At 59.2% G+C, this 136,354-nt stretch overlaps 6 protein-coding genes across 13 annotated transcripts in view; 4 read left to right on the forward strand and 2 right to left on the reverse strand.

The window, feature by feature from the left end:
• LOC103306377 (perlwapin) overlaps positions 1-6,203 on the reverse strand; it is an 11,683-nt gene extending 5,480 nt beyond the window's left edge. Inside the window, exons 1-2 of the mRNA XM_024108886.3 lie at positions 6,044-6,203; positions 5,430-5,603 (exon numbers count right to left, since the gene is read on the reverse strand). Of these exons, the coding sequence (XP_023964654.2) occupies positions 5,430-5,603; positions 6,044-6,122 (253 nt within the window). The 5' untranslated portion in view covers positions 6,123-6,203. The remainder of the gene's footprint in view (positions 1-5,429; positions 5,604-6,043) is intronic.
• A 15,420-nt stretch (positions 6,204-21,623) lies between these two features.
• LOC135975388 (scuwaprin-a-like) lies at positions 21,624-26,445 on the forward strand. Its single transcript, XM_065566376.1, has 4 exons — positions 21,624-21,764; positions 22,297-22,440; positions 22,851-22,985; positions 26,102-26,445. Exons 1-3 carry the CDS (start codon positions 21,689-21,691, stop codon positions 22,982-22,984), a joined length of 354 nt encoding a protein of 117 aa, XP_065422448.1. The 5' UTR covers positions 21,624-21,688; the 3' UTR covers position 22,985; positions 26,102-26,445.
• A 15,144-nt stretch (positions 26,446-41,589) lies between these two features.
• LOC101942053 (WAP four-disulfide core domain protein 2-like) lies at positions 41,590-60,539 on the forward strand. Its single transcript, XM_005304853.4, has 4 exons — positions 41,590-42,621; positions 42,928-43,062; positions 53,934-54,087; positions 60,365-60,539. Exons 1-3 carry the CDS (start codon positions 42,396-42,398, stop codon positions 54,083-54,085), a joined length of 513 nt encoding a protein of 170 aa, XP_005304910.2. The 5' UTR covers positions 41,590-42,395; the 3' UTR covers positions 54,086-54,087; positions 60,365-60,539.
• Positions 60,540-60,690: 151 nt separating this feature from the next.
• On the forward strand, positions 60,691-80,654 carry LOC101937949 (papilin). The gene is made up of 17 exons (XM_024108882.3): positions 60,691-63,904; positions 64,710-64,850; positions 65,735-65,875; positions 66,626-66,769; positions 67,358-67,501; positions 68,443-68,583; positions 68,806-68,949; positions 69,612-69,752; positions 70,597-70,764; positions 71,312-71,455; positions 71,745-71,885; positions 75,469-75,510; positions 76,234-76,374; positions 76,880-77,053; positions 77,890-78,057; positions 78,173-78,340; positions 78,906-80,654. The coding sequence occupies exons 1-17, from the start codon at positions 63,820-63,822 to the stop codon at positions 78,914-78,916; spliced, it is 2,238 nt and encodes a 745-aa protein (XP_023964650.2). The 5' UTR covers positions 60,691-63,819; the 3' UTR covers positions 78,917-80,654.
• Positions 80,655-80,786: 132 nt separating this feature from the next.
• On the forward strand, positions 80,787-106,919 carry LOC101937669 (balbiani ring protein 3). Of its 8 annotated transcripts, none has more exons than XM_024108881.3 (22): positions 80,787-80,900; positions 88,270-88,410; positions 89,538-89,678; positions 90,898-91,128; positions 92,097-92,255; positions 92,961-93,104; positions 94,558-94,725; positions 95,056-95,199; positions 96,201-96,344; positions 97,905-98,048; positions 98,716-98,862; positions 99,326-99,457; positions 99,939-100,070; positions 100,562-100,705; positions 101,744-101,890; positions 102,452-102,601; positions 102,883-103,029; positions 103,120-103,251; positions 104,155-104,283; positions 104,834-104,971; positions 106,168-106,308; positions 106,745-106,919. In XM_024108881.3, the coding sequence occupies exons 1-22, from the start codon at positions 80,837-80,839 to the stop codon at positions 106,753-106,755; spliced, it is 3,030 nt and encodes a 1,009-aa protein (XP_023964649.3). In that variant the 5' UTR covers positions 80,787-80,836; the 3' UTR covers positions 106,756-106,919. The 8 variants fall into 8 exon arrangements, with proteins under 8 accessions (XP_023964649.3, XP_065422438.1, XP_042698503.2 ...); XM_065566366.1 differs by having other exon boundaries at positions 99,329-99,457; XM_042842569.2 differs by lacking the exon at positions 103,120-103,251.
• Positions 106,920-109,012: 2,093 nt separating this feature from the next.
• Positions 109,013-112,914, reverse strand: LOC101939302 (eppin). Its single transcript, XM_008172196.4, has 4 exons — positions 112,669-112,914; positions 112,183-112,359; positions 110,474-110,641; positions 109,013-110,243 (listed from the first exon to the last, which is right to left on the reverse strand). Exons 1-4 carry the CDS (start codon positions 112,763-112,765, stop codon positions 110,233-110,235), a joined length of 453 nt encoding a protein of 150 aa, XP_008170418.2. The 5' UTR covers positions 112,766-112,914; the 3' UTR covers positions 109,013-110,232.
• Between the last annotated feature and the right edge of the window lie 23,440 nt (positions 112,915-136,354).

A 136,354-nucleotide genomic window follows, 5' to 3' on the forward strand; every position in this document is an offset into this window, starting at 1 on the left:
ACGAAGGGGGATTGACGGGGACCAGGCGTGCTGAAGAGTGAGAGAGAGACGGTTATTACCCCTGGGAGTGTGTGACCAGCGAGAAGGACTTTTGCAGTAACAGGGTCCCCCGGGGGGATCGCAGCGAGTGGTCCCAGGGGCGGAGGAGTCTGCAGCTCGACCCTGGCTGAGAGGCGGTGACCTCGAGAAGGGCTGGCACACTAGGGGGCCCCCTGGGAACTGTGGGGAGCTGTGAGCACACAGGCCGGTGAGTGGCCAGCAGGAAGATGTATGCCAAGCGGCTTAAGAGCGACCTGGTGGAGCTGTGCAAGCAGAGGCGGCTGCGCGTTGGGAGGCTCACCAAAGAACAGCTCATTGCCCAGCTGGAGGCGGAAGATCGCGCGAATGAACTGATCCCTGTGTCTCAGGGAAGCAGCCTGGCAAATGCAGCGCAGGCACCAGTGTCTGTCCCAGCTGGGAGTGGTCAGCCGGCTGCTGAGGGCTTCCCGAGACCCCTCCTTCCTATGCCTAGGGGAAGGGTGGGGAGGAGCCCAGCAAATACCGAAGGCGCCGTGACCCCCCCGGCCAGCAGGGGGTCCCCCCGGCGAAGCCCGCCGGCCAGCAGAGGATCCTCCCGGCGACGTTCGGCATCCGGGGAGCGGAATTGGCTGGAATGGGAGAAAGAGCTAAAACTGAGAGAGCTGGAGGATCGTGAACGACAGAGACAGCATGAACGGGAGGAGAAAGAGAGACAGCATCAGCGTGAAGAGAGACAGAGACAGCATGAACGGGAGGAGAATGAGAGACAGCATCAGCGTGAACGGGAGGAGAAAGAGAGACAGAGACAGGAGAATGAGAGACAGCGTCAGCATGACCTGGAACTGGCGAGATTGAAGGGCAGCGAACCCCCGGCTGCGGTGAGTGAGGGGGGACCCAGGACTGCACGGAGCTTTGATAAGTGCATCATGGCCCCATACAAGGAGGGGGAGGACATGGATGACTTCCTGGAGGCCTTTGAGACGGCCTGCGAGCTGCACCGGGTGGATCCCGCGGACAGACTCCGGGTCCTTACCCCCTTACTGGACCCCAAATCCGTGGCATTGTACCGCCAACTGGGAGAGGCAGAGAAAGGGGACTACGAACTATTCAAAAAGGCCCTGCTACGTGAGTTTGGGCTGACTCCTGAGATGTACCGGGAAAGGTTCCGGAGTCAAGATAAAACCCCTGAGGTCTCATATCTGCAACTAGCCGTCCGCATGGAAAGATACGCCAGCAAGTGGGCTGGTGGGGCCCAGACGAAGGAGGACCTGATTAAACTGCTGGTACTGGAGCAACTGTATGAGCGGTGCCCATCCGACCTGAGGCTGTGGTTGGTGGACAGAAAGCCAGAGAACCCGCGACACGCCGGGCAGCTGGCTGATGAGTTTGTAAAGAGCCGGTCAGGGGGTGGCAGGGAGGAGCCCCAAAGGAACAGGCCCGCCGCGATGCAGAGAGAGAGTCACCCTGGGACCTCCCAAAGGGGGAATATTGGGAATCCCCTCCCCCGGGAAATGCCCAGCATCAGGGACAACCGACCGGCTCGAGGGGACCCACGGGACCTGAGCTGCTATTACTGCGGCCGAAGAGGCCACGTTCGGGCCCAGTGGCCCAAGCTCAAGGACAGACTGAGCAGACCGAACCCGCACCGGGTTAACTTGGTAGAGGCCCAGACGGACGGGGGGCAGGCTTCTCACGCAAGAGGGGCTGGCAGCTTATCAACTGCTCAAGAGAGAGAAGGGCCCCAGGCCAGCTTCTCTGGGGGGCCAGATGCTCCGGATTCAAAGTTCTCCGTTTACAGGGTTGGCGCGGGGCTGTCCCTGCGGAGCGAGTGCCTTGTTCCCCTGGAGGTGGATGGGAAGAAAGTTTATGGATACTGGGACACGGGCGCAGAGGTGACACTGGCCCGGCCCGAGGTGGTGGCCCCAGATCGGGTGGTGCCCAACACCTTCCTGACCCTGACCGGGGTGGGCGGGACCCCATTCAAGGTTCCCGTAGCGAGGGTACACCTGAAATGGGGGGCCAAGGAGGGCCCCAAGGACGTGGGAGTGCACCACCATTTGCCCACTGAGGTGTTGATGGGGGGGGACCTAGAGGACTGGCCAAGCAGCCCCCAGACCGCCTTAGTTGTGACCCGCAGTCAGAGCCGGCGAGGGGCATTGCGCCCTGGCCTTGAGGGGGGTGCCTTGCCTGAGGCGCAGGACCCTAACCTGGTGGGGAGGGAACGCCCAGGGACGCGGCTCAGGGAGGCTGCAGCTTCGGACCCAGCGGGCGAGAAAGAGCAGGTGGCCATCCCCGTCCCAGCTGCTGAGTTCCAGGCCGAGTTACAGAGAGATCCCTCCTTGCAGAAGATAAGGGACCTGGCCGACCTCAATGCGGTACAGACCATGGGACGAGGTGGCCGGAAAAGGTTCCTGTGGGAGAAGGGGTTCCTGTACCGAGAATGGGCTCCCCCAGGGAAAATGGAGTCAGGGGGGATCAGGAGGCAGCTGGTGGTACCCCAGAAGTATCGCCGCCAGCTGCTGTGCCGGGCCCATGACATTCCTCTCTCAGGGCACCAGGGAACCTGGCGTACCCAGCAGAGGCTGCTACGGAGCTTTTACTGGCCTGGGGTCTTTGTTACTGTCCGACAGTACTGCGGATCCTGTGACCTCTGTCAGAGGGGGAGGAAGGCCTGGGACAAGGGGAAAACGGCTTTAGGACCCTTGCCCAGCATAGAGGAGCCTTTCCGGAGGGTGGCCAAGGTAAAAAGGGCGGCTCTGAACCAAGAGAGCCCAAAGCACAGACCTCCAGACTGGAGCGCTGGGAGAAGACCACAGCCCAGTTGGAGCCCCAGAGGTATGGGGGTGGGAAAAGGGCACAGGCCGCATAAACCTTCCCACATGCGAACTGCGAGTGCCATCAAGCACCCCAACCTAAGGGGGGGCGTGAAACTGGAGGGGCCTGGTGTAATTCTCACCAAGGAATGGGAGGGATGCGGGGGCATCCATGGGAACGGGGGTAGGTTCGAACTTCCCCGGGTCACTGGCTAAAGTGACCCTGCTCAGTTCGGTCTCGAAGGGGGGAGAGATGTGACGAACTGGGCCTGTTCTCACTGTGGTCTGTGAATGCTGACAGGGGAGTGTGCTGGGATAGTCTGCATTGGAGGATGGGATCGGCCCGGGGGCGCATTCCTGGGAGTGTAACATGAGAACCCAGGAAGGGGTTGAAGGCCAGGTGACTCCTGAGCCCGGGAAACTGAACAAAGGCTGTGGGAGGGGTCGCTGAAGGCAGTGTGCTGGAAGCGAGCTGGAGAGATGGCTGGGAGACAGAGATGGCTCTGACCCCCCCGAAGGGGGGCGGGCTGGGATGCCCTGGGACCCCAAGCTGGACTTAACCAAGGGGGTCCTGTTGTCTGTGCCTGCAAGACCTGTCTTGGACTGTATTCCTGTCATCCAAATAAACCTTCTGCTTTACTGGCTGGCTGAGAGTCATGGTGAATCGCAGGAAGCCGGGGGTGCAGGGCCCTGAGTCCCCCAACACTCCGTGACAGAGGGGGAGATGGCATTGCCCAGGGGCGAGCCGGGGGTGTAATAGGGAAAGACCCGGAAGGACGTGGGGAGGGCCTGGATGGGGGGTGGGGGTGACCGAGAGCGTGGGGGAGGGGAGGGAAGAGAGCTCACACTGACCAATACATGGCAGGGAGACACCCAAGGGCACATCCCAGAGCCAGGCTGCAACCCGGCCCGGAGGGAGATGGGTCCGAGGGAGTGTCGGAGCAATGGGTATGGGGGGCTCACCAGGAAGAACCTAGAGGGTAGAAAGACTCCAGGAGCAGCCAGGGGGCTGGGGAGACCCAGGGAGGCTCCGTGTCCTGGAGTGGGAGGGGAAGAGCGAAAGGTCGGGGACAGAGCAAGGAGGCCTCCCTGGGGTGAAGAGGGGGAGCCCCGGGGACAGCCCCACGCCCAGGGGGCGAGAGACTCTGGGGCTGGCGGCAGGGCCAGGGAGGCTGCGAGGGCCTGTGTCGCGTGGGGGATACGGGGCAGGCGCTGCTGAGGGCGAACGGGGCTGGGGGCAGGCAGGAGAGAAGCGCTGGCTGCCGGGCTGGGTGGGGAGCCAGGGCAGGGAGCCCTCACCTTGACGGAGCTGCCCAGAGGCAGGTGTCAGGTCAGCCCAGAGGATGAGGAGCCCCAGGAGGAGGTGGCCTGATTTCATGGTGCTGCGGGGCCAGGATTCCCAGCACCGAGCTGCCCCAGCTTATAAAGCATCACGCCAGCCCGGCACTGCCGTCCCGGGAGGGGCCATTACACAAGAGAGCTGTCCCCGGTGTCTGCCCCTCCCAAAGGGAACAGGGAAGCAGCAGGGCCCTGCGAGAGTTGGGAAACGTCCCTGGTGAGGGAGGTGGAAATGTAATAACAGGCTGCATCAGGGACACCCAGGCACATTGCCCCCATGTGCAGGAGCCCCACTGCTGCAATACAAGGGGCCATGCCTGGATTCAAGGGTCTGAAATCCTCACGTCCAGAACCAGAGTAAGGCCTGGAGGCTGGAGCGGGAGTTTGCCTGGGGACGCACTGCAGGACCTTGTCCCTGGTATTGACAATCCCATCGCCTTTCTCTGCTGATCAGATGGACACGGAGTGACACCAGCCCAGTAACTCTCGGGAGAGTCCCCGGCTGGGGTGGCTGCTGGGCGACTGGGGAACCCTGAATGTATCTCAGTGACATCATCACGCACCCCCTGCTGCATCGTGCTAAAGAGCGTCGCACACCCGGCTTGTAATAAATAACGCCGGAAGGTGGCTGCTGCTTCGGCTTTCTGGACACCAGGACCCTGAGGCAAAGGCAACCTGGGCCCGTGGGCGCTCGCCCGGGGTTAGAGAGGAAATGCCCGGCACCCATGGCAGCTGGGTGAGCCATTTCTCCGGTGTCTGAGACTGGGACTCACTCCTGCTCCTTCAGCCCCCGCCCCACTGGGCCAGAGACGAGCATGACTCCTCTGAGCCAGGCCAGCAGGTCTGCGGTTCTGGGTGCCAGGCTACAGACATGTTCAGCAGGATTGTTATTGTCATTAACGCCCTAGCAGGGGCCTCCGGAGCAGGCTGGGATGCAGCTACCGGGACTCAGGGACCTTCAATTTAGTTTCAGCTCCCAGCACGAGCTGTACCATGGACTCCTCTCACACGCTCGTCCTCAGCCCTCCTCCCTTTGCCTAGCCAGAGTGTGAGCTCCTCGGGCCAGGGCTGCCTCTCACCGCGTCTCTGCAGCGCCCGGCATGCTGGGGTCCTGTCTCTGCTGGAGCCACTAGGCACTGCTGTGATGCAGCCAGTCAGTCATTCGAGGGGAGATCCGTCTCTGTGGCCCCAGCTGCTTTGCATTCACATCCCTCTGACCAGCTCCTGACCCAACTAGCTGAGTTTCTCTTGCTGTCTTACCTGAGCTTCCACAGGTCTTGAGACATTCGTCCATACTGGAAAACCTGTTTGCATTGCCCTGGCAGCCGCCGTAAATGAACTCCTCGCACCTCTTGGTGGCCGAGTTGTAGAAGTATCTGGGCATGTAGGCTAAACATGGGCCGGGGTCCGCAGGGAGATTGCAGATGTCGTTAGCTACGGAGCAAAGAAAGATGGGTTAGGAAGAAAGGGGGAACCCTGCAACGGATCTCAGCTGCCTGATTCGAAACTAATGGGGGGCCCAGTCTCAAGGGTCGATGCAAGCGGCAGGGCCTGGGGTGGGTGATGGGGATAAACGATGACCTTGTTCCTAATGCGTGAGAGCTGTGAGCGTCTCTGGTGTATCGGGGACAGAGCAAGGAGGCCTCCCTGGGGCGAAATGGGGGAGCTCCGGGGACAGTCCCACGCCCGGGGGCAAGAAACAGTGGGGCTGGCGGCAGGGCCAGGGACGCTGCGAGGGGCTGTGTCGCGTGGGGGATACGGGGCAGGAGCCGCTGAGAGCGAACGGGGCTGGGGGCAGACTCAGGACTGGGGGCAGGCAGGAGGGAAGCGCTGGCTGCCGGGCTGGGTGGGGAGCCAGGGCAGGGAGCCCTCACCTTCATGGAGCTGCCCAGAGGCAGGTGTCAGGTCAGCCCAGAGGGCGAGGAGCCCCAGGAGGAGGTGGCCTGATTTCATGGTGCTGCGGGGCCAGGTTGCCCAGCACCGAGCTACCCCAGCTTATATAGATTCATGCCAGCCCGGCACTGCCGTCCCGGGAGGGGCCATTGCACAAGAGAGCCGCCCCCGGTGTCTGCCCCTCCCAAAGGGAACAGGGAAGCAGCAGGGCCTTGCGAAAGTTGGGAAATGTAATAACAGGCTGCAGAAGTGAGTTCATGTTTCCAGGTGTCACAGAGTTTGGGGGAAACACGGCCCTGCACCTCCGGCTTCCTGCGCTTCACCGTGACTCTCAGCCAGCCAGTAACACAAAAGGTTTATTTAGATGACAGGAGCACAGTCCAAATCAGGTCTTACAGGTACAGACAACTAGACCCTCTGGAAAGGCTCCTCTATGCTGGGCAAGGGTCCTAAAGCCGTTTTCCCCTTGTCCCGGGCCTTCCTCCCCCTCTGACAGGGGTCACAGGATCGGCAGTACTGTCGGACAGTAACCAAGGCTTGGTCTACACTAAACCCCCAAATCGAACTAAGGTACGCAACTTCAGCTACGTGAATAACGTAGGTGAAGTCGACGTACCTTAGTTCGAACTTACCGCGGTCCACACCCGTCAGGCAGGCTCCCCCGTCGACTCCGCGTGCTCCTCGTGGCGAGCAGGATTACCGGAGTCGACGGGGAGCACTTCTGAGTTCAATTTATCGCGTCCAGACTAGACGCGATAAATCGAACCCAGAAGTTCGATTGCCGGCCGCCGAACCAGCGGGTAAGTATAGACAAGCCCAAAGACCCCAGGCCAGTAAAAGCTCCGTAGCAGCCTCTGCTGGGTACGCCAGGTTCCCTGGTGCCCTGAGAGGGGAATGTCATGGGCCCGGCACAGCAGCTGGCGGCGATACTTCTGGGGTACCACCAGCTGCCTCCTGATCCCCCCTGACTCCATTTTCCCTGGGGGAGCCCATTCTCAGTACAGGAACCCCTTCTCCCACAGGAACCTTTTCCGGCCACCTCGTCCCATGGTCTGTACCGCATTGAGGTCGGCCAGGTCCCTTATCTTCCGCAAGGAGGGATCTCTCTGCACCTCGGCCTGGAACTCAGCAGCTGAGGAAGGGCTGGGGAGCAGCTCCCTCTCGCTGGCTGGGTCTGAGGCCGCAGCCCCTCTGAGCTGTGTCCCTCAGTGCCCCCTCCCCTCCGGGGTAGGGCCCTGCGCCTCAGGCAAGGCACCCTCCCTGTTGTCAGGGCGCCGTGCCCCTCGCCAGCTCTGGCTACGGGTCACAACCAGGGCACCCTGGGGGTTGCTTGGCCAGTCCTCCAGGTCCCCCCTCCATTAACATCTCAGTGGGCAAATGGTGGTGCACCCCCACTTCCTTGGCCCTCCTTTGCCCCCCATTTCAGGTGTCCCTCACCACGGGCACCTTGAATGGGGTCCCACCCACCCCCATCAGGGTCAGGTAGGTGTTGGGCATCACCTGATCTGGAGCTACCACCTCGGGCCAGGCCAGCGTCACCTCAGCGCCCGTATCCCAGTATCCATTGACCTTCCTCCCATCCACCTCCAGGGGAACAAGGCACTCGCTCCGCAGGGACAGCCCCACGCCCACCCTGTAAATGGAGAACCTTGAGTCTGGGGCATCCAGCCCCCCAGAGGAGCTGGCCTGGGGCCCTCCCCCCTCCTGAGCAGTTGATAAGCTGTCAGCCCCCCTTGCCTGGGAAGCCTGCCCCTCATCCGGCTGGGTCTTTATCCAGTTAACCCTGTGTGGGTTCGGTCTGCTCAGTCTGTCCCTGAGCCTGGGGCACTGGGTCCGTATGTGGCCGCTCTGGGCACAGTGATAGCAGCCCATGTCCTGTTGGTCCCCTCGAGCTGGTTGGTTGGCCCTGAAGCCGGATGTTCCCCTTGGGAAGGGATTCTCCATATTCCCCCTTTGGGAGGTTCCAGGGTGACTCTCTCGCTGCATCGTGGCAGGCCTGTTCCTTTGGGACTCCTCCCTGTCTCCCTCTGACCGGCTCTTCACAAACTCATCGGCCAGCCGCCCGGCGTGTCGCGGGTTCTCTGGCTTTTTGTCCATCAACCACAGCCTCAGGTCGGATGGGCACCACTCATACAGTTGCTCTAGTACGATCAATTTAACCAGGTCCTCCTTTGTCTGGGCCCCATCTGCCCACTTGCTGGCGTATCCCTCCATGCAGATGGCTAGTTGCAAATATTCGACCTCAGGGGTTTTATCCTGACTCTGGAACTTCTCCCGGTACATCTCAGGAGTCAGCCCAAACTCACATAGCAGGGCCTTTTTGAATAATTCATAGTCCCCTTTCTCCGCCCCTTCCAGTCGGCGGTACAATGCCACAGCTTTGGGGTCCAGTAAGGGGGTGAGAACCCGGAGCCTGTCCACAGGATCAACCTGGAGCAGCTCGCAGGACGTCTCAAAGGCATCCAGGAAGTCATCCATGTCCTCCCCGTCCTTACGTGGGGCCAGGATGCACTCATCAAAGCTCCGTGCAGTCCTGGGTCCCCCCTCACTCACCGCAGCCGGGGGCTCGCTGCCCCTCAGCCTCACCAGCTCCAGTTCATGCTGACGCTGTTTCTCCTCATGCTGTCTCTGTTTCTCTTTCTCCTCCAGCTCATGCTGCCTCTGTCTCTCTCGTTCTTCCCGCTCCTCCTTTAGTTCCTGCTGCCTCAACTCAAGCTCTTTTAGTTTTATCTCCTTCTCCCCTTCCAGCCGCCTCAGATCCAGCGATGGGGAGCTCTGCTGGGAGGATCCGCTGCTGGCCGGGGGGGTCACAGTGCCCTCAGTATTCGCTGGGCTTCTCCCCGCCCTTCCCCTAGGCATAGGAAGGAGGGGTCTCGGGAAGCCCTCAGCAGCCAACTGACCACTCCCCTCTGGGACAGACACTGGGGCCCGCGCTGCATCTGCCAGGCTGCTTCCCTCAGAGACAGGGATCAGTTCATTCGCGCGATCTCCCTCCTCCAGCCGGGCAATGAGCTGTTCTTTGGTGAGCCTCCCACTGTGCAGCCCCCTCTGCCTGCACAGCTCCACCAGGTCACTCTTAAGCCGCTTGGCATACATCTTCCTGCTGGCCACTCACCGGCCTGTGTGCTCACAGCTCCCCACAGTTCCCAGGGAGACCCCTAGTGTGCCAGCCCTTCTCGAGGTCATCACCTCTCTCCCCTGAAACCGTCCCTCTCTGAGCCTTCAGCATGCCTGGTCCCTGTCAATCCCCCTTCGTTTTACTGCTCCCCAGTCACTTACTGCATGAGCACCACGGGGGTGCAGTAGATCCCACCGCTACCACCAGTTGTCACGGAGTTTGGGGGAGACCAGGCCCTGCACCCCTCTTCCTGCAATTCACCATGACTCTCAGCCAGCCAGTAAAGCAGAAGGTTTATTTAGACAACAGGAACACAGTCCAAGGCAGGTCTTGCAGGTACAGACAACAGGGCCCCCTCAGTTAGGTCCATCTTGGGGGCGGGGCAGGGAGGCCAGAGCCCCGTTGGGAGGCCAGAGCCCCATCTGGGCTCCCCTCCATTTCCTCAGCCAGCTCCAAACTGAAACTCCCTCCAGCCGTCTCCCTCACCCCCTCCCCACCCCGGCTCCTCCCCCAGCCTTTGTCCAGTTTCCCGGGCAGAGGTGTCACCTGGTGTGACGAACTGGGACTGTTCTTAATGTGGTCTTTGAATGCTGAGTGGGGAGTGTTGGCTGGGAAGGCAGGGGAGTGTGGCTAGGACGGTCTGCACGGGGGGATGGGAGACTGGCCTTGAGGGAGAATACCTGAGCATGTAATGTGAGAACCCAGGAAGGGGTTAGAGGCCAGGTGACACTTTTGCCTGGGAAACCGAACAAAGACTGGGGAAGGAGACGCTGCGGGAGAGAAGAGCTTTTTCAGGAGCTGGCTGGTGAAATGGCTGGGAGGCAGACGGGACTCTGACCTCCCAAGGGGGCTGTGGTGCCCTGGGACCCCAAGATGCACTTAATTGGGGGGGGTCCTGTTGTCTGTGCCTGCAAGACCTGTCTTGGACTGTATTCCTGTCGTCTAAATAAACGTTCTGCTTTACTGGCTGGCTGAGAGTCATGGTGAATCGCAAGAAGCCGGGGGTGCAGGGCCTTGTGTCCCCCCACACTCCGTGACACCTGGCCTCCAACCCCCCTCCTGGATTCTCATGTTACATGCTCAGGTATCCTCCCTCAGGGAAAGTCTCCCACCTCCAATGCAGACAGTCCCAGCAAAACTCCCCTGCAACCTTCCCAGGCCAATACTCCCCACTCGGTATTCAAAGAGAATATTATGAACATTCCCACTTCATCACACCAGGCGGCTCCACACCTCGGCTGCCGCACCGGGACAAACAGCTGAGCCCAGAGCCACTGATCACTGGGCTGCCCTGGAGCGAACCTCTCGTGAAGCCCACCCAGTGTTGGCCCCGGGAGCTGTGCGGGACGGGACCTCTCAGCTCACGGCAAAGAGCTGGTTCCCCAGAGCCAGATCTGTCATTCTCCCAACATGCCTCCAGCCCTCCCTCTTCCCTTTGCTGCTTCCCGTGAGGAGCTGCTGGGCCCAGGCCTGTCACGCTGTAATTCCTAACGCTGGCCCACCGGCCTGGCAGCTCCCCATGGCCCAGAAAGCAGCACTCATGCGCCCGCTCCTCCCCAGAGCTGGCTGCAGGGACAGCTCCAGAACCGAACCCTGCCCCTCGCACGCTGCCCCCGTGGGCTGGGGGCTAAGGGAGGGGTCGGTACGTCCTTCTCGCTCTCCCCCCCCCGGGTCTCTGACACTCCTTCGGGGGGCAGGGATAAGGCACCCCCCCAAAGGCCTGGGCTATCCGTTTGTGTGTCGTGTGCTCTGGATCCCGCCCCGTCCATCTCTATTCCTCCGCCTTGCCCCGCCCCACGGGTTCCCTCAGCTGATGTCTAACGATGGGGGCTGAATGTCTCTGCGGTGCTGACCCTTGTCTCTAGGACATGGCTGGAGAAGGGTGCGTGGGGAGGGAAAGAACCCAGATACACACACATCCCATTGGGGTGTGATGTCTCTGATATGAGCAGCGCATGCATGCCAAGCAGGGGAAGGGCCTGGGGAATCCTGTTCTTTGTGCCCCAGTTAACCAGCGCTCGTATGACGTAAGCAGGGCGGGAGGAGCCCCATTGGGAGCGTGCCCAACCCACGTCGTTTGGTGGAGACTCACACTCTGTCCCTGACAAACAGCCTGAGGTTGTAGGGCAGCACAGCGTCAGCCAGCGGGTGGGATGCAGGGAGTGTGTAACCGTCACCCCGACACTTTCCCAAGGCAGCATATTAGCCCTTCACAGGGATTTGTATGAAACATGGGGGATGTCATGGGGCAGAGGTGAGTGTATGGGAGCCTGGGGAAGCCCTAGCTCTCCTTTAACATGCCAACAGGATTGTAACCCAATGCTCCCAGATTGGTGAGGCAGGATTTCCCTTTACAAAAACCATGTTGACTCTTCCCCAACAAATTATGGTCATCTCTGTGTCTGACAATTCTGTTCTTTACCATAGTTTCAACCAGTTTGCCCAGTACTGAAGTCAGGCTTACAGGCCTGTAATTGCCAGGATCACCTTTGGAGCCCTTTTGAAAAATTGGTGTCATATTAGCATCCTCCAGTCATTTGGTCCAGAAGTTGATTTAAGTGATAGGTTACACACCACAGGTAGTTCCTTCAGAACTCTTGGGTGAAAACCACCTGGTGCTGGTGACTTGTTACTGGTTAGTTTATCAGTTTGTTCCAAAACCTTCTCTAATGACACCTCAATCTGAGACAGTTCCTCAGATTTGTCAGTTAAAAAGAATGGCTCAGGTTTGGGAATCTCCCTCACGTCCTCAGCTGTGAAGACCGATGCAAAGAATTCATTTAGTTTCTCCGCAATGGCCTTATCGTCTGTGAGTGCTCCTTTAGCATCTCAATCGGCCAGTGGCCCCACTGGTTATGTAGCAGCTTCCTGCTTCTGATGTACTTTTTTTGCTATTACTTTTTGAGTCTTTGGCTAGCTGTGCCTCAAATTCTTTTTTGGCCTTGTCATGGACTCACAGATCGTGCCCACTCGTGGCCCTGTGTGGTCTGCCCCTTTCAGTGAGACAGCTCTTCTCCTGGGGGTCCACTCTCTCTCGGGGTCAGGCCCCTCCACCTCCTGGATCCGCACCTCTCTGAGCCTTAGCACATCTGTCTCTGCCGTGGGCCCCCTCAGGGAGTCCACTCGCTCTGGATCCCCTGGGCCTCTGCCCCCGAAGGGAACGATGCAACCCTGTTCTCTAGCCCGGAGTGACTCTCAGCCAGCGTCACACAGGAGGGTTTATTGAGCATTGAACACAGCACAGGAAACTCTCAGGGCCTCAGGCCTGGCCTCCCTCAGCCCAGCACATCCCAGTCTCTCTGCATCCAGGTGGGCTCTGCCTGCTCCCCCTCTCCAGCCCAGAGCCCCCCTGCTCCCCAGCTGGGCATCTGAGATCACCGGCCCCAAGCCCCTCTCTGTCCATTGTCTTCTCTCCAGGGAAACAGGGTCGTAAACCGGGGCCTCCTCTCCTAGCTTCTGTCCTCTGGCTGGAACCGGCTGGTTCGGTCTCTGGGTCCTCACTCTGCAGCCCATTGTCCTCCCACTGGCCAGAACCGGCTGCGATTCCTGCGCTGCGTCTCCGGGTCGTCAGGTCACCAGTCGCTGGGGTGTCCATTCTCCAGGCCATCGGCTGGGTCCCCAAGTTCCCTCTCCGGTCCTCTGTAACAACAAACTCCCTCTCCCCTCACCTCGTTAAACCAGTAACACCCAGGGACACTGAGTCCCACCCCCTCTGCATGCAAACCATTGGAAAACAAGGAAAAAACAAGAAAATTCCCCACTTCGTCACATCTCTCTCCCCTTCGAGGCTGAACGGAGCAGGGTCACTTAGCCAGTGACCTGGGGAAGTTCAGGGCCCCCACCCCATGGTACAGCATCGGCTATACCCTTGGCCCTCCCCCTCCCCCTGGCACAGCCCTCTTGACTGCACCCCCCTGGACCGGCGGTGCCCCCTCTCAGGGGGCTTTCACCCAGTTGACACCGCGGGTTCTGCTTGGCCACCATTTCCTTCATCTTCAGGCAATGTGCCACCTTGTGTCTCTTTTGGCCACAGTAATTACATTTCAGGTCCCTCAAGTCCCACCTTGGAGAGGTCTCGGGGTGACTCCCCTTCTGAGTCCCCGATGTGGGTCTCCCTCTTGCCCCTGATCTGCTGTCCACAAACTCATCTGACAGCGCCCCTGCACTGCGCAGATCCTTGGGCTTCCGGTCCACTAGCCACTTCTTAAGGTCCAGAGGGCAGATGTCATACAGCTGCTCCAAGCCCAGCAGGTTATACACGTCCTCTGCAGTATGGCCCCTGCGCCCTTCCCCCACTTGCGGAAATATTCCCCCAGCAGGTTGGCGACTTCCTTGTAAGTGACACCTGGGGCCTTGCGCACACCACGGAATCGTTTCCTGTACGCCTCGGGGGTCAGTTCAAACTTCAGCAGCAAAGCCTGTTTGAACAGGTCAGAGTTCCCCCGTCTCAACACCATCCATTTGGCTGAACGCCTGTATGGCTTTGGGACCCAGCAGGGGGGTCAGACAGCGAAGCCTGTCTGCGGGGTCAATCTGGTTCAGTTCACAAGCCTTCTCAAAGGCTGTGAGGTAAGCATCAATATCCCCCCCCCCCCCACCTCCTGGAACTGGGGCAGCAGTTTGGTGTCTAGACTCCCCCCAACACCGGCATCTCGGGGCCCTTTCCCACTTACCCCCCCGGCAGGACCTCTTGGCCTGTCTCTCGTCCATCTCCAACTCCTGCTTCCGCTGTTCTACACGGTCCGCTCATTCTCTCTCTCTGTCCACCAGCCTCCGATCCTCCAGCTCCAGCTCCTTCGCTTTCAGCTGCAGCTCCAATCTCCGCAGCTCCTCTAGGGAGGAACCTGACTGGGGTCTCCCTGTACTGACTGGGGAGTCAGGTCTGACCCACTCCCGGTCACTACAGACTGCCCCCCCGGCTACTCCCCGGCTCTCCGGGCACCCCGGGAGCCCCCCTGGGGTCTGGAGCCTGCGCCTCAGATGGGTCATTCTCTACAAGCTGAGCGATCAGCCGCTCCCTAGTGAGCCTCCCACGCTCAGCCCCCTCTCCCTGCAGAGACGGGCCAGGTCGCTCTTACGGAGCTGGTTCTAGGCCATTTCCAGGCTGGTTCCGTTCAATACCCTCATTCTACCGCTGGCAGCCACTCACTGCAAAGCGCCTGCGCCCGCAGCCAACATCTACAGGGTGCATCCGCGAAATATCCCACTTCTGACACCACGTTGTCACGGACTCACAGATCGTGCCCACTCTTGGCCCCGTGCGGTCCGTGGGGGGAGTGCCCCTGTCAGTGCGACAGCCCTTCTTGGGGGTCCACTCTCTCCCAGGGTCAGGCCCCTCTACCTCCTGGAGCCGCACCTCTCGGAGCCTTAGCATGTCTGTTTCTTGCTGTGGGCCCCCTCAAAGAGTCCACTCACTCTGGACCCCCCTGGGCCTCCGCCCCCGAAGAGGTTAATGCAACCCTGTTCTCTAGACCAGAGTGACTCTCAGCCAGCATAAAACAGGAGGGTTTATTGAGAGTTGAACACAGCACAGGAAACTCTCTGAGCCTCAGGCCTGGCCTCCCTCTGCCCAGCACATCCCAGTCTCTCTGCATCCAGGTGGGCTCCGCCTGCTTTCCCTCTCCAGCCCCGAGCCCCCCTGCTTCCCAGCTGGGCATCTGAGATCCCCGGCGCCAAGCCCCTCTCTGTCCATTGTCTTCTCTCCAGGGAAACAGGGTCGTAAACCGGGGCCTCCTCTCCTCGCTTCTGTCCTCTGGCTGGAACCGGCTGGTTAGGTCACTGGGTCCTCACTCTGCAGCCCATTGTCCTCCCACTGGCCAGACCGGCTGCGACTCCTGAGCTGCGTCTGCGGGTCGTCAGGTCACCGGTCGCTGGGGTCTCCATCCTCCAGGCCATCAGCTGGGGTCCCACGTTCCCTCTCTGGTCCTCTGTAACAACAAACTCCCTCTCCCCTCACCTCATTAAACCAGTAACACCCAGGGACACTGAGTCTCAACCCCTCTGCATGCAAACCATTGGAAAACAAGAAAAAAACAAGAAAATCCCCCACTTCGTCACAGCTTTACTAATTATATTTTTACTAGGGCGGTTGATTAATCGCAGTTAACTCACATGATTAACTCAAAAAAATCGCACTGTTAAACAATAGAATAGCAATTGAAATTTCTTAAATATTTTTGGATGATTTTCTACATTTTCAAATATATTAATTTCAATTACAACACAGAATACAAAGAGTACAGTGCTCACTTTATATTTATTTTTGATTACAGATATTTGCACTGTAAACACAATAAACAAAAATAGTATTTTTCAATTCACCTCATACAAGTACTGTAGTGCAATCTCTTTATCATGACAGTGCAACTTACAAATGTAGATTTTTTTTTTGTTACATAAACTGCACTCAAAAACAAAACAATGTAAAACTTTTGAGCCTACAAGTCCACTCAGTCCTACTTCTCGTTCAGATGCCACCAGCAGAAGGTTGATTTTCTTTTTTGGTGGTTTGGGTTCTGTAGTTTCTGCATCAGAGTGTTGGTCTTTTAAGACTTCTGAAAGCAAGCTCCACACCTCATCCCTCTCAGATTTTTGAAGGCACTTCAGATTCTTAAATCTTGGGTGGAGTGCTGTAACTATCTTTAAAAATTTCACACTGGTACCTTCTTTGCATTTTGTCAAATTTGCAGTGACAGTGTTCTTAAAATGAACAACATGTGCTGGGTCATCATCCGAGACTGCTATAACATGAAATATATGGCAGAATGTGGGTAAACCAGAGCAGGGGACATACAATTCTCCCCCAAGGAGTTCAGTCACAAATTTAATTAACGTTGTTGTTTTTTAACGAGCATCATCAGCATGGAAGCATGTCCTCTGGAACGATGGCCGAAGCATGAAGAAACATATGAATCTTTAGTGCATCTGGCACGTAAATACCTTGCAACGCCGGCTACAACAGTGCCATGAGAATGCCTGTTCTCACTTTCAGGTGACATTGTAAACAAGAAGTGGGCAGCTTTGTCTCCTGCAAATGTAAACAAACTTGTTTATCTGAGCGATTGGATGAACAGTAGGTCTAGTAGGACTGAGTGGACTTGTAGGCTCTAAAGTTTTACATTGTTTTATTCTTGAATGCAGTTATTTTTTGTACATAATTCTACATTTGTAAGTTCAACTTTCATGATAAAGAGATTGCTCTACAGTACTTGTATTAGGTGAATTGTAAAATACTATTTCTTTTTTACAGTGCAAATATTTGTAATCAAAATAATAATATAAAGTGAGCACTGTACTCTTTGTATTCTGTGTTGTAATTGAAATCAATAGATTTGGAAATATAGAAAACACCCAAAAATATTTCAATAAATGGTATTCGATTATTGTTTAATCGCGCGATTAATCGTAATACATTTTTTAATCGTGCGATTTTAATCGCAATTAATTTTTTTAATTGCTTGACAGCCCTAATTTCTACACTTCACTTGCCAGAGTTTATGCTCCTTTCTATTTTCCTCACTAGCATTTAACTTCCACTTTTTAAAGGATGCCTTTTTGCCTCTCGCTGCTTCTTTTACTTTGTTGTTTAGCCACGGCGGCTTGTTTTTGGTTCTCTTACTAATGCCACCTCCCACAGAGACGGCGGAAGGTCCCGCCGCCGAAATACCACCGCGGTCGCCGCCCCCCAAATTGTAGCGCCCTAGGGTTGTGCCAGCCCTGTTTAACCCATGTCCCTGCGCCCCAGTTTTCTACCCTCCTGACCCTGCTTTGGCGTGAGGGCCGCGCACTCTCTGCCTCACAGTCCTGCCTGCCCCACGCCCCCCTGCTGGAGTGAGAGCCCAGCACTCAACGCCCTGGCCCGGGCGCAGGACGGACTCGTGAAGGCAAAGCAGGCAACACACTCCCATTGCCCTGTTGCAATTGCACTTGGCCTCTGCTACATGCCAGCGACTGGAGAGGAGAGCGCCCATTTCACCTTGCGACTCTTTGAATCCTACCCCGCCCGCCGCCCCCCCGGCCAAACCCAGATTGCGCCCTCTTCCCCCCCCCCCCCGTGACAAAGTGGGACTGTTCTTAATGTTTCCTCTGAATACTGTGTGGGTGCCTCAGTTTCCCCTATGCATTTCTTAAGTCTCTAGGGGATGAGGATGTTGCAGAGCAAAGGGCCATTGTGCATAAATGGCCGGCACTCTGTCTCCTGGCAACAAATGGCCGGGGCCCTTCCCCCGCTGCAAGGGGATAGCTAAAGGTGAACAAAGAGATCAGGTGACCTCCTGACCCGGGAAAGAGACAAAGGCCAGAGAAGGAGGGGCTGGAGGGGGTTTCAGTTGGGAGCTGGCTGGGGACGGGGAGTGAGGTGCAGACGTGGGTGTCTGTCCCACTGCCCCCCAAAATGGACCTGGCTGAGGGGTCCTGTTCTCTGTACCTACAAGCTCTGTTTTAGACCATGTTCCTGTCATCTAATAAACCTCTGTTTTACTGGCTGGCTGAGAGTCATGTCTGACTGAGTTGGAGTGCAGGACCTTGTGGCTTTCCCAGGACCCTGTGGCTTTCCCAGGACCCCGCCTGGGCTGACTTGCTGTGGGAAGTGCACGGAGGGGCAGAGGATGCTGAATGCTCCAAGGTCAAACCCAGGAAGGTGAAGCCGTGTGAGCGACTTGCCCTGGAGACAGTCTGCTCCCAGAGAGGAGACTTCACCAGAGTCCTGACTGGCTTTGTAGGGAGCAGATACAGAGCATCGCCCAGGGACTCCGTGACACCCTCTCCACACCCAAACCCGATCTGCTCCCCTTGCATTCCCCAGCCAAACCCAATCCTCCCAGTGACCGAACCCAGTCTGTTTCCCTTCCCCACCAAACCCAGTCCCCCAGTATGACGGAGTATCCGCCATTCTAATTTTATAAAAACAACAAAGAGTCCAGTGGCACCTTAAAGACTAACAGATTTATTTGGGCATAAGCTTTTGTGGGTAAAAAAATCCCACTTCTTCAGAGGCATGGAGTGAAAGTTACAGATACAGGCATTATTATACTGACACAGGAGGAGAAGGGAGTTACCTCACAAGTGGAGAACCAGTGCTGACAAGGTCAATTCAATCAGGGTGGATGTAGTCCACTCCCAATAATAGATGAGGAGGTGTCAATTCCAGGAGAGGAAAAGCTGCTTCTGTAATGAGCCAGCCACTCCCAGTCCCTATTCAAACCCAAATTAATGGTGTTAAATTTGCAAATGAATTTTAGTTCTGCTGTTTCTCTTTGAAGTCTGTTTCTGAAGTTTTTTTGTTCAAGAATAGTGACTTTTAAATCTGTTATAGAATGTCCAGGGAGATTGAAGTGTTCTCCTACTGGCTTTTGTATGTTACCATTCCTGATGTCTGATTTGTGTCCATTTATTCTTTTACGTAGAGACTGTCCGGTTTGGCCAATGTACATGGCAGAGGGGCATTGCTGGCACATAATGGCATATAGCCAGGGCCAGCTCTACTGTTTTTGCTGCCCCAAGCAGCGCGCCGAATTGCCGCCATGGACGGCGGGGGCAGTCCGTGTGCCGTGAGGGCGGCACGCGCATTTCCATGGCGGTGACAATGAAGCTACCGCCGAATTGCCGCCGCGGGCAGCTAAACATAGAACCTGCCACCGAATTGCCGCCGCGGAAACGCGCGTGCTGCCCTAACAGCACACGGACTGCCCCCGCTGTCCGCGGCGGCAATTTGGCGCACTGCTTGGGGCGGCAAAAACCCACGGACTGCCGCCCCTTGCAGATTGCCGCCCCAAGCACCTGCTTGGAATGCTGGTGCCTGGAGCCGGCCTTGCACATATCACATTAGTAGACGTGCAGGTGAACAAGCCCTTGATGGTGTGGCTGATGTGGTTGGGTCCTCTGATGGTGTGTCGCCAGAGTAGATCTGGGGTCCGATAACGTGTATTAATTCTAATGAACAATGCCATATTATGCAGTATTCATTTTTGAAAGTTTATAATAAGCGATGCTCCGGGGAAAGTGGGGGGCCACAAGGTGGAAGTTTCGCCTAGGGCACAAAATATCCTTGCACCGGCCCTGCCAAGGCCCCCCCGGATGGGGGCTGCTGCGCATTAGCCACACCCTGACCCTGATAAAATCGCCCCCGGGTCCCTGTGCAAGACCCAAACAAACACCAGGCCAGCAGTGAGCCCACGGCGGGCCCAGCCCTGCAAGCCTCAGGCAGGTGCAGAATTTGCGTCCCACACATGGTCGCATTGGCCTGGCTGGAGTTCCCTCCCCCCCATGCACCGAGTCCAACTATGCCTCGGAGCAGCCTGTGGAGGGTCAGTCAGGATGTTCCTGTTGGGACACTTGGGGGGTGGGAGGGGCTCTGGTCTGAGTTCCCGGGAGTCTGGGCTGGAGTCCTCGTACTCCTGGGAACAGACACGTGCTGAACACGCCAGACCCTCCTCGCCTGACGCACGCTCTGCTCCCTGCTCCTGGGCCGTTCTCTCCACCCGTCACTCGGGGCCGTTCCTCACTGGGCCGACCAGCAGGCCAGGGGCTCAGCTCACCCTGTGCCGCAGCTCAGAGCAGGGTCACTACATAGACCAAAGGGGCCTGACATATAGCAGCAGCTCGAGTCTCTCCCCCGCAGAGTGCAGCCGGCTGAAGAGCCCAGCGGGCGTTGTGGCTGGATGTGCAAGGGCAGGACTGTTCTCTGATTGCTAATGACAGCAGCAGGGGGGCAGGGACGCTATCCCAGGGCTTCCATCCTAATGACGCCCCAGTGGCAGGATAGAGAGAGAGAATCCTGATTCCCAGGTACCTCATGGCCACTGCCCCCACATCACTCCCCCCAGCCCACCCACCACTGCCACACACGGTCTTGTGCACAATTATCACCAGAAGCTGCAGCTCCAGCCCTTTAGCCAAACACAATCCCTGGGCTCACAGCGGGGGGAGGGAAATGGTCTGGCCTGTTGTCACGGAGTCCCCGGGCGATGCTCTGGAACGGCTCCCTACGAAGCCAGTCAGGACTTTGGGGAGCCTCCTCTCCCTTGGAGCAGACTGTCTCCAGGGCAAGAAGCTCACACGGCTTCACCTCCTGGGTCTCTCCTGGGAGCATTCAGCATATGCCCCTCCATGCGCTTCCCACAGCGAGTCCGCCCAGGCGGGGTCCTGGGGAAGCCAGAGGGTCCTGCACCCCCACTTCGCAGTCAGACGTGACTCTCAGCCAGCCAGTAAAACAGAGGTTTATTAGACGACAGGAACACGGTCTAAAACAGAGCTTGTAGGTACAGAGAACAGGACCCCTCAGCCGGGTTCATTCTGGGGCCCAGCGAGCCAGACACCCACATCTGTCCCCAGCCAGCCCCAAACTGAAACTCTCCAGCCCCTCCTCCTCTGCTTTGTCCCTTTCCTGGGCCAGGGGGGTCACCTGATCTCTTTGTTCTCCAACACCTACTCACAAAAGCTTATGCCCAAATAAATCTGTTAGTCTTTAAGGTGCCACCAGACTCCTTGTTGTTTTTGTAGATACAGACTAACACGGCTACCCCCTGATACTTAACACCTTCAGTTGGCATCTTTGCAGGGGAGGGGCCCAGGCCATTAGTTGCCAGGAGACAGAGTGTCGGCCATTCTCTGTGCAGACAGTACCACAGGGGCCTTCTTGGGCTCTACAACAATTATACACCCGGATCCCCCCACCTAGATACCTAAGAACTGCATAGGGGAAACTGAGGCACCCCCACGGTACTCAGAGAAAACATTAAGAACATTCCCACTTTGTCACACCTGTGCCCTGCATCTGGCCTGACAGTCTGTGGCTCTGTCCACACTTGGAGCTGGGGGCGTGACTCCCACGCTAGCTCTCATCCAGCGAGTTCACTAAACATGGAGTGTAGCTGGAGTAGCACCAGCAGCGGCCAGCAGGGCATGGGTTTGGCATCCCGAGTACGGATGCATCCGAACCCCAGGGGTATGTCCTCGAGGCAGTTTGCCTCATGCCGCCACTCGCCACGGCCCCGGTACTCCAGCTACACACCAGTTCTGAGCTCACTAGCTGGATGAGAGCACGTCTACCGGAGCTGGCAATTCCCCCTAAGCCCCAAGGGCAGACATAGCCTGTGGATCTGTGAGTGGATCCAGGCACTAGCCCACCCCACAGGGACAGTTACCCTTGCTTGGGGGGTGAGCAGAACATGGCAGGCCCCACTGAGCTGCTCCACATGTGAATGGAGCTGCCACCCTCTCTGGAGGAGCCCTGTCCCACACAACGCAGGCAATAGTTCCCCACAAACAGCTTTGGGCTCTCCGCCTTCCAAGGGGATTTCTCAACACCCCGGCCCTGCCCAGAGGGAAGGGACAGGCCCCAGGGGCTATGGCACAAGTTCTGTTGTGAAACGGAGTCAGGAGGAAGTTAGGTCCCTGTTGTTCAACTGTGAGCCAGCCCCTCCCTCTCCCACCCAGCCCCACCTGTGCCAGAGTTTAAATCCCAGCCCGGCTCAGCGCTGGGCACTCAGACCCGGCTCCCGGCAGCACCATGAAGTCAGGGGCCATCTTCCTCCTCCTGGGCCTCCTGGCCCTCTGGGCCCAGCTGCCACCTGCATCTGCTCGAGGTGAGTAGAGAGAGCAGCTCAGGTCAGCAGAGAGGAGCCGCCTGCCAGCCCAGCGCGGGCAGAGTGGCAGCTTCCCCTCCTGCCCTGCTGTGTTCATAGATACGACGGGAGCCTCCCCTGGGTAAGCAGCTCGTACTCCTGGCCTTGGCCCTGCTAGTGCAGCTGGGCGGAGAGGGGCTCAGGGCCAGGCTCTGTGACTCTCCTCTCCCCAAAAGCCAGTGGGCTCCCCACCTCTTTGGTGGTGCCAGGTGAGTTCTGCTGGCTGCATGCAGGTGATTGGCCCACAGAACCCAGCAGTTCTCCCCACCTGTTCCAGGCTTGGCAGCAGGCTGGGACCCTCGGCCAGGGTGAAGGGACGAGCGAGGTCCGCAGAGCGGGCGGAAGCTCTGGGTACCAGGTCTCTCAGTGTGGAGCAGGAAGCCAGCGGGCAGGGGCCTGTCCTAGGCAGAAGCTGTGCAGGGAGGTGGGGACAGAGTCAGGGCAGCTTCAGGACGATACTGCTTGACTGCCATGTGCCTGTTCTACGTTGCAGGGCGACCTGGAATCTGCCCCAAGCCCAAAGGCCCGGGGCCCTGCGTGGAGAGATGCCGGGGGGACTATTCTTGTCCTCCAGGACGAAAGTGCTGCAGTAATGGGTGTGGACACGTCTGCATGAAAGCACTAATCCCACCGCCAGGTGAGGTCAGACGCAGGTTCACGTCCGACTCTGCCCTGGACTGGGACGCTCCCGGCACCTTGTGGGGGGATGTGCCCCTAACCAAGCAGGGAGGAAGGGATGGGGTCACTCAGCGGAGGGGCAGGACCCCAGCCCCACTAACCAGCCCTGGATGATCCCGCTGCCCCCAGCCCCCGGGCTCAGAGTTGCTACTCAGACCGGATGTGGTGGTTTCTTTCTTCTCCCCTATGGCGAGCTCCCAGCTCACGCGGCCGGGGCCAGGCCACGGGGTGTCTCTTCATTCCTAGCCTGGCCGCTCACAGCCTGGCTCAAACCCACCCTGCGTTCTCACCGGAGCTGGTAGGGTGGAGCTGGTGTCTCCAGCTAATAGATAAGGGGTGTGACTGCCAGGAGATTGTTCTGTGCTGCAGGGAGCTCCGGCCGTTGTCCAAAGCCAACTGGCTTCGGCATTTGTGTGGAATTGTGCAGTTCTGATGCGCAGTGCTCCAGGGGACAGAAGTGCTGCAGCAACGGATGTGGCCACGTCTGTACAACAGTAATTTGAGGTAAGATTAGGAGAATCGCTGCGCTCGGAGCCCTGCCCCAGGCTCAGACACTGGGGATGTTCCAATCACAGGACCCCCCCCCCCCCCAGTCCACCTTGAGGGCTAATGGACAGTGGGAGGAGTCAGGCTCATTCAGGGAGAAAGAAGGACCTGCCAATTTGCCCAGGGCTCAGTGTCTTAGCTGAAGCCAGAGGTGGATGCCTCTCTCCGGGCTGGGCCCATCAGTGGGCAGTTCCAGGCTGTAGCGTGTTCCTAGTGAGACCAGCTGGGCTCAGCTTGCACCAGCTCTGGGTTCCCCAGGCTGGCAGGCGCTTGCTGCCACTCGTGCTCTCCCATGGTGAGCCTGGAATTCAGAGCGTCTCGAATGAGCAGCAGCAGCGCAGAGCAGAGATGAGAAGCAGCGAGCCCGTCACTCAGCACCTCCAGTGACAAGCAGGAAAGGGGGGCACTTTGGGAGTTTCCCGAGAGGTGGTTAGATTTTAAGGCTGAAATCTAACAAACTGGGCTTGCCAATAGGATGTGTGTGATGGGCAGAATTCACACAGGCTCCAGGGAGCGTTACCTCACTAGCTGAAATTCAGCGTTTAACGTGAGCAGGATTTCTCACACCAGGAGACTGGGTTATTCTGAACCACCCGACAATCTGTTACTTGCCCAGACTGGCAGCAGTTTGCCATCGACAGCTCACCACTCACGTGTGGGCACAAAGTTCTGGGCCTGGGCCCAACACAAATACAGTCATGCAAGCAATTGTCAGAGCCTAGGCCTGAGGCTCAACAGGTACACCAAAGAACAATGCAAATCACTAAGCTTTCTTATTGCATTGACACTTGACTGCCAGTTCGTTAGGATCTAACACACGCCTCACCCGGACGGCGTTTCTCCAAGGAGTAAGGATGCACTTGTCTTTAAGGCACTTTTCAGAGTGTGTCCCTGCTACTGGAACGAGTGGGTCCAAAAGGGGCAAGTTTAGAATATCAAAAGCAGTTGCTTAAAGCTGTGGTTCAAATCTCTTAGGCCAGTTTGCTTGGAGCGCAGGCATCCAGCATCAGTTAACATCGACCCAGGTCTCACTTGGGAGCTCAGCTTGTCTGCATGTGAAATGCTCCAGCCGCACAGCCGAGCCGCTGCAGGGCAGACGATACCTCCACTGAGGGGAGGGGTCTCCCATGGCGCAGGGAATCCACCGCCCCGGGAGGCCGTAGCTAGGTCGACGGAGGAATTCTCCCAGCGACCTGGCGCTGTCTGCACCGGGGTTAGGTCACTTAACGACGCTGCTCAGGGGTGTGGGGTTTTCACACCCGGCGCCACGGGGCTGGGTCGACCTGACTTTTGAGTGTAGCCCAGGCTTTAGCAAGAAACCCACAGTTCCAATGTTACAGACTATAAGAGAAACAATCTAAATCTCGCTTCTTATTCTCTTACCCCGGGGCTGGGAGAAGAGTCCTTCCCACCCTGCTGCTCCAGGCAGCTGTCGGGCCCACTAGGGTTTCTGCAGCTACTTCGAGCCCAGTGGTGACCTCGGCTTAACGCACCCTGACTCCAGGGCTTGTTGGGGGAGGGGAAGCCAGGCCCACTCTGATGGCCGGTGCCCGCTTGCCATCGGGTGATCAGATTTCAGCTCTCTCCAATTCTCTGCTGCTTCCCTCTGTACCCACGAGATGGCTCTGGTGTAGAACAGATCTCTTCAGTCCTTTTCTCAGCAGGTTTGATTCATTTCAGGGGCTGTAGTTCAGAATTAGCCCACATTATTCACTGAAATTTCCCCCTTTTTAAGCAATTTCTTTTAATAATTCAAAGTCGTACCCTGGTTCGGTGATTAGATGGGCCAGGTTCCTTTGCGAGCAGGGCCGGCTCTGGCTTTTTTGCCGCCCAAAGCAAAAAACACCCGGTCGGGGGGGGGAGGGAGAAGAAGAGGAAAACAAACCTGCCCCCGGCCTGGGGGGGGGGGGGTGAGACAACAAACTGGCCGGAGCAGCAAAAAGGGGGGGGTGGGAGGAGGAAGGGGCATGGAGCCTGCCCCCGGCTGGAGCGGCAAAGCGGGATGGGGAGAACAAACTGGCCGGCCGGAGCAGCAAAGGGCGGGGAAACAAACCTGCCCCCGGCGGGAGCAGCGGGCGGGAGGGACGACAAACTGGCCCGCCTGCTGGAGCGGCGAAGGAAAGAAAAAATAAAAATAAACAAAAAATACCTGCGGGGCGGTGGGAGCGTGGGTGCAGGGGGACTCCCGGCCCTGCAGACCCCGGGCAGCGGAGTGCACACCCCAGCTAGCGGGGTGGGGGGAGGGTGAAGAGAGAAGGGGGGCGGCCATGGCTTCCTTAAGCGGGGCGCTTGCCACGCGGCCCCTCCCGCTGCGCCGCCTGCCGGGAGGGCTCCGTGCCGCTCCGTTCGGCAGGCAGGGAAGGACGCGGGCTGCCCTACCGGGCTTGATGCAGGGCGCTCCCCTCCTCCTTCCCCTACAGGGCAGCGGGAGCAATAAACCAAAAAGAAAAAACGTGCAGGGGCGGCCAAAGCGGTGAAGCGCAAAACAAAACGGATTCGCTGGATGCCGCCCTTTGAAATCTGCCGCCCCAAGCACCAGCTTGCTCGGCTGGTGCCTGGAGCCGGGCCTGTTCGCGAGCGATCCAGGGCCTCTGGCTTCTAGAGTGCCGCCAGCCTCTACCGTGAGAGCAAGCAACAGCCATTAGCCTCCTCTAAGAGTGGCGGGTGCACTCCAGAGGCTGTCTGAGTGCCGATTCGCCGTTCGCAATGCAGGGTTTACAATAGAACAAGAGACAATCTACGCGAGAGAGTTGGATTCAAAGGGCTGACAGGTGTGCGACGTCTGGGACAAAACAGCTCAGCCTGTTCAATGGGATTTAGAAGGAAAACAATTGTCTGGTTTATAAGCTGGGAGAACACCCAGGGGTTGTGTTTCTGGGGAGCCCAGGCAGCGAATCCCCAAGGGAACGCCACGGACCACACACGGTCACGTCTCCTAACTCAGACCCGCGGGCTGGGCGGATACGGCAGCAATGGGCGTGGGATGGAGCAGAACACAGCGTGGGGGCTGGGACCATTCTATCCAACTCAGGCTCATTCGCGTCTCTAACTCATGTCCCCTCCTTCTCTCCAAGGCTTGCGTTCCCTCCCCAGGCCTGGGACCCCTCTGCCGGCCATGGCATCACAACCTGCCTGAGGCCGGGGCCGGGCTGAGGAGTCCTTCCACGACGGATCTGCTACGAGGGCCGGGGAGAATGCTCCATTCCCCAGTCGCTCTTCCCTTCTGGTAGCTTACTCTCCCAAGCACCCCCTGCCCTCCATTAGCTGCTTCGGGGTGCCCTGCTGAGGGACTACTTTGTGTCCTGAATTTGGGGCCCCTGGCCAGGGAGCCAAGGGCTGTTGCTGCAGCCTTGGGGTGTGTTCCTCTCTGGCCAGCTCAGCTTTGCTTTTCTCTCTTAATAAACGTGTGATGCATTAACCCACCTCTGCTTTATCGTCCCCGGCTCGCAGCCTTGGTGGTGCCCCGCGCACCTCTCACGGCTCCCAGAACCCCCGTCATGAGACCCCCCCGGCCTGAGCCAGGCCAGGCCTGTGCTGATGTTCCTGTTTGGACCCGCAGGTCTCAAAGGGAGAAAATTCACTCCGAGAGAAACGTGCTCCAGGGCTGCCCCTGATCTGAGACCAGTCCCAGGGCTCCGCCCGCCACCCCGAGCTAACCCAGGGGTCAATCAGACTCCAGTCCCTCGTAGAACAACGGTGTCTCTCACCCTCTTGCTCGTCCTAGGGCACAGCAGCAAAGGTGCAGCTCCAGCTCGCCCCCTTGTGGCAGAGGTAGCAATGCAGCAACTCGGTCTCAGTTTCCCCCACAGCCCTTTGGCCTATCCAGCCTTGGAGTCCCTGGCCCTCTGGCCAGGCCACTTCACAGGGTCAGCCAGTCCAGGGCCACAACGTTATTTACCCAAGTCCAGCAGAGACGCCGAAACAACCAGCCCTTCGGCTGATCACCACCTGATCGCAGGGGGCCTCCACTGTTGCAGACCACCCGGCTGTCTAGCCTCAGTTGGCCCCACAGCTCAGGGGCTGGCACGCTCGCCCGAGAGCTCAGGCAGGCTCCATGCCCCTTCCTCCTCCCACCCGTGGGCTTCCTCCCATTTTAAATGCTGCACCCAGGCCTAACCGCCCCACCAGTACACCCACAGAGGGGCACCTGAGCTCTTCCAGACCAGGACAGAGTCATCTACCCCCTTACGGGCACCCAGCACCAGGGTATCTGGGTGCCCATACAAAGAGAAACCCCTGCAAGCAGTTGGCAGTTCTAAAGACCAAGCCATTCCATGCCAACATGCTCACCCCTCCAGCCGGGCATGACGGGACTGCAGGCGCTGGTCTACCCCCCATGCCACCGTGCAGCAGCGCCTCCTCCCCCGGGCCCCGGAATGGCAGTCAAGGCTGGCTGGGATACCGACGGGACCGCACGCACGAGAACTGGCCGCTGACGCTAAGCGTGGGGAGCTGCCAGCCCCAGCGAGGAGAGCAGGAGAGAAGCAGGAAACGTGGGTGGGACCTGGACAAATGCAGCTAATGCATCCGGGGAAAATAAGGCCAAGGGCAAACCCGTAATGGGAGGGAGCATGGAGGGCAAACCCGGCCTGCAGCACTGGACGGGCGAGCGCAGGGCTATCAGCCGCAGGGCACTTGCCCAGAGGGCTCCCTTCGGGGATGGGTCCAGGCTCATTTGCTGGTGTCCTGCATCGGCCCGTTGGACTCCCCCTCCCCCAGCCAGCAGCCTCCTGCCTGCTCTCTGCCTCTGGACACAGCCCCGCCCGAGAGGCAATCCGGGGCTGCCACAACTGCTCAGCAGCTACAGACATTGCCACCGTCGTCCCAGCGCCAGGCCAGGGGCTGCCAGGAGCCCCCCACGGGCAGAGAAGCCTCTTCCCTCTCGTTTGGCCCACGGGGCTTCTAACTAGGGCTCGGCGCTCGCTCTGAAGAGCCAGCCCAGACGCAGCAGATCCCCGGGTCCTGGCAATGCCAGAGCAGGTGAGCAAGCCCAGCGGTGGGGTCAAATCCCCCAGGACCCAGAAGCCCCATCAGCCTGCAGGAGACGTCCCCTCACCAGGCCCAGAAAGAGTCGGAGTGGCCCCTCCAGAGCCAGCGAGCCATGTGCCGAGTCCGGGGGCAAGCTCCTGCCTTGGTCCCTGAGCCAGCCGTGGCTCACACCAAACGGCTCCGGTGCAGGGAAGGGTTATAAAGATGTTTGCGTCTCGCTACCACTCAGCTGGCTTGGAGGGGCCTGGGACAGGAGCCAATTTAACAGGCTTGTCTTGCCCATGGAGCAGGGGGCTGGGCGCCCTGGAGCGCCTGGATTCTACTCCCCACTCTGCTCTGCCTCACACGGGGGCCTTGGACAAGGCCCTTCCCCTCCGAGAACCTCAGTTTCCCCACGAGAACATTCCATGCCAGGGTGACTGCCCAGTGCACTGGCCGTGGCAGGTGCCAGCCCCGTGCAATGGCTCCGCATCTCCTCGTTAGTGCTCATAAGGAGCTTTGAGCATGAAAAGAGCTAATTACTAACGAGGCCTGTGCTCAGTCAGCCATTGCTATCGGAGCGTGGGGGTGGCTGGGCTCGGCACGGAGCGACTCTCCTCACAGGCTGTCCTGTGCCTGGAACACGAGGAGTCACGAGAAGCACTGGGCCTGTGGCCAGCCCTGCCCCTCGGTGCCAGCAGCCGCCCTTCACGCTGCAAGGGGCATTGGGGTGCCCCCCACCCCCACCCAGCACAGCCACTTCCTCTCTGGGTGCTGCGAAGCCAGCCCTGCCAGAGATAACTCACCCATAAAGACATCAGAACGTCCGTACTGGGTCAGACCAAGGGTCCTTCCAGCCCAGTATCCGGTCTGCCAACAGTGGCCAATAGCAGGTGCCCCAGAGGGACTGGGCAGAACAGGAAATCATCAAGTGATCCATCCCCTGTCGCCCATTCCCAGCTTCTGGCAAACAGAGGCTAGGGACACCATCCCTGCCCATCCTGGCTAATAGCCATGGATGGATCGATCCTCCAGGAACTTATCTAGTTCTTTTTTTAACCCTCTGGCAAGGAGTTCCACAGGTTGACTGTGCATTGTGTGAAGACATACTTCCTTGTTTGTTTTAAACCTGCTGCCTATTCATTTCATTGGGTGACTCCTAGTTCTTGTGTTATGAGGAGTAAATAACACTTCCTTATTTACTTTCTCCACCTCAGTCATGATTTTATAAATCTTTACCATATCCTCCCCCTTAATCATCTCTTTTCCAAGCTGAACCAGTCTTATTAATCTCTCCTGTGACAAAGTTCCTCCTCTATCTTGGTGGGTCCTGCGCTTAGTGGCAGATTTTCTTGCCTCAGAGATTCACCATGTGGGTTGGGGAACAGCTCAGAGACCTTCCCCTCTGGAAGAACCCACAGTCCAGGTCAATTGGGAGGTTTGGGGGGAACCCGGGCCCGCCCTCTACTCCAGGTTCCAGCCCATGGCCCTGTGGACTGCAGCTGTCTATAGTGCCTCCTGTAACAGCTGCATGACAGCTACAACTCCCTGGGCTACTTCCCCATGGCCTCCTCCCAACACCTTCTTTGTCCTCACCACAGGACCTTCCTCCTGGTGTCTGATAACGCTTGTGCTCCTCAGTCCTCCTGCAGCATATCCTCTCACTCTGAGCTCCTTGCACCTCTTGCTCCCAGCTCCTCACACCACAAAGTGAAGTGAGCTCCTTTTTAAAACCCAGGTGCCCTGATTAGCCTGCCTTAATTGATTCTAGCAGCTTCTTCTTAATTGGCTCCTGGTGTCCTAATTAGCCTGCCTGCCTTAACTGGTTCTAGCAGGTTCCTGATTACTCTAGTGCAGCCCCATCTCTGGTCACTCAGGGAACAGAAAACTACTCATCCAGTGACCAGTATATTTGCCCTCTACCAGACTCCTGTACCCCACTGGTCTGAGTCTGTCACACTCCTCACATGGAAGCTGTTCCATACACCTAATCATTTTTGTTGCCCTTTTCTGGACTGTTTCCAATGCCAATATCTCTTTTTTGAGATGGGCGACCACATCTGCACGCAGTATTCAAGATGTGGATGTACCATGGATTTATATAGAGGCAATATAATATTTTCTGTCTTATTATCTCTCCCTTTCTCAATGATTCCCAACATTCTATTTGCTTTTTTGACTGCCCTGCACATGGAGTGGATGTTTTCAGAGAACTATCCACAATGACTCCAAGAGCTTTCTTGAGTGGTAACAGCTACTTTAGACCCTGTGACAGGGTCGTTAGCTCACCGCTGCAGCGCCTCCTCCTGGTCATCTCGGGGAATTAGTTGGAGCCAGTAGAGCGCCCTCTTCGGGTGGCGTCCCGCCTGTCGTCTTGCCTTTGTGGGGTGCACGGACTTGCGTTGCTCCCAAAGTTCGGCGTCCTCTTCTGGAACACTGTCCTCCGACAGTGTCTCTTTGTCCATTCACACCCCCTTTCGGGGGGGGGGAGGTGGTTAATCAACAGCCCCACACCTTCAAGCCCAATCCTTGCAGTCCCGGATCTGGTGTGGTTCCAGCTGGCCACTCCCTGCGGCCTATGGCTGTGCGTATGGCACCACAGCACACCAAAGGAAAAAAGGGGTGGGGGGGGACTCAGGCCCACCCACTACTCTGAGTCCCGGTCCAGAGGCCCTCGGGTGACAGTCTTGCTGTCCTCCTTCTCCTTCCTCCTCTGACTATCCCTCTGGACCGCTTCCCCAACAGCCGTTCTCTACACTAGGCCTCCTCCTCCCAGACCTGCCACCTGGCAGGCTATGGAGTAGGGCCTTCTCCTACTTTCTCAAGCTGGCCTGCACTGCGCTGTCTGCAGTGCTGGCCTCCCAGCTCTGGAGACAGACAGACCTTCCCCTTTGAAGGCCTGGGACAGACTGACTGTTCTCCCTCTGAGCAGCCTTTTATGTGGCTGAGCCGGGCCCTGATTGGCTGGCCCCAATCTGCCTTCTGATTGGCTCCCAGTAAGCCCTTCCCTGATTGGCCACGCGTCTACGCAGGCGCCTAGGCCTGCCGCAGCCCACTCTCTCTGGGTGTGGGGTAGTTGCCCCACCACAGACCCCATCGTTTTATACGTAGAGTTGGGATGATGTTTTCCCATGTGCATTACTTTGCATTTATCAACATTGAATTTCATCTGCCATTTTGTTGCCTCTTCACCCACTTTTGGAAGATCTCTTTGTAGCTCTTCACTGTCTGCCTGGGACTTAACTGTCTTGAGTGGTTTTGTCCCATTGGTAACAAAGCGCAGAGGCGCGAGAGCCCTTTGGCGATGCTGCAGATTGGAGATAGTTGCATCCTGCAGCAGAGGGCCCGGGCTGTGGCTTGGCCACGGTTCGCCAGCACGCGCATGGGGAGTTCACACAGGCTGAGGGAGACTTTCACGTGACTGCCACTTGGCAGAGAGGAGCAGAATGGACCTGAGCTTCAGGCGCTTGGCGAGGAGGCCAGGCCCATGCTGGGACGAGCGTGGGCACTGGCCTGGCGCGTCACGCAGGGAACCGCTCTCAGACACAAGGAGGTGCCGCACCACACCGCCTTTCCCTCCAGAGCCTCCCTGTCAAAGTGCAGGGGGGGCCCCTCTCCCCTCTGCAAACCCTGCTCATCACTCCAGCCCACCAGGGTAAGGAGCAGCTCTGAGCTGCCCACCGGGGCACCAACAAACATGCAGCCCATTGGGATCGCACCAGCCCCCCATGCAACCCAGAGACACCCTCTGTCATCCAACCAATGCAGTGCCCACAGCAGCTGCCACCATGAATCATAGACTCATAGAATCTCAGGGTTGGAAGGAACCTCAGGAGGTATCTAGTCCAACCCCCTGCTCAAAGCAGGACCAATCCCCAACTAAATCATCCCAGCCAGGGCTTTGTCAAGCCTGACCATAGTGCAATGACCCAGTTCTTGTCTCATCTCCCATCCACCCTGCTCCTCCCATTCCTGCCGGGCTCTGGGCTTTGCCACACGCAGTCTTGAGTATCCTCCGCTCTGCCGAGCAGGGCTCCCTCGAGGCAGGTGCAGGCTCCCTGTCTTTAGCACGCAGGCCCCAGAGCTCAGCTTTCAGACCGGTGCTTCCCACTCAGCAGCGCCCAGTCTCCCCATCAGCTCCATGCAGGGAAATCCCTCTGCGTCGAGGTGCTCAGGCCCTGCCCGGCTGAGCTCCCTGATGGCCCTTCCTACCGTGGGGAAAAAGAACCGGGTGGCCTGCTTTATGGCAGCCAAAGTAACATCGAAGGCCCAAATTCAGGCCCTCTGACAGAAACTGACTGTGTAGACGGCCTTTACGGAGAACAGTTCAGGTCAGGGCCTGAACAAAACTCAGCTGCACAGGCCCATGCCAAATACGGTCATGGGCTATGATCAGAGGAGGGAGGGGGAAGAAGAAATGCGAAAGGCTTAGCAACATAATAACCGCTTGTTTATGAAAAACATGATAACCGCCTGTTTGTGAGAACATGATAACCGCTTGTTTATGAAACATAATAACCGCCTATACGAAGAAATTGCTTCTACCAAAGGTCAACTTCCCTTGTAGGTTCCAGCTAACTGCCAAACTAGCCAATCATATATCATCTTTGGGCGTCCCGTAATAAACTCCTATGCCCTTAACCGTAAAACCCCGGAAAAAACAATATGTACCCTGACGAGAACAACACTCCAACTGGTGCCAAGTACCACCCATGTCGGAAACCACCAAGAAACCCCCAACCCAATAGGCACCCAATTCTCGTAAATAATAAGGAAGCTGCCGGGAAAAAGGGACAGACCCCTACTCTTATTTTCGCATAAAAGACGTATTCTTGATGCATTATTTGTACTACGCTTGCGGTTTGACGAAAGAAAAGCAGCCTGTGTGCTGTACTAGGTGTGGTCGTTTTCAGACTGCTACCCCAACGCGTTGGTATGGATTGCAATAAACTGGCCTCAGGCTTGAGTCTGTGAACTAAAATCAATGCGTGGGTGACTTTTTCCATGACACTACCGCCCGAGACGCGGGTCCCCCCCGGCCCTCCTTTGAAGCTAGCACGCAGATCCTGGAAGGCTGGCAGCATTCCCGCTGCGGCCCAGCTCCCCATGGGCTGAGCCCTCGGGGCCGGCGGGAAGTGCCCCCATCTCTGACGCTCCCAGTTATTGGCTGGAAGTCTCTGGTGCTGCTTTTCCGACAGCCCCCAGCTGCTTGGGCCTTTCAGGGAGCTTCCCCCACGTGAATGTTGCATGGGGACCCAGAGGGAATCTCCACAGGGGCGCCCGGTTTCGAATCGCCACAGCGTGTGATGACCCCTCGCTGACGGCGTGGCCGAGCCCGGCTAGAGACGGGAGCGGAGAGTCGCAGCCATTTCCACGGACAGCCCTGGACTCACCCGAGCAGCACCCAGCCCTTCGCCCCACCCTGCTCACTGGGCACAGCCGTGCAGGGGTGGGGGAGGAATGCTCATCCGGCTGCGTCACCGGCGACGCACTCATGGCTGCTTTGCCGGGGGCCCGCCCTGCCTGTTGCGTGTTGCAGTTCTTGTCTTTTCAGTTTAACGGCCCCCTTGCTCTGGGCTGGCCGTGGCGCTAGGGAGAAGCATGTTTGCTGGCTGACGTGTGTGGACAGCCTGCCCTGGGAACGGAAGCGGATGGGAGCTTGTCAAATCCACCGCAGCCTCACCTTGGATTGCAGGGGAAGCCCATGCCGTGCCTGGGGGATCCAGAGAGACCCTCCCACTCAGCATGTGGGCTAACACCCTTGCTATCGCCCCGAAATGTCACACCTCTCCCATCACCGCAGTACCAGACCAGCACCTCGCAGCGACCGGTGGATGATGGGTCCAGCTCCTGCTGCAGCCCCGCTTCCATCAGCTGCTTTATCCCCTCGATGAACAGCTGCCCCTTTGCGATTCAGTGGGAGGGAGGGCTCAATACCCAGCCAGGGCTGTCCAGGACAGATGTTCTGGGCTGGTGACGCCCGTGGGACTGCTCCCATGTGCACCGGGCACCACGTGCGTTCGTGTCTGCAGGATGGGGGCTGAGCGCAGTGGTCAGACAGACAGACTGAGGTCAAGATGTCCCAGAAAGCACAAGGCGCCGTGAGCACTGCTCAGGCATATCCGCTGGTGGCCACGGGATGGGGGGGCAGGGCAGTCAGACTGTGCCATTCTCAACACACACAGCAGAGAAGCCAAATCCAGGTCCCACTGGAGTCAGTGACAAGCATCCCGTCAGCCATGGGCTCCAAAGTGTCCCCCCACCCCGAGGTGGTTCCCTGCCTCCCGAGAGGGTGGCCATGCTGCCCCCAAAGCCCTCAAAAAAGCTGAGCCGAGTGTCTCCGCTGCAGGGAGAAATGAGCCAGGCGCCAGAAGACGCGTCCCGCTCCGTGGGACACAAGGTGCCGCATCTAGGTTTGCCCTTTGCCGCGTGAGCACGGGCACACAGAGACGGTGCCCCCCTAGCTGGGGAGCAGGCGGCGTGGTGCTTTGATGGAGCTCTTGTTCCTTGATTCCAAACCCCCAGGCATGGGACGGCACTTCAAAGGCCTGGCAGGGCTGGTTAACGCCTACGCCGGGACAGCCGGTTTCCAGAGGGGATCAGAGCGACCAAAAGCCTAGGACAGCGGGTGATGATTCTCCAGGGGAACTTCCATGACCTGGACTATCTGAAGCTGGCTGTAACTCCAGATCCTGGGGGGCGCTTGGCCCCGCTGGGAGCTGCTGAGACACCCCGGGGCCTCCCGAACATCTCCCCAGAGAGACTCCAGCCAGCTCAGACTGGGCAAAAAGGACTCCAAGTGGAATCGAACTGACCCACACAGCCACTCACACCCACAGCTGCCAGCCCCTGTGGGGATGGTACTGATCCCACCCGGTGGCCCACGAACCAACCTGATAGAACACGGCCCCATCCCAGCCCTGATTTGCCCTCTGCTGGCAGTCGGAGCAGAAAGGCCCTGGCACGATTGGCCACGGACGCTGAGTGCCCCTCGCCCTCCAGCAAGCCCAGGCTGATGCTCCTGGGGGAGAGGGATGCCTTTAAAGCTAGTGGGTACGAGAGCGTCGTGCTCATGGCTCTTTCCTTGGTGGGTGGTGAACTGGGTAGCGTGGCTGCCATGTCACTCACCGAGCTCCACCATGGGAGGGCCAGCCTCCTGCTCCCCAAGCACAGCCCCCTGCCACCTGAGCTGAAGCAGCCTCTTCACTAGTTGCTAGCAGTACTGGGCCCATGACACACAGATGGGCTGCTGTGATTCCACCCAGGAGAGGGCAGGGGTGCTGGGCACATACCAACCATGCTGTTACTGCATAACAGATGGCTAGAACATGTCCCACCTCTGCCAGCTGCCTCAGTGCAGGTCTGCTGTAGACAACACCCACTTGGACCTCCTACCGCTCCCCTGAGAGAGCCCAGGGACAGACACCGCTGCAGCCAGGCAGCCAAGAGCGCTAGTGCCAAGCAGAGCAGTGCCCACAGGGATGGCCCTAGGAGCGGCACAGAATCACGCCCTGCCATCATACCACGCCAGCACCAGGTGCCTGCAGATCTCCAGAGCACCCCGGGTTCATTTCCTCCCACTGTTGCTGCTTCCCTAAGGGGGTGCAGGGGCTGTACATGCCCGTGGCTGGCAGCCCTGCCACAGGGCAGTGCAAGGTGGCAGAGGGAGTTGGCTGAACATATGCACAGATACCCAGATTTTCACAAGGTGGCCATGCAAAAATGTGTGTGCATCGTTTGCACGTGCAATCACAGTAAGCATGCACAAAGTGGGGGAGTCGTGCTTGTGAATGGCTGGCTAGGGGCCTGTGTGTCTGCACCCACCCAGCCTATATGTGCAGTCGTGGCGGGGCTCTAGGCCCAAACTGTCAAAAACCAGGCCCTGGCAGCCTCCCTGAGCAGTGCGACACAACGGCCCAGTCTCAGACGCTGGAGCAGAGAGTGCAGCACTAGTGTGCGGTGGCAAGTCCCTGGCATTGCCCGCTGAGCTGCTCTGGGCTCCCCGACTAGCCTGGCTCAAGTCTCTGCTCTTGCATGGCCCCCGTGTTAACCGGGTGAGGGGCAAGTTCCTTGGGACCAGTGAGGCTCCCCCAAAGGGACCCAGCTTTTTGTTTCCCAGAGTGCTGGCGCTGGGGTGTCTCAGGCAGCGCTCGGACACACGTTTCTTTACTGACGAGAATGGGTGGCTGGGTTCCTCCAGCCCCCCCGTGCACCCGCAGACACCCTGGTCCGGCTGGAACGGTGCCGGGGTAAATGATTTCTCGGCTCATGACACTGCCTGGGGCAGGGCCGACAGTGAAATGAAAGGACACGTCTCCAGAAGGAGACCTGCCCCCTGCTCACCCAGCCGGGCCCTGGCGAGTATAAATCCGGCCGGGCTCAGCGCAGGGCACTCACACCAGCAGCACCATGAAGCCAGGGACCATCCTCCTCCTCCTCATGGGACTCCTGGCCCTCTGGGCCGAGCTGCCACCTGCGGCTGGACAAGTCAGGCCCCAGACCCGGTTCTGGCCCCGGGGTGAGTGCAGACAGCAGCAGCCGGGCATGGCCCCTCTCCCAGCCCCCTTCCCCGTGCCCCATACGCCTGACGGAGGAGCCCGGGGCGGGACGTGGGTGACAGGGCTCCCTGCCGTGCGTGTGTTGCTGTGAGGGGCTGGGTGCGCACAGTGGTTAGTGCACTGGGAGCAGAGGGTGGGCAGCGCTATACCTTGATCCTGAGTATGGGGGCATGGCCCTCCTGCAGCTGAGCTGGAGTGCCAGGCAGAGATCACTGTCCTGGCCACAGCTCATGTCTTCCTGGTGATGCTGGGGATGAGTCTGACACTCCCCCGCCCTCTGGCTCCCAGCACAGAGGCTGGCCCGGGGTTGGGCCAGGGTCCCCAGGAGCAGCGACTGGGCTAGTGGACGGGGGCAGGAACGATCGAGGGGGCTGTAGGGAAGTGGTGGGGCCCCAGGTGGAGAGCGTGGGCCATGCACTCAGGGCGTGGAGCCGTGGATTCCACCTGCAGCCCCGCTGGCAGCCATCGACAATGCGGTGCGGCGGCCGGGGTCTCCCTAGGGCTGCACCGAGGTGGGAGAGCTCAGAACGCAAACCCCAGTGTGGGGAGCAGCTCTCCGGCCCTTCAGCGCCAGTACTCCCCTGACCCTCCCGCCGGCCCGTCAGCCGCCCCCCCCCCCCCCGCCCTCACTGCCTAGGACAGCGCCCAGGGGGCAGGGCTAAGGCCAGGCAGCTGCAGGAAATGGGCTTCCCTTCCTCCCTGGGGCTAGGGTCTGGCCTTTCTGTCAAAGGGACAAGACATTGTGAGATGCAGCGCTGGGGGACCGAGCCAGGCCACACCCAGGAGCGTATCTGGCTCTGGGCAGGGCCCTCCCTTCTCCCCACATCTCAGAGCCTCCCCTGCTGGGAGAGCAAAAGGAAAGGGCCAGAGACGGGGCAAAAACTGAAACAAAACAAGCCAAGGGCGCCCCCCCCCCCACAGCTGAGAAATGCTGTGGAACAGGGGAGAGGTCGCCTGGGGTCACTTCCCTGGGAACCGTAGCAATTAGACAAGCCACAGCTTGTAATCATTTACCGCTCTCCCTGCACAGGTGTGTGGGTGTGTGTGTGATGGGGGGGGGGGTTGCACTGGCTAACCTCACTGCTACTCGCAAGGGACCAGACTTGCCCTCAGGGCCCCGTCCCCCTAAATCCAGGGGTGCACCCAGGGATGGCAACACAGCGGTGGTGGCAACGGGCCCCATCCTGTCCAGGCCTACGGAGCCCGAACAACCTCACTGTGTCATCATGCCAGCCCTGCTGTGGGGGGAGCCCCTTGCTAGAGCCCAGGTGGAAGGAGCAGGCCGGCTAGTCCTCCGCCTCCCGCGTGGGCCCGTCGGGAACATCTCACCAGGAGCACCAGGCGGGCTGGGACTGGGTCTGCCAGCTGTCAGCAGACACCAAGCTCCTTTGGGCTCCTGGGTCCAGCGCCCCTCCGAGCTGCCAACCCCAACCGGGTCTGGACCTGCACTGTGGAGAGAGCCAGGCCGGGGAGAGCTTCAGGCACTTGGGGAGCTCGGCTGGCAGCCTGGCTTCTGAGGAGCCCCCTCCCCACCTGCCCTGCTCACGTACAAAACGATCAGGAAGGAGGAGACGGTATCGTGACCAGGAAGCAGCCTGGTCCTACTGTGACGCCCTGGCACGAGTGGAATGTGAGCATCTTGGGAAATGTCACACGTAGAAAGAGAGTCAGACTCTTTCCAGCTCCCAGGTATGAATGCCGAGGCTTGGACCGAATCCAAGCGTGAGTCCGGGCTCCTTTCTCGGAACTGATGCCAGCGAGTTAATTCCCCCTCAGGCGCTCCGGCTGGCTGGAGGCGGCTCAAACCAGAACAGGTCTTTGAGCAGTTAATCTCCCAGGGGTCACGGTGTAACCTTGGGCTCGGTGCAAACCTGCCAGGGACTCCGGTGAGGGCGAGGGGGAAATGGCACTCCCAGCTGGGAATAGAGAGAATGGAAAGGTCATTTGGTGTCTCTGGGTGCAGCCAATTCTCCATCGGTGCCACAGGGCAGCTGTAGAGAGTGAAGCCATTCTGTCCAGCCGGCCGTGAATCCATCTCCCGGCACAGGGTCACAGAAAGCAGGGGCCTCGCTCCAGCCTGCTCACTGGTTTACCTGTTCCCTTCTGCTATGGAGCACATCTCTGGGCTCCCTGCTGCCTTGGGCCTCTAGATGGCTTGTTATAAAGGTCCAGGGGGTTCGGGTCGCCATCCCGCCAAGGCCACCTAACCATCAACAGGAGCGCCACGCCAGGCAAACTGGTAAAGCTGCCGTGTCGGGAGCTGACAGGACCCACGAGGGAAGGGACGCAGTTTAGCGGGCGCTGGCCAGTAGCTGGAACACTGGCTGCTCCCAACAGCCAAGGGGAAGCAGAGGGGCCGACTCTTTGGAGCTCTTTGGAGCTCAGCTATCAGTACGGTTCCAAGTGCTTCTTGGGCCGACAGGTGCGTCCCGTGGGCTGAGCTGGGCAGAGGACAATTGGCTCAGATCCCCGTGGAGACACTTTGAGGTTCTGCCCTTTGCACCGCGGCCATGGGCCTCATAGGGCCAGCTCTGACTCTCTCCTGCCAAGGTAGACGGGACAGCGGGTTCTCCTTCGCAAGGGGCAGTCTGATTAGGGCTAGGGGTGCAGCCCCCTTGCTCAGCGGGGCTCTCTGTGGCAGTCTTCAGCCCTGCCAAAGTCAACTCCCCCAAGCCCTTCTAACAGGCCTGGGTCCGCCCTGGGGAGGGGTTTGATGCTGGCAACTCATAACTGGTCCGTTCCTGTGTCCCATGTGTGGGCAGCACACAGGGTCCTCGGCAGGTGGGCAGCCAAACAATGGACTCTCCCAGGATTTCCTGGCTGCGGTGGAAGAGGAAGCACCATTTAGCATGTTGCCTGGTATTATCTGATATCTGTATCATCATAGCACCTTGGAGCCCCCGTCATGGACCACAGACCTGTGGTGCTAGGCGCTGTACAAACAGAACACAAGTCACTCCCTGCCACAAGAGCTGACAACCTGCCTGCCACTCTTGGGGATTGTCTCAGGTCACCTTAGGCTTCCCCAGATGCCGCAGGGCGATGTCCATGTCCCTATGCCAGTCCCTCTGGTGGAAACGGACCCCACCCCGCCGCCATCCTCTCCAGATGGGGATGCAGAGAGCTCTCCGGGAGCTGCAGTGCTACAGTCCAGCTCCCTGTGCTGTTGTGATCGGAGGGGAACGTGAACGGGCACCACTTCAGAGAGAGTGCTTGCTTCAGCTTCACCAGTAGAACCAGAGTCTGCTCCAAGCGAGAGAAACCGGAGCACCATCAACGCAGCTCTCTAGCAAGGCTACTGAGTGACAACAGCACCAGCCAATGGAAACCAAAGCTAGAAGTTTACATCATCAAAGCCAACTGTCACTGGCTGCTGTGGGGTACGAGGGCTGGACACTGTTACTGTGATGCAGTTGAAAGGTGCTGAGGCATCGGTCTTCCCCACGGCCCGAGTCCTGGCATCAGCAGGGGCCGGCTCCAGCTTTTTTGCCGCCCCAAGCGGCGAAAAAAATAATAAAGCCGTGCCGCCGAGGAGGAAGACCGGGAGTGAAGGACCCGCCGCCGAATGCGCTGCCGCCGAAGTGCCGACGACAACCACCCGGATGTGCCGCCCCAACAACGGACGGAGTGCCGCCCCTTTCTATGGGCCGCCCCAGGCACCTGCTTCCTTCGCTGGTGCCTGGAGCCGGCCCTGGGAGCAAGGACCCCCCTGGTACCTGGTGTTGACACCTGCTCCAGACATGCAATCTGTGCGCCTCAGCTCAGCTCCCCCAGCTGTGCACACACGTGGCCGTCGGTAGCCGGCTGGGCATGTAGCGCTCCAGCCTGTGCGTGACATAGCTGGGCCTGTGTGTGTAGATCAGACACTCAGTTGCACACCTAGGTAATCTGGGAGCGTGCCTCCGCTGGTGCCTGGTGGAGGAGTGGGCCCCACACACGGATCAACACGTGGCTGCTGCCCCTCCCCATGGGGCCATGGGGAAGGATTGATGGGGTTCACTCCCTGCTTTGTCCTCCCTTTTCCCCGCTCTGACGGAGTCCCGGCACAGGTGTGGGTTATATGAAAGAGCCCTCTCCTCGCCCTCTCCTGCGATGTCAGCCCTGGCTTTGTTATTACGTAGACGCTCCCGCACTCCCGGAGCAGTGTGTGCGAGAGCAAACAGCCTGTTGATTTACGGCTGCTCCACACCTTGCCTCATTGTTGACTCTGGACTTTAAATTACTTGACAATGTGCACAGGGACAGAGCTGCCAAACTCGGTGTGACCTCAGAGCCTCAAGAGCTTGCCCGGAGCCCAGGCGTGTGCCCAAAGCCTGTGCCGTGTCCCTGTGACACGGACACATCTGTCTGCAGCAGATGCTGTTTCCGTGTCCAATGTTGCCTGGAGCAAGCCAGTCTCTGGCTGTGCCTCAGTTTCCCCACCTGAGACGTGGGGATAAGGAGACGTGGACGTTCACCTGCCATGCTCCATAACATGGAGTGACAACACCCTCCCTTACCTCTTGAGAGCACTGAGACGCTGAATTCATTAAGGTCTGTGAAAGGACTCTGCTACTGGGTGGCTACAGGGATGGGTGCAGCATCTGCTACTCCCATCCCAATGCTCCCAGGCTTTTGGTTCAGCCGAACTGCTCCACTTCCTCTGACCTGGGACAGCGGGACCTGCTCTCAGCGCTGGGTGGGCTCACTGTATGCAGGGGAGCCCATCCCCGTGCTCTCCGAGGGCCTGCGCTCATGTTAGCTCCATTGTGCTCCATCAGGCCTTAGCTACTATCGGTTCTGCAGGTTCTTCCTGTCCCCTCCCAAACACGAGGCGGGAGTGTTGCTAGCACAGTGGCAGTTGCTTTCCACCCCGTAGGCTCCTGCAACAGAGCTGTGCTTGAGTGATTCCCACAAGCCGTAGGGAGTCAGTGCGCCCCGGCCCCAACCCAAAGCAGGAAGCGTCAGTGCAGGGGGCGTTTCTAAGGGGGTTGCTAAGGGATCAGTTCTAGGCCCAATGCCATTCAACATTTCCCTGTTACCTCCCTCGCTGGAGAGAAAGTCCCAGGCAGCGCAGGGCTGGTTAATCTGGTGGGGAACGGCAGAACAGGAGCCGGGGGCTGGAAGTTAGACGGTCCAGTCAGGCGTAAGGCACAGACTGTGAACAGTGCAGGCAGCGATCAGCCACTGGACCAACTCCCCAGGGAAATGTGGAGTCTCCTCTCAATGCTTCTCATGCAGGCTGGAGCCTTTCTGGGAGGTGCTTTAGTCAACCACAGGTGGTTGGGCTCAGCACCGGGGGCCGGGAGAAATTTGGCGGCCTGGGAGCTACGCGAGGACAGACTGGATGATCGAAGGGTCTCTTTTGGCCTTAAGTTCTGTGACTTGATGAAATCACAGTCCTTGGGTTCCTGTGTCCAGCCTGCTGCAGTTTGGGGGGACCCAGGCTGCTCCCGCTGCCCCAGCTCTCGGACACTGAGCCGTCCGTCCCGATGGGCCATGAGGGCACATCTATTCGGTGCCACACTCAGCAACGCACGGAGCACGTTCAGCCAGCGATTCTCCCGCTCACCAGGACGCAGCAGCCACTGAGATGTGCCACGCACAGAAACACCCCCGGGGGAGCTGCAAACCCCAGCTGCTCCCAAGAAACCCGCATAAGCAGCAAGTTCTTGAATTGCCCTGGCCCCCCCCTGTCTGGGGGCCAGCGGTGGCTCTGGGGGGCTGCCTGGGATCCGCAGCAGCTTGCTGTCAGCCTGCCCACTGTGTGCTACAGAAGATGCTGGGTCCCTTCTGAGCTCTCACTTCCTGGTTCGCAGGCGGGCCAGAGCAGATACCTGATACCTGCGGATTGTGCAATGGAATGAAAAGGGAGAGCGACTCTCCTCTAAATCACCTGGGAACCAGTCCCCTCCCTCCCCGGCTGCAGCCCCGCCTGTGGGAACGCTTAAAGTCCAGCCTGGGTAGGTCTGGACAGTCGGAGCCGGCTCCCCACAGCACCATGGTGAAGTCCAGCAGCATCGTCCTCCTGGTGGGGCTCCTGGCGCTCTGGGCCGAGCTGCCGTCTGCATCTGGCCAGAACATTACCAGTGAGTAGGAACGTCACGCCCCATCCCATGTCCCTGCCGAGGGCACCGGTCCTATGTACGCAGCCCTTCGGCTGGAGGGACACCCCAGGGGAGGGGGTCTTGTGCATCGAGAGCCAGGATGGAGCCAGGACCTGGCCCCACATCCTTTAGCTTTCAGGTGCTCCAGGGCCTCTCGCCATGAACAATGTCAGTGAGCCCTGGTCCTCGGGGACAGGGGATGCATTCGCTGCCCTCCGGGCCCACAGCCTGGCCCTCTCCCTGGGACCAGTGTGACCCTGGCTACACCGTGGGCCTTTCCCATTTCAGAGAAAGAGGGCGTGTGCCCAGACACAGTGGTGGAGGCGGCTAACTGCACGGAGCAATGCCAGGCCGACAGCGACTGCGAGGAGAACCTCAAGTGCTGCCAGACGAGCTGCGGATGGTCTTGTCAGCTCCCCAACGGTAACGCGCCCCCTTAGCGCTTCTGCGTGTCGCCCGGCCCACTGTGTCCCCGCCACTGCCCTGCCCAGGGGCCACTGGCTGGGAGCACTTTGAACTGGGCTCCGCCTTGCACTGCCAGGTGTGTTGAGCGGCCGGGATGTGCTGAAGTGGCAGGTGGCGCGGGCGGGGGTGTGTGAAGGGAGCAAGGGCTGTCTGAAGGTCAGCTCCACCGTGCTGGGCTTCTGGTCAGAACCGATACTGCACCTGTACTAAGTGGTGGTACCCGCAGGCCCCGGGTGCAGGGAGGGCCCCCACCATGCCAGGCACTTCACGGTTCCCGAGCTGGGGCCCTGGGTTGGGGCTGCACCGGGCGTTGCACGGGTCCCGAGCTGGGGCCCTGGGTTGGGGCTGCGCCGGGCGCTGCACCGTTCCCAAGCTGGGGCCCCGGGTGGGGGCTGTGCCGGGCGCTGCACCGTTCCCAAGCTGGGGCCCCGGATGAGGGCTGTGCTGGGCACTGCACGGTTCCCGGGCTGGGGCTGCGCCGGGTGCTGCACGGATCCTGAGCTGGGGCCCCGGGTGGGGGCTGTGCCGGGCGCTGCACAGTTCCCAAGCTGGGGCCCCAGGTGGGGGCTGCGCCGGGTAGCTAATGTAACACCAATTTTTAAAAAAGGCTCCAGAGGTGATCCTGGCAATTGCAGGCTGGTGACCCTAATTTAAGTACCGGGCAAATTGGTTGAAACTACAGTAAAGAACAGAATTATCGGACACATAGATGACCATGATTTCGTGAGGAAGAGTCAACACAGATTTTGTAAAGGGAAATCACGCCTCACCAATCTATTACAATTATTTGAGGGCGTCAACAAACATGTGGAAAAGGATGATCCAGTGGATATAGTGTGTTTAGATTTTCAGAAAGCCTCTGACAAGGTCCCTCCCCAAAGGCTCTTAAGCAAAGTAAGTTGTCATGGGATAAGAGGGAAGGTCCTTTCATGGACCAGTAACTGGTTAAAGACAGGAAACAAAGGATGGAAATAAATGGTCAGTTTTTACAGTGGAGAGAGATAAATAGCAGGGTCCCCCAGGGGTCTGTACTGGGACCGGTGCTATTCATCATGTTCATAAATGAACTGGAAAAAGGGGTAAACAGTGAGGTGGCAAAGTTTGTAGATGATACAAAATTATTGAAGAGAGTGAAGTCGAAAGCTGACTGCGAAGAGCTACAAAGGGATCTCACAAAAAGTGGCAGATGAAATTTAATGTTGATAAATGCAAAGTAATGCACATCGGAAAACAGAATCCCAACTATACTTAAAAATGATGGGGTTTGAATTAGCTGTTACCACTCTATGTGCAGCGGCAGTCAAAAAAGCGAACAATGTTAGGAACCATTAGGAAAGTGATAGATAATAAGACAGTAAATATCATGATGCCTCTATATAAATCCATGGTATGCCCACATCTTGAATACTGCGTGCAGTTCTGGTCACCTCCATCTTAAAAAAGAGAGATTAAAACTGGAAACGGTACAGAAAACGGCAACAAAAATGATTGGGGGTATAGAAAAGCTTCGATGCATGAGAGATTACAAAGACTGGGACTGTTCAGCTCGGAAAAGAGACGACTAAGGGCGGATGTGATAGAGATCTATAAAATTTTGACTGGGGTGGAGAAAGTGAAGTGTTATTTACCTTTTTGTATGAGACAAGAACCAGGATCACCCAATGAAATTAACAGGCAACAGGTTTAAAACAAACAAAGGGAAGTACTTCATCACCCAACGCACAGTCAGCCTGTGGAACTCCTTGCCAGGGGATGTTGTGGAGGCCAGAAGTATAACTGGGTTCAGCAAAGAATTAGCTAAGTTCCTAGAGGACAGGTCTATCAATGGCCATTAGCTAAGATGGTCAAGGACGCAACCCCATGCTCTGGATGTCCGTAAGCCTCTGATTGTCAGAAGCTGGGAATAGATGACAGGGGATGGATCACTCGATAATTGCCCTGTTCTGTTCCCTGCCTCTGAAGTATCTGGCACTGGCCATTGTCGGAAGACAGGATACTGGGCTAGATGGACATTGGTCTGACCCACTATGGCCGTTCTGATGGTCTTCTTAGGTGGGGCCCTGGGTGGGGCACAAACTCAGCAGACAGGCATGTCTGAAGGCAGTTTGTAGTCTCCTGCACAGAAATGCACGGCCCCATGTTCCTGAGCCCCCTCCTGCCCCCCAGGATCTGCAGTTATTCTGAGCAGAAGTTGCCCAGCCTTTGCTCGGTTTTGAGCCCGGTTTGGCTGGGAAGCAGACTGCAGCCTGGGATCGGGCTCTGCTGTAACTTACATGCCTGTGCGGCGGGGGGCAGGAGGGCCCCAGTGCGGGGAGTGGAGTTACAGTGCCGTGAGACCCCCAGCCAGGCCCGGCAGATCCACGCATGCGATGTGCCAGGCTGACTGCTCAGATCCAGTGGGCACAGGGCAGCTGCACTTTGCCCCACATGTTCTGGAAGCTGTGGCAGGCAGCCCCCCCCCCCCCCCACACACACACACACACACACCGACCTGTGCCCTGCGGGGAGGCAGGAAGCCCTTGTGCTCTGCCTGTCAGTCACCACAGCAGGCCAAGGAGAGTCAGGAACTGCTTATATCTGCTCCTCCAACATCCGGCCCCTTCAGAGCACTCCAGCAAACTGTGCGGCCTCCTTCCAGCCGAAGAGAGGCCAGCAGAGATGTGTTTGGGCTTCAGGAAACCAGGAGTCCCTTCTTCCCAAGCCCATGTATATTGCTTGCTGCACCTCTGTGAGACTCGGTCCCGTCTCCAGGCTGGGGACACACAATGCTGGTGGGCCGCTGAAGTGGACCAGAAGCTGGATATGAGTCAGCAGTGTGCCCTTGTTGCCAAGAAGGCCAATGGCATATTGGGCTGCATTAGTAGGAGCATTGCCAGCAGATCGAGGGAAGTGATTATTCCCCTGTATTTGGCACTGGTGAGGCCACATCTGCAGTAATTGCATCCAGGTTTGGTCCCCCCACTATAGAAGGGAGGTGGACTAATTGGAGAGAGTCCAGCGGAGGGCAACGAAAATTATTAGGGGGCTGGAGCACATGACTTATGAGGAGAGGCTGAGGGAACTGGAGTTATTTAGTCTGCAGAAGAGTGAGGGGGGATTTGATAGCAGCCTTCAACTACCTGAAGGGGGGTTCCAAAGGGGATGGAGCTCGGCTGTTCTCAGTGGTGGCAGATGACAGAACAAGAAGCAATGGTCTCAAGTTGCAGTGGGGGAGGTCTCGGTTGGATATTAGGAAAAACTTTTTCACTAGGAGGGTGGTGAAGCACTGGAATGGGTTACCGAGGGAGGTGGTGGAATCTCCATCCTTAGAGGTTTTTAAGGTCAGGCTTGACAAAGCCCTGGCTGGGGTGATTTAGTTGGGAATTGGTCCTGCTTTGAGCAGGGGGTTGGACTAGATACCTCCTGAGGTCCCTCCCAACCCTGAGATTCTCTGATCCTATGAGAGCAATGCCAGAAGGTAAGGAATTGCCAGGAGGCAAGAGGGATCAGGATGGTCCGTCTGACATTAAAGTCAATGACTCTGTAAGAAAGGGAACACTGAAGCTACTTGCCGTGCTCGGGAAAGCTTCTGCCTGAGATAATCCCCAGAGAGGGGAGCCCTGCCTAGGGGATCTTTTTCTGGGGAAAAGGCAATACTCCGCATTTATTGAGCATGAGTGAGGAGCTGGGCTCTGTCGGTCGCGATCCGATGCGCTGAGGCTTTGCAGGACGGAACCCAGAGTTCTATGGCAAAACACCCCAGCTTTATGGTTGTAAATTCCCACTTTAGTCTATGGATTTTGCAATGCCATTCTGTAATCATTAGTCCTTAAGTGGAGTTCATCTTGGGGGTTTCCGCTGTTATATCTTATTTGTTGTCTTGCCAACGGGAGTGTTTGCCTCACTTTTGAGGTTGTCGATGCTGCTAACTCGTTTAGCATAAGATACAATGGATGTTTTCTGATTGTTTCCTGCTGACTCTCCAAGTCTCTCACTTCTTCTTGATCATCTGGACATTTGTGAGGCTTTCACACTCATCCTTAACCATGCACACATTCTTTACTCACCCCAAACAATTGTACAGAGAATTTCAGACAGGATTCCATTTTCGAAAAGGTTATATGGTTACTAAAGGGATTACAAAAGAACCTTACACAACTTCGTTTGCAATGCAGATAAGAAACAAGACCTTCTAGCAAATACTGTAATGAAAACTTATCCTAAAACAAAAGGACATAATCAGCCATAGGGACTGTTCTGGTCTGTTCCTGCCTTAACATCAGTTCAGACACAGGCAGCCTGTCTGATGCGTTTCTACCAATGACCCCTTAGGCCATTGCTTTCTGCTATTCCAAAAGAGTGGCTGGCCGGATATGGGCAAATCATGCATTAATACAGGCTACATTGTGATATCCTTCATTCTAAATTATCCAAAATACAAACATAAAATCCTACTACTACATATCCCCCTTTTGACCCCTCAAGAACAATTCTTGACTGGGTCATATTTTATACAATTGTTTCATAGCAATATACTGAGAGACAATTTGAGCTTGTGGTTGTAAATTAATAAACATTCTGTTTGTGCAACAGCACATATAAGACATTCCTAGCAAGCAAACACAAACACAACTAGTAATGGGTGAAACACAATAGACAATATGCCCTTAGAGGTCGGGGACAAGCCTGTAAAAATGGTGTGCCAGCGGTAGGCTGTCAGTTCTTTTTCAGATTTAGCGGTTTTTAGCATGAGTCTATTTGCATGTAATATTTGAATGACACGCTTCCCTGTATCCCTCTGTGTCTGTTGTAAAAACTGAGCCACCTTGTTTCTGATAACACGTGATCAGTTAGATCGCGCCAATCCAGGCCATGGGGAACAAAGAAATTAACCGGGGTAGCTGTTATAGTGCTCTGTGCTTCTTCTATCTTTGGTACATAGTACGTGTGATTGCTAGTATCTAATGTTTTCACCTCCCAGCTCGCAGAGAGCTGAGAAGCGATACATGGGCATTACATCTACATTCATCCACTGGGGGTTGGCTAAATGTAGCCATTTGCAGGGTTGCATCCTCCCAAAATACTGTTTCCCAGGCTGTAACACCTGCACATTGTCCGTTGTACAAAACACATCACATTTTCTAGTTTGTCCCATACACATGTTCCCAATGATGTGTCCTTGCTGCCTGGTTCTGTGGTGACAGGTAGGGACAAGCACACCCATTTCTGAGGGCTCCACTCCGTACACCCTCGGGTGTCCAATCATTTCTCCTCTTTCCCAACCCACTGACCCATAACCCGGGGTAGCCAAAAAGATCCCATGTCAGTTTTGGGAGTGGGCTCACTTTCCATATTTCTGTCTCCCCGGACTGTCGGTGAGCAATTTTAACAATAATTTCACCGAATAACAAATCAGGCTTAACCATGCTGGAAACATAATGCATCCATTCATATTTGTAGGTGTCAAACAAGGACCTCTTCCATTGTTTTAAAAGATGCATTAATACCCAAACATTCCCAGATATTACCCAAAACATTTTGTGTTCAAGTGATGCTAAACTAAGAATTTGCATCTCAGTACATTCTATGGCCAAGGCAGTTTTATTCCCTAATTCTATTTGTTGTTTATACAGCAGCCAGGAGGTGGTGTTTTGCCACCACCACATATTCCGTGTTGCTTTTAGGTTTCCCAGACCTATTTGTACCAAATCCACAGTATTATCTGCCTGCTTGTGAATGAGACTAGCTTGCAGTTGTGACAAGGAACTTAATTTATTCTTAATTACCTCCAAGTCTACAGTATTCATAATCCCTGTTCCAAAACCAGTCCCTCCTAATATGGTGTCTGCTACCTGAGGGTGTTTCCCTGTTAACAGACTGGCATTCCTTCACCTCTGCCCTTCTGCAACATTGGCTTCTGTAAATACAGTGAAAATTCGTATTAATCCTTTTCTGCCTAATGCAGTAGGTTGGTTTTTTGTTTTTGGGGTTTTTTTTGGTAACACAATACACAACAATGCTAGCAACAAAACAAACAACACAAAAGACAATTTTTGTCGCGACAGTAGATCCATGGGATTCTGGGTTGCTCTTCAGCTGGTACCAGCTTTTTCTGATTTTATGAAAGACAAAAAGAACATGTTTCTCCCCCTTTTGGGGTGGGAGATTATTGCTGAAAATATCCCTTCCTTTTACAAATACCCTTGCTGATTGCAGGCTGTGATACAGCATGGCCAGAGGGCAGCAGAAGAGGGTTAGAAGGGAGCCTTATTCCCTGTAGAGGGAAGAAAGTTTGCTATAGATTAATTAAAGCACCTGAAGCCAATTAAAGTACCTGAAACCCCCCCCCCCTTGCTTCCATCAGACAGGGGAAGGAGTTGAAGTAGAGTGGATTGGGGTTGAAGCAGAGAGCAGGTCAGAGGGTAGCAGAGGAAAGTTTGGAGAAGTGCTGTGGTGGGCTAAGAAGACCAAGATCCTAGGTAAAGGGACACCTGTCTTGTGCAGAGGGAGGGCAGGAAGCCCCCACAAGCTGAAGGGCAGGAGAGGGAAGTAGCCCAGGGGAAGGAACCGCTAGTTCAAGTGGTTTACTGCTATCCCTAGGGCTGGGACCTGGAGTACAGGGCGGGCCTGAGTCCCTTCCTCCCTCTCCACTCCCCTCCTCTAGGACACTAGTGGGGCAGTTAATATCCCAGTTCAGGGGCAAGAAATGGTGCCCTGAACCCCATCCCCCCCCAAGAAGAGAGAGTGCGAGACCCATCATAGTAGTGCCGGCAATTTGCCACATGGCAAAACAGAGGAATTACCCCCATACTTTCTGTGTGTTTGTTCTATAGGCAGGCCAGGTTTCAATGGCTTCTACCTTTTAAGGGTTTAGGGGAAATTATCCCACTGTTCAGTTATTAAATTCATGAGGTGATGTACCTCCGTTTCCCTTCTTATACAGCAGACCAAGTTTGTAATGTTTTTTCTGCTGTGCTGAGCTTGAAGTTTATTCACAGGGAATAGCTGAGAAGCATCATTACCATATGACCTTAAAGGGGTGTGGGGGGGTATTTTTTTTTTCTTTCAAAAAATCATACACACTATCCATTGTTACAGGGGTACTTCTTAACATTACATTTATCCCAATGTTTAATGCTAACAATGACATTAGCATCAAATCTATTCAAGATATCTTGTTATACCATGAACTCTATCCTTGGGGTTTGGGTGACTTAAAAGGTAGGATGCCATGCATATAAGCAGACCCCTTTTGTACCTGTCTTCAGATTTCAGCTCTGTGCATACTGCATTTTTCTACTTAGGGTTAACCTGTCCCTCTCTTATTCTTAGGTTTGACTCCTTTTTCCACCTTCCTCTGGACTGGAGGGTCGGAATTGGAGCCTTTTGGTTTCAGGTAGTTTGTTTGCTGACCAAGTCTGTCCTTTATCTGCAGCCCCTTTGTGCTGCCATTTATGGGCAGTTCTCTCCTTCCTCTATCAGCCAGGTAATTTGCATTAACACAGACGCTTTCCTGCTTGCTTTTGGATCCAAAGCCATCAGCAGAGCTCAGAGACTCTGTCTTAAAAGCAACAGAGGGTCCTGTGGCACCTTTGAGACTAACAGAAGTATTGGGAGCATAAGCTTTCGTGGGTAAGAACCTCACTTCTTCAGATGCAAGTGAAGTGTCTTAAAAGGGACACAATCAACTTCCACCCGAGTTTTGATTTCTTTCAACTCCTGCTTTCAAAACACACAGTGATCTGAAAAAGAAAACACAACCTATGATGGCTCCCTTTGGAGCCCTAAAAGGATTTTAATTAAGTAGGATGGTATGTTTGCATTTCTCTCACCCCTTCTACAATGGACACTGCACATGTCCTGGGAAAAATGCACATTTCTTCCATAGTTTAACTTCTATAACATTATATTAGCCAGATCCCTTTTTACATAAGGTGTAACTGTTTCTTTTGTGTTCAGAGTTTTCATGTACCTTTATCAAAGTGACAGTCTGATAACACAGAGCCACCTTAAAGCTCAGTGTCCCTAATGTTGCTTTTCTGTTTTGTGCACCTCACCCCGCTGTTGCTCTTAAGGGGCACTGTCTTCTTTCATTTCTTATTCTTTTACGACAGCTCTTAGCTGCTCTTTGGTTACCAAAACCAAATCCAGACTCTCTTCCCATCCTCCTGGGTTTGACTGCCCTGCTTCAGCCACGACTTTGGTCTTTAAAAAGATATTGAACATTATAAAACAGTGAGGTACCTTAAGAGTTAAATGCTAAATACCAAAGACAAACAACACCAGTTACCTGTGTGTGGCAAAAAGTCGGTCAGGTTTGCAACTTTGAATGAAAGATTCAAATGGATTTTTAGTGGTATTTAAAAACAAAACAAAACCAATTTATTTTAAACTTACAAAACAAGAGTTTTACAAACCAGGAGTGTTGATTTAGAGCCTTAAAACCTCATATTTACACACACAGATCCTTACACACACAGATCCATACACACACTTTTCTTAACATCCCCTTACACTGCTTTCATTTTTACACAGCTGTACATAGATTACTGCTTCATTTATACAGTTAAGTTCCAATAGAAACTCCTTATGTTCTTTTAGCAAAGTTGACTAAATTGTTCATAGTCAAAAAATTTAAATCAGATTGTCTCTTTGCCTGACTTGTTTACAGACATTCCTTTGGAAATGGGCCCATTTTCCCTTCAGAATGGCTGCAAAGAAACCAAGAATTCTCTTTCTCGAACTCTTTTCCTTTTTAACATTTTCACGAAGTTTAGCTGTTTAATTCCCCCCAGCCTCTGCAGGGTTAACTTCTCACTCTTTCCTTCAATCACTTGCTTATCTCCCAAACTGACACTTTCATCCCCCAGATTTCACCATTCCCAGTATTGACCCAGGGAGCTGAAATCCCCAGGCCTGGACTTACTGCTTCCCTTACTCCTGCCACTCTGCCCTCAGGGCTCCCAACCTGTTTTCCAAGCTCTTTATCTGTTGCCTGCCTGCTTGTCTGGGCCCGATCCTGCTTTCCTCTTTGAACGGCCCCTTCCCATGGGCACAGGCTTTGTCCCACTACCAATTTAGCGAGGAGGGTGGGCTCCTTAACTAGCCCCCACCCCTCGTGGTCTCTTTCCTTTAAACATTTCTCTCAAAATGGTGAAATTACAACAATATCTCGATGTGACGAACTAGGACTGTTCTTAATGTGGTCTGTGAATGCTGAGTGGGGAGTTTGGCTGGGACAGTCTGCATTGGGGGATGGGAGACTGGCCTTGAGGGAAGACACCTGAGCATGTAACGTGAGAACCCAGGAGGGGGTTGGGGCCAGGTGACACCTCTGCCCAGGAAACTGGACAAAGGCTTGGGGAGGAGCCGGAGGAGGCTGGGTGAGAGACGCTGGAGGGAGTTGGAGTTTTTGAGGAGCTGGCTGGTAATGGAGGGGAGCCCGGACGGGGCTCTGACCCCCCAACGGGGCTGTGGTGCCCTTGGGACCCCAAGATGGACCTAACTGAGGGGGTCCTGTTTTCTGTGCCTGCAAGACCTGTCTTGGACTATGTTCCTGTCATCTAAATAAACCTTCTGCTTTACTGGCTGGCTGAGAGTCATGGTGAATCGCAGGAAGCCGGAGGTGCAGGGCCTTGTGTCCCCCCACACTCCGTGACACTCACACTCCTATATCCTTCAGAGTGAGGTCTTACAGAAACCTACTCCTTATGTGCCCACGCTTGTGCTGGGATTTACACAACACACACAGTCTATACCCTCTAAAAACTCTGCCTGGCAGAGCAGGAGGGGGAAACGCTAAGCCCCCTACCTTTTGATCCTGCTACGACCGGGGGTATATTCACCTGTGCAATTTTTCCTGGACAGATGGGTGGGAGTGAGGAGTCTAATCCTCCCCCTTATGGCCTGGCACCTCTACGACTGGGGGGATGTATATACCTAGATAGTTTGTATAGATCTTCTCTGTATAGTTTTCCCTAAGAGATGGGTCGGAGCGAGGACTCTAATCCTTCCCCTATTGCCCGGCACGTCTATGACCGGGGGTGTGCACACCTGACTGATCGATCACTTGATACGGATGGGATACCTTTTAGAAGTATTTAGCAATAATTTCAACAATCACAGTGCATGTCTTCCCCCTTTCGCAATTCTCCACCAAAAATGTTATACTTATAAGAAGCACATGGGATCTTTTTCAGGGGAAAAGACAATCCGCTGCGTTTATTGAAAATACAAGTGTTAGCGAGCGCGCACACACACACACACACATGTCCTCCAGATGGTCTTATAGTTAGCAGTCTGTCGTAGCTCGAGTCAATCTAGTGGCCAGTTAGAGCACGAGTGAGGAGCCCAGGGGCTCGGTGATCGTTAGTCCTTAAGTGAAGTTAATCTTGGGGTTTTCCGCTGTTATCTCTGATTTGTTGTCTCACCTTCAGCCCCCGGCGTAGGTGGATGGGAGAGTGCTCCGTCTCAGGGGGAACTGGATTCTCTACAGCGACAGGAGCGCCCCTGCCGGCCGTGTGGCTAGGCATTGTCTCTCAGGCGGCACAGCAGCGTTTGAGTGTAGACAGGCCCTGAGCACTCCAGACCTGACCCCAAGCACGTGCATGTGTGCGCCCAGAGCTGGCTACGTGCACAGGCGCTGGGGCTGCATGCAGCCAAGGCAGGGGCACATAAGGAGGCCGATTGGAAAGTGAGGCCCCTCGTCTCCTTCGCACAGAGCCCCTGAGCCAGGTCGTGCCCCTGGGGTGCAGACACTTTCCTTTCAGAGCAGCTAGCCCCGCTCCCGGTCCTGAGCCCAGGGGCCGGGGACCCTCACGCGGAACTCACACTGTCTCCTGCCCTTCCAGTGAAACCCGGCTCGTGCCCAGTGGTGTCAGGCGGAATCCCCTTACTGGGCCTGTGCAAGAACCAATGCACGGTGGACTCGCAATGCGCAGGGACCATGAAGTGCTGCATCAATGGCTGTCGCAAACAGGCGTGTGTCCGGCCAAATTTTTAAAGGTGAGCGTAGCAGTTCTGGGGCCGCGGGGTAGAGAGCACAGTCCCCGTGTGCGCTCTGGGGCCATGGGGTAGATAGCACAGTCCCCGTGTGCGCTCTGGGGCCGCGGGGTAGAGAGCACAGTCCCCGTGTGCGCTCTGGGGCCGCGGGGTAGAGAGCACAGTCCCCGTGTGCGCTCTGGGGCCGCGGGGTAGAGAGCACAGTCCCAGTGTGCGCTCTGGGGCCGCGGGGTAGAGAGCACAGTCCCCGTGTGCGCTCTGGGGCCGCGGGGTAGAGAGCACAGTCCCCGTGTGCGCTCTGGGGCCGCGGGGTAGAGAGCACAGTCCCCGTGTGCGCTCTGGGGCCGCGGGGTACAGAGCACAGTCCCCGTGTGCGCTCTGGGGCCGCGGGGTAGAGAGCACAGTCCCCGTGTGCGCTCTGGGGCCGTGGGGTACAGAGCACAGTCCCCGTGTGCGCTCTGGGGCCGCGGGGTAGAGAGCACAGTCCCCGTGTGCGCTCTGGGGCCGCGGGGTAGAGAGCACAGTCCCCGTGTGCGCTCTGGGGCCGCGGGGTAGAGAGCACAGTCCCCGTGTGCGCTCTGGGGCCGCGGGGTAGAGAGCACAGCCCCCGTGTGCGCTCTGGGGCCGCGGGGTAGAGAGCACAGTCCCAGTGTGCGCTCTGGGGCCGCGGGGGTACAGAGCACAGTCCCCGTGTGCGCTCTGGGGCCGCGGGGTAGAGAGCACAGTCCCCGTGTGCGCTCTGGGGCCGCGGGGTACAGAGCACAGTCCCAGTGTGCGCTCTGGGGCCGCGGGGTAGAGAGCACAGTCCCCGTGTGCGCTCTGGGGCCGCGGGGTAGAGAGCACAGTCCCCGTGTGCGCTCTGGGGCCGCGGGGTAGAGAGCACAGTCCCCGTGTGCGCTCTGGGGCCGCGGGGTAGAGAGCACAGTCCCCGTGTGCGCTCTGGGGCCGCGGGGTAGAGAGCACAGTCCCCGTGTGCGCTCTGGGGCCGCGGGGTAGAGAGCACAGTCCCCGTGTGCGCTCTGGGGCTGCGGGGTAGATAGCACAGTCCCCGTGTGCGCTCTGGGGCCGTGGGGTAGAGAGCACAGTCCCCGTGTGCGCTCTGGGGCCGCGAGGTACAGAGCACAGTCCCCGTGTGCGCTCTGGGGCCGCGGGGTACATAGCACAGTCCCCGTGTGCGCTCTGGGGCCGCGGGGTAGAGAGCACAGCCCCCGTGTGCGCTCTGGGGCCGCGGGGTAGAGAGCACAGTCCCCGTGTGCGCTCTGGGGCCGCGGGGTAGAGAGCACAGTCCCCGTGTGCGCTCTGGGGCCGCGGGGTACAGAGCACAGTCCCCGGGTGCGCTCTGGGGCCATGGGGTAGATAGCACAGTCCCCGTGTGCGCTCTGGGGCCATGGGGTAGATAGCACAGTCCCCGTGTGCGCTCTGGGGCCATGGGGTACAGAGCACAGTCCCCGTGTGCGCTCTGGGGCCGCGGGGTAGAGAGCACAGTCCCCGTGTGCGCTCTGGGGCCGTGGGGTAGAGAGCACAGTCCCCGTGTGCGCTCTGGGGCTGCGGGGTAGATAGCACAGTCCCCGTGTGCGCTCTGGGGCCGTGGGGTAGAGAGCACAGTCCCCGTGTGCGCTCTGGGGCCGCGGGGTAGAGAGCACAGTCCCCGTGTGCGCTCTGGGGCCGCGGGGTAGAGAGCACAGTCCCCGTGTGCGCTCTGGGGCCGCGGGGTAGAGAGCACAGTCCCCGTGTGCGCTCTGGGGCCGCGGGGTAGAGAGCACAGTCCCCGTGTGCGCTCTGGGGCCGCGAGGTAGAGAGCACAGTCCCCGTGTGCGCTCTGGGGCCGCGGGGTACAGAGCACAGTCCCCGTGTGCGCTCTGGGGCCGCGGGGTACAGAGCACAGTCCCCGTGTGCGCTCTGGGGCCGCGGGGTACAGAGCACAGTCCCCGTGTGCGCTCTGGGGCCGCGGGGTACAGAGCACAGTCCCCGTGTGCGCTCTGGGGCCGCGGGGTAGATAGCACAGTCCCCGTGTGCGCTCTGGGGCTGCGGGGTAGAGAGCACAGTCCCCGTGTGCGCTCTGGGGCTGCAGGGTACAGAGCACAGTCCCCGTGTGCGCTCTGGGGCCGCGGGGTACAGAGCACAGTCCCCGGGTGCGCTCTGGGGCCATGGGGTAGATAGCACAGTCCCCGTGTGCGCTCTGGGGCCATGGGGTAGATAGCACAGTCCCCGTGTGCGCTCTGGGGCCATGGGGTACAGAGCACAGTCCCCGTGTGCGCTCTGGGGCCGCGGGGTAGAGAGCACAGTCCCCGTGTGCGCTCTGGGGCCGCGGGGTAGAGAGCACAGTCCCCGTGTGCGCTCTGGGGCCGCGAGGTAGAGAGCACAGTCCCCGTGTGCGCTCTGGGGCCGCGGGGTACAGAGCACAGTCCCCGTGTGCGCTCTGGGGCCGCGGGGTACAGAGCACAGTCCCCGTGTGCGCTCTGGGGCCGCGGGGTACAGAGCACAGTCCCCGTGTGCGCTCTGGGGCCGCGGGGTACAGAGCACAGTCCCCGTGTGCGCTCTGGGGCCGCGGGGTAGATAGCACAGTCCCCGTGTGCGCTCTGGGGCTGCGGGGTAGAGAGCACAGTCCCCGTGTGCGCTCTGGGGCTGCAGGGTACAGAGCACAGTCCCCGTGTGCGCTCTGGGGCCGCGGGGTACAGAGCACAGTCCCCGGGTGCGCTCTGGGGCCATGGGGTAGATAGCACAGTCCCCGTGTGCGCTCTGGGGCCATGGGGTACAGAGCACAGTCCCCGTGTGCGCTCTGGGGCCATGGGGTACAGAGCACAGTCCCCGTGTGCGCTCTGGGGCCGCGGGGTAGAGAGCACAGTCCCCGTGTGCGCTCTGGGGCCGTGGGGTAGAGAGCACAGTCCCCGTGTGCGCTCTGGGGCTGCGGGGTAGATAGCACAGTCCCCGTGTGCGCTCTGGGGCCGTGGGGTAGAGAGCACAGTCCCCGTGTGCGCTCTGGGGCCGCGGGGTAGAGAGCACAGTCCCCGTGTGCGCTCTGGGGCCGTGGGGTAGAGAGCACAGTCCCCGTGTGCGCTCTGGGGCCGCGGGGTAGAGAGCACAGTCCCCGTGTGCGCTCTGGGGCCGCGGGGTAGAGAGCACAGTCCCCGGGTGCGCTCTGGGGCCGCGAGGTAGAGAGCACAGTCCCCGTGTGCGCTCTGGGGCCGCGGGGTACAGAGCACAGTCCCCGTGTGCGCTCTGGGGCCGCGGGGTAGAGAGCACAGTCCCCGTGTGCGCTCTGGGGCTGCGGGGTAGAGAGCACAGTCCCCGTGTGCGCTCTGGGGCCGCGGGGTAGAGAGCACAGTCCCCGTGTGCGCTCTGGGGCCATGGGGTACAGAGCACAGTCCCCGTGTGCGCTCTGGGGCCATGGGGTACAGAGCACAGTCCCCGTGTGCGCTCTGGGGCTGCGGGGTACAGAGCACAGTCCCCGTGTGCGCTCTGGGGCCATGGGGTAGATAGCACAGTCCCCGTGTGCGCTCTGGGGCCATGGGGTAGATAGCACAGTCCCCGTGTGCGCTCTGGGGCCATGGGGTACAGAGCACAGTCCCCGTGTGTGCTCTGGGGCCGCGGGGTAGAGAGCACAGTCCCCGTGTGCGCTCTGGGGCCGCGGGGTACAGAGCACAGTCCCCGTGTGTGCTCTGGGGCCGCGGGGTAGAGAGCACAGTCCCCGTGTGCGCTCTGGGGCCGCGGGGTACAGAGCACAGTCCCCGTGTGCGCTCTGGGGCCGTGGGGTAGAGAGCACAGTCCCCGTGTGTGCTCTGGGGCCGCGGGGTACAGAGCACAGCCCTCTTCTTCTCCCCCTCCCTCCCCCCGGGTGCGCTCTGGGGCTGCGGGGTACAGAGCACAGTCCCCGTGTGCGCTCTGGGGCTGCGGGGTACAGAGCACAGTCCCCGTGTGCGCTCTGGGGCTGCGGGGTAGATAGCACAGTCCCCGTGTGCGCTCTGGGGCTGCAGGGTACAGAGCACAGTCCCCGTGTGCGCTCTGGGGCCGCGGGGTACAGAGCACAGTCCCCGTGTGCGCTCTGGGGCCATGGGGTAGATAGCACAGTCCCCGTGTGCGCTCTGGGGCCGCGGGGTACAGAGCACAGTCCCCGGGTGCGCTCTGGGGCCGCGGGGTACAGAGCACAGTCCCCGTGTGCGCTCTGGGGCTGCGGGGTACAGAGCACAGTCCCCGTGTGCGCTCTGGGGCCATGGGGTAGATAGCACAGTCCCCGTGTGCGCTCTGGGGCCATGGGGTACAGAGCACAGTCCCCGTGTGCGCTCTGGGGCTGCGGGGTACAGAGCACAGTCCCCGTGTGCGCTCTGGGGCCATGGGGTAGATAGCACAGTCCCCGTGTGCGCTCTGGGGCCATGGGGTACAGAGCACAGTCCCCGTGTGTGCTCTGGGGCCGCGGGGTACAGAGCACAGTCCCCGTGTGCGCTCTGGGGCTGCGGGGTACAGAGCACAGTCCCCGTGTGCGCTCTGGGGCCATGGGGTAGATAGCACAGTCCCCGTGTGCGCTCTGGGGCCATGGGGTACAGAGCACAGTCCCCGTGTGCGCTCTGGGGCTGCGGGGTACAGAGCACAGTCCCCGTGTGCGCTCTGGGGCCATGGGGTAGATAGCACAGTCCCCGTGTGCGCTCTGGGGCCATGGGGTACAGAGCACAGTCCCCGTGTGTGCTCTGGGGCCGCGGGGTAGAGAGCACAGTCCCCGTGTGCGCTCTGGGGCCGCGGGGTACAGAGCACAGTCCCCGTGTGTGCTCTGGGGCCGCGGGGTAGAGAGCACAGTCCCCGTGTGCGCTCTGGGGCCGCGGGGTACAGAGCACAGCCCTCTTCTTCTCCCCCTCCCTCCCCCCGGGTGCGCTCTGGGGCTGCGGGGTACAGAGCACAGTCCCCGTGTGCGCTCTGGGGCTGCGGGGTACAGAGCACAGTCCCCGTGTGCGCTCTGGGGCTGCGGGGTAGATAGCACAGTCCCCGTGTGCGCTCTGGGGCTGCAGGGTACAGAGCACAGTCCCCGTGTGCGCTCTGGGGCCGCGGGGTACAGAGCACAGTCCCCGTGTGCGCTCTGGGGCCGCGGGGTACAGAGCACAGTCCCCGTGTGCGCTCTGGGGCCGCGGGGTACAGAGCACAGCCCTCTTCTTCTCCCCCTCCCTCCCCCCGGGTGCGCTCCGGGGCGGCAGTGTGGAGTGGGGTGGTGGTCAGAGTTCCTCTAATTTTTTCCCACCCATGTGTGGAATGAATTTTGTTATGTGACACGTCACCTCCATCTTAGTGCACAGAACAAAATTCATGTGGTGGGGGTGGGGCCGAGGGGTTCGGAATGTGGGAGGGGGCTCAGGGCTGGGGCAGAGGGTTGGATGAGGGCTCCAGCTGGGGGTGCAGGCTCTGGGGTGGGGGTGGGGATGAGGGGTTTGGGGTGCAGGAGGGGGCTCCGCCTCCGGGGCTACGATGGGGGGAGAGGAGACTTCCCCCCTCCCACCCCCACAGCAACACCTGGGCTGGGGGGGGAGAGGTCCCTTTTGTCTGCTGCGGCAGCTCCAGGGCTGGAGCCGCAGGATAGGCGGGTTTGGGCTGGGGGAGGGGTGCTGTGGCAGAGTGGGGGCTGGGGGAGGGGAGGGGCACCGCGGCTGGGTTTGGGCTGGAGTAGGGGTGTCCCGGCCATGGCAGGGTGGGGGCGGGCTAGGGGCACCGGTCCCCTGACCTGCTGCATGGCCACACAGCTTACAGGGAAGTTAGGGTGCGGGGTGCCCTGCCACCTATCTCCTGTGCGTAGGTCTCATGGCCAGGCACTGTGGGACCGCCTTTCTCACTGCACAGCTATGTGAGAAGCCCAGAGGCCATGAGGATGGGCAGACAGCCAGACTTGGAGGGAGATCTGCTCCTTGTCCCCCCTCAGGTAGTCAGTGTCATTTGCCCTGTGGGGCCGGCCTGTCACTGGGGCGTTGCAGAGCAGGACAATAGAGCCGGAGAACAAGTATCACCCCAATCCCGACCTAGCCTAGGGCGTCACGGTGGGCAGGGCTGATCCTGCGCACCAGCCTCCCCTCCGGAGATCTCCGCTGGCCCCAGGCCTCCAGCCGGGCTCTCCGTACGGATTCCCTACGCTGAGTAGGGCACGTGAGGGGCCCCAGACACAGCCTGCAGGCCAGCAGGGGCTGGCCGTGCCCAGGAGGCAATTCTCTGTCAGCACCATCCGTGCACCCCGTGCTGATGGGGTGGGCAGTGAGTCCTGCTCACAGCCTGTTCCCTGTCTCCTCATTGCGTGACCTTCCCTTTGCAGATGCCTCCTAGAACTGCCCATCACCAGGCCAAGGAGGAGTGGTGCTCTGAAATGCCTGTCGCTCTGCACACGACTCCCAGTGCCCCAGCATGGAGCTGTCCTGCTCTCCAGCTCCCTGCCCAGGGCTCTCACGGACCAGCACATCCAGACCCCAATAAAACAGCCTCACCCTGCAGCTCTGGTGGTCGTGTCTGCATCTTCTCCAGCTCTTTGGGCCAGGTACCTGGCCCTGCGCCCCTGTTTCCGCCAGTACACCTGCCTCGCCCGTAGGCCCAGGTGCCCAGCTGGGCTCCAGTCCTACACCCCTGCCTCACCTCAGACATTGCACCAGCTCGCTCTGCACCGTGCAAATGGCTTGCCAAGTGGGTGCATGCCCAATTTACACCTACACTCAGGTGCAGCTGTCCATGCACAATCCAGGGCTGGGGCTGAGAATGTCCCCCGTGGTGCTCTCCTGGTCCTGCCAGGCTGGGACAGGGCAGTTGGACACCTTGCTCTCCCCCACACACTGAGTTTGTCCAGCCCCTTCCTGCACTGTAACCTCCATCCGGCCCCTGGGCAGCAGCGGTGAGAGAGCTGGGCCGTTCCTGGCATCGTGTCTCTGCTCTAAGACACGGGGCAGCGAGGGCTGGGAGGGCCTAGGCATAGACTCTTTGCACGTCTCGGGGAATGGCCCTGAAGTGACGCAGCAACGAATCCAGCCTTGCAGCTTCCAGCTTGGCGGGGCCTGGCACACTGCCTGGCTGGGTGACTCCCCCCGGCCACAGCACATCCTGCCTTGGCAGAGGCTGAACCGCTCTTTGCAAGGAGCCGCTGGGCTGTGCCCGGGTCTCAGGCCCGGGCAGCTACACCGAGCCCCTCACGTGCCTCGTTCCCATCATCCCGGAACTCCCCCCGTGCCCCTCCGGGACAGCCGGTGGCTCCGCCTGCGACACAGAACACGCAGTTCTGCTCCAGGGGCAAGCAAACAGTCAGGGCGCCCGGGCAGAGGGCCAGGGATGCAGCCAGGCAGGTCGAGCAGCACCCGTGCCAAAGGAATGAGGCAACCCGAACCCCTCCCACCATTGCCGGCCCTGCCTCTCGCACGGCCCTGGGCCCCTGTGCTGACAGCAGCCTGGCATGGCCCCAAAGGCAGCATGGCTGGATTCTGGCTCAGCCGGAGCACCCCAGGGCTGCTGCCGGAAGCCCAGGTTCCCCCAGGAGCAGGGCTGGTCGTTGCCTCCCCTGCTGGGCTCTGCCTGTGTGAGTCTCCCCGGGGGCTGGCTCTCGGGCCCAGCCGTGGTACACGTAGCCAAGCTGGCTTGGTGCCCTCATGCCTCTATGTGCCCAGGAGCCGTTCTCAGGGAGAGGTGACACCTGCTGCTCATTCCCTCGTTCCACAGGGACCCGTCTAGACCCTGGGCATCCAAGCTGTCCTGACCCCTCTATGTCTGGCTTTGCCTCACCTTCCCTGCTGCCAGGAGGGGGCTCGCACTTGCTTGGGACACAGGGGCCTGGACCACACGGGGAAAGGGCTCCCCAGGCCTCGGAGCACAGGGATGGAGACAACTCTGGCACCAGCAAGGCCCACATCCAGAGGGCTGGGCTGCACTGGCCCCATGGCTGGGCACTGTCAGGGCCAGGCAGCAGGTCCACCCTTGCCAGGCTGGCCTCAGTGGGTCTGACTCTCAGCCAAGGGGACGCCGTCTCTGAAGAGGGTCGGGGCTCAGAGCTAAAGGGGACCTGGTGGCCTGGCTCTGAGCCGGGGAGGGCTCAGTGCCGGGAGCCCAGCACCCTGTCTGACCATGCCCCAGGGAGAGGAGTGTCCCAGGCTGGCTGGCAGCGAGCACACAGCATTGTTCTCTGGTTGATGTTTGTTTAAACCGAGCCCCAGGCACCAGGAGAGGCCGGGCCTCTGAAAGTTGAAGCACACACTGGTCTCCTCTCTCCCTGGGATCAGAAGCCCCAGCCCCTGGGAGCTTGGACCCTGGCATGGCAGATGTGTGGGCGCTGCACCTGGCTGGCACTCATGCTAATGGGGAGAGGGATAGCTCAGTGGTTTGAGCATTGGCCTGCTAAACCCAGGGTTGTAAGTTCAATCCTTGAGGGGGCCATTTAGGGATCTGGGGCAAAATCAGTACTTGGTCCTGCTAGTGAAGGCAGGGGGCTGGACTCAATGACCTTTCCAGGTCCCTTCCTGTTCTAGGAGATAGGATATCTCCATTAATTTAATTTAATCCCAGGGGGCAACATGGGCTGACGTGGGCACCAGACATGGGCGTGTCTGAGCCTCCCTTAGCAGGTGGGGGGGGGTGCTGTGTGGCAGAGCCCCTCCCCTTTCCCCTGAGTAGGTGGGAGGAGGGTCACTGCATGCCCAGGTCTCTGCCCTCTATGCCCATCCCTGCCCATCCCAGCAGAAGGGAGCAGACCCTGGGGGCTGGGCTGGGGATAGGCTACAGGCACCAGCTAGCTCCCACGGACCCCTTGCGAACGCCCCGCTGGGGGACATCTCTTCCTCACATCAGCCGGCAGAAGGGGGGCAGGGGCCTGGCACAGCTCAGCCTGCGAGTGGGGAGGCACCGGGATGGCTCTTGGCGAGCGATGAGCCACCAGATAATGGCTTGGCGCAGGTGTGTGAGGGCAGCTGTGCCCAGGTACCCTGAACACGCCGTGGACCGAATCATTTGCAGAGCCACCTGGCAGTGCGGGTCCGGCCGGGCCCTGGCGTATCCTGGCACATGGCCCCCTTCACCCTGCAATCCCGCCAGGCTCCCCCTGCTCCCCCGTCCCACTCCACTGGCCTCTCCGCCAGGCAGCCCAGCCGGGGTGGGGATTTCGGCTCCCGTGGGAGGCGGGAGAAACAGGCCACTATCACTGCACTTCCCGCCTGGAACATGGCGAACGCTCCCAAACGGCGCCCGTGGCTGTCCATTGGCCCACGGCTTGTGGCCCTGGCACCGTCACTGTCTGGCTAGATCCTGGCCAGCAGGTCTCCGAACAGCACAACCCAGGAAACCAGCCGCTTGGCCTGGACAGTGCAGCCGGCCACAGACAGAGCCAGTGTTCTCACCTGGGGCTGGGAGCTGGGCAGGGTGTGCCATGTGGCTTCTATGCCCATCACAGCCGGCCGGCCTGGGGCTACCAAACGCTTGCATCAAAGTGCTGGAGGAGGCGCTGCGGACAGAGGAACCCACTGGTGAGCAGGAGGGAGGCAGACGCCCTGGAGAGCGCTGTGGGCTGCCTGCCCAGCTCTGCTCCCAGGAGTCTCCTACGTCCGGATTGCTATTGTGCTGAGCACGCCCGCGGCACAGCCCCCTCCCAGCGCCGGTACTCCAGCCAACGCATTGTGACTAGAATGAGCTGGACTCTGGCAGGTGAGCCAGCCCCTCCCCTGCCTGACCCAGCCCCCTCTGGGCCACAGTTTAAATCCTGGCCTGGCTCAGTTCCGGCACTCAGACCCGGCTCCCGGCACCACCATGGAGTCAGGAGGCATCTTCCTCCCCCTGGGGCTCCTGGCTGTCTGGGCCGTGCTGTCGCCTGCATCAGGGCAGGAGAAAGGAGGTTAGTAACAGGCGCGTGCTAGACTCACCGAGCAGGATCGATGTAGCTTAACAATGGGGTGAGCTGATCCCCGTCTCTTGCGCACTGGCCTGGGGAACAAACGTTCATTAAGGGGCTCTCCAGTCTAGCCGAGGAAAGTCTAACACCGTCCATGGCTGGAAGTGGAAGCCAGGCAAATTCAGACTGGAAATAGGGTCTTGTACATTTTTAACAGTGACCACTGGACCAGTTACCAGTGACCACTGGACCAGTTACCAGTGGTGGTGGTGGATTCTCCATCACTGACCAGTTTTTAACTCCACTGGCTGGTTTACTAACAGATCCACGCTAGGAATTGTTTGGGAGCAGTTCCCTGGCCTGTGCTATATTGGAGGTGAGGCTAGATCCGGGGTAGGCAACCTATGGCACGCGAGCTGATTTTCAGTGGCACTCACACTGCCCAGGTCCTGAAGCTTCTTAAACATTTTAAAAACCTTATTTACTTTACATACAACAATAGTTTAGTTCTATATTATAGACTTCTAGAAAGAGACCTTCTGAAAGCATTACAATGTATCACTGGCACGGGAAACCTTACATTAGAGTGAATAAATGAAGACTCTGAAAGGTTGCCTGGGCTAGATGGTCAGTCGTTCCGTCTGGCTGGGAATCTGGGCAGCTGTGCGTACAGAGAGTGGGTGCCTCCCAGTCCAGCGGACGCACCTGTCCTCTCAGGTGGAGGCAGGTTGCTATGTTCTTATTCCTCAAACCATAGAGCTGGGTCCCTTCGCTAGCAGCTGGGCTCCAGGCTCCTTTCTCTGTACAGGTAAAGTGGGTGACTGTCCGGCCGGGAGGATTGAGTTTGTGCGTCCCTCCAGGATCTACTGTCTCTCAGACTGGAGCTGCCCCGGGAACGAGAAGTGCTGCAATACTGGCCACATGAGAACCTGCCTCCTCCCTGACAGAGGTACGTCCTGCTCGCCCGGATTGCAGAGACAGTGGGGGAGCTGCCCAGAGCGTGGCAGCAAGGCAAGCAAACCGTGGGACTGGGCAGGGATGGAAATGGGCAGGGACCGTCCAGGAGAGCAGTCAGTGCCATTTGGAGGACCATGGCCCTGCACCATTGATTTAGTCACCCATGACACCGCTGGTACGGCAGGAGTCACTAGATGGTGCTGTTTGCTTAGCCTGATGTTCCCGTTCTTAGTGCGCAAGTGGGTCGGGGGTTTGCGTCCCAGGACTAGCAGCACAGCACGTCTTCAGTCTCTGCGGGGCGAGCTGCCCCTGCCTTCCTCTCTCCCTGGAGCCACCGCCTGGGCACTGGGGTTTGGGCTGAGGCTCTAAAGGAGGAAGCTGCGTGTACGCCCTTTGTGACCACCTCTGCTCCAGGATGCTGTACGGGCTATAAATAAACAAGCTCCACCCAGCACCCAGACAGATCTCTCTTCAATGGGAGACCAACCTGCAAGGCCCCCAAGCCTGCTACTGCTTGGCAAAGGGGCGACCCGGCAGAGAGTGGCCACCCCCGAGCTGGGCAGCAGACCCTCAGAGCGCTGGGGGGGGTTGACTGACAGGGGAGACTGTTCAGACAAGCTGGAGCGGCTTGCCTGGGATATCTAAGGTTGCAGAGCATCTAGTGCAAACTCGAGGGAGGGCTGGAGCCGGCAGCCTGTGCTCTGGGCCCATGCCCCCGCCAACCAGCTCCCAGATGGCTTTCCCACCGTTGAATGCACAGCCGGGGAAGCAGCAGAAGCCCCTGTGCTGTGCTACCCTCGTCTTGCGTGTGCACGGGGGCTCCGTTCCCATGTGTCCTGGGCACGGCGACTGCACTGTGCATCTCCTGTTCTGCAGTGAACCCAGGCTATTGCCCGGAGCCCAACACCGGGGTGGCAGAGCCCTGCCTGGTGAGCTGCCAGAATGACTCTGCGTGTGCCGGCGGGGCCAAGTGCTGTGCCGAGGGCTGCCGTGTTCGCTGCACGAGCGCCCAGCCAGGTAGGCCCCAGGGGAGCGCATGGCCTCTTGGCTCTGTGATCCCCACCCCCAGCTGTGCCCAGGGGCAGGCTGGTTGGCTGGCTGATGTACAAGGAGGGCGGCGGACAGGCCGTAACCAAGGGCCACCCTGCTGCTTCCCAGGGCACTGCCCGGCTGCTGCGGCCTGGGGAAAGGTCCCGTCCCTGGGCCAGGCTGGAGGCGCTGCCCCCTCCGTGCAGACACAAGACAAGAATTGCCCCAGCCGGCCCCCACATGTGCCCTCCCCACCTCTCAGGAGAGACGCTGGCCGGGAGTGTCTGCGCTGCCCTCTGCTTATGGATCTAGACCCCAATGCGCTTTGGCACCGGCTGTGGGAGCCACTGAGCAGCAGCCGGAGCCTGGCCCTAGATGGGGGCCCTGAGGTTCCAGCCCACGGCCTGCAGCTCCAAACCTGTCCCTCCCCGGGGGACCCAGCGGGAGGGAATCGCCCCGGGACAGAGCTGAGCGTGGCATGTTCCCTGCCCCTCTCGATCACACACCCAGCACTGCTCTGCACGGCACAACAGCTGCCCTATAGCAAGAGGGAGAAGGGTCAGGAAGCGAGGGCAGAGACCCTGCACCACCAAAAAGCCTGGGGCAGGGGGCACAGGGACTGAGCAGGGCAGGCCCTGGGGCAGGGGGCCCTGAGAGCTCTCCAGGCAGGCCTGGGGTCCGACAGCTGGCGGGGCTGGGGGTCGGGTGCTTATGTCTATGCTGCCGTCTCACTTCCAGCCAAGCCTGGTGTCTGCTCAAAGAGACGCGTGTCACAGGATTTCATTCCTTGCACAAACCAGTGCGACGACGACAGGCACTGCCCCGAGGGCCAGAAATGCTGCTTCGCTGGCTGCGGCCTGGCCTGCATGAGCCCCTACGCAGGTACCAGCGTGAGTCTGCCCCCCGCACTGCTGCTGCCCCCCCAGATCCCACTGCTGCGGCACCAGGGCTCAGCACCACCGCCCACCCCCGTACTCACCCCTGGGCACCAGGGCTTGGCACCACCGCCCCCCCCCCCCCCCCGTACTCACCCCTGGGGCACCAGGGCTCAGCATCACCGCCCCCCCCCGTACTCACCCCTGGGGCACCAGGGCTCAGCATCACCGCCCCCCCCCCCCCCGTACTCACCCCTGGGGCACCAGGGCTCAGCATCACCGCCCCTCACCCCTGGGGCACCAGGGCTCAGCACCCCCCCACCCCCAGCACTCACCCCTGCCACTGGTCTCTCTGGAGACCCCAGGAGTGGCCCCGATCCCATTCAGGTCAGAGGCTCCCATGCTTGGGCTGCACACGCTGGGGTCTTAAACTCTCCATCCCATGAGCCCAAATACAGCTCCCACACGCGTGTGCACACCCAAACACGCATCACGTGGCACCTGCTGCCGTGGCTCGGCTCACCCAGTCCCAAGGGAAGCCGGGGCCCCCCACGCTGCCCCTGGCAGGCTGGGCTCACGGCTCCTCTTTCCCCAGAGAAGGCAGGCGTGTGCCCAGCCGTGCAGCTGGAGCAGCCCGAGGGGCTGTGCCTGGACGCGTGCGTGGACGACGCCGACTGCCCGGGAGACGAGAAGTGCTGTGCCACAGGCTGTGGCTCTAAGTGCCGAGTGCCCCTGCCAGGTACCACGTGCCGAGCGTGCCCAGCCACCCCGCACCACGGGGTGAGGCGGGAATCCCACGCTAGGATCCCCCTGAGCAGCCTTCGCGATGGGGTCTGGGCCAGGCGGGGGTATGTGGCAGTGACTGGGACGCGCTTCTGGACCTCTTACTAAAGAGCAAGGGGAAACCCAGCCACCTCGTCAATAAATCAACTCAGTAAAGTAGGGACAGACCCACCCCCGGCCTAGGGTGACCAGAAGTCCCGATTGTATAGGGACACTCCTGCTATTTGTTTTCAGAGGAGCAGCCGTGTTAGTCTGTATCCGCAAAAAGAACAGGAGTACTTGTGGCACCTTAGAGACTAACACATTTATTAGAGCATAAGTTTTCGTGGGCTACAGCCCACTTCGGATGCATATAGAATAGAAGATATATCTCCTCAATATATGTTCCACTCTATATGCATCCGAAGAAGTGGGCTGTAGCCCACGAAAGCTTATGCTCTAATAAATGTGTTAGTCTCTAAGGTGCCACAAGTCCTCCTGGTCTTTTTCCTGATATTTGGGGTTTTATCTTGCATTGGGGCCTATTACCCCCCACCCCCTGTCCTGATTTGTCACACTTGCTGTCTGGTCACCCTACTCCAGCCTGAGCCAGCCCTGAAGGGACAGGGTTAGGGCCAGCCCAGGCCAGGCTAGTCCATCCCTGTCGTCTACGAGGCAGCTGCACCATTCTCTGGCAGCTGGTCGGGGCCGAGTGGGACGCTGGGCTGGCTAGGCCCGGGCTGAGCCAGTCTGGCACCCCCAGGCGACGTGGGCAGCAGGCTGGGAAGTAGTGGCCTGTGGGGTCTGCAGGCAGGGAGCCCAGGGAGCAGGCTGCCGGCCGGAGTCTCAGCAGGGCCCTCCTGGGGCAGGTAGGCTGTGTCTGGGCGCCCAGGCTGGGGACCCTGCTCTGTGTTCCAGTGCGGCCCGGCGTGTGCCCAGCCGTAGCCCAGAGGTTTCTCGTCTCGTGCCGGCGGATGTGTCGGAGCGACAGTGACTGCCCCGCCGCGAGGAAGTGCTGCAGCAATGGCTGTGGGCAGCTCTGCATGGCGCCCGTGCTCGGTAAGGTCCTGCCTTCTCCCGCATCCATTGCTGACCCCGCACTCGCCCCAGCCCTGTGGGGCCAGGGACCTACCCGCAGCCTGTTCGTGCCCCCCCGGGCTGGCCGGAGCAGCCGCTCAGCAGACGGCGATGCACAGGGATGGAGCTTAGCTGGAGGCTGGACCGGGGCCTCTCTTCGCCCACCCTTGGCCCCACGCTCTGCCACGTTTCCCTACATTGCAGTGAAGCCCGGCCGGTGTCCAGCTCGAGCGCCCGAGGGCAGCGAGGACCCATGCTTTTTTCGATGCCTGAAGGACGGTGACTGTCCAGGGAACGGGAAGTGCTGCTTGATCAGCTGTGGCCGCGCCTGCCTCTCCCCGACGCAGGGTAAGCGCTCGCAGGACGTCCCGGGAGATCGGAGCAGGTGCTGATCACTGGTCCGTGAGGGGCCAGGACCCCACCCCCAGACCTGCCCTGCAGGATCCCGGCCTCCCAGGGGCTCAGAGGCTCAGCGGAGGCTGGTCTGGGACATGGTCGGCCAGGAGCTCGCAGCACCTGCACGGAGAGGTTGTGGCTGGAGGCCAGGGAGCGGGCGCATGCTGAGGACAGGGCTGCGTCTGTGGGCACAGGGAGCCAGAGAGGGGTCCGTGGGGAAGGTGGGACACGAGCAGGGAGCTGTGGAGAGGACAGCAGAGGCCGGGGTCTCCCTGGCCCTAGCCAGCCTGGTGTTCTGTGCATCCCCTCAGCCCTCGGAGGGGTGGGGGGCTCTGGCAGGAGGAGGTGGGGGAGGGCTCTGGCAGGAGGAGGTGGGGGGGAGCTCCAGCAGGTGGGGGGGCACCAGCGGGCCGAGGTGGGGGGGTCTCTGGTGGGCAGGGGGGCCTCCAGCGGGCAGGGGGCTCCAGCGGGCGGAGGTGGGGAAGGCTCCAGCAGGGGGACTCCAGCGGGCGGAGGTGGGAGGGCTTCAGCGGGCAGGGGGCTCCAGCAGGGGGGCTCCAGCGGGGGGGGCTCCAGCGGGCAGGGTCTGACGCTTGTGGCTCCTTGCGTTGCAGTGAAGCCTGGCGCGTGCCCAGCCGTGCTCAGAGGCTCCCTGGGGCCCTGCGTGGAGGGATGCCGCAGCGACAGTGACTGCAGCAAGGCGGAGAAGTGCTGCAGCACCGGCTGCGGCCATGTCTGCAAACCACCCAGCGAGGGTGAGGGGGCCTGAGAGTCCCGTGTCTGCCCGAGGGCGGCCAACTTTCCCCGCCCCCGCTCACTCCACCCCTGCTCTCCCCCCCGTCGCTCGCTCTCCCTCACCCTCACTCACTCGCTCCTTTTTACCGGGCTGGGGCAGGGGTTGGGGTGCAGGAGGGAGTGAGGGGTCCGGTTGGGGGTGTGGGCTCTGGGGTGGGGCCAGAAATTAGGGATTTAGGGCTGGAGCAGGGGTTGGGGTGCAGGAGGGGGTGTGGGGTGCGGGCTCCGGGCAGCACTTACCTCGGGGGGATCCCCAGAACCAGTGACATGTCCCTCGGCTCCTAGGCATAGGGGCGGCCAGGTGGCTCTGCGCGATGCACAGTGCACGCTGCCTCCGTGCACAGACGCCGTCCCCGCAGCTCTCATTGGCTGCAGTTCCTGGCCAATGGCAGCTGCAGAGCCGTCGCTTACGGCGGGGTGGGGGCAGTGAGCAGAGCCCCCCGGCCATCCCTCCGCCTAGGAGCCAAGGGACATGTTGCCGCTTCCGGGAGCTGCATGGAGCCAGGTAGGGAGCCTGCCAGCCCAGTCAGCTGTGCTGCCCGGAGCCACCAGGGTCACTTTTTGATCAGGCGTTCGGGTCGCAAACCAGACACCTAGAAACCTCACTCCTCCCCAGGGTCCTCTCAAGACCGAGGCTGTACCCCTCCATCCGCCGGGGGAGCTGCACTGGCCTCTGGCTGGGGTCCCTGAACTCCTGCTGCAGCGCCCCTCCTCCGCATTGCCACGCGCGGGACCCTGCCCCTGGCCCCCTGGGGAGCAGCGAGACCCCTCTCTGGAACCCCCTCTCTCTGCCTGGGCACCCAGATATCTGCCAGCTGCCTGCCGAGATGGGCATCTGTGACGCCGACCTCCCTCGCTTCTTCTACAACACCAGCTCCGGGGCGTGTGACAGATTCCTCTATGGGGGCTGCCAGGGGAACCCCAACAACTTCGAGGGGGAAGCGGAGTGTCTCCAGGCCTGTGGGGGCCCTGGTAAGGGACACAGGGCGCCGTACAGCCAGCCTGGACCAGAGCCGGTGGCCCACCAGGGCTGAGCCCGGGAGCTGGGGGAGAAGGTACAGGCCCTGGCCTGCCGGCCTCCCTGGTCCTGGTTCCTCAGCCCCCTCGGCTCAGGAAAGGCTGAGACAGACCCAGAGAGGAGGGCAGGGAAGCCAGGATCTGTGGGGTCCCGGGGGAGCTGCTCCACCTGGGAAAGAGATGCATGAAGGGTGACAGGACAGGGGGCTGCAGGGCAGAGGCAACGGCTCATCCCGTCTTCCCCAAGAGCAGTGATGGAACCAGAGGGAAGGGAATTAATGGGGATGAGGGGTCTGGGGTTCCACCCCTCCCCTGGAAGCCTCTGACGCTGGCTGCTGTCCCTGAGGGGCAGAGAGCAGGGCTGAAGGGCCCAGATGTTCCTGTGTGGGGCCCGAAGCTGCCCTGGGCTGGGTGGGTCTGAGGGGGCCCTGAGGAGGGCAGGGCCCACTGGGATGTTCCCTGCCCCAGCCAGCCCTTGCACTGTCTCTCTGTGTCTGCCCAGTGAGGCCTGGGGTCTGCCCTGCCCGGGCCGGATTGGGCCAGGCCGATGAGTGCTTCTCGCCGTGCTCCAAGGACAGCGACTGCTCCGCCAGCGAGAAGTGCTGCCTGCTGAGCTGTGGCCGGGCCTGTGCCCCACCCGTGCAGGGTAAGGTGCCGCCAGCACCGGGCGACACTGCCAGGGCCCCTGGGGACTAGGGAGGGCCCCGCTCCAGCCCCCACACTAGACGGGAGGGGGCATCGGTGTCTGTGCAGGGAGGAGGACCCCAGCCCCATTGACCGCCCTGACTGACCCCAGCTCTGCCCAGGCCCAGGCGCGCTGCGGGAGCCAGAAGTGGGCATTGCTGTCCTGGGCAGGGCTCTCTGTGCCTGGCTGCGCTGCCATGGGGCACAGGGGCTCGGCACGGGCTCTTCTACCCCCGTTCTCGCTGTCGCAGTGAAGCCGGGCCGGTGCCGCAGGACACTGTTCGTGTGCATGGGGGTCATCACCGCTGAATGCGACACCGACGCCGAGTGCCCCGGCTCGCACAAGTGCTGCCCAGTCGGCTGTGCCAGGAAGTGCGCCCCTGCTGAGACAGGTACAGGGTCCCTCTCCCCCACCCTCGCCCAGCCCGTTCAGTCTCAGGTCCTGCTGCCAGGCCTCTCATGCTTTGGGCTCTTTGTCTCTGAGACGCCTCTGATTTGGCTGCATGTCGCTGGCACCGCCAGCTGAGCGCTGGGGAGGGGGCTGGGTCCCTGGGGGATATCAGAGCGCTGGGTCCTTCTGGTCTGTCCCAGGGATATTTTAACAGGTTTGGGGGAAAGGGACAAACTGTGTTGTCCCGCTCGTGCTCACAGGGCTGGCACTGCTCTCCCTGTCTGGCTGGTCCCCTGGCGCCCCAGAGCGCACTGCACACAGCACACGGCCTCTGGACCCCTAGCGCCCCAGAGCGCACTGCACACAGCACACGGCCCCTAGCGCCCCAGAGCGCACTGCACACGGCCCCTGGCACCCCAGAGCGCACTGCACACAGCACACGGCCTCTGGACCCCTAGCGCCCCAGAGCGCACTGCACACAGCACACGGCCCCTGGCGCCCCAGAGCGCAGTGCACACAGCACACGGCCCTTGGCGCCCCAGAGCGCACTGCACACAGCACACGGCCCCTGGCGCCCCAGAGCGCACAGCACACGGCCCCTGGCGCCCCAGAGCGCACTGCACACAGCACATGGCCCCTGGCGCCCCAGATCGCACTGCACACGGCCCCTGGCGCCCCAGAGCGCACTGCACACAGCACACGGCCCCTGGCGCCCCAGAGCGCACTGCACGCAGCACACGGCCCCTGGCGCCCCAGAGCGCACTGCACACAGCACACGGCCCCTGGCGCCCCAGAGCGCACTGCACACAGCTGCTGGGGCCCTGGCAGCCTTTTGGCCTGAGAAAACAATAGGTTTAACTCTCCTTCTCCCAACCATCCTGGCAATTAGCACAGGGTCATTTATCCATTAAACAGTTCAGCTACAGGTTACCACAACCCATCAAAGAGACACAGAGACAATAATACTATTTCCCTCAATATCATCATAAATGTTAATACTCCTGTTTTGATCTTTGAATTAAAGTTATAGCAATAGACAAGACTTGTTTGCTGACATCACAAGATCTGAGCAAACACCTCCCCTTGAGATCTCTAACAATGCAGACTCGCATTTCAAAGCTCTTGTCATTTACAGATCTTCCTAACCAGTCCTTAAACTTGGGCCCTGGGTCAGGTCAGTCTGGGAGGTAATTAACTCTTTCTGGCCCTGTCACCTGTCAGTGAGAGATTATATCACACTCCTAGCAGGCAAGTGTTGCCCTGCCCCCCCCCCCCCCCCAGAGTCTCCTGCCTGGGCCGTGTCCCTGCGGTGTGGTCCAGGGCAGCTCCAGCTTCTTTCGATGTGTCAAGCACAGGGATGGTCGAAGCCATGTCAGCTGTGGCACCGCCTGCCTGGCTCCTGCACAGGGCGAGCCGGGCTGCAGTCCCAGCCTCCCTAGCGCTCACGGTCTCAGCCTCGATAAGGTCTCCTGCGCCCTGGCCCTACAAGCATTTGCTGCCCCCTAGCACTCTCGGTCGTGTCCCAGCCGGGGCAGCGCATGGGCATCAGGGCAAGCAAAGGGCACTTTACCAGCCTGCTCACTGGGCGCGCAACAGGGTGACGTGGGGCAATAGATGCACATAGTGGAGTGGGCAGGAGCCCTGGCCAGGTGCCGTGGGCAGGAGTGGGCAGTGGTGTGGGGGAGCCCAGCCCCAGGGTGGTGGTCGGAGGGAGCCCTGAGTGGAATCCCTTGGTTCAGTCCAGTATCTCCTCCCTGCGTGGCTCTGGGCCGCATTCGGGCTTGTGTTGTTCCCGTGCGGCGCCGAGCAGTGCCGCCCGACCCCGGAGGGGCTTGGCGTTAGGGTCTCCCTGTGGCACAATCACAGCCAGTGCCCAGGGAACAAGAAATGCTGCTCTTGTGGGCGTGGGCTGTGCTGCGTGCAGCCAGCCACAGGTACCAGCTGCAGTGAGACCCTCTCCGCCAGCTGCTGGGAGATCACTGCTGCTTTCCTGGGAAGGAGCTGGGTCCCCGTAACCCCCTCTCTCATCACACTGTCTGGGACAGGCTGGCACTGAGCCTGACAATGCCCTAGCACAGAGACTGGCTGCTGGGGGCACCCGGGAGGAACAGTCCCTGGCAGCAGAAGGATTCCCAGTAGGGGATTCCCTGCAAAGTTGGGTCTTGCAGGGAGCTGCCCAAGGCTGGGAGCTCGGCTCTGCACTCCTGCAGGGACTGCTCCCTCTCCCCAGCTCCACCGTCCCGGAGAGCTGGCATGGCAGCTGCCTTCCCTCCAGCTGAGCCCATCCGTCCCGCTGTGGAGCCCTCGAGGAGCTCCCCATGCCAAAAGCACGCCACTTCCACGTGGCTATGACCTGCCCCCCAATTCCATAGGCTGTTCCCGCGTGCTGCCCCCCTGTGCCAGCAGGACGTGGCCTGCCCCAGCAACAGGCAGCGCTGCTTTCACACCTGGGCAGACCCATCGCAGGCACCCGAGACTGCGAGTGACCCCAGCCGGGTTCTCAGTGCGCGGATCTCCCGATCCGGCACCGCCGGGGCCTGCCGGGAAGGGCTGCGCCGAGATCACGGCACTGCCCAGCGCTGGTGCCGGCGGTCGCTGGGGGATCCGATGCTGAAGAATGACGGGCACAGAGGGCCCATTGGCTGCGTCTAATCCCCATGTCCCATAACCCAAAACAAGGGGGTAAAATAAACCTGGGGGCAAGAGCCAGCCACTGATCGAGGGGCGGGGCCGCTAGGGGCTTCTTGCCCTGCCTTTGCTGGGAGAGCCAAGATCCCCGGCTGGATGGGCCCTGCGTGCCTGGGCCTGGCAAACACACAGAGAAGGGAAGGAAGGTATCTCTGGAGATGACTTGGGCTGGTGAATAAAATGAGAAGAGACAAATAAACCAAACGTAGCATCACTCAGCCTGCAGCAGCATGTGGCTGACAGCTGTAGGAGGCCCCCCACCCTGCCCAGGTGCATTGGCCACTCCTCCTCCACGGGGGTCACTGAGCCGCCCCACCCCTCTCCCCCACCGGCCACTGCTCACTGTCACGTTTCCCAGGATAGCTGTACCTCCGACCCCCTCGGGGCTTTAGGGCTCAGGCCTCCAACCATCACCTTTCTTGGGGCAGGATCCTGTCGTCCTCTCCCCAGACAGGGCGTGGGGCTGCGGATCCCAGTGATTCACTGCATGCTCTGCAGGGCCGATGGCAGCGCAGGCCCCACAGCCCTGCTGCCTTGGGAGCTGTGACGGGGTCACCCAGCGATCTTCCAGCTCTGCCCTGTGGGGACCCGGGCAGGTCTGACAGTCCATCAGGGGCTCCTGTCTCTGGTCACCCACTCCGGTCAGTTCCCGCCTGGGGGCTGATGAGCCCTGCTCTGCTTAGCACTGATGTCAGTGTCTCCTGAGCCCCCAGGCAAACCAGGGATGCTGTTTCCTGGCGGGGAGTCAGTTACCCCCACTCACTTTAGGCCTGCAGGGAACCTCCTTTATCCGGCCACGGAGCCAGCCCAGGCACGCACGCAGAGCGTGGTACCTGCACACAGTGGGCAGGTGTCCCTCGCGCCTGTCACGACAGCTCCCCCATTTCTGTTCCCAGCGCCCAGGGGCAGCGACAGCCTCCTCCCTGCCCGTGACCAGGGTAAGTGACACTGTCGAGGGGAGAGGGGGGCTAACGGGCAAGCGGTGTGTCCCAGAGTGTCTGCGGCTCCGCTGGGATGAGAGGGGGGTGGGAGGGAATCTTCTACCTGAACTCTCCTCTCCAGGCTGTGACATCCCCAGGGTCTCCGCCAGTTCTCGCACCCTGTTCCACCATCAAAGCCCTCCCTCCATGTGGGCACGCCGGCATGGCTCTGTGCAGCACATCCTGCTCTGCTGGGCACTTTCTCCTCCCCCCGAGGGGGACATACTGCGTCTGTAACGCTCCCGCCCCTGTCAGCTCCCACACCAGGCAGCCCGGGCAGCCAGCTCCCACCCCTGCCAGCTCCCACCGCTGCCAGCTCCCCCCCAGACAGAGAGCCCAGACAGTCCGCTCCCACACCAGACAGCCCAGGCAGCCAGCTCCCACCCTGCCAGCTTCCACCCCAGACAGACAGCCCAGACAGTCCGCTCCCACCCCAGACAGCCCGGGCAGCCCAGACTGACTGAATAACGGGGGGGGGGGGGGGGGGCTTCCACCCCAGGCAGCCAGCTCCCACCCTGCCAGCTTCCACCCCAGACAGCCAGCTCCCACCCCAGCCAGCCTGCACAGCCAGCTCCCACCCCAGCCAACCCGGGCAGCCAGCCGGACAGCTGACGGGGAATAGCAATCCACTAACCCCCGACCCGCAGGGACTGTATACACCAGGGCCCCTCTCTGTTGCAGTGAGACCTGGGACCTGCCCCCCCGATCCAGTCCAATGTGCCCACTCAGTATCGGCCCATTGCTCCAGTGACCCTGAGTGCCCGGGAGAGCAGAAGTGCTGCTATATCGCATGCAGATTCCGCTGTGTTGACCCAGCAGAAGGTACCAGAGATGGCGAGTGGCTGTACATCAGTGCAGGGAGAGCGCCCTGCGCCGGCCGAGCCGAGCCGAGGGTCCCCTCGGGAGGGGTACGCCAGCCCCTGGCTGCAGACAGATCGCTGCACTGCACCAGCCATGACTCACGTCCAAGGGCACCAAGCACGGCTCACCAGGGGGGCTCCAGACTGACTGTAATGGGGGGGGGCTCCAGACTGACTGGATAACAGGGGGGCTCCAGACTGACTGTAATGGGGGGGGGCTCCAGACTGACTGGATAACAGGGGGGCTCCAGACTGACTGTAATGGGGGGGGCTCCAGACTGACTGGATAACGGGGAGACAGGGAAGCGCCAGGCTGAGAGGGATTCTGGGCCCGGGGTCTGGGAGCATTTCTTTCCCTGACCAGACCGGCCAGTAGCTGCATCCAGCCAGCGCTGTGAGGGGTGGAACGGAGGTTTCCCAAGGCTCCGCTCAGCCCCCCACACGCTGAGCATGTCCCTTGCTTGCAGAGAAGGCCGGGTATTGCCCGGTCCTCATGCCCACAGGCCTGAACCTCAGTAGGAGCTGCCGCCCCTGCCTGGCGAACAGATCCTGCTCCACCTGCTTTCGGGACGCGGATTGCCCAGGCCCGGAGAAGTGCTGCCCAGGCCGGTGCGGAACCCGCTGCTGGGAGCCCGTCTCTGGTAAGAGAACATATGACCGGCCATACAGGGTCAGCCCAGTGGTCCCGCTAGCCCCGTACCCTGTCCTGACAGAGGCCAGGCCCCGCTTCTGGCAGTCAGGGGTTTAGGGACACCCGAGCATGGGGTCACCTCCCTGACCATCTTGGCTAATGGCCATTGATGAACCTATCCTCCAGGAATGTATGTAATTCTTTGTTGAACCCAGTTATACTTTTGGCTTTCACAGAATCCCCTGGCAGTGAGTTCCACAGGTTCATTGTGCGCTGGGTGAAGAAATACTTCCTTCTGTTTGTTTTTAATCTGCTGCCTAGTAATTTCATTGGGTGAGCCCTGGTTCTTGTGTTATGTGAAGGGATAAATAACACTTCCCTAGTCACTTTCTCTGCTCCAGTCATAAGTTTATAGACCTCTCTCATATCCCCCCTCAGTCGTCTCTTTTCCAAGCTGAACAGTCCCAGTAGGCACCAGTCTGGCCCGAGCAGAGGACATCTGCAGCAGGGTGTGCACCCCCCCCGTCCCGCTGCCCCCCCATCTGTGAGCAGCAAGACTCAGAAGCCGGGGCCCAGGGGCAGGGCAGGTCCCCCCAGAGCACAGCGCCCTGCCTGACAGGCAGAGGCAGCGCTGAGAGCCTGCCTAGCATTGAGCTCAGCACCCTGGGGGGCCACTTGGGTTCAATACTGCCTGGCCCTTCCCATGGGCCGAGCCCTGTGGGCAGCTCTGCCGCATTCAGATGGGCCCGGCTATGCCCGTGGGGCATGGAGCCGTGTCGGAGACAGAGAGCTGTGCCGCATGGAGTCCCGTCCCCGCACCTCCTCCGCTCTGCTCTGCACCTCCAGACTTCTGCCAGCTCAGCCCCGACATTGGGCCTTGCAAAGCCTGGGTCCCGCGGTTCTTCTACAACTCCAGCTCCCAGCACTGCGAGCTGTTTATCTACGGCGGCTGCCAGGGGAACCCGAACAACTTTGCTGAGGAAGAGGAGTGTCTGCAGGCCTGCGGGCCCCCTGGTGAGAGCAGGGCCTGGGGAGGGGGGCTGATCTCACTCTGTAGGGCCATCCGCCCTACCCCCGCCTGCTCCCACCAGTCCGCCCAGTGCCGGGCACTCTCTGTTCTCTGTACTAGACATTTGCAAACTCCCCCCTGAAGCGGGCCCCTGCGACGCCGCGTTGCCCCGGTTCTTCTACAATGCCAAGACCGGGCAGTGTGACGGGTTCACGTACGGCGGCTGCCAGGGCAACAGGAACAACTTTGAGACGGAGGCCGCGTGTCTCCAGGCCTGCGCAGGCCACGGTGAGGTATCAACTCAGCTGCTGGGGCCCCGAGCCCTCCCCTCACGCCGCCAGCTTGGCCAAGCTGCGGGTTTGGTCAGTGGCTCAGCCACTTCCCTCGGAAAGTCCCTCCAGAACTTGGGGTTCTCTTCTGAGCCTCGGGACCCCCAGCACCTGCCTTCTGGACATTTCAGCCTTGGAACCTCCCCGCTAGCCCCGCCAGGGCGAGAGCCCTCTCGGAGCCCGTCTGGGGGCAAGGCCGATGCATGACGCTCCCTGGCCTCCCTGCAGTGTCGGGATCCTCCTCCCTTGCTCCCTGAGACTCACTGAACCACCGACTGGCACAGGCTCCCTGCTGCTGATGCACTCGGGCCCCTCGGGCTGTTTGCTCTTTAGGGTTCCCCTTCGGTCCCCCTAATTGCCCACACCCATTCTAGCTGCCTGCCAGCCCCGGGTGGGCCCAGAGGGGCAGAGATTCCTCAATTGGCCGGAGAGCCGGAGTCCTGTGCCCTGGGATCTGGCCGGTCCGCCTCGGAGCAGGAGTGAGTCCACGGCCCTGCCTCAACGGCTTTCTCCTTTTCTCTCAGGCGCGGCCTAGCCCTGGCCAGAATGGGGCTCCACGGGGAAGCTGCAGTCCCTGGAGCCGGTCCCATTCACCCAGCACGACCCTCTGATGTGATGCTCTTCTGCCGTCAAGGCCCTGTCCTGTGTGGAAATGGGTTTTTCTGCATGTGCCTCTCACAAACTTGTTACTGTGTCCCTGACCGTGTAATGGGGTCTCACCGGAGGCGCTTGCATTGTTACAGATAAAGGGATGTGGCTGCTTCAAACCTGTTCCCCCTCTAGTCTGGCTCATTAGCCGGTGTCTGAAATGCCGAACAACATTTCCACACTGTGCCTGCCCCAGCACTCCTCACTGCACTCCATCGGGCACCGATCGGCACGCTGAGGAGACGTGTCGGTGTGTGCAAGGCAGGATTTGCTCCTGTGCGCTGGAATCTTGGTGTGGCCCAGTCAGACTCAGGCAGTGCTTGTGGAGATGGGACCAGCCCGGGGGAGAGTTAGCTGCTTGGAGCAGGGCCTGTGTCTTCCCCTGGCCCCACTCGGAGCGGGGCACCGAGGATTGCACAAAGAATACAGTCGAGGTGTGCTGCCCTTGGCCCTTCAGGATTATTTTCTCTCCCATTGTCTCAGATTGTTACAGATGCTTTTGTAGACTGTGGCTGCATTTGCAACACAATTTGCATGCACAACTGCAGTTACATGCACAAGCATGGGAAATGCGGCTAGACGCCCGCCAACTATTTGCCTGGGCATGTATCACCACTGAACATGCATCCTAACACCTGGGCCCAATTGCGCCCCCTCTTATTCTTTGTCCGTGGGCAAGGAGGGGCCAGGGAAGGGTGTCTGCGTTCCCCACAGGTGGCTGGATTGTCTCAACCTCCTCCCAGCATGACACCTCTCAGCCCCTGAGCAGTAGCTGAGGTGCTCCCTCGGGATGGGGTCTCAGGCAGGCACCGAGTCTCTGCTGCGGGGGGCAGCCTGAGATCACACAGACAGTGGGGCCATGACCGGGATCATTCAGGTTCCCTGCGCACAGGAAAGACTTCATTTGCACCTTACAGGATTGAAACAGGATCCGGATGCAGATCTGCTGGTGTCTCATGTGCTGCCCATTTGGGGTGACTCCCAGGGTGGGCAGGCTCCACTCCCCCATACCAGAGTCTGACTTGTGTGGTCCAAGCTCAGACCATCCACAGACCCAAAGCTTTGGCACATGCTTTGCCAGACTGAGGCCAAACATTTTCCAAGAGGCCAAGGCCACCGTTTTTGCTCCCATGATATCTCTGTTCTGAGACACCATTTCGTGTCTCCTCCAAGGCCCTTCAGGCCTGGCCGCTAACATTACGCTTCTCAGCTGTCACGTTAAAGGGCCCCAGATCGCTTTGGTCTTTGTTTCAATTCTGTTTATTGACGATTTTCCATATTCACTGAACCCCAAGCAAACAGAGACAATATAATACAGCAGTGCAGGGAGCCCACCAGCTTGGCGTCCCCGTGGACTAGCATACGGCATGTCAGAGTATAACCCAAATCCTTATCGTTCCTGAGCCGCGCAAGGGAGAGCAATGGGGCTGGAGCAGAAATGGGGTAGAGAGATGTTTGGCATGAGAGCGGAGGGGATTCAGGCAAAGAAAGGCTGCCTGAGACCTGCGCCTGACCCAGGACACGGAGCAGCAGGATTTGATGGGCAGACCCAGGCTGCAGATAGTCAGGCTGACATGCACCCAGCTGACACAACCTGGCAGGGCGTCCAGCTCAGGATTCTGCGAACTCCCCTCCTGTGTTTGTGCTTCTCCCAGGCTTGGCACTGGCTGGGAGCTGGCCTCTGGCAGGATGCCATAGGTCACCAGGTGGAAGCCAGCCCTTCCCCCTGCTGGCCCCGCCCCACCCATGCAGGGTTTAAATCCCCCCAGCTCAGCCTGAGTGCTCAGAGATAGCCCCTGACAGCACCATGAAGGCAGGTACCATCTTCCTCCTCCTGGGGCTCCTCACCCTGGGGAACACCGAGAAACACGGTGAGTGGTTTGCCTTGTTCCTCTGGCCCAGGGCAGCCAGGGTGGGGGAAAGAGCAGTGTGCCGTCGTGGTGCGATGCAAGCCATGGCGCTGGGGTATCTAGAACCCAGCAGCGGCTTGGCCTTCGATGGCTGGGTAACGAGGAGCTCCATAGTCCTAGCCCTGCGTGGCGCTGACGTGGGCTCAGAGGAGGAGCCGCCACATGCTGCCCATGGAAATCCACCCTGCTTCCAGGGCTGCCTTTCCGGCTGGGCCCTTGCCCAGGGACCAGGCCATGCATGCTGTAAGATCTGCCCGGAGCACACTCAGCACGTGCAGTACGCAGCCCCAGTGCACGGCCATGCACGCGCACGCAGGTATTTATATCTGTAAGTTGCAGGTGGACGAGCGAGGCCAGGGTTTGAACACCTCAGTCCCGAGCCGCCCACCCCCAGGACTGGCCATGCTGACAGCTGCTGTCAGCTCTGGGTGGCACTGCACCAGTTCTATCTGGTAAGGCTGGTTTTTAAGAGGCCCAGACATTTTTGCCACCTGGCTTCACCCCCTTCTCAGAGCAGGGACCAGCACAATGCTGTAAACACGGGAGCTCTGTCCACACTCCAGCTGCCAGCCCGGCTTTCCCAGCCCAGCTGCACCGGGGAACAGGCTCTTCTGGGTTTCGGAGGGAAAGAATTGACTAAACAGCAGTGGATTTCAGACTCAGCCATGCTAACGTCTCCAACGTGAAACGACTAAGGGTGGCTGCAAAGCCTCTGCTCTGTAACCGGTGCTGGCCCTCAAATGGACAACAAGCTAGCTGTCCGGCCTGCAACTCCTGCTGCAAAAGGAGTCTCTGGCCAATCAGGTCTCTCTCCGCACTCTCCAGGTGAGACAGGGACTAGAAAGCCAGACAATCCCCAGCCCAGAATGCTGCCCGAAGCCTGGTAGCAAGACTGCTAATACATCTATCAAATCGGGGGTGGTACGTGTGACTGGAGAATAGCCAAGATAATGGCTGTATTTAAGAAAGGGGGGAAAAGTGATCCTGGAAAATACAGCCCCTTTAGCCTGACCTCTGTAGAACATAAGGGTTTCGAACAAATTGTGAAGGAAAGAATAAAGACGGGGAGGTAAATGGAAAATGGGATAAAATGCTCCAGGGGTTTACCAACGGCAGATTGTGCCTGACTAACCTGGTGTCTTTCTTTGATAAGAGAACTGATTCTCTAGATGATGAAGTTAATGAAGATATCTCATCTCCTAGAACTGGAAGGGACCTTGAAAGGTCATCGAGTCCAGCCCCCTGCCTTCACTAGCAGGACCAAGTACTGATTTTGCCTCAGATCCCCAAGTGGCCCCCTCAAGGATTGAACTCACAATCCTGGGTTTAGCAGGCCAATGCTCAAACCACTGAGCTATCCCTCCCCCTAATCTAATCTAGCAGGACGTCAGTAAAGCATCTGACAGGATGCAGCTAGTTAAAGTGGAGAAAATGGGATTAGCACAAGAACTGTGGTGTGGGTGAGGAGCTGACGATAGGGGAGATGACCCCGAAAGGGGTTGTGTTGGAAGGGGGAGGGCCGGGCTGGAGGGAGGTTCTTGGTGGAGCTCTTCTAGGAGCAGTCTTGGGACCAATCTTATTTGATAGTTTGATTGGTGACCTTGGCACAGAAAGCAGGAGTGAGCTAATGAAATTGGCTGAGGTCACAAAGTTGAGACATTTTGTTTCAAATGTAGCTCCATTTAACAAAAATAAAGGTAAAAGCCACTTGGAAAGTGAAGGTTTTGCTCCACCGGAAATGACCGTTTGTGTGTGTGTCTTGGCCACTGAACTGAAAGCTCCATCCTTCGCCCAGCGCGAGAGTCAGAGGCAGCGCCACAGCTGAGGGGCCGGGTTCTGCTGCCCCTGATGTTGGGGGAGCAGGATCAGGCCCTTCCATCTCCTGCGCGCATCAGACCTCAGCCAGGCAGCAGGTTCTTCCGTGGCAAAACCCCAGGGAGACCCACAGGCACTGGGGTGAACGCTGAACATCTCCGCTCGACCCTGGGAGAGGCAACGCCGGCCTTTCACTGCGGGCTGTTTGCCTTCGACGGGCGCATCGCCCCAGGCTAGGAGCAACTGATGCACAGCAGCCCAGTCACACATCTGCAACAGAAGCACGTTCTGCTCTGCTGCGGCTCCCCGCGGCGCAGGCCCGGGACGGGCTGGGTTAATGGGCTGAGGGCATGGACATGATGGGGGGCTTTAGAATAGTTCATAAATATTCACCCGTCTAAACCTTACAGCAACTCCCTGCAGCTTCGTGCTGTGCCTCCCTTCTCTTGGGGTAATGACAGTCCTCTCCAGCAAGAGCCCCCAGCTTCGGGCACTTGGCCTCGAGGATCAGGCCAGGACCTGCATTTCCAGGCTGGGTGGGGAGAGCGCAGCAAGGACAGCTGCTCCCCTCCCAGCAGGGCATTCCCTGCAGAACAAGGTTCAACAAGGACAAGTGCAGAGTCCTGCACTTAGGACGGAAGAATCCCATGCACTGCTACAGACTAGGGACCGAATGGCTAGGCAGCAGTTCTGCAGAAAAGGACCTAGGGGTCACAGTGGACGAGAAGCTGGATATGAGTCGACAGTGTGCCCTTGTTGCCAAGAAGGCTAATAGCATATTGGGTGGATGTGACGAACTGGGACTGTTCTTGCTGGGGTGTGTGAATGCTGACAGGGGAGTGTGACTAGGATGGTCTGCATCGGGGGATGGGAGCCGGCCCAAGGGAACATACCTGAGCTTGTAACACGAGAACCCAGGAGGGGGTTGGAGGTCAGATGACTCCGGGGCCCGGGAAACTGAACAAAGGCTGTGGGAGGGGTCGCTGAGGGCAGAGTGCTGGAAGGAGGCTGGAAGGAGGCTGGAGAGATGGCTGGGAGGCAGAGATGGCTCTGACCCCCCAAGGGGGTGGGCTGGCATGCCCTGGGACCCCAAGCTGGACCTAACTGAGGGGGGCCCTGTTGTCTGTGCCTGCAAGACCTGTCTTGGACTGTATTCCTGTCATCCAAATAAACCTTCTGCTTTACTGGCTGGCTGAGAGTCATGGTGAATCGCAGGAAGCCGGGGGTGCAGGGCCCTGAGTTCCCCAATACTCCGTGACAACTGGTGGCAGCGGTGGGATCTACTGCACCCCGTGGACGGCGCTTCCTGCAGTAAGTGACTGGGGAGCAGTAAAACGAAGGGGGATTGACGGGGACCAGGCCTGCTGAAGAGTGGGAGAGAGACGGTTATTACCCCTGGGAGTGTGTGACCAGCGAGAAGGACTTTTGCAGTAACAGGGTCCCCCGTGGGATCGCAGCGAGTGGTCCCAGGGGCGGAGGAGTCTGCAGCTCGACCCTGGCAGAGAGGTGGTGACCTCGAGAAGGGCTGGCACACTAGGGGTCCCCCTGGGAACTGTGGGGAGCTGTGAGCACACAGGCCGGTGAGTGGCCAGCAGGAAGATGTATGCCAAGCGGCTTAAGAGCGACCTGGTGGAGCTGTGCAAGCAGAGGCGGCTGCGCATTGGGAGGCTCACCAAAGAACAGCTCATCGCCCAGCTGGAGGCGGAAGATCGCGCGAATGAACTGATCCCTGTGTCTCAGGGAAGCAGCCTGGCAAAGGCAGCGCAGGCACCAGTGTCTGTCCCAGCTGGGAGTGGTCAGCCGGCTGCTGAGGGCTTCCCGAGACCCCTCCTTCCTATGCCTAGGGGAAGGGTGGGGAGGAGCCCAGCAAATACCGAAGGCGCCGTGATCCCCCCGGCCAGCAGGGGGTCCCCCCGGCGAAGCCCGCCGGCCAGCAGAGGAGCCTCCCGGCGACGTTCGGCATCCGGGGAGCGGAATTGGCTGGAATGGGAGAAAGAGCTAAAACTGAGGGAGCTGGAGGATCGTGAACAACAGAGACAGCATGAAGAGAGACAGCGTCAGCATGAACGGGAGGAGAATGAGAGACAGCATCAGCATGAACGGGAGGAGAAAGAGAGACAGCATCAGCGTGAACGGGAGGAGAATGAGAGACAAAGACAGCATGAACTGGAACTGGCGAGACTGAGGGGCAGCGAACCCCCGGCTGCGGTGAGTGAGGGGGGACCCAGGACTGCACGGAGCTTTGATAAGTGCATCATGGCCCCATACAAGGAGGGGGAGGACATGGATGACTTCCTGGAGGCCTTTGAGACGGCCTGCGAGCTGCACCGGGTGGATCCCGCGGACAGACTCCGGGTCCTTACCCCCTTACTGGACCCCAAATCCGTGGCATTGTACCGCCAACTGGGAGAGGCAGAGAAAGGGGACTACGAACTATTCAAAAAGGCCCTGCTACGTGAGTTTGGGCTGACTCCTGAGATGTACCGGGGAAGGTTCCGGAGTCAAGATAAAACCCCTGAGATCTCATATCTGCAACTAGCCGTCCGCATGGAAAGATACGCCAGCAAGTGGGCTGGTGGGGCCCAGACGAAGGAGGACCTGATTAAACTGCTGGTACTGGAGCAACTGTATGAGCGGTGCCCATCCGACCTGAGGCTGTGGTTGGTGGACAGAAAGCCAGAGAACCCGCGACACGCCGGGCAGCTGGCTGATGAGTTTGTAAAGAGCCGGTCAGGGGGTGGCAGGGAGGAGCCCCAAAGGAACAGGCCCGCCGCGATGCAGAGAGAGAGTCACCCTGGGACCTCCCAAAGGGGGAATATTGGGAATCCCCTCCCCCGGGAAATGCCCAGCATCAGGGACAACCGACCGGCTCGAGGGGACCCACAGGACATGAGCTGCTATTACTGCGGCCGAAGAGGCCACGTTCGGGCCCAGTGCCCCAAGCTCAAGGACAGACTGAGCAGACCGAACCCGCATAGGGTTAACTTGGTAGAGGCCCAGACGGACGAGGGGCAGGCTTCTCACGCAAGAGGGGCTGGCAGCTTATCAACTGCTCAAGAGAGAGAAGGGCCCCAGGCCAGCTCCTCTAGGGGGCTGGATGCCCCAGACTCAGGGTTTTTGGTTTATACGGTGGGCGCGGGGCTGTCCCTCCGGAGAGAGTACCTTGTTCCCCTGGAGGTGGATGGGAGGAAGGTCAATGGATACTGGGATACGGGCGCAGAGGTGACGCTGGCCCGGCCCGAGGTGGTGGCCCCAGATCAGGTGGTGCCCAACTCCTACCTGACCCTGACGGGGGTGGGCGGAACACCAGTCAAAGTGCCCGTGGCAAGGGTACACCTGAAGTGGGGGGCCAAGGAGGGCCCCAAGGATGTGGGGGTACACCCGTATCTGCCCACTGAGGTATTGATGGGGGGGGACCTGGAGAACTGGCCAAGCAACCCCCAAAAGGCACTGGTTGTGACCCGCAGTCAGAGCCGGCGAGGGGCCCTGCGCCCTGGCCTTGGGGGGGGTGCCTTGCCTGAGGCGCAAGACCCTAACCTGGTGGGGAGGGAACGCCCAGGGACGCGGCTCAGGGAGGCTGCAGCTTCGGACCCAGCGGGCGAGAAAGAGCAGGTGGCCATCCCTGTCCCAGCTGCTGAGTTCCAGGCCGAGTTACAGAGAGACCCCTCCTTGCGGAAGATAAGGGACCTGGCCGACCTCAATGCGGTACAGACCATGGAACGAGGTGGCCGGAAAAGGTTCCTGTGGGAGAAGGGGTTCCTGTACCGAGAATGGGCTCCCCCAGGGAAAATGGAGTCAGGGGGGATCAGGAGGCAGCTGGTGGTACCCCAGAAGTATCGCCGCCAGCTGCTGTGCCGGGCCCATGACATTCCCCTCTCAGGGCACCAGGGAACCTGGCGTACCCAGCAGAGGCTGCTACGGAGCTTTTACTGGCCTGGGGTCTTTGTTACTGTCCGACAGTACTGCGGATCCTGTGACCCCTGTCAGAGGGGGAGGAAGGCCTGGGACAAGGGGAAAAGAGCTTTAGGACCCTTGCCCAGCATAAAGGATCCTTTCCAGAGGGTGGCCAAGGTTAAAAGGGCGGCTCTAAACCAAGAGAGCCCAAAGCACAGACCTCCAGACTGGAGCGCTGGGAGAAGACCACAGCCCAGTTGGAACCCCAGAGGTATGGGGGTGGGAAAAGGGCACAGGCCGCATAAACCTTCCCACATGCGAACTGCGAGTGCCATCAAGCACCCCCGACCTAAGGGGGGGCGTGGAACGGAAGGGGCCTGGTGTAATTCTCACCAAGGAACTGGAGGGATGCGGGGGCATCCATGGGAACGGGGGTAGGTTCGAACTTCCCCAGGTCACTGGCTAAAGTGACCCTGCTCAGTTCGGTCTCGAAGGGGGGAGAGATGTGACGAACTGGGACTGTTCTTGCTGGGGTGTGTGAATGCTGACAGGGGAGTGTGACTAGGATGGTCTGCATCGGGGGATGGGAGCCGGCCCAAGGGAACATACCTGAGCTTGTAACACGAGAACCCAGGAGGGGGTTGGAGGTCAGATGACTCCGGGGCCCGGGAAACTGAACAAAGGCTGTGGGAGGGGTCGCTGAGGGCAGAGTGCTGGAAGGAGGCTGGAAGGAGGCTGGAGAGATGGCTGGGAGGCAGAGATGGCTCTGACCCCCCAAGGGGGTGGGCTGGCATGCCCTGGGACCCCAAGCTGGACCTAACTGAGGGGGGCCCTGTTGTCTGTGCCTGCAAGACCTGTCTTGGACTGTATTCCTGTCATCCAAATAAACCTTCTGCTTTACTGGCTGGCTGAGAGTCATGGTGAATCGCAGGAAGCCGGGGGTGCAGGGCCCTGAGTTCCCCAATACTCCGTGACAGTGTATAAGTAGGAGCATTGCCAGCAGATCGAGGGACGTGATCAATCATTCCCCTCTAGTCGGCATTGGTGAGGCCTCATCTGGAGTATTGTGTCCAGTTTTGGGCCTCACACCACAAGAAGGATGTGGAAAAATTGGAAAGAGTCCAGCAGAGGGCAACAAAAATGATTAGGGGGCTGGAGCACATGACTTATGAGGAGAGGCTGAGGGAACTGGGATTGTTTAGTCTGCAGAAGAGAAGAATGAGGGGGGATTTGATAGCTGCTTTCAACTACCTGAAAGGGGGCTCCAAAGAGGATGGAGCTCGGCTGTTCTCAGTGGTGGCAGAGGACAGAACAAGGAGCAATGGTCTCAAGTTGCAGTGGGAGAGGTCTAGGTTGGATATTAGGAAACACTATTTCACTAGGAGGGTGGTGAAGCACTGGAATGCGTTACCTAGGGAGGTGGTGGAATCTCCTTCCTTGGAGGTTTTTAAGGCCCGGCTTGACAAAGCCCTGGCTGGGATGATTTAGCTGGGAATTGGTCCTGCTTTGAGCAGGGGGTGGGACTAGATACCTCCTGAGGTCCCTTCCAACCCTGAGATTCTCTGGCTCTGTGACTGTCTCCTCCAAGTGACATGGGCTCTTGTCTCTTGCACGGCCACAGCTAAGGATGGTGAGTGTCCGGCCGAAATGAAGGGGCCCGCACGCCCCCCTCAGGCCTACTGTCTCTCGGACGAGTCCTGCCCAGGGAGCGAGAAATGCTGCAGCGAAGGCGACAGGAGAGTCTGCGTCCTCCCAGATTCAGGTACTGGCTGATCCCCTACGGGCGGGCAGGAGAGTCTCTTCAACCCCGTCCCAGAATAAAGCACAAGGTGTGTGTGTGTGGGGGGGGGGGCTGACGAGACAAAAGGCAGCTCTAGCACCATCACAAGGGGGTCTCTGCACAGAGGCATAGCGGCCGGTGGAATTCTCTGCCTGGATGGCGCTACCACCTGTTAAGATTAGGGTGATCAGCTCTCAGGCTTCAGGGCATATGCTGACTGCTGCAGGGGTCAGGAAGGCGCTGCTGAGCTGTACTAAAGGGGGCTCTGTGGGGAGTGAGGCCATGAGCCCTGCACCAGGCGCTGGGAACAGAGATCCTCAGGGCTCTAGGAGAAACGGCTGCCCACAATCAGCCAGAGCCAGGCCCACCCTGCGATGCCCTCATCGGGGCTCTGCCAGAGCCCCCAGACTACAGCAGCTCCTGCCACGTGGCGTGGGGGGAGCCTGACACTGTGTCCTGCCAGCTGAAAAGTGAGGTGCGGGGTTTGGCTCTGGCCGTTTGGTCACAATAACCCGCTCCCTATGATGCAATGTAGTCATTGCCTCATCTCCTGGCTCACAGTCCCCAGCTCCCTCCCAGCCTCTGCAGGGGAGGCAAAGGGAGACGTGTCCAAGCTATGCTAGCCAAGGGGCAGACTTCTGCTTCTGCAGAATCGGTGTCAGCACACCCTGCAGGAAGGAGAGTGGGGGAACCCATCCAGTCTGGAAACGGCATCTCTTCTGATACAGGCCACAGCTTCCCTGGACTTCAGGCCCCCTCCTTCCCGCCCTTGGGAGTTGCTGTGCTCTGTTGTGTCTGTTCACGACATCACCATGCCCGTTAGAACGGCTGTGGTTACTCACACAGGTGTGCTACATTTTCACACTGCACCTGGTGCTCATTCTGTAGCCGCTCCGGCTGCTCCAGTGAACATATCACACACACCAGGAACTCTTCCTTAGCAGCAAAGTGACAGGCGCTCTAGGGAGATCGGCAGCTCCACAGAAGGGCATTGCATTGCCATATACCTGCCAGGCCTTGCCTATTTGACCGAGCGATCCACACCCCAGAACTGGGCCGTAAGTACACATGGCTTGACAAATTCCCTGTGCTTTTCCCTTCTCTCCCAGTGCACCCTGGGTATTGTCCCAAGCCAGACCCCGGCCTGGTCACCATCTGTCTTGTGAGCTGCTCTGACGACGCGCAGTGCTCCATGGACGAGAAGTGCTGCGTTATCGGCTGCCACAGAAAATGCACCAAAGCTGAGCCAGGTAAAATGCTGCGAAGTAACTCAGGGGGCTAGCGGCAGGCACCATGGCCCTTTTCTCTGGGCCTAGCACGGTCCCTGCATCAGCCTGGTGCACAGGCTGGATTTCCAAACCAGTGAGGTCATGATAACGTGGACATTTCGCACTTACAGCTGTGTGCCGCGTTCGTGCATTCAGTCACGGCAGCTGGCCGCTCATGTGGCAAATCAGGCACGTTTGCCAACCCACTGACCCAATTTGCATGTGAAAACATGGTCATTGTGACATGACCTGGCCTTGCAGCTGTGTGCCTGAACCCTCTGGAAATTGCTCCCTCGCCCCTCGTCCCGGCCTGCTAACCACCCCCAGGGCTCCACTGCAGGGAGGAGTGAGAAAAGCCTTTTTGCAGAATAGCGCATGGCGGAGGCAATGCAATCCAGACTCTGCATGCGCTTGGGACCTCCCATCCCCTCCTTGACCAGGACTCTCCAGTGAGCACAGATGGAAAGGCGGGGCGGGGGGGATCACTGCAGCAGCCCTGTGGGGCAGAAAAGGCCTGCGCCCACGGGAGGAAATCCCCCCTCCCCCCCGCTGCAGAATTCGATCTGGGTAGATAAATGCCACTGCACGCTGGCAAGGCCTCCACAGCCGCTGGGACCTGGCCAGGCAGGCCCCCTCCCCCCCTGCAGGCAGAGAGCCCAGCCGGGCGTGATCAGAACCCCCAGCCCAGCCAGCTGCTTTCGCACAGGCAGAACTTCAGTCCCGAGCAGCCCCGTTGCCTCAGTGGAGCTACCCGGGTGCTTGAAGTGACGCAGGTGCCAAGTGCTTTGCTGGGCCTGGGCCTTGGGCAGCAGAACCCAAGGAGCTGCCTAGCCAGGCAAAATGCCCAGCGGGGGAGGCCCTTGGCCTGGGCTGATAGCGACTAACGGAGGCTTTTGCAATCCGCTGAGCGCTGTCATGCAGGAGAGATGGGTCAGTATGACCCCAGTCCTTATCTGGGTCCAAAATCCTGCAGCTCCCCAGCCAGGGCGGTTTGATTAGAACCAACAAGGAACAAGCCTCCGCACCAGCAGCTTCTGGGAGCCAAGCATCTCCCACACAGTCACGCCATTCTGCACCTGAGCCGGCCTGGCCAGGGCTTTCCCCCCGGCAGCCGACAACCCCTAGATGCTTCTCAGGCCAGGGTGAGGAAGGCCCTGCCCGTTCGCCGACTCGGTTACACTGGACTCTGACTCTTTTCCAGCCTCCCCTGGTGTTTGTCCCAAGAGGAAAGTGCTGCAACCATTTGCTCCTTGCAACAACAAGTGTGATACCGACAGGAGCTGCCCTGCGGAACAGAAATGCTGCTTCACCGGCTGTGCCCTTGACTGTGTCCCCCCACAAGCAGGTGCCCTCAGCACCGCCCCGCCGCCTGCCCAGTCCGGAGAGGGCTGGGACTGGACCAAACAGACTCCAGAGGGAGGCAGTGTTCCAGGTGAAGAGGGGCCAGGACTCTGAGTGCACGGGGAGGCGGGGGGGTTGGCCCATTTCTCACCCGATCTCCCCACGCCCTGGAGAGTCCCTGCCCTTCTGCAGTGAAGCTGGGCCCTTCCAGCCCTGGGAGGGGCGGTGCCGCAGTGACTGGGTCAGCTCAGGAGCAGCACAGGCCTGCAGCCAGTGCTGGGTGCAGCCACCACCGTCCGTCAGTAACGGGTCAGGTTGCCAACCCTCCAGGATTGTCCAGGAGTCTCCAGGAATTCAAAATTAATCTTGAACTACAGATGATGTCCTGTGGTGAAACCTCCAGGAATACGTCCAACCAAAATTGGCAACCCTAGTAACGGGCGGAGGGAGACCTGTGCTTTACAGGCCGTTTTGAACAGCGCCTCTGGACTGCAGCCTTGTTAGCCCAGCAAGCACCTGCACTAGCCGGAGGGGTGTTCTGAGCTCGCTGGCACTTCCTGTGTGCTGGGAACAAGGGCCCAGGGTTATTTCTTGAGCCTAGACCGGAAAGCTCTCTCCTGCTGTGCGAGGGGTCACTGTAACTAGGCGGTAATTAGCCAAGGCGACTGGCGTGAGAGCGGGGGCTGCGTTAGGAGCCCGGCATTCGCTACCAGGCTCGCTTGGACCGTCCCCCCGGGCTGTGCATTTGCAGGAGCTGGTGTGTGCAGAGATGGCTGCACACCAGCCTGCCAGCTTGGTGCCCGCCAGTGCCAGGATCGCGGCGGCAGTGGCGGGTGCAGATCCTCGGTGATGCACGTAGCTGGTCTTTTGCATGCGGCTCTTTCGGAAGGAAAGTGCCTCAGTGTCTCCACCCGAGAAACGAGCGATGGGTGCCTGGGGCTAGCTGAGCGCCATGTACAACCAACATGGTGTTATTGCCACTAGTACAGGAAACTCAGCGGGGGGGGGGGGTTCTGTCACCCCCTGGCAGTTGTTCCTAGGGCCCCATTTCTGTTGCAGGGAAGCCTGGGATGCCAAGGAAACGTGGCACCTGCCCACCCAACCTCATCAAGTGTCTCTACACGGAGCCCCCTCTGTGCCTCAACGACAGCGACTGCCGGGGACGGCAGAAGTGCTGCTACAACATGTGTCGGTTCCGCTGCGTGGACCCGGAGGAAGGTACCAGAGACGGCGGGCGGCGCCACTCGTGGTGTCAGCGCAAGAGCTAGGCACAGAGTTACTGGGGCAACCCCCCCCCCGGTTCACCGGGTGAGGGCAAACGGTGGCACCCTCGGCTGCGCCCAGCCCCAAACAAATCCCCACAAATCGCCTCTCTCCCCATCCAGCACCGGGCTCATTCCACTGTGTAGCACAGGGATCCGCATCCTGCCCTCCAATGCCCCCGTCTTCGGGCACTGCTACTGAGAGCAGCTCTTTTATCCCCGGGGGTGCCCCAAAGACCTGGGGAAGAGCCTGCGGTTAACGACCTGCCCTGGCTGCAATCCCTGGCAGGCAAAGGTCACTGGCCTGCATTGCCCGCTGGCACTGCCTCAGCCATTGGCAGCAAATTGGTTGAGGGTGGCACAAAGTGGGCATGGATTAGGGTAGAGGGAAGGCAGGGAGAATGAGTGCTGGGCCGAAATTGGGGAGAGAGGAGCTTGGGCACAGGGTTAAGGCAGGGGGCTGAGAGCACCAAGGGCAGGGGGGCGAGGGCAGGGGGCAGCCAGGGCAGGGGGTGAAGGCAGGGGGTGAGGGCAGGATGCAGCCAGGGCAGAGGGCAGCCAGGGCAGGGGGTGAGGGCACGTAGTTCTCTTTCCTCCCATGGGGATGTCATCTGCCCACCCCGCATCTCACATCTCTGCCCTGTGACCCCTTGTGTTCCAGAGAAACCCGGCATCTGCCCAGCTGAGGCCCCAGAGGGCAGCTTTGATCCCTGCTTTTTCCGCTGCTCCGAGGACAGGGACTGCCTGGGAAGCGAGAAATGCTGCCTCCTGAGCTGTGGGGCCGGCTGCCTGGAGCCCGTGCAGGGTAACGTGTCCTGACCGTGGCAGCCAAGTACAGAGCCCTGCGCTCGCAGCCAGGGGCCCCCGGCCACCCTGAGGACTCCACCCCCAGACCTGCTCTGAGAGATCCTGACTTCCCCAGGCCCCGGGGCTCAGATCTCAGCGGAGGCTGGGCTAGAAGTTGCTGCTCTGGGTGGGACGCTCTGTCCACCAGGAGCTCTCAGCCGGGGGCCAAGAGGTGGCAGGTGCTCGGGACAATGGCTGAGAGCGGAGGGGGGCAGTGTCTGTGGGTGCAGGCAGGGCTGGCGAGGGGGGAGACAGGGCCAGAGCCGGGGGGAAGACGGGCTGAGCAGAGAGGGGCAGGAAACAGGACCCCAGGACGACACCGAGGCTGCAGTGCTGCCCTGCCCCAGGCTGCAGAGCCCCCAGCCCGCAGCAAGAGGCGACCCAGAGGCCCCAGCCAGGGGTTCGCCGCTGCCACAGACCCGCCCTTTGCCGTTTTGGGGCGGGACTTAGGAGAACACCTGGGAAAGAGCGAGGCCACTGGACAGCGGCTCGGCAGGTTTGGGGTCTGCGGAAGGACGGCAGACGCTAGGCCCAGCAGCGTTGAACCCCAACCTCTCCCCCCCAGCCCTGACCCTCTGGGGCGGGCTGGCGATGTTTAGCCCCCAAGACAGGCAGCCCGGCTCAGACCTTCCCCAGTGCCAGGCTCAAGTTTAACCCCTCGCTTCTGCGGCACAGACAGGGCAGCCTGGGCAGGGGGCCGAGGGCTGGGGGGCACGTCCAAGGAGGCACTGGCATGAAGGAAAGGCCCCGCAGCTGGGTCCGTGAGGAGAAGCTGCAGGGGATCCCAGCCCCAGGGGTCCCACCCAGAGAGGAGAGGTGAGGGGGAGTGAGAGCTTTGGCAGTTCGCCCCGTCTGGGAAGCCGCTCAGAGACAACAGCCCGGGGGCCCTGTGCTGGCCTTGTGCGCCCTGCCAGCATCTGGTGGCAGCCCTGGAGCAGGGACACTCTCCCCCAGGCACCGTTAAACCCTACTGAGGCAATCGAGGTGCCTGGAGAAAGGCTCTCGGTCTGGGTCTCTGGAATACTCCGAATTCCTGTGGTGGAGGGTTGCCTGGTCAGCACCGGGCCATTAAAAGTCCGGTCGGCGGCGCAGCGGGGCTAAGGCAGGCTCCCTGCCTGTCTTGGCTCCGGGCGGCTCCCGGAAGCAGCGGCATGTCCCCCCTTCAGCTCCTATGCGTAGGGGCAGTCAGGGGGCTCCGCACACTGCCCCCGCCCCAAACGCCAGCTCCACAGCTCCCATTGGCCGGGAATTGGCGGGGTCTTGGAGGTGGGGCATGGGCATGGGCAGGGGCAGGGCAAGGGTGTTCAGTTTTGTGGGAGTCGAAAGTTGGCAGCCCCACTCTAGCGCCCTAGAGGCTCCTGCCCTGTGGACATCTCTCGGGCTCCCACGAAGGGTCTGTTCTGGGCCCTCAGATATCTGCCAGCTGCCAGTCCAAGCGGGTCTCTGCGACGTCTACTCCTTCCGGTACTTCTACAATGCCACCGCCCAGAGGTGCGAGCAGTTCTTGTACCGCGGCTGCAGGGGAAACGCCAACAACTTTAGGACAAAAGCCGAGTGTGTCCAGGCCTGCGCAGGCCACGGTAAGGGAGAACATTCCCACGCAGCTGGCTCTGCCTGGGGGGGCTCTGCGCCCCTGCCCCAGGATACCAGGGACACCCCTGGCAGGGCTCTGCTCACTGGAGTCAGTGGGTCCTGGGGGGCGAGAGGGGCTCAGGCCCTGGGAGTCTGGGCTGGAGTTGGAAGCGGAGGTGAGGCCAAGAGCTGGAGCAGGGCCCAGGGCGGGGAGATGAAGAGGAGAGAGGGGGCCGATGTAGTGGGGAGACGGGGCCCTGGCTCACTCCCCCATGGAGCTGGGAGGCGTTGCTGCGTGTGGGTGTCTCAGCCGCCCGCGTGACTGTTCTGTGCCCCAGAGAAGCCCGGCGAGTGCCCAGCCGTCGCGCAGGGACAGGCCGGTGCCTGTGACGAGAAATGCCGCCGCGACGACGACTGCCCGGGTTCCCAAAAGTGCTGTGGGAACGGCTGCGGCTCTGAGTGCACCTCAGTCACCCCAGAAGGTGAGAGCTGCTTGCTGCTGGGGAGGGGGGGGGCTCACAGGTGTTTCCCTCAACGCATGCACCCCCGAGCGCCCCCAGCTCCCAGGGAGGGCAGGCTGGACTCTCGCTGAGCACTCTCCTGGGGTGGCCAGCAGGGTGGTGAGGGCCACACGGTTCTCCCCGGCCTCCGGGGGAGTCACACCCCGGCTATGGAGCCAGGGCAGCGGGACTGTGCTCCGTGCAAGGGAGTGGGGAGCTGGCGGGGGAGGGGGCAGGTTGCTGGGACTCTCCTTCCCGAGGTGCTCCCTGTCCCCGAGGCAGGTGGACATGCGAGAGGCCAAGACCAAGCAGGGGCAGGGGTTGGGCTAGGCCAGGGCCAGGGCCAGGTCGGCCCATTTCCCGCAGGGACGCCCCTATCCCCACCCGGGGCTGCAGGCCCAGGGTCTGATGCCCCGTGACTGTATATCGCAGTGAGGCCCGGAGTCTGCCCGGCATGGAGGTTTTTGTTTTAATAGTTTCTCTAATCTCCCTGAGCATTTCACAGTCACTATCACCATCCTGGTCAGGTGGTCGGTAATATATTCCTACTGCTACATGCTTATTATTCGAGCATGGAATTACTATCCATAGAGATTCTGTGGTACAGTTTGATTCATTTAAGATTTTTACTTCATTTGATTCTACGCTGATCCCGGGATGAGCCGAGTACAGATCTCCACAGGGGCTGACGGCCGCCTGCCTGAGCAGGGGCCGGGCCCGGGGCTCGCTCAGTCAGGAGCCAGAAGCCCCGTCCCATAAACCTGCCCTGAATGATGCCAACTCCCGGCTGGCCTCAGAGACTCTAAGACTGGCAGATCCTTAACATGGACATGGGGCCTTCTCTCCACAAAGAGCGCTGGTGCAGAGGCTAAGGGCGCAAGGGGACAGCGGGTGTGGGGTCTACCTTCCTTCCTCCCCTACTCCCCCCCTGCACTTCAGTGAGCGGGCCGGGTCTGACTCCGTGTGGCTGTTGGGTGTTGCAGTGAGGCCTGGAGTCTGCCCGGCATTACCAGGAGGAGCCGTCGGTGCCTGTGAGGAGAGATGCCGTTCTGACAGCGACTGCCCGGGCGCCCAGAAGTGCTGCAGCAACGGCTGTGGCCTGGCCTGCATGGCGGTGACACTTCTCGGTGAGAGGCAGCGGATCCCCGTGCAGGGCCTGTCGTGGATCAGTCCTTAGAAAGGCACATTCAGATCCACGGGTGGATTTTGAACCCGCTGTGTCCAGGGGACATTCAGCTGGCCCCGCTGTGCCCCAGACTTGTAGGGACCCATCTGCCCAGCACAGCCAGAGACCCTGCACCCAGCCCAGAGCTCCTGGTGGAGCTAGAGCAGACCTTGTAGAAAGAGACGTTCAGACTTGAGCTAACGCCCAGGTGACAGAACCCACCACCCCTCTAGGGGAGCAGTTCCCTCCCTGCTCCTTGCTTCTAGCCTGGACATGTGGGGCCCCAGCTCCCAGCCACTGCTCTCAGCTCCCTCTCCGTGCAGACAGCTGCAGACCGTGACCGAGTCACCTCAACCTTCTGGAGAAACTAAACAGATGGAGCTTCTGCAGTTGCTCCCTGCAGGGCAGCCTCCAGCCGCAGACGCGTTCTCTCTGGCTCATCTCTGCCCCTTCCCAGCATGTCCGCCTGTCTACAGTGAGCGGTGCGTCCCTAGCCATAGACCGAGACCACTGGGCGCTCGGGGACTCGCTTACTGCTGGGGCTTGGCCTGCGAGTTACGCGGTGCACACAGAGGTGGCATGGCCCAGGGAAGCCTCCTTTTAACATTTTGGCAATGTGTGCCCCATCCCCAGCAAGCCTCCTCTAGGGCGACCATTTTATAGGGTGTCACGGAGTGGGGGGAGACCAGGCCCTGCACCCCCGGCTTCCTGCGATTCACCGTGACTCTCAGCCAGCCAGTAACACAGAAGGTTTATTTAGATGACAGGAGCACAGTCCAAAACAGGCCTTGCAGGTACAGACAACAAGATGCCCCCCGTTAGGTCCATCGGGGGGGGGGGGAGGGCAGGGAGGCCACAGCCCCATCTGGGCTCCCTCCATTTTCCCAGCCAGCTCCAAACTGAAACTCCCTCCAGTGTCTCCCTCAGCCTCCCCCTGGCTCCTCCCCCAGCCTTTGTCCAGTTTCCTGGGCAGAGGTGTCACCTGGCCTCCACCACCCCCCCCCCCAGGTTCTCATGTTACGTGCTCAGGTCTCCTCCCTCAAGGAAAGTCTCCCACCCCCAATGCAGACAGTCCCAGCCAAACTCCCCTGCAACCTTCCCAGGTCAATACTCCCACTCAGTATTCAAAGAACACATCAAAAACATTTCCACTTCATCACATCAGGACAGTCCCAATATTCAGGCCTTTTCTTATATAGGCGCCTATTACCCTCCACCCTCTGTCCCGAACTTTCACGCTTTCTATCTGTCACCCTGGCCTCCCCCCTCTGTGATGTCCGGCCGGGGTGCTGGCGGGAGCTGATCCGCATGTGCGCAGCCATTTGCAGACGGTTTGCTCCTGAGCTGCCCGGGCTGGTTACCCTGCTAGGACTCCGCTGTCCTGGGCAGCCCGGCTCCCAGCGGAGGGACAGGCCAGGGCAGAGGGCGCAGGATGGATCTCTGAGGGAGGTGGGCACTGATTTCTCCGGCCCCTCCCTTCCCAGCGCACTGTGTGTCTCACCCTTTGGCTGCTCTGTTTCAGTGAAACCTGGCGTGTGCCCAGCCAGAGGCCCAGGGGCCAGCGAGGAGCCCTGTCTATCCCCCTGCGCCCAGGACAGCGATTGCAGAGGAACCGCCAAGTGCTGCCCCCTCGGCTGTGGCCGCACCTGCCTCGCCCCTCAGAAAGGTGAGTCTGCTGCCCGCTCTGAACGCGCTGAGCCCGGCCCCACAGGCAAGGCTCCCTAGACTCACTGCTGAGCAGGTGAGAGGCATCCGGGACATGCAGGGAAGGGCCAGGACCCACCGCAGAACCACGCCCTGAATGATCCCCGCTCCCCAGCCAGCAGCTCAGACTCGGGCCATCGTTCCCACAGGGAGCTCAGTCCCAGGGGCCGGGGATGGGGCGTGGGGCACAGAGCGCTGGGGGCGAGGAGGCAGAGGACGTGGGCCTAGAGAGCTGGGGACTGGGGGCCAAGATGGAGCAGAGTGAGGACAGACAGGGCAGGAGCGCTGGCTGCAGGGAGGGCACATGAGCTGAGGCCGAGAGGGGACTGGCTGCTGAGGGCAAGGCCTGGGGGAGAGGACTGGACGTGCCAGGGCCCAAGCCAGGAATGGGTCAAAGAACAGAGAGGGGCGACCTCTGAGAATGCAAAGGGCAAGGAGAGGCCAGGGAAGGTGTCAATGCAGCAGGCCAGGGGACTGGTTCTGGGCCACCCTTCAGGCCTGGCCCGGCCCATTTCCCCAAGGATCCCCCTGCCTGCCGCCCCATTCCCGCATGGAGTCGCTGGGACTGGGCTGGGGCAGCTCTGTGACTGGGCAGGGCCTCACCGCCACGCGCCCGGCCTGTGTTCCAGAGAAACCGGGGCTTTGCCCAGCATTTAAAATCAGAGATGAGGGGCCTCCCCTGATGCTGTGCCAGCAGGACAGCGACTGCCACAAGAGAGACAAGTGCTGCAGGATGGGCTCCAGCTACGTCTGTGCACCGCCCTCCCCCACGGCAGGTGAGACAGAACGTGCCCGTGTGGGCTGCTCCAGGTGCACCCCATCACTCCCTCCCAGGGGCCGATGGCTCGAGGGCCGTTTCCCAGTTCAGAGGCTGGGATCCTCTGGAGCCCGGGACCTTTATGTGTGGGGGGGCAAGGGCACCAGGAGGCGGAGCAGTGAGGGACTAGGGGGACAGGCAGTGAGCAGAGACCTCTGACAGCATATGGGGAGGGTGGGGTGCCTATGAGGGGGGCTGAGAAAAGAGGCAACCGGGCCTTTTCCTCCTAAGATACAGTCCTGGGAACGAAAAGGTCTCAGTGCAGGGAGTGGGGAACAGCTGGAACTCAAGGGCAGAGGCTGGATGGAGGAGAGAGCAGGGTCTTTTGTCAGCCCCATTCCCCTCATCCCCCCGATACCAGCTGGAGCGTTAGGGTTTGTCGGGATGGGGCGTCACTGCCCTGTGACCGCACTGTGTTGCAGCAGAACCCGGTGCTGGCCCAGCCACCCCCGAGGGGCACAGTGGGCAGAGATGCCGCAGTGACCGGGACTGTCCGGGAGCAGAGATGTGCTGCAGCCATCGGTGCCGCGCAGAGTGCCCCGCGCAGGGCGAAGGTAAACCCCACGCTGTGCCAGTGGCAGCAGGAATCCGAGCTGTGACCATCCCTCGCCCCCGTCGGTTTGGTACTAATGCTGCCCACAGCCCCAGCCTTCGGCCAGTCGCCTTCTGGGGGGCAGAACTGGACTCTGGGGAACGGCAGCTCCCCTCCTGGTTGGTGAAGAGGGTCACTCCAGGGAGCTGCAGGGGTTTTAGAATGGGGCAGCACCCAGGGGCAGGGAGATCCTGGCTTTGCCCATCATTACCTGGCATTACGGGGCATGGAGCTGAGAGAAGGGAAAGGATAACGCTGGGCAGGGAGAGGGCTAAGTGTGATGAACGGCGCACGGAGCTAGCGGAACGGGACAGGCACCAGGGTCCTTCTTCAGTCCTGGTTCCCTCGGGACACCCCCTTCCCCATGGAGTTGTGAGGCTACAGCTGGTGCGGCTCTGGGCCCAGCCGGGGTCTCACTGCCATGGCGCCATTCTGTGTAACAGGGACCCCCACATCTGGCCCAGCCACCCCCGAGGGGCATGGTGGGCAGAGATGCTACAGTGACCAGGACTGCCCGGGAGCAGAGAGGTGCTGTAGCCATCGGTGCCGCCAGGCGTGCCCAGCGCAGGGCAGTGGTGAGTTTCCGTGCCCGTGCTGAGGGAATGGCAGCGACTGCTTGCGCTGGGAACACACTGACAGGACCGCGCAGGGGGTGGACAGGAACAGGGGCTAGAGTGGGGGTAGGCAACCTATGGCACGGGTGCCGAAGGCGGCACGCGAGCAGATTTTCAGTGGCAGTCACACTGCCCAGGTCCTGGCCACCGGTCCAGGGGCTCTGCATTTTATTTCATTTTAAATGAAGCTTCTTAAACATTTTTAAAACCTTATTTACATTACATACAACAATAGTTTAGTTCTATATTACAGACTTCTAGAAAGCCAGCATCCCACACTCCCCACGTCGGCAGCACCCGGCTCTTAGCACCCAGCCCTCCACCTGATCACAGGCGGCTTGGGCCAGCGACGCTCCCTTCCCCGGTGGGCTCAGACCCCTCCCTCATCCCCTGGCCTTGCCTTGGCCTCCCTCTTGCCAGCTCCGTGACTGCCCCGGCCTCTGTCTGCCCAGGGAAGCCTGGATTCTGCCCCGTGCGCAACGGGCTCTACTTCAGCTATGACTGCGACGCCAGATGCCAAGGGGACGGCGAGTGCCCCGGGGCCCAGAAGTGCTGCCTGCGCGGCTGCGACCACGAGTGCTTGGCCCCTTCTGAAGGTAGGAGATGGTTCAGGTTGCACCTGGGCAAGGCCGGGGGGCGTCTGTGGCCTCCCAGCAGGGCAGTGAGACGCTGGTCCTGAAGGAAGCCCCAGCTACTGCTACAGGGGAGAGACAGAGCAGAGCCAGTCCCTGCGGGTTTGTTGGGGTGTCTGGGATATGCCAGCCTGGCATGTGCCCAAGGCTCTCAGACAAGCTCCCAGGCATAGGGCCCCGGAGCCACCATATCTGTGCAGAGAGACAGGGCTCAGGGACCCCAGGGCTCAGCCTGCAAAAACAAGTCACCCCGTGACTGTGACATCACGACAGACCGACCAGTGACGAGTCAGTCGGGAGCGTGACATCACGACAGACCGACCAGTGACGAGTCAGTCGGGAGCATGACATCACGACAGATCGACCAGTGACGAGTCAGAGGGGAGTGTGACATCACAACAGAACAACCAGTGACGAGTCAGAGGGGAGCGTGACATCACGACAGACCGACCAGTGACGAGTCAGAGGGGAGTGTGACATCACGACAGACCAACCAGTGACGAGTCAGAGGGGAGCGTGACATCACGACAGACCGACCAGTGACGAGTCAGTCGGGAGCGTGACATCACGACAGACCGACCAGTGACGAGTCAGAGGGGAGTGTGACATCACGACAGACCGACCAGTGACGAGTCAGTCAGGAGCGTGACATCACGACAGACCGACCAGTGACGAGTCAGAGGGGAGTGTGACATCACGACAGACCGACCAGTGACGAGTCAGTCAGGAGCGTGACATCACGACAGATCGACCAGTGACAAGTCAGAGGGGAGCGTGACATCACGACAGACCGACCAGTGACAAGTCAGAGGGGAGCGTGACATCACAACAGACCGACCAGTGACGAGTCAGAGGGGAGCGGCCGTCTCAGCGGTGGGGCTCAGTGACCTAGGCATAGATCAGCAGCGCACCAGGAGAGCCAGTGGATCTGGTGGGGAGGGTGCTCGTCCCGTCACACAGACCCCTGTGAGCCCCCTCACTCCTCTGCCTTCTGCTTTGCAGAGAAGCCCGGCATCTGCCCCCTGACAGACGGGACAACGTCCGATTCCCCCTCGTGCAAGTCCTCGTGCGCAGAGGACAAGGAGTGTGCAGGGGACCAGAAGTGCTGTGACAGTGGGTGTGGCCGGACATGCCAGGCCCCGGAGAGAGGTAACTCGAGCAGCAGGGCTGGGCTCCCCTCACTCCAGCATGAGGCTGTCACCCCCGTTAGCATCCACTGGAGCCCCCTTGCCCCGCCGGTGCATCCCCAGCAGAAAAGGGTTAACGCAAAGGGTTAATGCTCTGTGCTGTGATGGCCAGCGGCTGTGTGCGAGGGAGGCCGAGGGCAGCTGGAGACCTCCCCCCCCCCCCACGCCAGGTGCTGCCTGTGCTCCAGTGCGCCGATGGGCCAGGAGCCCCCGCTCCAGCACAGGGGTGCCCGGCGCAAGGTGTGGAGACGTCTGCTAAGCAGCTGTTCCCCAGGCTTTGGGCAGCGATGGGTGGTGGGGAGGGGAGCTGCAGCCCCCTCTGGACTCCAGGGCGAGGCTGGAGAGCCAGGTACCAGCAGAGGCAGCACTAAGAACCCCCCAGTGCAGCTCCAAGAGGCCAGAGGGTGCAGGAGAATGGCCTGGCTGGCTGTGCCATCGCCCTAAGGAGGGTGTGGTGGGTCCCCACTGTGACACCCTCTATCCAGCAGCCTCCAAACCTGCCCTTCTCCCCCCCTCTCGTCAGAGAAACCTGGCGCGTGCCCAGCGCAGAAGCCCTGGCAAACACTGGTGCCGTGCAACGAGGAGGACACCTGCGCTCATGACCGGGATTGCCCCAGGCAGGAGAAGTGCTGCTTCGCCGGGTGTGCCATGCACTGCGGCCCCCACTACAAAGGTAACCAGCTAGGCTGCAGCGACACCCCCCAGAGGGACCAGCCCCATTCGTCCGGGGCAGACTGGCAGTCCAGGGAGAGAAAGGGCCCTATGCCAGGGCAGGGCAGAAGAGAGAGGGTGGATGGGGGTGCAGGAGCCAGGAGTGAGCTTGGGCTGGAGGGGGCTGAGAGTCTGGTGGGGACCCTCCCCCATGGGCAGTTCTCATTACAGGCTGATATGGAGGGTCCCCTGCCTGCCACGGAGGGGTTCATTGTCCCTCTCTCATCCCCTCCCGCTCCCCAGAGCATCCCGGTGCCTGTCCCAGGGCAAAGGCCTGCAGCGACCCGACGCAGCGCCGGTCAAACCAGTGCCTGGACGACCACGTGTGCGAGAGACACGAGAAGTGCTGCGAGACGGGGTGCCGCCGGGAGTGTGTGGCCGTGCGCACAGGTACGGGCACGCTCCCTTCCCCGGCCCTGGGCTTCCCTGGGCTCTGCGCACCCCTGTGATCAGGCGTCCGGGCCCCCTGCTGTCTTACAGAGAGCGAGGACAAGTCTGGGGACGGCACCACGGGCCCCTGCGTGGACGAGTGCAGGGCTGACGAGGAGTGTCCCAAAGGACAAAGATGCAGAAGCAGTGGCTGTGGCCGTGTCTGCCAGGAAGTCTCCCGAGGTCAGGCTAGACCTAGAGCCTGGGGGCAGCATGGAGTTTGGGCCTGCACAGGCCACGGACCAGCATGCAAAGGGGCACTGCTCGGGTGGGGCCCCATGCCAGGGAAAGGAGAGTTGGTATCGCTGTGCATGGGCAAGGGAAGCTTCCCTCTGCAGTCACTGCTCACAGGCCGTGCAGGGCTGATGTGAAGGTCTAGCCCTCAGCGTCAGGCCCTGCCCTGCACGTCAGCACTGACCGAGCCCGCCTCTCCCAGGGCCCAGACGTCAGCGTCTCTGCCAAAGCTGGCAGGGGTGTTTCTTCCTGGCCAGGACCCTCGTTCCTGCTTGGGTCGAACTCTGTCCCAGCCAGGTTCTGTCCTGCCCTCGTGCCTGAAGTGCGGGAGGCGCTGTGCCTGACATCAGTCCCGTGGCTGGATTGCTCCCCGGGCAGGGGATGGTCTGTGCTGGCCGTGTTGTTGGTGCTCATTTATTCTGGTCGTTTGGGGCTGCTGTGTGTTTATCCTGGAGAAGGCTGGTCGGAGCAGCGCCCCATGCATGGGGGAGGTTTGGGGTGGCCCCTCGCTCCTGCAGGAGCTTGTTCCAGTCTGGGGCCAGCCCCAAGGCAGTTCTGTCTCCTGCCCAGATGAGCTTTACCCTCCTGGGGCGGCTCCATCCCAGCCTCATCCCAGCGCTCTAGGCTTGGTTGGACGTGCAGGGCCCAGGCCCTGAGCACTTTGAAGATAAGGCCTGGGGCTTTGAAGTGGAAGGGCCCCTTCAAGGGTCTCTGGGCACCCAGAGGGCAGCGCTCTGGGGCCTTCCGTCACCCTGGTTGGGCCAATTCCCTCAGGTCCCCTGTTCCCACATGGAGTCGCTAGGCTCCAGCAGGCCAGGTGTCTCATGGGCACGTGGCCGCTCTGTGTTGCAGGCGTCTGCCCGAGGCCCCTGGGCTTTGGGGCGTGCGTGGAATTGTGCTTTGCTGATGTGGAGTGTCCCAGGGGACAGAAGTGCTGCAGCAATGGGTGTGGCCACGTCTGCATGACGGCAATCACCGGAGGTGAGCTCAGGCCAGGTCAGCCCTGCCCCAGATGCAGGCGCTCCCGTCCATGCAGGGCCCAAGGATGTGCCCCTAGCCGAGCAGGGAGGAGGGGTCGGGTCACTCATGGAAGGGGCAGGACCCCAGCCCCAGTAACCAGCCCTGGGTGATCCCGCTGCCCCCCAGGCCCAGGAGCTCAGAGTTTCTACTCAAACTGCTTCTCTCCTTCCTGAGCCCTCTTCCCACAGGCAGGGCCGGCTCCAGGGGTTTTGCCGCCCCAAGCGGCGGAAAAAAAAAAAAAAGCCACAATCGTGATCGGCGGCAATTCAGCAGTAGCTCCACCGTGCCGCTTTCTTCGGTGGCACTTCGGCGGCAGGTCCTTCCCTCCGAGAGGGACCCAGGGACCCGCCGCCGAAGAGCCCGATGTGCCGCCCTCTCCCCTTGGCCGCCCCAAGCACCTGCTTGCTGAGCTGGTGCCAGGAGCCGGCCCTGCCCACCATGGGGAGCTCCCAGCTCCAGATGCCAAGGGCTGGAGGCTGAGCCCATGTCCTGGGGCTGTTCTGTGTTCCAGGGAGACCTGGCCTGTGTCCAGAGCCCCAAGGGAAAGGCCTTTGTGTGGAGCGATGCCGGGAGGACGAGGAGTGTCCCAGGGGGAAGAAGTGCTGCAGTAATGGGTGTGGTCACGTCTGCATGTCCCTGATCTCTGCAGGTAAATTTAGTCCCTCAGTATTAGCGTCTCCAGAGCTGAGCCCTGCCCCACACGCGGACTCTGGGCTCTTGGGGCAGGGCCCGTGTGTGGCCAGCACCCAGCCCCACAGGGCCCTGGCCTCTCGGTGCCACCACCAGACATTGCGACATTATTCCTCCTTCCCTCCCCTGCCGCACGCACCAAGAGCTTTTCTGTGAGGAGAACAAGGGCTGGGAGGCTGGGTAAGACCGGTCCTGCCCAGCACAGACAGCTGGGTCCGCTGGCATCTCGCCTCTTTGCCGCAGCGTTTGTGGGCCTGCCGTGCCACCAGTGTCACGGGCGGGGTCTGGGCGGATCCTTCGGAGATCTGCAGTGAGAAGTCAGCAGGATTTGGGGAGCCGGGGGGGCCTGTCGGGGTTTTATGGACACAGACACTCTACAGCTCGGAGGGGGAGCTCCAGCCATGAGCCAGCTCACCCCGTCTGGAGGAGTCCAGGTGCCACACAGACGGGTGGCTTCTCCAGCGGCAGCAGAGGCCCTTTGAGGGTGCGTCTCCCGTCAGGAAGCAGCTGAGGGAGCCTAGCAGTGAGCCACCCCTGGGTGCTCCCATGCACACCCCCATCCATCCTGCAGCTCAGGCCATGACAGAGGTCACCACTGGCCTTCCCCAACCTGGCAGAGTTCTCACAGCTTAACCCCCTCCCTCTTAGGGTGAAAGTCTCCTGCCAGCTGGGACCTTCTCCTGCCCGGCCCCCATCGTGCATCAGCCTGTGGCTAATCAACCCCTTCCCCTTCTCCTGCATCCCCTGTGGCTGGAGTTACTGTGCCCTAGAGAGTAGCTGGAGGGACCCAATCTGCGGCTGGGGGGGTGCTTGGCACCTGGGGGCAGGAGGGGCAGTTTGCAATGTCACTGGACTCCCTCCTCCAGCTGCTTCTCCCCATCCCAGCCCTGGCTGCCCCTTGCTCCCCATTGCCTATCACAATGCGCCCAGGATGCGGAGGGCCCGTCCTGGCTCCGCTGGGAGCTGGCACCAGGGTGTGACGGCCTCAGCAAGGCCCAGCCAGCCAATCAGAACATGGCTCTGGGCAGTCAGGGTCCCCAGCCAGATCCTAACCAACCCCCGGGTGCTGGGATCCGTGGGTGCTACCACGCGACTGGGCCCACCAGCTCCCTAGCACACCCCCGTACAAGGCCCTCTGGTCTCCTCCTGCTGCAGAGAAGCCTGGGACCTGCCCACCGGACCCAGCGAAGTGTCGACACACAGCCCCCCCGGAGTGTGACAGTGACGGCGGGTGCCCTGGGAGGAAGAAGTGCTGCTTTAGGACGTGTGCCATGCGCTGCATAGACCCAGAGGAAGGTACCAGTCATGCAGCCAATCACTGTGCACGGGGGTGTAGGGCCAAGCGAGCGCTCACGGCTCTGGCTGCACCGGGCCCGTTGGGAGGGGTGTGCCGCCCCCGGCTGCTGGCACAGATCACTGCACCGGCCTTACTCCTATCCAGGGCACCAGGCCCTGCTTCACCAGGGCAGGACCCGGGTACCTGGCCGCTTCCCAGCTTTCCTATGGGACAGGGAAACTGGGCAGAGGGTGGTGCGGAGCCTGACGCTCCCCCAACACGTGGGTCCCCCCCAGAGCTGGAATGGGGCTGGGACAGGGTCCCCAGGAGCCTATGGGAAGTGGGGTGTTCAGCAGAACGTGGGGCAGGGAAAGGGGTAAGTCTGTGCGCAAAGCTTGGAGAAACGTGTCCCGTAGCCCGCCCATGCTGTGAGCACTGAGCTTGTTTGTGTTTCAGATGCTGTATAACGAGCGGGCCCAGCGCTGCAGGAGCTGAAAGGAAGCCACACCTTTATCACGGGACAGCCCATCGTTAGAACCCCCTCGCTGGCCCGGCCCCCTCCCGCCTGCTCTGCCCATGTAACCTCCAGACCACGACAGACTCCCCAGCAATAAAGCGAGTGCCGGCGCCAGGCCTGAGTCCTGTGTTCCCTGCCGAGCTGGGCTTTCCAGCCACGAGCCCGCCCGGCGGGTCCCTCTGGGCGCAGCTGAGAAGATGCCAGATTTCCTCAAATCCGCCTTGCTGGAACCACAGAGCGGAGCCACTGCCAGCCCCGGGGGCGGAGACATGGCTCCTGAGACCCAGCGCCAGCCCAGCCCTGCTGAGCTGAGGGAAAACGGCGCCCTGGGATGAGTCCTGCCCCCTTATTCAGACTGAACTCAAGCCACTCGCTGGCTCTGTCCCCAAGTCCCACCTCCCGAGCGCCTCCCATCCCGCTGCCCTGGGGCTCCAGAGAGCCCCCGTAGCTGGGGGGGGGGAGCAGAGCGCTCTCCCCCCAGAACCCAGGCACTCACTGTAGCTCTGCTCCAGCTCTGCTTCCCGCTCCTCGTCCTCGTCCCCTCGGCTCCCCAGCTCGGGCGCCAGGCGGTGTCAGAGCTGAGCCGCCTCGGTTATAAAACCGACCGAGCCCAAGTAACCAAAGGCAACGGGCCTGTGCTGGGGGCTGCCCATGGGCCCCCTGAGGCTTGAGCTCCCCTGGAAGCGTCAGGCCAGGCAGCAGCACTCAGCCACCCTACAACAACCCAGCAGCAGTCGCAGGACAAAGGGGGTGTCCTCCAGGGACATCAGTGGCTATGGGCAAGGGGGGCAGTTGTCCCCTCCAGACTTAACTAGGGCTGTAGGCTCCATTATCTCTTTGCTCCCCCACCGGACTAGGGAGACAATCGTTAGGAAAGCAATAATTGCCTCATTCTTCTCATGTTGCTCTGTGGGACAGGCGATGCTCTCCGTGCCCACCACCAGAAATCTTCTGAAAAGCTGCCCTTGTTCTCCCCACATCACTGCCCCGCTAGGGGGTCTGCACTCCCACCACACCCCAGCCCATCGCCTGGCCATCTCCCAGGCTCTCTAGGCTGGGATTAGTTGCCTCCCGGGTGCTTGAGGAAGCTGTCGTGGTTTTACTTGCCATTGGGATAGAATCCCAGCTCACAGCTGTGAAACCCCAACCCCTGAGCATCACAAAACCAAACCCCGGCAGCGTGCCCCTGGCCTAGCAGGGCTGAGCTACGCTCCAGCCTGGGAGCGAGCCCTGGAAGGGGGGACAGGCAGGGAGATCAGCGAAGGGACAGAGCTGGGGACATGTTTCAGGCTAGGCACAGAATGGCACAGCTGACGTGGTTGCCCTGTGCAGAACCCAAACTCCAGGGATGAGCCGTTTCCATGTGTTCCCAAGCCCCTTCTAAAGCCCCAGCAGAGACCTCACTTGGGCCCATATGTTAGAACTACCCAGTTCTCCTGAGCCCTGGGGTCAGGCCTCCCTTCCTGCCAGCAAATCCCCCAGAGCTGCTACTAGACCCTGTCCCGGGAGCCCCAGACACATCCTAGCAACAGTCAAGGGAGCTGGGCCCAGCAAGCAGCTCCTCCCACACAGCAACAAGCCCCAGCAGTAGGGGAAGGGAAACCCACCTGTATTTATAGGGTTTGTTTCCCCAGCCTCACCAATCACAGGGCAGAAGAGTCCATTTGGGTCCAGAAGGGGAGCTCTGGCTTTGGCTGTCTGCCCTGCTAATGAGAGGCCAGGCCCAGAATGGGCTGGATTCTTTGTGGGTCGAAGCAGAACAGACCTGCAACCTGGGGGGATTGATTTGATTTTCTCATTTCCATTGCCTGGCAAGCTGGTTCCACCAACCTGTCTGAGTGGACTCTCCCAGGGGAAGGGTGGAGCCAGAGCCTTTAAATTCATCTCCTGAGGCTGTGCCCAGGTTGGTTGGGGCTGGGGCTTGGTGTTGGTGTCCTGAACTGTGAATTTGGCAGCGTCTTTGTTTGCTGCTATAAGACCCCTCTGTGGGTGATGCCCCGATTTAGAACACCTCAACTCTTCTTCTACTGGGGTGGGGTCTCCTGGCTGCTCCCTGGCCAGCTCTGGTGGGGTGTGAGGGGTGGGGGCTTGGTGACAGGCATGGCTGTGTACTTGCAGTAACCCTTTCCAGGGAGAGTTTTTTGGCTGGAGCTGAGCGTCCTGGGGTGATAATGCCCCTGCACCTCTAGAAATACTTGCTAGTGCTATTTCAGTGATGAGGCACCAGACCCCGCCTGGGGTGACGGGGTGACGATAGTTTATTTTTATTATAGTGGAAGGCGAACGCTCCCCCTGGGATCAGGTCCTTTGGGCCAGATGCTGTGCAAACACAGAAGAGACAGCCCCTGACCCAGGGAGCTCACCCTCCGCCCACCCAGGCAAGACAAGGGTGGCAAGGAAATAGAAGCGCAGAGACCTGCCCAGAGTCGCAGTGCAGAGATTTGAACCCAAGTCTCCTGGCTGCCAGTCCAGTGCCTTATCTTAACCACGTTGCCTCTTCCTGTAGCTGGGTGGGTGTCTGAACAGGGCAGGCCCAGCAGATAAAAATGGGTGTTTCTGACACGAAGGGTGAGACGGGAGAGTGGCAGGGTCGCCAGCCAAAAGAACTAGAAACTCATGAGACTGTCCAAAGTACTAAGCGCTGGGTCTCGTTCTTTGCCGGCTGGGGCTGTTGCTCGTGCCCCGGCTACGATTTCAGGCTTTTCTGCACAACCATTGTTTTAAATGAAGCTGAGATTCCTGTGCTCCCATGACTCCAGGAGCTGGGGCTTCAAGGAAAGCACGTGCTGGCACGAGAGTCACTGTAGCGAAGGGTGCAGAGCAGCAGGCGGGGAGGAAGGGGATCGTGGTGGGGCCTTGGCAGGGGACCCTGCTGCCCATACACTAGGGCTGTGTACTCCCAACACCCGATGTGCCCTGGAGTCCGAAGTGCCCCCCCAGCCCCCTCCAGTAGGGAAGCGGTGGCAGAGTCTTCACTGCAGCCAGAGGTGCGTGCACAGCTCCCTCCCCTCCCAAGGGCGGGAGTGACACAACCTACTTCTGTTTGAAAAGGATCAGTCCTTGTATTTAACCCCGCGGACCCCAGCGAGGTCCCAGGAAAAGGGGCGTTTGGCTGATAGCCCCTCTCTCCTGCCTGCCGGCGCTGCGCTCTGTGCTAAGCGTTAACACACAGCACACATGTCCATGGCTACAGAACGGCAATGGGGCTGGGGCCAGCTCGGGGGCTGCAGGAGCTGGCCCTGCACCTGGGAGGCAATGCAACCACCTCCAGCCAAACCCTGCTGCAGAGTGTCCGGGGGAGCAAAGGTCTGGGCTTCCCAGGCAGGGGGAGTCGTTTCCCGCAGAAAGGGACAGGAATTGTGCCCAGAAAGACGGTCACCAGCCCGGAACGGCAGCTTCCTCTTCGGCTCCCCTATGCTGACCAGGGCTAGGCAGTGCCTGCAACAGAAAGGCAATGGGGTCAGGCCCAGGGCGTGCCCACGGCACCTCTCCTTCCCAGCTCCCTCCAAAGATGGCCCTTCCCCCACCTAGTACGTGGGGCGGCTCCCCCTCCCTCCCAGACTTGGGGGCCTGCTGGCATCTTGGGCACCGAGCCCTGCCCTGAGAGGCCCAGGTCCCAAGGCAGCCCTGGGCCCCGCCCCTGGCGCTGGGCCGCACACTCCATTTACCAGGCTGCCTGCAGGCCTGCAGACATTCCTCCTTCGTCTCAAAGTTGTTCTTGTTGCCGCCACAGCCGCCGTACACAAACTCCTCGCAGGCCTGGCTGGACCAGTTGTAGAAGAAGCGCGGGAACCTGGCCTTGCAATAGCCGCACACCGACGGCAGGTGGCAGAGATCTGCAGAGCAAGGGGGGGCTGTGAGAGGGAGAGGAGGACGCACCAGCTGCCTCTGCCATCCAGGGCATCGGGGCGCTGTGCTCAGAGGGGCCTGTGAAGTGGGGCGGGGGTGGAGGGTAGCAGAGCAGTTCTGTTGCACACGCCCCTCGTCGAGTCACCTGACACCATGCCCATGGGCACGATCACGCCTGGCATCAGACCCATCCTGCCCCCCACCGCCCAGCTCGGCTACCTCAGGCCTCCTGCCGAGGGTCAGGGCCGGCCCCACAGGGGAACTCCAAGCCCAAGTGCAGGCTGGCTGCAATGGCGCGTCTGCCTGTTAGCGCAAAGGGGCCGTGCCCACTGCTGGGGTGAGCGTTACACGCGGCGTGGCAGTGGGCGCATTGCTAATGCCCGGCCCATTCGCCAGGGACCCCATGCAGAGGGCAGCATCCGCCCAGCCAAGAGCTGGAGCGAGTTAATGAGTTGGTAGCTGGCAGGGCCGGCTCCAGGGTTTTGGCCGCCCCAAGCAGCCAAAACAAACAAACAAACAGCCGCGATCGCGATCTGCGGCGGCAATTCGGCGGGAGGTCCTTCGCTCCCAGGCGGAGTGAGGGACCGTCCGCCGAATTGCCGCCGAATACCTGGACATGCCGCTGGGGTCTGGAGCCTGCGCCTCAGACGGGTCATTCTCTACCAGCTGAGCAATCAGCCGCTCCTTACTGAGCCTCCCCACGCTCAGCCCCCTCTCCCTGCACAGACGTGCCTCCCAGGGGTCCAGAGCGAGGGGACTCCCACGGCAGAGACAGACGTGCTCAGGCTCAGAGAGGTGCGGGTCCAGGAGGTGGAGGGGCCTGACCCCGAGAGAGAGTGGACCCCCGAGAAGGGCTGTCGCACTGACAGGGGCACCCCCCACGGACCGCACGGGGCCACGAGTGGGCACGATCTGTGAGTCCGTGACATCCATCTAGCCCAGTGTCCTGTCTGCCAACAGTGGCCAGTGCCCCAGAGGGAATGATCAGACCAGAGAATCACCAAGTGATCCATCCCCTGTCGCCCATTCCCGGCTCCTGGCAAACAGGCCAGGGACACCATCGCTGGCCTGTACATTAGCTGCGCTGCCATCCGGCCGTGCTCTGAGCCACTCCAAAGGAGGGGGGAATATCCTCCCGCTGAGCCCCGCCTGCACGAGGGCCGGCACCGCAGCTGCCACCACCGTTCCCCCCCCTCGCACTGCGCTCTGCCTCCACAGTGCACCTGTGAGCACGTTCCCTGAGCGGTGGCGTGTGAGAGCGAGAGGCCCCGCAGGCTCTGCCATGGGGCGGGGTCTGAGGCAGGGCGCGGGGATGGTGGCATCAGGGCTCCCCCGGGGGGGTCACACAGTCTCAGCCCGGCTCCCTGTGCTTGGAGGAGGAGGAGGCCGCTGCACCCCGCCCAGCAGCAGCCTCCCTACGGCCCTCGGGGTGCTGAGCCCCCAGCGCCATCTCGGCCCGTCGGGCCGGGCACTCTGCTCTGGGGGCCCGTTCCCAGCTATGGGGGGCAGGGGCCAGGACCCCCCGTACCTGTCACTGGCATCTGGCAGGTGTAGCCACACTCGTCCGGGCAGCACTTGGCACGGCTGGGGCAGTCGGCGTCGGTGCAGCAGGTGGAGCAGGAGTTGTTCCCCAGGCAGGCAGTACAGTTCTCCCCATCAAACACGCCCCCCACCGGGGCCACCTTGTAGCAGAAGCCAGCCTTAGCTGCAAAGAGAGACGGGTCAGCGCGCGCTGACCGGGGGGCTGCAGAGAGCCACAACTCCACCCGGCACGGGGGCAGGGGCTGAGCACATGGGGGGATCCCCAGATGGGTCTCAGCTCTGGTTTGGCTAGGCAATGCCCGCCCCTCCCCCGGCACATCCACCGTCTGCCCCATGTCCTGCGCAGCCCATGGACAGGCAGCTCCCCCGAGAATCCAGCCCCCATCGCCACTGGGAGCTCGTCCCCGGGCTGAACGCCCCCAGGTGCCGCCACCTGTCCACTGGCACGGCAGGGCCCGTTCTCAGCACTCACCAGGCACCGCGGTCGACCTGTCTCCTCTGGACGCAGCTGGCAGCTCGGCCCACAGTGAGAGCAGGGCCACCAGGAGCACGATGCCAGCCGACTTCATGGTGCTGCGATACCGGGTCTCGGTCCTCCGGGCTGAGGCAGGGCAGATTTAAGCTGTCGGGCAAGCGGGGCTGGCGCAGCACAGGGAGGGGCTGGCTCCCAGGTGGCCTGTCTGGACTTGTCGGAGGCTGACTCCCAGCTCATTCCATTCCACTGTAAGTGGCCCCAGGGATCCGCCCCGCCCAGCCAAGCCTTGCGCGGTCACCTGGGGAGAGCAGGCAAAGGGGAGGAGCCGGCCAGTGGCACAGGTAAGCCAAGGCTCTTCCTGCGAACTGGGTCTTCATTGCGCTGAGCCTCATGGCTGGGCTGTATGTCACCAGTGGGGGAACGTGCCCCGCCCAGCGGCAGAGCACCCTGGTTATCTCCAGAGACCCCACGCACCGTGCCCCAGAGGACGGGCCCAGCAGAGCGGTCCGACCCCAGGTTGGGGGGCCAGCAGCCAAACAGCAACCGTCAGCAATGGTTTGGGCCCAAGCCTCTGCCTCACTAATAAAATGGCGACGCCCCCCCAAGCTGGGCAGGAGGGGCCGGGGCTCCCCAGAACCACATGCCACTCCTTGAAAGGTGCAGGAGTTGATATTGACCAAGCCCTGACAGCTGGGTGCCTCGAGCTCTGGGGTGGCCAATCTGGGGCTCCGGCGCCGCATGCGGCTCCTTGTCTAGGCACCGACTCCGGGGCTGGAGCTACAGGCGCCAACTTTCCAATGTGCCGGGGGGGAGGGGTCACTGCTGAACCCCTGGCCCCAGCCCCACTCCACCCCGGGTGGGAGGCGCAGGGGGGGAGCTGACGGGGGGGGCTGCTGACATGTTACTGTGACACTGGTAAATTCTGGCTCCTTCTCAGGCTCAGGTTGGCCACCCCTGGCCTAGCTCCTCACCTTGGGCACGCCACAGCGTGAGCAGCAAAGGGACACGCTGGGCACCGCAGGAGGCTGGAGCCTGGGATTCTACTTCAGCTCCAAGAAAATCCATGTAAAGCGACTGATTTGGCGCAGGGCTGATGTTTAGGTGTTCGGACCCCTGGGGACGGAGGGCTGGGGGCAGGCGGTCCAACACTTTACTAGCAGAGCCCTAGCTCGATGGAAAGGGAACGACACTCAACGGCACTCGGTCAGGGAAGAGTCCCGGACAGAACACGGGCACCAGCTCCATCCAGAACCGAAACCACAACCCAGCTCCCCCCAGCAGTATCCCAGCCCCGTTTCCAGAGCCCGGCTCCAGGGACAGCAGCTCAGCAGGGCTCCTGGGATCTCCCACGTACAAGGAGCAGCCCGGGCGCCACCCTTCATTCCCACCCACGCGCTCATGTGCCGGCGTGGGAGGCTTTAATGTGCTTTGTGCGTTTCAGCTTCCTGGCTGCAGGGAGGGAGAGCAAAGGGGGTGAAGGACACGATCCAGGCCAGCAGCCTCCTCCCCTCTGGAGCCTGGGACTCAAATATTCCCGGGGGCTCAGTCCCATCCTCACACCCCGTATTTTCTTTTCACCTGAGCCCGGAGTAGGCCTCTGCTTCAGGGAGGTGGCATGGCCACCAGCCTCCCCCTGGACTCCAGTCCCTCTGGACCTGGAACAAGCACAGGTCCCCTGTGTCCATCTGCTTCCCCCAGGACCTGCCCAGCTGTGCATGGTTCCTCCCAGAGAGCAGCTGTCTCCCTGACGCCGTGGGAAGGGGTCCCACACCCCCCCAGAAATAAATAGCTCACAACTAACATGGGTGGGGCAGAACCTGGCACTGACTGAGGATAGTTTTAACTGGGTTTGTTCAAAGGTGCGGGCCCTGAGCATTGCAGCTCAACCAGCAGCACCGGTTGATGCATGAACAAAGCATTCAAACATTTCCCTGGACAGTCCCCGGGAGAGAGAGAGAGAGAGAGAGAGAGAGAGAGTGTGTGTGTGTGTATGTGTGTGTGTACATGCCGCAGGTGCCTGTGCCCATAGGTTGCCGGGTGCAATCTTCCTATTTGCACTCACAACTGCGGTGACTGTGTGTGCTGAGTAGGTGGGCAATTGCACACCCAAACTGATCGCAAACACAGGCTCCAAGAGTCACCCATGCCCAACTCCTGTGGGAGCCACTGAGTCAGGTGCAGATGGGCCTGGGGACGTCACACATGGATGCAATAATAATAATTACAACTGACACAAGGAAATGTTTAGTTGCACTCCACGTAGCTAACCTGTGGAACTCGCTGCCACAAGATAGCACTGAGGCCAAGAGCTTAGTAGGATTCAAAGAAGGCTGAAGTATTTCTGTGGTTAATGAAAATATCCAGGGTTACATTCAATAGGGTCAGGTACAAACCCTCATTTCAGGCCATAAGCCAGCCACTGGCTGCCAGGGGTTAGAAAGAACATTGCCTGGCTTGTTGCACCATAACAGCCCACTGCAGGGTTTCCACCACCTTCCTCTGATCAGCAGGGTCCAGCCACTCTGACACTACACTGGGCTAGCGGGTGGAGTAGAAAGAGAGCCTGAGACATAAGCCCTTGTAGCAAAGGCCTGCTGTGAGGCCTGAGGCCTGGGCTAAAGTACTGGTCAAAGCTTTGCTGATATAAAGCAAAGTCAGGCTGTGAACGAGAGGCAGGCCCTGCTCCCAGAATCTGGCAAGAACAGGGCTGATACTGCAGAAACCCACATTCCTAAGAAGTGCCAGGCACCGAACACACACGCAAACACATTCCAGAAGGGTGGTACCAGAACACTCCGATACCAAGTATGGTACAAACATACTCCTGAAAGTAACGAGAACACACTGACCCCTCCTAAAGAGAAGGTCAGGATGACAGTATTATGGATAGAGGTGTTTTGATTGAACTAACATGTACAAGGTAATGGGTGGTAACAACCCACATCAGGGGACAGTAACTAACCCTGTCAGAGGGGTATTGGTATATAAAATGGAGTATCAAAGGGAGTGTCTCTGTCCGGCCTAGGCGGGAATGGAAAGCGCCCCCCCTCCCCCCCCCCCCGTTCATGAGCTGCGTCCATTGTCATGGGCATACATGTGCTAGTGTAACTAGACATTGATCTGGGGAGCTAGGACTTTGCTCCATCGACAATAAACCTGGCCGGGTGCCTTCGTACCTTAACGGATCTTGTGGTCGTTGGGCGGTTAAATCGAGGTCTGCTGTGCCAGATACCTGCACAGAGCTGGGACGGCACACAGAGAGAACACACACACACAGCCGAACATCTAACTAGAGCGGGGCCTGGTCCATCTGGCAGTTCCTGTATTCCTAATTCCCCTATAAACTACCGTGAGGCAGCGCTCAGACGCGGCACTGGGGGTGTGGTGTAAATACCTAGTGAGGGAGAGCAATAGACCTGCTGTGTCACTAAGCTAGGCCCATCCCAGTGGGGCTCTTGTCTCTGGAATTCCTACATTTCAACGGGGGAAATGGAGGGGAGGAAAGTTCTGCTGGCTGCATGCTGGTGGGGAGCAGAAGATTCGATCTGGACTGGGTTGGACAAGTGCCATCCGTTGGAAAGATCTGCAGAGCTCACTTGTGGCGGGCGGCTTTTAAGTCCTGCATCATCCCAGACCTATGGCAAAGCCTCCATGGCCTCTCCCATGTTCCAGGCCACAGGGCTGGGGAAGCTGCCGTTCCTGGCTGATGCTGTTCAGTTTATTGTGTTGGCCCCAGTAGTGACGCGGGCCCATGCCAGGCAGTGATAACAGTGTGGGGTGGACTCGGGCTCAGCCCGGCCATGGGGCACCCTCCTAAACTTGTAAACAGCACTCCTGACTCGGCTGGGTTCCTGCTCCTGCGAGGCAGAGAGGGACGAGCTGGCTCCAAATAGCTTGGGGTCGCCTGGAGCAGCCACCGGGCAGCAGTTCTCCAGGGACACGAGTGCCCCTGCCCCCTGGAGCAGGCACAGCCCAGAGGAGAGAGGGAGCAAAGGGAGAGAATGAGTTCTCTGGGGGTCGCAGCTCAGAGTCACCTCGGGGGCCAGCGCAGGGGCCAAGAGGCGATTCCCACTCACACATCCTCTCCTGACCAGCCTCAAGCTCTGTCTAGGGGGCTGGGGCAATGTGGGGATCAGCCTGACAACATGGGGCTGCCGGGAGCCTTGTCTGAGCACCCACCCAGGCCTGGATTTACACTCTTGCCTGGGTGGGGACACGTGCGGAGATGGTGGGGCGGGCTCCTGGCAGCCGAGCAGGAGCTGGGTGAGGGCGAGCCAGGCCACCTCCTCCCATGGCACCAGGGACCTGCCGCAGGTGGAAAGGGCAGGAGTTGGGAGGGTGACGAATCCCCTGGGAAGGCAACGTGATGGGGAAGAAGGGGCTGCAGCGCCAGCAGGAAGGCAGGACCCTTCCCCGGAGCAGCCCGAGCCGGGGCACCAGGGGAACTCAACCAGCCTGAACCCTCGGCTGAATGTCCCCACCCGACCTGGGGGAGGCTGTTTGTCTCTCCAGAGCCCCAGAGCACAGGCCCAAATCCCCAGCAGGGGAGTGGAAACCAGCCATGATGTGGGCCCCACCAGTGAGGGCTCAGGGCTGTGTCTCTGCCTCTCTGATAGCTGGAGATGCCCCTCCCCGGATGGGGGGACAGGCTGGCTTTGTGACCCACTGATGTGACAGGAGCGGACGGGGTCTCCCTCCCCAGCTGCAGCATCCCTGCTCCCGGGCGGCTGAGCGGGCCTGTCCCAGGAGAACTCCTGACCTCAACAGGCTGCCTCTAGCAGCTCCGGGGAGTTGGCAAATCACAGCTTCCCTTGCAAACTCTGGCTCCCCAGCCCCAAGCCGAGCTCAGTGCCCCCAGCAGGGGTCCGAGGCCTGGCACTCTACCTCCTGCCAGGGCCAGGGAGATCGGGCTCTGTGTGGATCTGCATGGCGTTGGCACGCTCAGGCATTGGGCAGGGAGCAATTCTCCATCAGTCCCTCACTCCTGCAGCCTGTGGGCGCCCAGCCTAATTACCGCCAAGAGCACAGCAGAGATCCCATGCCCTGACCACGGGCAGGCTGGGCACGGAGCCCCAGTGCCATCTCCAGCACCAGGAGGAAGGAACGGACCTTCTTGCTGGGCACTGCAGGGCGGTTCTCCTGGAGCCCAGAGCCCTCACAACAGGTGCTTTCTCCTGCGCCCGCTCTGCACAGTCGGTGGCTGGGCGGCCTCTTGCTCTGTGTACGGCACCCGTACGTTTCTAAGCACCCGCCCGGCGGCCATTTTGTTCCAGAGCCCCGTGCAGCTGCACACACTTTGCACTAGTGTAACCCGTGCCTGCTGGGTGTGGTGCACTGTCTCCCTCTAGCGGTACCTAGCGATTGATGAGTCTGCTACAGCCTTGGCTAAGACCCATGTGGCTTTGAGGTCCCAGGTTCGATGCTCAGGGTCTGTCGGCGTTACACTCGCTCCCAGCCCATATCCCTTTCCCCTTCCTTGTCTTCTTGTTCTCAGCATCTTGCCTGAAAGGGCCTGTGTCTGGAGACACCCAACGGTCTGCACCCCAGGAGCTTCCAGCTTGCTCCCCAGTAGGGGTATCCGGTGGGTGAGAGCGGCTGGGAATGGCACTGCTCTCCGCGCCCAATGCAAAGGACGTGCCACACCGCTGCTGGCTAGGGCAGGCAAGGGAAGGGGCGTGCGGCCTCGGCGGGTTTGTGAGTCTCTGCCCTGTTCCCTTCGGATCACACAGCACCGCGTTCAGCTAACAGCCCTAATGCCACCTGTGAGCCCGACACGAGAGCCCCCTCCGCTCCCGGCCGTGCTGCGCGCTGTGAACATGCCAGGCGGGCTCAGCGCCTGCCCCAATGGACCAGCCAGGACAAGACGAGAGAACAGAGGGGAAGGGGGCACATGCGGGCGAGAAAATGCCCCTCTGGGCAATCAGCTGCCGGCTGGGATTGAGAAGCTGCCTGCACCTTTTTGGATGCCGTCTGCTAGGCGTCGGGGCACTGTCCGTCCTGTGCCGTGGGGTGGGATCTGTACCCCTGGCCCTTGCTGGAATTACCAACGCCCAGGGGAAAGCTGGAGGGGGGGCGCTGGTGAGTCCGTCAGTGCTCATGTTTCAGATTAGGCCATTTCTAGCCGAGTGCTGCCCAGTCACCTGCAGCAGGAGGCCGTGTCTTTCCAGATGGCCTGCATGAATTTCTTGGCAGCTCTGACAAGCCAGCTATTCCTGTGTCACGTCAAGGTTTCCGCTTTCGTTGCTGCGGGGTATGGCCGTGTGGAACCCCTAGAGCACCAGCCAAATATACCTGGGCACGGGGTGCACTGAATCTGCACCGGCACGTGCAAACCAGCGGGAAACTGCGTTGCCAGGCAGGGGAATGTTGTCCCAGAGCAGAGCACTCAGGGAGCCACTTCCAGGCAGCATAGCAGGGCCTGAGCCAGGGAGCAGCAGTTCTAATCCCAGCTCAGTACTTGAGTCTTTGGGCGACCCGGTGTCACTGATTTCTCTGGCCCTGAGAGACTTTGAAAAGCTTCCCCCCTCTGCTTCCCTCAAAATAGGATCCCCCTAGGAAGTAAAGACAATAAGAAAATAGTTCATATCGTGTGAGACACTGTCTAAGGGCCCTCAGATCAGCCAAGATCAGGAGTTCTACTCCTCAAGAATAGAAACTAAAGTGGCTAAAAGAGACCTGTTAATCGCCTAGGCATGAATCTCCCAACGTTTTCATATGGATAAAACCTCTTTCTTCTCCCAAGCTAGCTGACAAGAGTCCCAAGTTGCCAAGCACGGGTGACACCCAGCTTTCTTATGCAAGTGACCCATTGCACATTGCGCATGGAGCAAGAGATGGGTGGGGAAGCTGCAAGTGAAGCAAACTAGAAATGCAGCTTGAAGGTCAAATTGGGCAAACTGCTGGTTACCCCAAGAAATCCAAACCCTGGTTTTACCCCAAATTATAAACTCTGCATTGTTTCTCTTGTAAATCAAATAGACCAGGGACAGCCCATCTTTCATCCCAAACTAGAAGCTCCCCAATTGTTTGCCTTGTTTGCCACATCTTTCTACATGTGGATCATGTCTCTTGTTCTATTGTAAGTCCTAACTAAGGTGAAATGCTGACGTACAGTCAATGAATGGAAGGTGTCTGGCCTCCAGATTTAGAAGATGAGGAGGGTTTTTGCTAGTTTTCATTGGAAATAATTGTTGTGCTCTAGCAGTAAGAGGAAGTGTCTGGCACAAGGAAGAAAAGAGGTTGAAAGGTATAAACCAGGGTGTAACTTTGGAATATTAAGAGAAATGGCTTAAGGGCTAATAATGAACTACAGTCCTTGAAAGGAATCAACATAAAAATCCTCCTATAAGAAAAAGACTGAAGACATTTGTTATACACCATCACCATCTGCTGGGTACCAATGGAAGCAGGAGAGGATCAGAGCTGAAATCAGAGTCCTCACGTGGCATGTGACCAATAGAAATCAGAGGGTGGGGCCCTCCAATGAGCCCTGAAACTAGAGCAGAACCCTAAGTGTGGCCAAGGCCTGGACCAGCCGAGTGGAAAGGCTCTCCCGCATCCCAGGGGTCTGAGGAGAAAAAGTGATCGATTGTATTTCCGCTTCTATGATTAATGTCGGTAACCTGTAGGTTACCTTGCTGAGTTTACACTTACTAGTGAGACCCCAAGTAACCAGAGTTTCCACTTTAACTCCTTTATATGTCCAAACAAATCGGCCTAAGGGTATGTCTACACTACAAAATTAGGTCAATTTTATAGAAGTCGATTTTTTAGAAATCGCTTTTATACAGTCGATTGTGTGTGTCCCCACTAAGCGCATTAAGTCGGTGGAGTGCAGCCACAGTACCAAGGCTGGCATCGACTTTCGGAGCATTGCACTGTGGGTAGCTATCCCACACTTCCCGCAGTCTCTGCTGCCCATTGGAATTCTGGGTTGAGCTCCCAATGCCTGATGGGGCAAAAACATTGTCACGGGTAGTTTTGGGTACATGTCGTCAGGCCCCCCTCCCTCCCTCCCTCTGTGAAAGCAACAGCAAACAATCATTTCTCCCCTTTTTTCCTGGGTTACCCGTGCAGACAACATACTATGGCAAGCATGGAGCCCGCTCAGCTCACCGTCACCGTACGTCTCCTGGGTGCTGCTGGCAGATGCGGTACTGCATTGCTACGCAGCTGCAGCTCCTTGCCTTCACGGCAGCAGACAGTGCAATACGATTGCTAGCCGTCGTCTCCTGGGTGCTCCTGGCCGACCTCGGTGAGGTCGGTCAGGGGCGCCTGAACATAAATGGGAGTCACTCCAGGTCATTCTCTTCTTTAAGTTTCATCTCATGGAGATTCAGTCCTGCCTGGAATATCAGCAGCACCGCACGGTCGCACCTACCCCAGCCTACCCCTTGCTCCCGTGGCTTATGAAGCCTGGACAGTAGTAAGGAGTAGTTCAACTATAGGCTGAGCAAGCGCAGAATGGTGGTAGAATGTGCCTTTGGACGTTTAAAAGCTCGCTGGCGCTGTTTGCTGACTAGGCTGTTTCCGATTAGTTTCATGCCTGGCCAGGCTTCAGTGTGACAGTTGTGTGTGTTTCTCCTTCATGCAAACCCGCCCCCTTTGTTGATTTTAATTCCCTGTAAGCCATGTCGTCAGTCGCCCCTCCCTCCGTGAGAGCAACGGCAGACAATCGTTTCGCGCCTTTTTTCCGCACAGACGCCATACCACGGCAAGCGAGCAGCCCGCCCAGCTCAGCCGCCGCTGTTGTGTCCTGGGTGCTGCTGGCAGCAGACAGTGCAGTAGGGCTGCAAACTGTTGTAATCGAACGACCGCTTCCACTGCCACATCACGGCAAGCATGTCGGATCACCACGGCAGTTATGAGCACTGTAGACACCACGCGCATTATCCTGCAGTATATGCAGCACCAGAAACTTCAAAAGCAGGCGAGGAGGCGACGGCAGCTCGGTGACAAGAGTGATGAGAACATGGACACAGACTTCTCTCAAAGCACGGGCCCTGGTAATTTGGACATCATGATGTTAATGGGGCAGGTTCATGCCGTGGAACGCTGATTCTGGGCCTGGGAAACAAGCACCGACTGGTGGGACCGCATAGTGTTGCAGGTCTGGGATGATTCCCAGTGGCTGCGAAACTTTCGCATGCGTAAGGGCACTTTCATGGAACTTTGTGACTTGCTTTCCCCTGCCTTGAAGCTCAAGAATACCAAGATGAGAGCAGCCCTCACAGTTCACAAGCGAGTGGCAATAGCCCTCTGGAAGTTTGCAATGCCAGACAGCTACCGGTCAATCAAGAATCAATTTGGAGTGGGCAAATCTACTGTGGGGGCTGCTGTGATCCAAGTAGCCAAAGCAATCACTGAGCTGCTGCTATCAAGGGTAGTGACTCACTCTGGAAAATGTTCAGGTCATAGTGGATGGCTTTGCTGCAATGGGATTCCCTAACTGTGGTGGGGCGATAGATGGAACGCATATCCCTATCTTGGGACCGGGACTACCAAGGCAGCCAGTACATAAACCGCAAGGGGTAGTTTTCAATGGTGCTGCAAGCCCTGGTGGATCACAAGGGACGTTTCACCAACATCAACATGGGATGGCCAGGAAAGGTACATGATGCTCACATCTTCAGGAACTCTGGTCTGTGTGAACAGCTGCAGCAAGGAACTTACTTCCCAGACCAGAAAATAACCGTTGGGGATGTTGAAATGCCTATAGTTATCCTTGGGGACCCAGCCTACCCTTTAATGCCATGGCTCATGAAGCCGTACACAGGCACCCTGGACAGTAGTCAGGAGCTGTTCAACTATAGGCTGAGCAAGTGCAGAATGGTGGTAGAATGTGAATTTGGACGTTTAAAAGCTCGCTGGCGCAGTTTACTGACTCGGTTAGACCTCAGCGAAACCAATATTCCCATCGTTATTACTGCTTGCTGTGTGCTCCACAATATCTGTGAGAATAAGGGGGAGACATTTATGGTGAGGTGAATCACCAAGCCACTGATTATGCGCAGCCAGACACCAGGGCGGTTAGAAGAGCACAGCAGGGCACGCTGTGCATCAGAGAAGCTTTGAAAACCAGTTTCATGACTGGCCAGGCTAGGGTGTGAAAGTTCTGTTTGTTTCTCCTTGATGAAAATCCGCCCCCTTGGTTCACTCTACTTCCCTGTAAGCCAACCGCCCTCCCCTCCCCGCTTCGATCGCTGCTTGCAGAGCCAATAAAATCATTGTTGTTTCAAATTCATTCATTCTTTATTACTTCATCACACAAAGGGGGGATAACTGCCAAGGTAGCCCGGGAGGGGTGGGGAAGGAGGGAAGGACAAGGCCACACTGCACTTCAAAACTTACTGAATGCCAGCTTTCTGTTGCTTGGGCAGTCCTCTGGGGTGGAGTGGTTGGGTGCCTGGAGGCCCCCCCACCACGTTCTTGGGCATCTGGGTGAGGAGGCAATGGAACTTGGGGAGGAGGGCGGTTGGTTACACAGGGGCTGTAGCGGTGGTCTGTGCTCCTGCTGCCCTTCCTGCAGCTCAACCATATGCCGGAGCATATCAGTTTGATCCTCCAGTAGCCTCAGCATTGCATCCTGCCTCCTCTCATCATGCTGACGCCACCTATCAGCTTGCTCCCGCCACCTGTCCTCACGTTCATTTTGTGCTTTCCTGCACTCTGACATTGTCTGCCTCCACGCATTCTTTACAAGGTCGCATTTTGCCTCTTATATTGAGGGCCTGCCGGTTTGGTGTGGGAGATCACACACACAGGGCTGGCGGGCAACAGAATTCGGCTTGCAGGCAGCCATGGTAAGCCACAGTCTTTTGGCTTCTTTAACCTTCATAACATGTGGGAATGGTTTCAAATAGCAGCGCCCTCATTTCCCATACCAAGCACCCGTTGGGTTGGCCATTTAAAATGGGTTGGCCATTTAAAAGGAGGGGCTGCGGTTTTCGGGTTAACATGCAGCACAAACCCAACTAAAACACACACACACGCAATTCTCAGGGATGATCGCTTCACCCCTCCCCACACCGTGTGGGTAACAGCGGGGATGATTTCTGTTCAGCCACAGGAAAACAGCCCAGCCGGAATGGCCACCTCTGAATGTCCCCTTCATAAAATTCTCCTATTTCAACCAGGTGACCATGAATGATATCACTCTCCTGAGGATAACACAGAGAGATAAAGAGGATTTCCGCACCATCCCCATACACGTTAACAGACTTTTCCAATAGCTGTTCTGGCCGTGAATGCATCCCAAGTCTTCAGGGCAAATTAATCATTAAACACACTTGCTTTTAAACCAGGTCCCTTCTCTGCCTTTAAGGTCCGGGAGCCCGGGTTGGGAGGGTACAGGCTCCAGGGTGATAAACAGTTCCTGGCTGTCGGGGAAAACGGTTTCTCCGCTTGCTTGCTGTGCGCTATCTTCAACCTCCTCCTGCACATCTTCCTCATCCCCAAAATCCGCATCCCTGTTGCATGAGAATCCATTGACGGAGTCCACGCACAGGGGTGGGGTAGTTGTAGGGGAACCCCCTAGAATGGCATGCAGCTCATCATAGAAGCGGCATGTCTGGGGCTCTGACCCAGAGCGGCCGTTTGCCTCTCTGGTTCTTTGGTAGGCTTGCCTGAGCTCCTTAAATTTCACGCGGCACTGCTGTGGGTCCCTGTTATAGCCTCTGTCCTTCATGCCCTTGGAGATTTTTTCAAATATTTGGGCATTTCGTCTTTTGGAATGGCGTTCGGATAGCACGGATTCCTCTCCCCATACAGCGATCAGATCCAGTACCTCCCGTTCGGTCCATGCTGGAGCTCTTTTGCGATTCTGGGACTGCATGGTCACCTGAGCTGATAAGCTCGCCACGCTGGCCAAACAGGAAATGAAATTCAAAACTTCTCGGGGCTTTTCCTGTCTATCCAGCCAGTGCATCTGAGTTGAGAGTGCTGTCCAGAGCGGTCACAATGGAGCATCGACCTAGCAAGGTCGATTTCAACGCTAATCCCCTCGTCTGGGAGGAGTACAGAAGTTGATTTTAAGAGCCCTTTAAGTCAACAAAAATGGCTTCGTCGTGTGGACGGGTGCAGGGTTAAATCGATCTAACGCTGCTAAATTCGACCTAAACTCGTAGTGTAGACCAGGGCTAAGAGAGATTGAACCAATAACTTGAACCAATTGCTTTTGATATTCTAAACTTGTCCATTCAAACTGCAGGAACCACACTCATCGAAGCGCCTTAAAGACAAGCGCATCCTTGGAGGTGTGAGGAACCTGCTCGGTACTAAAGAACTGAGAGTTAATCATAAGTCAGTGTAATAAGAAATCTTGGTAATTACATTGTTCCTTGGTGTAACTGCTGAGCCTCGGCCCTAGTCTGTGCTAATTGCTGGTCAGACTGTATTGTGTGTCGTACACACCTAGACCAGTGGTTGTGTCTACACTTGCGTGGTGAACGATCTGTCGATTGCATATTGACATGGCTCTGGGTGAATTAACTGTAGGTTGGTTAAGAATAACCCAGTGTCCTGGTTTGAGAAATCCTGTTCAAGTTAACCACTGCCCTGAAAAGAAGCTAGCATTCAGTCTGTAAGCTAACGCTGCCCGGACTCCGTCGAAGGGGTATTGCCTATCACACTTACCCTACCAGCATGCCTCATCTCCTAGATTTCAGCTTTAAAATCTAACTGGCTCCTCAGCAAAGACAGAAAAATTGACGCCCTTTCTCGCTTACCCTGCCCCACCCCGCGGGGACTCAGGCACCCGGCCGGGCTGTGGGCAGGCACAGGGATCCCCCATTTTGCCAGGATTCAGGCAAAAACCAGGGACCTCTCTGAACCCTCTCCCCCTGCTCGCCCTATGGGAGCCCTGGCAAAGAGGAAGGGCCGGGGCAGAATAAGGGGGGCCACCCCGGGCCTCCTGCCCCCCTGCAACCTCCACCCCTGCCTCTCTCTCTCAGTGCCCCAGACCATGAGCTCTTGTCCCCTCTCCTCTGCCTGGGGGCCAACAAGGGAGATTCAGCCAGTGCTCTCCCTGCGGGGGGCACCTCCGTGGGGCACCTCTTGTGAGCCAGACAGACTCACTACACCTAACACACTGTTGTCATGATCTGTAGCTAAAAGGTGGCATGTGAGACATCACTGGAAAACTAATACCTCACCGCTTGTTAAACTCCTGTGTGAGGGGTGTGCGGGCTGTGTACAATGTGATCGAATTATGGTCTAATGGTTTTGGCAAGCAGTGCTCAAGGCCAGTCTGCCTAGACCAGTGGTTCTCAACCTATTTATCATTGTGGGTCACAGGTTGAGAACCACAGTGCTCCCCCAAACCTCCCACAGTCCCCTATGCCCAGCACCCCTGGCCCAGAGACTACTCCACAGAGCGGGGCCTAAAACCTGGGAGTGCTGCGGCACCCCCACAAACCCCTAGTTCCCAGCACCCCCCCTCCCTACAAATCTGCCCAGAGACCCACTCTCCTTCACCCTCCCCGCCACACTGTGGCACTCACCAGTCCCCGGTTGGCAGAAGCGCTCCAGCAGGCTGCCAGCCGCTGTCTCCCCCTCAGCCAGCCCCACCCCCTTTCAGATCAGAGTGGCAAATTTTGAATTTTTTTAGCACACAGTTGGGCTGCAGGCAGGCCTAGACAATGAAGGGCTATTTAATTAGAAAGTAAGCAATGCTAGCAAGCTAAAGATAGTTAAGTCCAAAGCAGACTGTGAAGAACTTCAAAAAGATCTCACAAAACTAAGTGATTGGGCAACAAAATGGCAAATGAAATTTAATGTGGATAAATGTAAAGTAATCCACATTGGAAAAAATAACCCCAACTATACATACAATATGATGGGGGCTAATTTAGCTACAACAAGTCAGGAAAAAGATCTTGGAGTCATCGTGGATAGTTCTTAATTAATAGGCAGCAGGTTTAAAACAAATAAAAGGAAGTTCTTCTTCACGCAGCGCACAGTCAACTTGTGGAACTCCTTACCTGAGAAGGTTGTGAAGGCTAGGACTATAACAGAGTTTAGAAGAGAACTGGATAAATTCATGGTGGTTAAGTCCATTAATGGCTATTAGCCAGGACGGGTAAGGAATGGTGTCCCTAGCCTCTGTCTGTCAGAGGATGGAGATGGATGGCAGGAGAGAGATCACTTGATCATTGCCTGTTAGGTTCACTCCCTCTGGGGCACCTGGCATTGGCCACTGTCGGGAGACAGGATACTGGGCTAGATGGACCTTTGGTCTGACCCGGTACGGCCGTTCTTATATTCTTATGTTCTTTAAGCTAACAAGCAGGGTAGAGGACAGTGTAGCATCTAAAACACCAGCAGGAGAGAGAAACTTTGTCTGGGCTACAAAGACAGGGTGTCTGAACCTGACATGATAAGCAATCGAATCAACTGATTGTACCCAACGTTACTGTGGTAGAAAAGTGTATCGAGGAAGGACATTTATGAAAGCTAATGACAGGCTGGTAATTAAAATCATTGTGAAATGTCTGTATTAGCACCATATGAGGCATCATGGATACTCACTGTTATGATGCTTTACAGTCTGTGATTAGAAGTTGTTTAAACCAGGCAGGTTAGGAGAGTTGCTAAACAGGTTCTCCCCCAGCCAGGAGGGAAGACAGTCTGTCTGCAGTGAAACTAAGCAAGGTGTCAGCAAAATGGGAGCCAATTTAGATACAAAGCAGCAGGGTCCTTCAGCCAAGGAGGTTGAAGTCTCTGGGAACTGATAATATAGGAAAAGCTCTTTCACCTAGAAAGACAAGAGAAACCAGCCCCTTGCACTGTGGTGGCAGGTCCTGATGGAGAGTCAGCCATGGCTGGAAAGAAATCTACCTTGGACCAAGAGTGATGCTTGTTGAGTTAAGGCTGATCCACTAGACAGTGTATTTTCACTGTCTGTCCATTGATAACCCTTTGTAGCTTTATTCCGTCTCCTATGTCCTTCTGTTAATACATTTGTTTTAGTTTGACAGGAAACCAGCTCAGTGCTGTGCTTGAAGGGAAGGGCGTAGTCGTAAAGTTACTAAGCTGTAATGTGCTGAGACTGTCCTCTCCAGCGGAGTCCTGATGCCACCATCCCCACCCCCTGCCGGGAGAATCCATCCCATGGCAGAGCCGCTCTCTCGCTGGGCTCCCAGGCACATTAAACCTGCAGTCACAAGTCAATACAAAAACTCGATTGCATCCAGGAACAAAACATCAACAAACTGGGATCTGGGGACCGCTGCTGGAGATTGGTACCTGCAGCCTGGGGAATTTTAGGTTAATTCTCTTAGTTCTCCAGGCTTCTCTGCTTCTTTCGACAGGCATTCCCTACTGCAGGTGTCTTCAAGGGGAAGGGCTCCCAGCAACCTTTGACTCTCCCTCTGGCCTCGTCACGGGGTGCTGCAGGGCCCTTTCTTCCCCTGGCATCTCCCCCACTCTGTCTGTTTGGGCCTTGAGGAGCTGAGCCAGGATGAAGCCAACAGATTCTACAGAATTTGCTTTAAAACCATCTATAGAATGGAGCAGTGATTGTGTGACCCTTCTGCCAGCAGCAACCAGGGCCGGGTTCAATATCTAGGGGTTCCTTTCCATTGATACAACACAAAACCGGCTCGAGCCCCCACCCAGTGACCTGGGACAATTACACACCACCCTGGGTGCCTCTGCGAGGCCATACTTCCCCTCTCACAAGCACAGAGTCTGAGTGTAGAAAAGAAACTTTTACTAACAGGAGGGAAGTAACTCGGCATTAATTTGGGGAAACACCGCAAACAGGGCTCATAAACATAAACCATGAGCAAAAGACCCACCCTCAAATAAGTTGGGCAGTGTCCTTTTCCCCTCAGATTCTTAAATCCAGAAACCCAAAAGTTCCTTTCACATGCCCATCCCCTCTCTGCACCCCACTCACAGTCGCTGTCCTTGGCCAGTGCAGCCCCAGAGTTCAGAGGTGCATCTGTAGAGTTCACCTCCCCCCGGGTGGAGGGGGGTAAAAAGGCACCTTACACGCTCGGCTGCTTGGGCACTCGCTCACCGCACCTCTCTGCCAGCCGCCCTGCTGGCCGCTCGTTCGCCAGCTGCCTGCCAGTCACCTGCCTTTCGGCTGTGACTTCTGCACATCAGTTTCTTCATAATTTTCAGCTCTTTTCAGGCTGAGCAGAGACACAGTCCAACCACAGCTGATTTCAGCTCTGATGGAGCATTTAAAATAGCAGAGGCTCTTAATGAAGCCTATTTAGCTCTTTCTTTGAACAGTGGGGGGGACAGGTTAAACCAGTCAAGGGAGAACACTTGGGGACGGCTCCACACCTTCTGGCTGAGACACCTGTCCTCTCCCCTCTTACTCTCACACGGCTCTGGCATTCAAGCCCCTGGCTTAACCGAGGTCCTTTTAGCTGAGGTGACCCCCTCATTTGGAATAGGTTAAGCACAGGTCTGCTTCCCTCTATTCATACAATAATGCCAACAACATTGGTAACAGCATTTCACTACCCCTGCATTCAGTGCTAAAGTGATTTGTAACCCAACACCAGCCAAAGGGGATCACTGTGAGCAACACCGCTCTAGCTGCTGGATATCTAGGCAGAGTAGGTGTGTTCATGTCAATACAGTTTGCTCCAGAAGTCTCTCCCCCTTCCAGCTAGTTCATTTAGACCCTTACAATTGTGATGACTTTTCTATGCTTCTGAACCGTCCTGCAGGCTTCTGCCACAGGAGTAAAATTCAATCGGAAACTCGGCTGAGCGGGGAAAGTCCGACACTCTTTTTGTAGGATTCCCCCCGGGAGACGTGTCTTCCTGTCTGCTCCTTTCTTTGGATTAGGGGAAGTTCAACATTTCCCATGTTCCCTGGACTGTGAACCACTCATGAACCTCTGTGTCATAAAGAGTCCTGCGGCACCTTCTAGACTAACAGACGTATTGGAGCATAAGCTCTCGTGGGTGAATACCCACTTCATCAGACGCATGTCTGTTCACCCACGAAAGCTCATGCTCCAATGCATCTGTTAGTCTAGAAGGTGCCACAGGACTCTTTGTCGCTTTTTACAGATCCAGACTAACACTGCTCCTCTCTGATATCTGTGTCACAGGCTCCCAAGTGCTGCCTCGGCCCATCGGACCCCGGGTGCTCTTCTCTGGGGGCCCTGCCTGGCCCCCTGGGGCCTAGAATCAGAGACTTTCTCCAGTGGCTCAGCCCTAGTGCTCATGTGTGGGGGAGGATCCACACACTGTCCCGGAATAGGGCAGATTCATTTATTTAGGGACTGGTGCTGCTTCCCTCCAATCTCCTCAGTGTCACCGGATTGGGCCCATATATGTAGACTCGGGTCTGCCTCGCCTGAGGAGGGGCAGCAGATGAAGCCGATGGAACCGAGTTTAAACATCTCATTGACTGGCCGCCTCTTCTTACAGCTTCCTTGTTTTCACGGCCGCGCTCCCCGCCCACCAGCAGAAGGGTGAGTGAGGAATGAGGCTCCCACCCTACGCCGACCTGTTCCCAGCATAGGGCAGCATTATTCCACCCACTCAGCCATTGCAAACTGAAACCACACCCCAGGCTGGCAGGATTTGCATGCATTGCACACTCGTCCCCCGGGCCAGAGAGCCAGGCCAGTAACTAGGGCACCGAGTTTCATCTGGCAGGATGTCAGCCTGGCCACGGCTCTGTGCTCATTCAAGCCCCCATCACGAGTGACGTGTAACAGCTGCTGGGCTTTGGGGAGCTCGAGCTCCTCCCCAGCCCACGGCTGACGTGTGAGTGCAGCACGCGCTTGCCCTGGGCAGATCCCTGCCTGCCTGCTCCCATGAGAACCTTTAGCGGGAAGTGAAGAGCGAGAGAAACCTCTGCAGCCTCACCCTGTGGCTGCGACAGTATCCGGTTAGCGGCGCTATCGCGGGGAGACGGGTCTAGGAGCCTGGCACTGAGGTGGCACTTCCCAGTTTCCAGCCCAGCTTCTCAGGCACTTAGAATTGTTGGGGAAAATTCCCGTCTGGCCTGAAATGTCTCCTGCCTGTTCCCAGCTTAGTGGGGAACTTGGGGTCAAATTCCACTGGGCTGGTTTCTCGGGTCTCTCTCCTGCCGTGTCTAAGCTACGCTCTGGGCAGTGCAGGGCTTTAGTTCAGCTTCCAACTTTGTTCAGACTTTTCCTACCCTGGTGATTTCAGCCGCCTCACCGACAAAAACCACCCGCGGGCGGAGTTCAGTGAGAGCCGGGGGCAGCGCAGTCTCCTCAGTGCAAGAACCACACAGGGATGCAGTTTTCCCCAACCCCGGCGTTGGAACCCCAGGACATTCAGAGTCCAGGTTACATGGGACTAATCCGGCCATGTGGAAGTAAGAGAGGCCCAGGAAAGGCCCCAGGTTTCTGTGGGACACTTGCCGAGTCCCTGATTTTCGATGACGGGGGAAGGGAGATCACCTGGCCTGGGTGCAAAGGAGACGTGTCACAGGGCATGGATGGAAGCTCAGGGAGGCCATTGCCGCCTCCCCACCCAGTCCCGTCCCGTCCACGAGAACAAGGGGCCAAGAGACCCCGGGAAGGGGCAGGGCATTCCCAGGAAGAACAGGAATTAGTCCTTCACCCAGCGGGGGGCCTGGGGGTTTCCACGGCTGAGCCCGGGGGCATGGGCTGAAATGGGCTGTGAAGGAGGGCAGCGTGTGCGGCTCCAGTCTGTGAGCTCGGAGCGAATGCAACCCCAGGCTGCGGGGGACAGGGGTCCCTCCCCCTGCGGTCCCAGCCCCACCCAGGGCAGAGTTTGAAGCCTGGCTTGGCTCAGTTCCAGGCACTCAGACCCAGCTCCTGGCTGCACCAGGGAGTCAGGGGGCATCTTCCTCCCCTCGGGGTGAGCTGCTGCCTGTGTCTGGTGAGGGGGAGGGAGGCGGGCACAGAGCGGAGCAGCCCTCCCCACCCGTCAGACCATTCCCATCTGCCCACACAGGGTGCGGCTCTCTCCACAAACTGCCTCGCCTCCCGGCATGGCCGGTTTTCTCCCTGCCACGCCCTGGGGTCCCTAGTCCATTGCCACGGTCCAAGAAGACCAGGCCCCGGTGCGGCTGCCCTGCCGTGGAGGGACGACTTGGGGTTCACGCCCTTTTGGACAGCCCGGGTATCCCCTGCCATGGCCCCTGGGCTCTGGATAAGGTCACCGTGGTGGAGTCACAGGGGATCTGCAGGCGGTATCGATAACTGTCCCCCTCAGCTGCCAATGGCCTCAGGTTTCCTCCCCTCCCTCTGTAGGAGCTGGATTTTATAATGTACTATGAGAATTAATGAATAATTTGATTTCATCTTGTCAGCCCCCCTTTTTGAATAGCAGAAAGGAATGACAGACCAGAACAATCCGTATGACTAATTATGGTCATCCTTTTGTTTTAGAATAAGTTACAAAGCTACTATGGTTTCCTATATGTATACAAATTAGGAAGTAAGACAGGATTCTCTATTGTGTCTATGTTAAGTAGATTAGAGGAACATTTGAAGGCCTGGGTCTCAATGTAAATTGTCTTGGTTATTGATTGTAAAACTTAGCAAGGTTTAATTTGCAATGCCCTTTTGCTCAATATAAAATTCTACTGTTTGTATTCTCAATCTGTTTGTGTGAATGAGGAATGTATGCATTAGAAAAAGATAAGGTGTGAAGGCCATTGTTATAGCCAGAGACAAGGAAGAAGGAGTGAAGAAAATTAAAGGACATCAAAGAATCGTCAACACGCATCCATAATGTAGGGCAGATTGACGACCCTGAGGTAAAGGCTGGCACCCCTAAAGACAATTGATTAAATCGGAACAAAGACAGGATGACCCTCTCGGAGGTGTATTGGAATGTTTACACCAATTAAGAAGTAACCGGTCACAAAGTGACATAGCAGAATCCATAGGCTTCAACAGAGAAGAAAACCTATAAGAACAGGAAAAAGAAGAACAGGAGGACTTGTGGCACCTTAGAGACTAACAAATTTATTAGAGCATAAGCTTTCGTGGACTACAGCCCACTTCTTCGGATGCATATCATATAAGAACAGGGTGCTTTGCCATAGGACTTTGGGTTCGTCTTGCCACACTCCAGGAGCATCGGATCACGAGCGACAGAGCCCCGTCCCCTCTGCGACCAATCTGGCTGGCCCCTAGATTGATCCAGACTCTGGACTGGTAACTATAAACATCACAGCAGGAGTGTGTGTGTGTGTGTGTGTGTGTGTGTGTGTGTGTGTGTGTATAAAAAGCATATGCTAACTGTGGTATTCTCAATAAACGCTGTGTGTATTTACCTTCCTCTATAAAGATCCCGTGTGCTGTGTATGAGCATAACACCTCCGGACCATGGCAGAGAAGCCACGGCTCTACACCGAGGCCTGAAGGACGGTCTCAGTCGTGCTGCCCTCAGCCTCAGGTCACGGTGCAGTGCTGTGCAGCCCTGGGTATCCCTCCGCAAGGCACTGCGCTGGGCTGGCCTGGGCTGCCAGTGCAGAGATCTGAGCTCTCAGAGGGTTGCAGTGATGCTGAGAGCAGGGCAGAGGGGCGCCCCCGGCTGCAGCGCAGCTCGCGAGGAGACCCGGCGGGCTGGTCCTGATCCATCAGCACGGCTGAAAGGAAGGTTTTGCCTGGATGACATCGGGGCTTGGCAGGGCTGTCTGGGGCTGGCAGCTCTGGGCGCAGCCTGGGGCCTAGCGAAGGAGCTGCAGAAGCGGGCAGGGGCGGCTGCAGAGAAGCGCCCAGGTGCTAAGATCCTGGCGTGCTGCTTGTGAAGGAATGAGCTTTGCTTTTGCTCAGCTGTGATCTCCACTGACGGGTTCGTTTCCTGCTCTCTGAGGGCAGCAGAGCCAGACATGACTGAGCTCCCCATCCCACTGAGGCAAGCCAGGGGTATTACTGGAGCGGGTCAGTACCCCAGACCGCTCGGGTGCCGGTAGCGTGCCAGGCATATCACGCCGCCAAGGCAACCGCTGTAGCTAGGCCTCACAGCTGCCGGCCTGGTGCTCCCAATAACCTCTCAGGGGCTCAGACACGCGGCTCAGGGAATGGGCATTTCCTGGGGCTGCAGGAAAGCGGAAGGTTCCACATGGCCGAGGCACAGAGGCTTAACCAGTTAGTTACAGCACCAGCGGGTCTTGGTTGGCCCCTGGGGCTGCCCGGTCGAGAGTCAGGGCTCCCAGGCCCTGCACCGGGGGCACCCTCTCCAGTCCAGTCTCTATCAGATTATGGGTTTCCATTCCAGGCTCAGTTAGTGTCTCTCCTTGGGGCCCCTCTGCACTGGCTCCTTGTCCAGCCCCTGCTGCCCCCCACAAGCCCCATACAGGCCAGCACCCAGTTGAGATGTCCGGCCATCACAGCCTGTGCACGCAGTTCCTGGGGAACCTTATCTGCCCCCAGCTTCCCTGCAGCTCCTGGCTGGCCATGTGGCCACCACCACTTCCCAAACAGAGCCAGCCGCTCCCTGGCTCAGGGCCTTTACCCCTGCCTGGCCAGGAGGAAGGGAGGGGGCTGATGGGAGCTGTAGGCCCCTGCTTAGCAGATCCACCACATGCCTCTGGTTGGTCCCTCCTGCCCCCACGCCGTGTGAATCTCAGCCAGTCTTGGCCTGGGCTCTCGGATGAGCTGCCAGGAGCAGCATGAAGCCAGGAGCCAGGGGCTGAGCTGGGTCTATGTCGGGCTGGACGGGAGTAGCCATACTCCGGGTGAGTGAGGCCAGCCGTCCCCACACCCATCCCGGAGCCCAGCACAGCGGGGGCAGGGTTTGCTCCCAGTCACAGTGATTTAAGCTCTCTTTGTTCCTGCTGCACCTGGCGTTTGTCACCAACACAATGACCATCTAGGACACACGAAGCCTTTTGTCCTGCCGGGGGGACAGCCAGGTGGGAGGATCTGAGCAATGTATGGGATGTATGTGGGGTCTGGCCCCTCTCCTTCTCCCCTGTCCTGCTGGAGGTGGTCAGGGTCTCCTTCGGGACCATCTCCGGGGTGGAAGCCAGGCGAGGGCAGGTGCCCTGGGCAGCCTGCAGAGTCGGCAGAGGGGTGAGGATCAGGCCGTGATGACCTGGCGCGTTTTGTCCCCTAGAACAATAGCGCATTGGTAACAGGATGTCCCTCAACAAACCCACTGGAGCAGCTCACAGCTGCTCGCAGCCTCAGGGGGGCAGCAGGGCTGGGGCCCCCTCCTGCTTGGAGGGCTCATGACCAAGGGGGATCAGGGAAAAATGCCAAGCAACAGCTTCCACTCAGCGCCGGTGCAGCCTGCCCCAGATCAACCTCCCGCCCCAGCAGGGCAGGGGCAGCACAGCAGACCAAGCCCAACGTGTGTTGTGAGGTAGGCTGGGGAGCAGGTGAGGCGTGCGCTGACTCAGTCCCAAGGGGGAAAGGGGCCCCCTGTCCCTTGCAGCCTGGGGTTGCATTCGCTCCAAGCTCACAGACTGGAGCCATGCTGTGACGAACTGGGACTGTTCTTGCTGGGGTGTGTGAATGCTGACAGGGGAGTGTGACTAGGATGGTCTGCATCGGGGGATGGGAGCCGGCCCAAGGGAACATACCTGAGCTTGTAACATGAGAACCCAGGAGGGGGTTGGAGGTCAGATGACTCCGGGGCCCGGGAAACTGAACAAAGGCTGTGGGAGGGGTCGCTGAAGGCAGAGTGCTGGAAGCAGGCTGGAAGGAGGCTGGAGAGATGGCTGGGAGGCAGAGATGGCTCTGACCCCCCAAAGGGGGGGGCTGGGATGCCCTGGGACCCCAAGCTGGACCTAACTGAGGGGGGCCCTGTTGTCTGTGCCTGCAAGACCTGTCTTGGACTGTGTTCCTGTCATCCAAATAAACCTTCTGCTTTACTGGCTGGCTGAGAGTCATGGTGAATCGCAGGAAGCCGGGGGTGCAGGGCCCTGAGTTCCCCAATACTCCGTGACAACTGGTGGCAGCGGTGGGATCTACTGCACCCCGTGGACGGCGCTTCCTGCAGTAAGTGACTGGGGAGCAGTAAAACGAAGGGGGATTGACGGGGACCAGGCCTGCTGAAGAGTGGGAGAGAGACGGTTATTACCCCTGGGAGTGTGTGACCAGCGAGAAGGACTTTTGCAGTAACAGGGTCCCCCGTGGGATCACAGCGAGTGGTCCCAGGGGCGGAGGAGTCTGCAGCTCGACCCTGGCAGAGAGGTGGTGACCTCGAGAAGGGCTGGCACACTAGGGGGCCCCCTGCAAACTGTGGGGAGCTGTGAGCACACAGGCCGGTGAGTGGCCAGCAGGAAGATGTATGCCAAGCGGCTTAAGAGCGACCTGGTGGAGCTGTGCAAGCAGAGGCGGCTGCGCATTGGGAGGCTCACCAAAGAACAGCTCATCGCCCAGCTGGAGGCGGAAGATCGCGCGAATGAACTGATCCCTGTGTCTCAGGGAAGCAGCCTGGCAAATGCAGCGCAGGCACCAGTGTCTGTCCCAGCTGGGAGTGGTCAGCCGGCTGCTGAGGGCTTCCCGAGACCCCTCCTTCCTATGCCTAGGGGAAGGGTGGGGAGGAGCCCAGCAAATACCGAAGGCGCCGTGATCCCCCCGGCCAGCAGGGGGTCCCCCCGGCGAAGCCCGCCGGCCAGCAGAGGAGCCTCCCGGCGACGTTCGGCATCCGGGGAGCGGAATTGGCTGGAATGGGAGAAAGAGCTAAAACTGAGGGAGCTGGAGGATCGTGAACAACAGAGACAGCATGAAGAGAGACAGCATCAGCGT

The sequence above is a fragment of the Chrysemys picta genome, chromosome 13, assembly GCF_011386835.1.
Source record: "Chrysemys picta bellii isolate R12L10 chromosome 13, ASM1138683v2, whole genome shotgun sequence".
In the NCBI taxonomy this organism is placed as follows: Eukaryota; Metazoa; Chordata; order Testudines; family Emydidae; genus Chrysemys; species Chrysemys picta.

What these genes read in the sequence shown, in the direction of transcription:
- LOC135975388 (XM_065566376.1), top strand. Translation starts at nt 21,689, where the DNA reads ATGAAGTCAGGGGCCATCTTCCTCCTCCTGGGCCTCCTGGCCCTCTGG. An exon ending in GCCACCTGCATCTGCTCGAG is followed by an intron (nt 21,765 to 22,296) that starts GTGAGTAGAGAG and finishes TCTACGTTGCAG; the next exon opens with GGCGACCTGGAATCTGCCCC. An exon ending in AGCACTAATCCCACCGCCAG is followed by an intron (nt 22,441 to 22,850) that starts GTGAGGTCAGAC and finishes TCTGTGCTGCAG; the next exon opens with GGAGCTCCGGCCGTTGTCCA.
- LOC101942053 (XM_005304853.4), top strand. Translation starts at nt 42,396, where the DNA reads ATGAAAAGGGAGAGCGACTCTCCTCTAAATCACCTGGGAACCAGTCCC. An exon ending in ATCTGGCCAGAACATTACCA is followed by an intron (nt 42,622 to 42,927) that starts GTGAGTAGGAAC and finishes TTCCCATTTCAG; the next exon opens with AGAAAGAGGGCGTGTGCCCA. An exon ending in GTCTTGTCAGCTCCCCAACG is followed by an intron (nt 43,063 to 53,933) that starts GTAACGCGCCCC and finishes CTGCCCTTCCAG; the next exon opens with TGAAACCCGGCTCGTGCCCA.
- LOC101937949 (XM_024108882.3), top strand. Translation starts at nt 63,820, where the DNA reads ATGGAGTCAGGAGGCATCTTCCTCCCCCTGGGGCTCCTGGCTGTCTGG. An exon ending in CTGTGCCCCACCCGTGCAGG is followed by an intron (nt 71,456 to 71,744) that starts GTAAGGTGCCGC and finishes TCGCTGTCGCAG; the next exon opens with TGAAGCCGGGCCGGTGCCGC. An exon ending in GCAGGCCTGCGGGCCCCCTG is followed by an intron (nt 78,058 to 78,172) that starts GTGAGAGCAGGG and finishes TCTCTGTACTAG; the next exon opens with ACATTTGCAAACTCCCCCCT.
- LOC101937669 (XM_024108881.3), top strand. Translation starts at nt 80,837, where the DNA reads ATGAAGGCAGGTACCATCTTCCTCCTCCTGGGGCTCCTCACCCTGGGG. An exon ending in CTGCGTGGACCCGGAGGAAG is followed by an intron (nt 92,256 to 92,960) that starts GTACCAGAGACG and finishes CTTGTGTTCCAG; the next exon opens with AGAAACCCGGCATCTGCCCA. An exon ending in CTGCCAGGAAGTCTCCCGAG is followed by an intron (nt 103,252 to 104,154) that starts GTCAGGCTAGAC and finishes TCTGTGTTGCAG; the next exon opens with GCGTCTGCCCGAGGCCCCTG.
- LOC101939302 (XM_008172196.4), bottom strand. Translation starts at nt 112,765, where the DNA reads ATGAAGTCGGCTGGCATCGTGCTCCTGGTGGCCCTGCTCTCACTGTGG. An exon ending in CAGGTCGACCGCGGTGCCTG is followed by an intron (nt 112,360 to 112,668) that starts GTGAGTGCTGAG and finishes CTCTCTTTGCAG; the next exon opens with CTAAGGCTGGCTTCTGCTAC. An exon ending in CTGCCAGATGCCAGTGACAG is followed by an intron (nt 110,642 to 112,182) that starts GTACGGGGGGTC and finishes CTTGCTCTGCAG; the next exon opens with ATCTCTGCCACCTGCCGTCG.